This window comes from Oncorhynchus kisutch, linkage group LG30 (genome assembly GCF_002021735.2).
Source record: "Oncorhynchus kisutch isolate 150728-3 linkage group LG30, Okis_V2, whole genome shotgun sequence".
In the NCBI taxonomy this organism is placed as follows: domain Eukaryota; kingdom Metazoa; phylum Chordata; class Actinopteri; order Salmoniformes; family Salmonidae; genus Oncorhynchus; species Oncorhynchus kisutch.
The window spans coordinates 48,870,565-48,990,979 of record NC_034203.2 but is presented as its reverse complement, the minus strand read 5'-3'; the positions used below and the strand labels follow the sequence as shown (position 1 = coordinate 48,990,979).

At 45.4% G+C, this 120,415-nt stretch overlaps 3 protein-coding genes across 6 annotated transcripts in view; 2 read left to right on the top strand and 1 right to left on the bottom strand.

Annotated features, from left to right (window-relative positions):
• Window positions 1–6,051: 6,051 nt before the first annotated feature.
• On the top strand, window positions 6,052–46,892 carry LOC109880603 (charged multivesicular body protein 5). Its single transcript, XM_020472794.2, has 8 exons — window positions 6,052–6,254; window positions 6,753–6,857; window positions 13,213–13,259; window positions 35,795–35,888; window positions 37,421–37,492; window positions 37,573–37,681; window positions 41,670–41,785; window positions 44,897–46,892. The coding sequence occupies exons 1-8, from the start codon at window positions 6,135–6,137 to the stop codon at window positions 44,945–44,947; spliced, it is 714 nt and encodes a 237-aa protein (XP_020328383.1). The 5' UTR covers window positions 6,052–6,134; the 3' UTR covers window positions 44,948–46,892.
• An 11,210-nt stretch (window positions 46,893–58,102) lies between these two features.
• Window positions 58,103–79,658, top strand: bag1 (BCL2 associated athanogene 1). Of its 4 annotated transcripts, XM_031810079.1 has the most exons (8): window positions 58,136–58,277; window positions 59,140–59,265; window positions 61,027–61,109; window positions 61,211–61,395; window positions 65,527–65,634; window positions 78,058–78,120; window positions 78,286–78,956; window positions 78,993–79,658. In XM_031810079.1, exons 7-8 carry the CDS (start codon window positions 78,429–78,431, stop codon window positions 79,032–79,034), a joined length of 570 nt encoding a protein of 189 aa, XP_031665939.1. In that variant the 5' UTR covers window positions 58,136–58,277; window positions 59,140–59,265; window positions 61,027–61,109; window positions 61,211–61,395; window positions 65,527–65,634; window positions 78,058–78,120; window positions 78,286–78,428; the 3' UTR covers window positions 79,035–79,658. The 4 variants fall into 4 exon arrangements, with proteins under 4 accessions (XP_020328384.1, XP_031665939.1, XP_031665937.1 ...); XM_020472795.2 differs by having other exon boundaries at window positions 58,103–58,277; window positions 61,282–61,395; window positions 78,286–79,658; XM_031810077.1 differs by having other exon boundaries at window positions 78,286–79,658.
• Window positions 79,659–119,824: 40,166 nt separating this feature from the next.
• LOC109880605 (neurogenic differentiation factor 6-B) overlaps window positions 119,825–120,415 on the bottom strand; it is a 4,573-nt gene continuing 3,982 nt past the window's right edge. The window contains exon 2 of the mRNA XM_031809730.1: window positions 119,825–120,415. This exon is cut by the window's right edge and continues 3,491 nt beyond it. The gene's annotated coding sequence lies outside the window, so the exon portion shown is untranslated.

Here is a 120,415-nt window from a genome sequence, read left to right as displayed (position 1 = left end):
CAGGACATCAGAAAGAGTTTAGTGCGTCTCCCGAAGCCCAGGGCGGTCTGTAGCAGCCGAGGGCGGTCTGTAGCAGCCGAGGATGGTCTGTAGCAGCCGAGGGCGGTCTGTAGCAGCCGAGGGAGATCTGTAGCAGCCGAGGGAGGTCTGTAGCAGTCGAGGGAGGACTGTAGCAGCCGAGGGAGGACTGTAGCAGCCGAGGGAGGACTGTAAGCAGCCGAGGGAGGTCTGTAGCAGCCATGGGAGGACTGTAGCAGCCGAGGGTGGTCTGTAGCAGCCGAGGGTGGTCTGTAGCAGCCGAGGGAGGACTGTAGCAGCCGAGGGCAGTCTGTAGCAGCCGAGGGCAGTCTGTAGCAGCCGAGGGCGGTCTGTAGCAGCCGAGGGAGGACTGTAGCAGCCGAGGGCAGTCTGTAGCAGCCGAGGGAGATCTGTAGCAGCCGAGGGAGGACTGTAGCAGCCGAGGGCAGTCTGTAGCAGCCGAGGGCAGTCTGTAGCAGCCGAGGGCGGTCTGTAGCAGCCGAGGGAGGACTGTAGCAGCCGAGGGCAGTCTGTAGCAGCCGAGGGAGATCTGTAGCAGCCGAGGGAGGTCTGTAGCAGCCGAGGGAGGTCTGTAGCAGCCGAGGGAGGACTGTAGCAGCCGAGGGCGGTCTGTAGCAGCCGAGGGAGGTCTGTAGCAGCCGAGGGCGGTCTGTAGCAGCCGAGGGCGGTCTGTAGCAGCCGAGGGCGGTCTGTAGCAGCCTAGGGAGGACTGTAGCAGCCGAGGGAGGATTGTAGCAGCCGAGGGCGGTCTGTAGCAGCCGAGGGAGGACTGTAAGCAGCCGAGGGGTGTCTGTAGCAGCCGAGGGCGGTCTGTAGCAGCCGAGGGAGGTCTGTAGTAGCCGAGGGAGGATTGTAGCAGCCGAGAGCGGTCTGTAGCAGCCGAGGGAGGTCTGTAGCCCATATTCTAATCATGTCTATTTTTGGAAAAATACTTCTGACATTAACATGCAAGAGACCAAAACCTGCTCTGTAATAAAGCGCGGTGATCAACTGCATCTGATGGCTTTAATGAACCATCATATAAATGATGTGGAAAAAGTCCAGGACCGTTAGGAACATCAACTGAATAATCTGCTTCCTACTGTTTAGCGAGAGGCAGGACCTATTTCTACAGAAGAAACCCATGTTTATTCTCAGCTTCTTAACTAACTCATCAATATGCTTTTTAAAAGACAGCTTTTCATCTATCCAGATATTTGTAAGCACGGACACCACAAAAATACTAAATAACAAAGTGAAACCAACGAAACGGTCCCGTGTGGCACAAACACTAACACGGAAAATAATCACCCACAACTCAAAAGTGAAACCAGGCTACCAAAATATGGTTCTCAATTAGGGACAATGATAAACAGCTGCCTCTGATTGAGAACCATACCAGGCCAAACACAGAAATCCCAAAACATAGAAAAAGGAACATAGACAACCCACCCAACTCACGCCCTGACCATACTAAAACAAACCGACAACCCACCCAACTCACGCCCTGACCATACTAAAACAAACAGACAACCCACCCAACTCACGCCCTGACCATACTAAAACAAACAGACAACCCACCCAACTCACGCCCTGACCATACTAAAACAAACAGACAACCCACCCAACTCACGCCCTGACCATACTAAAACAAAGACATAATAAAAGAACTAAGGTCAGAACGTGACAATGGACACCATCAATATGGACACCATCGAATAGGCACTTTTTTTAAACCTCAAAGAAATTCCACAAAGATGTCAGTGACACTCGAATCACAGGAAGATTCATCGTTACCACTTCCTACCATTTGAATAATTGAGAAAGGTGTTGATTTAATTAAACAATGTTCTCTGCTATCCTTTACAGCAAATGCTGAAGGAAAGCCAACTGAACACATTGGGGCTAACAGTATGCTGTAGGTAGGGGTAAAGGATAGATAATAGACAGTAACAGCAGTATACTGTAGGTAGGGGTAAAGGATAGATAATAGACAGTAACAGCAGTATACTGTAGGTAGGGGTAAAGGATAGATAATAGACAGTAACAGCAGTATACTGTAGGTAGGGGTAAAGGATAGATAATAGACAGTAACAGCAGTATACTGTAGGTAGGGGTAAAGGATAGATAATAGACAGTAACAGCAGTATACTGTAGGTAGGGGTAAAGGATAGATAATAGACAGTAACAGCAGTATACTGTAGGTAGGGGTAAAGGATAGATAATAGACAGTAACAGCAGTATACTGTAGGTAGGGGTAAAGGATAGATAATAGACAGTAACAGCAGTATACTGTAGGTAGGGATAAATGATAGATAATAGACAGTAACAGCAGTATACTGTAGGTAGGGGTAAAGGATAGATAATAGACAGTAACAGCAGTATACTGTAGGTAGGGGTAAAGGATAGATAATAGACAGTAACAGCAGTATACTGTAGGTAGGGATAAAGGATAGATAATAGACAGTAACAGCAGTATACTGTAGGTAGGGGTAAAGGATAGGTAATAGACAGTAACAGCAGTATACTGTAGGTAGGGGTAAAGGATAGATAATAGACACTAACAGCAGTATACTGTAGGTAGGGGTAAAGGATAGATAATAGACAGTAACAGCAGTATACTGTAGGTAGGGGTAAAGGATAGATAATAGACACTAACAGCAGTGTATTGTAGGTGGGGGAAAGGATAGATAATAGACAGTAACAGCAGTATACTGTAGGTAGGGGTAAAGGATAGATAATAGACAGTAACAGCAGTATACTGTAGGTAGGGGTAAAGGATAGATAATAGACAGTAACAGCAGTATACTGTAGCTAGGGGTAAAGGATAGATAATAGACACTAACAGCAGTATACTGTAGGTAGGGGTAAAGGATAGATAATAGACAGTAACAGCAGTATACTGTAGGTAGGGGTAAAGGATAGATAATAGACAGTAACAGCAGTATACTGTAGGTAGGGGTAAAGGATAGATAATAGACAGTAACAGCAGTATACTGTAGGTAGGGATAAAGGATAGATAATAGACAGTAACAGCAGTATACTGTAGGTAGGGGTAAAGGATAGATAATAGACAGTAACAGCAGTATACTGTAGGTAGGGGTAAAGGATAGATAATAGACAGTAACAGCAGTATACTGTAGGTAGGGGTAAAGGATAGATAATAGACAGTAACAGCAGTATACTGTAGGTAGGGGTAAAGGATAGATAATAGACAGTAACAGCAGTATACTGTAGGTAGGGGTAAAGGATAGATAATAGACAGTAACAGCAGTATACTGTAGGTAGGGGTAAAGGATAGATAATAGACAGTAACAGCAGTATACTGTAGGTAGGGGTAAAGGATAGATAATAGACAGTAACAGCAGTATACTGTAGGTAGGGGTAAAGGATAGATAATAGACAGTAACAGCAGTATACTGTAGGTAGGGGTAAAGGATATATAATAGACAGTAACAGCAGTATACTGTAGGTAGGGGTAAAGGATAGATAATAGACAGTAACAGCAGTATACTGTAGGTAGGGGTAAAGGATAGATAATAGACAGTAACAGCAGTATACTGTAGGTAGGGGTAAAGGATAGATAATAGACAGTAACATCAGTATACTGTAGGTAGGGGTATAGGATAGATAATAGACAGTAACAGCAGTATACTGTAGGTAGGGGTAAAGGATAGATAATAGACACTAACAGCAGTATACTGTAGGTAGGGATAAAGGATAGATAATAGACAGTAACAGCAGTATACTGTAGGTAGGGATAAATTATAGATAGTTCAGTGTGTGGGTAGAGTCCAGCGTGTGGATAGAGTCCAGTGTGTTGGGTAGAGTCCATTGTGTTGGGTAGAGTCCAGTGTGTGGGTAGAGTCCAGTGTGTGGGTAGAGTCCAGTGTGTGGGTAGAGTCCAGTGTGTGGGTAGAGTCAGTGTGTTGGGTAGAGTCCAGTGTGTGGGTAGAGTCCAGTGTGTGGGTAGAGTCCAGTGTGTGGGTAGAGTCCAGTGTGTGGGGTAGAGTCCAGTGTGTGGGGTAGAGTCCAGTGTGTGGGTAGAGTCCAGTGTGTGGGTAGAGTCCAGTGTGTGGGTAGAGTCCAGTGTGTGGGGTAGAGTCCAGTGTGTGGGGTAGAGTCCAGTGTGTGGGTAGAGTCCAGGGTGTGGGTAGAGTCTAGTGTGTTGGGTAGAGTCCAGTGTGTTGGGTAGAGTCAGTGTGTGGGTAAAGTCCAGTGTGTGGGTAGAGTCCAGTGTGTGGGTAGAGTCCAGTGTGTGGGTAGAGTCCAGTGTGTGTGGGTAGAGTCCAGTGTGTTGGGTAGAGTCCAGTGTGTGGGTAGAGTCCAGTGTGTGGGTAGCCATTTGATTAACTATTTAACAGTCTTGTCTGGCTTGGGGGTAGAAGCTGTTTAGATTCCTGTTGGTTCCAGACTTGGTGCACTGGGACCACTTGCTGTGCATTAGGAGAAAGAACAGTCGTAGGGAGAACAGGATGGCATACTGACATACTGGGCCATACCCACCACCCTCTGTAGCGCCTTGCGGTCGGGTACCTTGCAGTTGACGTGCCAAGTGGTGATACAGCCAGTCAAGATGCTCTCAGTGGTGCAGCTGTAGAACCTTTAGAGAATCTAATGAGGGCCCATGTCAAGTCTCCTGAGGGAAGAGGCGCTGACGTGCTCTCTTCATAAATGTTTGTGGACCTTGTTATTTCCTTAGTGATCTGGACAATGAGGAACTTGAAGCTCTCGACCCGCGCCACTACAGGCATGTTCGATGTGAATGGGGCTTTAGCCCCTCCTGTAGTGCATGATTAGCTCCTTTGTCTTGCTGACAAAGGGAGAGGTTGTTGTCCTAGCACCACACTGCCATGTCTCTGAGCTCTTCCGGCCAGCTGCTTTCCCTCTCCCAGGCTGTCCCAGGCTGTAGTCCCCACCTGCTTCAAGGAGACCAACATCATCCCAGTGCCCAAGAAAAACAAGGTGACAAGCCTGTTTTTTTCTCATCTCTCCAGCTTTGCACTTCATCATTTATTTTTAGAATCATCGCAGCCCAAAGGGTTGTAGAGAGCTGCAGTGCCCACGATTAATTTAAATTGAAATACTGTACTTTTGCCAAAGTTATAGAATTACTGTTCAGAATAGCCTACTACACCATGAGAAGGACCATCATTTAGCCACAGAGGATCAATAGTTTTTTTTAATAGCCTAGCTGTGGATTGTGTGTTGCCCCAAGGCATAGCCTACAGTCAGGAATGGCAAATCTGTCAGTGAACAAACAGCAAGTGGACAAAACAGGCCTTTCGCAATATTTCAAATACAATCAGGGGAAAACACAGGTTGTTAGGAAAGGGCTCCTGCTGAAAAGACTCTGCTGTAGGCTACCAACATTTTTAGATCAACTTCTAAATATTGTTTTACAAAATAAAACAGGAGAGGTACTGTACAGGCTTTTGTCAAGATGCATCGGCCATCACCTGCCAGTGAGCTGCAATCACTGGGTGAGTCAGTGAAACTTTAAAGCATTTTTCACACACCGAGGCCAGGCTATTGATGGATTAAACACAAGGTCGTTTTTATTGAGCTCAGATTCTCCGTTTCTCAGTGAAAGTAGCCTGTGATTTTGATCATTTGTGTGGTTTAAAAAAATATTATGTCGAAGTCTCCAGTCATGTAAAATGACGCAAAATTAAATCAACTTTTCCCCGGGATCCGAGGCCAGCCCCCCAGACCAGCCCCCCCCCCCGCCCCCTTAGCCCCAACCAGGCCAGACCCCCCCCGCCTCCTTAGCCCCAACCAGGCCAGACCCCCCCGACTCCTTAGCCCCAACCAGACCAGGCCCCCCCGCCCCCTTAGCCCCAACCAGACCTGCCCCCCCCGCACCCTTAGCCCCAACCAGGCCAGGCCCCTCCGCCCCCTTAGCCCCAACCAGGCCAAGCCAGAGTAATAACAGACTGATAGAAATCTGCCCTGGAATTGAAGGTCTTCATGTGCAGCGCCAGTTGTCACCACACGAGGGCGACCTTTGCTCAAACTTCATTGGCCACCGTCATTACCAATAGCATCACTTTGTGTAGGTACCGCAGCTTCCGGGTGTGTTCAGCGGTGGTTTATATATATATATATATTGATGCATGGTGTTTTATGACAGGTTAAAAGGCTTCTGGGAGTTATATATTGTCAAAATGAATCGAATATTTGGTCGGGGAAAACCCAAAGCACCTCCTCCTAATCTATCGGACTGCATAGGAAATGTAAGTTTTGTCTGGTGGTTGTTTTTAGCTAGCTATGATGACAACCAGTCAGCTACAATGAGCCAGCTAACGTTACCTAGCGATAGGTTGTTCATCTGTCAAAATCAGAACAACAAAACTCACCAACATCTCATCATATTACGGTTCAACAGTAGAGCCATTTCCCTGGATGTGATCATTTCACTTCAGCAAGTTACGGTTAGGGTCATTTTCATCTTGGGTCAAACAGCTAATAAACTGTCTTCTTTCCCAACGTGGGAATGCTGTTATTTGGTGTCTTGCTGCTTCAGGCTATTACAGTAATGTCAGTTACTGCTGTTGTCTGTCCAGGACTCATGTCTCTCCTAGCTGTAGGCCTGTCTGGGAACTGTCCAGGGGGCTGCATTCTCCTTCGGTTTAGCCCAAACATGTAATTTAAAGGAAGGACTGTGGTATCTGTTCCTTTTTAGATAGTATTTATTGATACATCTGTGATTAACTGAGAGCTGTGTGATGTAGGTGGATGCCAGGGCGGAGTCTATGGATCAGAAGATCTCCCGTCTGGACGCTGAACTGATTAAGTATAAAGACCAAATGAAGAAGATGAGAGAAGGACCCTCTAAGGTTAGAGGGGAAATAGAGGGAAGGGATGTGTTGGGAGATTTAGTAGATGAGGAAATCCATTTGAATTCAATCACTTTTTGACAGCATCCCTTTTGATTTAAACACAACGTTCCGCCCATGGAAGAAGAGGTCAGGAAGTGACGTTTGGGACCTGAATGCCAAAACATTCAGGACAAAAAGGTCCTCAAAGTTGACCCATTTTGCATACCCCACCATACCACGAGACATCACTGGAAAAAATAAATTGATGATTTGTAATAAATATTATGACATTTAACATAAATTATCTAAAAATGTGTAAACTCAGATTTTTTTCAGATTCACATTTTGTAGTTTAGGCCCTATTTCACATCATCTGAGGTTGTGTTGTGCCCTCCATCGGTTGAGACACAACATGCTCTTGAATACAGAATGGGTGTCATTTCAATCATAGAATGGACCTATCCCTTCAGACCACTAAATCAAATGTATTTATATAGCCCTTCTTGCATGGAGATTATAACAGAACATGGCCAAGATGTTCAAATGTTCATAAATGACCAGCAGGGTCAAATAATAATAATCGCAGTAGTTGTCGAGGGTGCAACAGGTCAGCACCTCAGGAGTAAATTTCAGTTGGCTTTTCATAGCCGATCATTAAGAGTATCTCTACTGCTCCTGCTGTCTCTAAAGAGTTGGAAACAGCAGGTCTGGGACAGGTAGCACGACCGGTGAACAGGTCAGGGTTCCATAGCCGCAGGCAGAACAGTTGAAACTGGAGCAGCAGCATGGCCAGGTGGACTGGGGACAGCAAGGAGTCATCATGCCAGTTAGTCCTGAGGCATGGTCCTAGGGCTCAGGTCCTCTGAGAGAGAGAGAGAGAAAGAAAGAGAGAATTAGAGAGAGCATACTTAAATTCACACAGGACACCGGATAAGACAGGAGAAGTACTCCAGATAGCCCCCTGACACAAACTACTGCAGCATAAATACTGGAGGCTGAGACAGGAGGGGTCAGGGCCAAACAGGAAGGATATAACCCCACCCACTTTGCCACAGCACAGCACTACATTTAGATGCTACACCATTGACTTTTTATTGGCATTTTTACTTCTAATTACTACAAAAAAAATGGCTGCCGTCGCATGTCAACATAAATGGCCATGTCTATTTTATTATCTACACTTACAGTGGGGCAAAAAAGTATTTAGCCAGCCACCAATTGAGCAAGTTCTCCAACTTAAAAAGATGAGAGAGGCCTGTAATTTTCATTAGAGGTACACTTCAACTATGACAGACAAAATGAGAAAAAAAATCCAGAAAATCACATTGTAGGATTTTTTATGAATTTATTTGCAAATTATGATGGAAAATAAGTATTTGGTCAATAACAAAAGTATATCTCAATACTTTGTTATATACCCTTTGTTGGCAATGACAGAGGTCAAATGCTTTCTGTAAGTCTTAACAAAGTTTTCACACACTTGCTGGTATTTTGGCCCATTCCTCCATGCAGATCTCCTCTAGAGCAGTGATGTTTTGGGGCTGTTGCTGGGCAACACGGACTTTCAACTCCCTCCAAAGATTTTCTATGGGGTTGAGATCTAGAGACTGGCTAGGCCACTCCAGGACCTTGAAATGCTTCTTACGAAGCCACTCCTTCGTTGCCCGGGCGGTGTGTTTGGGATCATTGTCATGCTGAAAGACCCAGCCACGTTTCATCTTCAATGCCCTTGCTGATGGAAGGAGGTTTTCACTCAAAATCTCACGATACATGGCCCCATTCATTCTTTCGTTTACACGGATCAGTCGTCCTGGTGCCTTTGCAGAAAAACAGCCCCAAAGCATGATGTTTCCACCCCCATGCTTCACAGTAGGTATGGTGTTCTTTGGATGCAACTCAGCATTCTTTGTCCTCCAAACACGACGAGTTGAGTTTTTACAAAAAAGTTATATTTTGGTTTCATCTGACCATATGACATTCTCCCAATCTTCTTCTGGATCATCCAAATGCTCTCTAGCAAACTTCAGACAGGCCTGGACATGTACTGGCTTAAGCAGGGGGACACGTCTGGCACTGCAGGATTTGAGTCCCTGGCTTTGGTCCCAGCTCTCTTCAGGTCATTCACTAGGCCCCCCCGTGTGGTTCTGGGATTTTTGCTCACCGTTCTTGTGATCATTTTGACCCCACGGGGTGAGATCTTGCGTGGAGCCCCAGATCGAGGGAGATTATCAGTGGTCTTGTATGTCTTCCATTTCCTAATGATTGCTCCCACAGTTGATTTCTTCAAACCAAGCTGCTTACCTATTGCAGATTCAGTCTTCCCAGCCTGGTGCAGGTCTACAATTTTGTTTCTGGTGTCCTTTGACAGCTCTTTGGTCTTGGTCATAGTGGAGTTTGTAGTGTGACTGTTTGAGGTTGTGGACAGGTGTCTTTTATACTGATAACAAGTTCAAACAGAAGCCATTAATACAGGTAATGAGTGGAGGACAGAGGAGCCTCTTAAAGAAGAAGTTACAGGTCTGTGAGAGCCAGAAATCTTTCTTGTTTGTAGGTGACCAAATACTTATTTTCCACCTTAATTTGCAAATAAATTCATAAAAAATCCTACAATGTGATTTTCCGGATTTTTTTTCCAATTTTGTCTGTCATAGTTGAAGTGTACCTATGATGAAAATTACATGCCTCTCTCATCTTTTTAAGTGGGAGAACTTGCACAATTGGTGGCTGACTAAATACTTTTTTGCCCCACTGTATCTTAACGCAACACGCAACAATTTCAAACATTTTGCCGAGTTACAGTTCATATAATGAAATCAGTCAAGTGAAATAAATTAACTAGGCCCTAGTCTGTTTGTTTTCACGACTAGGAATACAGATATGCATCTGTTGGTCACAGATAGGGCTGACCTCATTTAGTTGACTCGTTGATTGTTTGGTCAATAGGATGTTGGTTGACCCAATACTTTTTTTTTGTCAAGCAAATATATATTAAAAAATTATAATTAAGAAGTTTTTTGCCTAACTTGTGAGAATTTTAGGGGGGTTTATTTCATTTCATTTACGAGTGGTCAATTTATTAATTGTCTTTTGTTTGGAGCGCTCCTGTCAATCTTAAGAACCTGATTACGCTTAGAATAGGCCTTTAGGCTACCTGGCTCACAAATGTAGGGCATATAAATGTGCCTATTTGAGGATCCGATAGAATTTCTGATTGGCTTAACACACAACCACTAATGAGCTGTGGAACTTCTCAAAATAAAGTCTTCTTCACCTTTGAATAACAGACTGGAAGCTTCAAAAGGAGGATGGTGCTTGGAATCATTGTTCTTCCTCTGTCAATCATGCTTACCTGCAAGGAAACACGTGCCGACATCATTGCTTTGCACAAAAAGGGCTTCACGGGCAAGGATATTGCTGCCAGTAAGATTGCACCTAAATCAACCATTTTTCAGATCATCAAGAACTTCAAGGAGAGCGGTTCAATTGTTGTGAAGAAGGCTTCAGGGCGCCCAAGAGTCCTGTGTCATGCCAACAGTAAAGCATCCCGAGACCATTCATGTGTGGGGTTGCTTTTCAGCCAAGGGAGTGGGCTCACTCACAATTTTGCCTAAGAACACAGCCATGAATAAAGAATGGTACCAACACATCCTCCGAGAGCAACTTCTCCCAACCATCCAGGAACAGTTTGGTGACGAACAATGCCTTTTCCAGCATGATGGATTACCTTGCCATAGGGCAAAAGTGATAACTAAGTGGCTCTGAGAACAAAACATCGATATTTTGGGTCCATGGCCAGGAAACTCCCCAGACCTTAATCCCATTGAGAACTTGTGGTCAATCCTCAAGAGGCGGATGGACAAACAAAAACCCACAAATTCTGACAAACTCCAAGCATTGATTATGCAAGAATGGGCTGCCATCAGTCAGGATGTGGCCCAGAAGTTAACTGACAGCATGCCAGGGCGAATTGCAGAGATCTTGAAAAAGAGGGGTCAACACTGCAAATATTGACTCTTTGCATCAACTTCATATAATTGTCAATAAAAGCCTTTGACACTTATGAAATGCTTGTAATTATACTTCAGTATTCCATAGTAACATCGGACACAAATATCTAAAGACACTGAATCAGCAAACTTTGTGGAAGTTAGTATTTGTGTCATTCTCTAAACCTTTGGCTGCAGGCTATTTGTTACATACAACAGTAGTAACTTTTAGATTTGTATTATTTTCATTTAGATATCATTTTGATTAACCACATGACATTATGAATTAAATAAAACTATTCCACGAAAATGTGCACATGAAAATCATAACTGGCTTGCAGATCAGTAGAAATGGTAGGATAACTTGGCACTTCAAATGGAGAAGGTTGTAGACCGCTGGTGTAGCCTGTTACTGGCAACGTCAGGAACATCATGGCAGAATCTGCCAAGGCCAGCAACAGCAGCTATATTGATCTCTGGCTCCCTCTTGAGTCATTTGTCTTCATTTTTAATTGCTTAAAGCATCAGACAAGCTCAGTAGCCTACATATAGTTGATTTCATGTGTCTATATATGGAATAATACACGTTTTAAAATGTAGACTAATAGATTGGTCAAAACAACAAAACTCTCAGTCGACCAAAAAAAAAGGTAGGGGCGTGGATCAGAAAACCAGTCAGTATCTGGTGTGACCACCATTTGCCTCATGCAGCATGGCACATCTCCTTCGTTGTCAAAACGTTTTTTAATTAAAACGGTTTCACCCTAGAGCAGCGTTTCCCAAACTCGGTCCCCGGGACCCCAAGGGGTGCACGTTTTTATTTTTCCCCCAACACTACACAGCTGATTCAGATGATCAACTAATCATCATCATTAAAACCTAAACGTGCACCCCTTGGGGTCCTGAAGACCGAGTTTGGGAAACGCTGCCTTTGACTGACCGCTTACACTAACCTCTGATGCCTGCAAGTCTATGTGTCAGTATGTCTGCCTGTCAGTCTGTCTAGCCTGCCTGTCAGTCTGTCTAGCCTGCCTGTCAGTCTGTCTTGCCTGCCTGTCAGTCTGTCTGTCTTGCCTGCCTGCCTGCCTGCCTGTCAGTCTGTCTGTCTGTCTGTCTTGCCTGCCTGCCTGCCTGCCTGCCTGCCTGCCTGCCTGCCTGCCTGCCTGCCTGCCTGCCTGTCAGTCTGTCTGTCTTGCCTGCCTGCCTGTCAGTCAGTCTGTCTGTCTGTCCTGCCTGCCTGCCTGTCAGTCTGCCTGTCTTGCCTGCCTGCCTGCCTGCCTGTCAGTCTGTCTGTCTTGCCTGCCTGCCTGCCTGCCTGCCTGCCTGCCTGTCAGTCTGTCTGTCTTGCCTGCCTGCCTGCCTGCCTGTCAGTCAGTCTGTCTGTCTGTCTGTCTGTCTGTCTGTCCTGCCTGCCTGCCTGTCAGTCTGCCTGTCTCTGGCTGTCAGTCTGTCTTGCCGGTCTGTCTTGCCGGTCTGTCTTGCCTGTCTGTTTGATCAACTAATCATCATCATTAAAACCTAAACGTGCACCCCTTGGGGTCCTGAAGACCGAGCTTGGGAAACGCTGCCTTTGACTGACCGCTTACACTAACCTCTGATGCCTGCAAGTCTATGTGTCAGTATGTCTGCCTGTCAGTCTGTCTAGCCTGCCTGTCAGTCTGTCTAGCCTGCCTGTCAGTCTGTCTGTCTGTCTTGCCTGCCTGCCTGCCTGCCTGCCTGCCTGCCTGCCTGCCTGTCAGTCAGTCAGTCAGTCAGTCTGTCTGTCTGTCTGTCTGTCTGTCTGTCTGTCTGTCTGTCTGTCTGTCTGTCTGTCTTGCCTGCCTGCCTGCCTGTCTGTCTGTCTGTCTGTCTGTCTGTCCTGCCTGCCTGCCTGCCTGTCAGTCTGCCTGTCTATCTGTCTGTCTCTGGCTGTCAGTCTGTCTTGCCGGTCTGTCTTGCCGGTCTGTCTTGCCTGTCTGTTTGATCAACTAATCATCATCATTAAAACCTAAACGTGCACCCCTTGGGGTCCTGAAGACCGAGCTTGGGAAACGCTGCCTTTGACTGACCGCTTAAACTAACCTCTGATGCCTGCAAGTCTATGTGTCAGTATGTCTGCCTGTCAGTCTGTCTAGCCTGCCTGTCAGTCTGTCTAGCCTGCCTGTCAGTCTGTCTTGCCTGCCTGTCAGTCTGTCTGTCTGCCGGTCTGTCTGTCAGTCTGCCTGTCTATCTGTCTGTCTCTGGCTGTCAGTCTGTCTTGTCTGCCTGTCTTTCTGGCTGTCAGTCTGTCTTGCCGGTCTGTCTTTCCTGTCTGTCTTGCCTGTCTGTCTGCCTTTCTGTCTGTCGGTGTTCTTGGGAGGGGAAAGCTGATGGACTAATAAAGTCTTCTATCTCCTCTTCCTCTCCAGAACATGGTGAAGCAGAAAGCTATGAGGGTTCTGAAGCAGAAGAGACAGTAAGATATTGTTCATTTCAGTACTACTGTATAAACAAGATACCACTGTTGTTTAGAAACTAACACTCAGAAAATGAGTCATTGTCGATTCAGCTTGGAATAAATGACCATTTTGTATTCCAGGTATGAATAATTATATTTTATATTGAAGATATGTGATATATTGTATTCTACACTGAGTGGACAAAACATTAGACACAGACTGACCAGGTGAATCCAGGTGAAAGATATGATCCCTTATTGATGTCACTTGTTAAATCCACTTCAGTCAGTGTAGATCAGGGGTCCCAACTGGTGGCCTGTGGGACAAATCTGACCCACCAACAATATTATTTGCCACCCCAAAGCCCCCAAAATCAATTATGAACGTTATTTTAATTTAAAAAAGAATATTATTTAAAACAAATCTCAGACCCGAGATGCAAAAAGTCCCAAATGCAATGTTTTTTCAAATTTGATTGAACCTTTATTTAACCAGGAAGGGCTCATTGAGATTTAAAATCTATTTTTCAAGAGCGTCCTGGCCAAGATAGGCAGCACCAAGTCATTACAAAAATTACAGACAGACAACATGAAAAACTACAAGTAATCTAATAGAAACCATTGAATTCACAAGAGTATAAAACAGCAAATTAAAAACATTGACAGGTCAGGGAATCAGCCTCAAACCCCTTCATCAGTGATTTAAAAACACCAATTGGGGGAATCAGCCTCAAAATCCTTCATCAGTGATTTAAAAATACCAATCGGGACAAGTTCTTCCAGTTTAAAAGTATTTTGTAAGGTGTTCCAAGACGATGGCGCAGAGGACATAAAAGCCCTTTTACCAAATTCAGTTCGGACATTTGGAACAGAAAATGTCAACAGAAACGGCCAACTGCTTTCTTCTGGAAAATGTGAAGTCCAAGATGGACAAAGGGGGTGCTGTTGGGGATGTGTTTCTGGACCTAAGGAAGGCTTTTGATACTGTTAACCATGAGATTCTCATCACAAAATTGTCCAAGTTCAACTTTTCCCCTGATGCCTTGAGATGGATGAAATCATACCTTGAAGGCAGAACTCAGTGTGTCAGAGTGAGCAATGAGCTGTCGCCCACTCGTAGCTATGATGTGGGCGTGCCCCAAGGGTCAATACTGGGGCCCCTCCTGTTCAGCCTGTACATTAATGATCTGCCTTCTGTCTGTACTGGGTCTGAAGTTCAAATGTATGCAGATGATACAGTGATATATGTGCATGCAAAGAGCAAACAACAAGCTGCACAAGAACTCACTATGGTCCAGGTTACAAAGTGGCTCAGTGACTCGTGTTTGCATCTCAATGTGAAAAAAACTGTTTGCATGAGGGCAACAGATGCTACTGAGCCAGATGTCTATGTGTCAGGGGAGAAGCTCCAGGTGGTATCCGATTTTAAGTACCTTGGCATCATACTTGATTCCAACCTCTCTTTTAAAAAGCATGTGAAAAAGGTAATTCAAATAACCAAATTCAACCTAGCTAATTTCCGATTTATACGAAATTGTTTGACTACAGAGGTAGCAAAACTGTACTTCAAATCTATGATACTCCCCCACTTAACATACTGCTTGACTAGTTGGGCCCAAGCTTGCTGTACAACATTAAAACCTATTCAGTCTGTCTACAAACAGGCTCTCAAAGTGCTTGATAGGAAGCCCAATAGCCATCATCATTGTCACATCCTTAGAAAGCATGAGCTCTTGAGTTGGGAAAATCTTGTGCAATACACCGACGCATGTCTTGTATTCAAGATCCTCAATGGCCTGGCTCCCCCTCCACTCAATATTTTTGTTAAACAGAAAACCCAGACATATGGCAGCAGATCCACAAGGTCTGCCATGAGAGGTGACTGTATAGTTCCCCTAAGGAAAAGCACCTTTAGTAAATCTGCATTCTCTGTGAGAGCTTCCCATGTCTGGAATACACTGCCATCAGACACACATAACTGCACCACATATCACACTTTCACAAAATGCTTGAAGACATGGCTAAAGGTCAATCAGATTTGTGAACATGGTCCCTAGCTGTGTGTTGCCACTCTCCATGTTGTCTATTGTCTGTAGCTTGTGAGGTGTGGAAACACTTTGTTGATTTTATGAATTTTGTCTTGCTGCTTTTTGTTTTATGCTGCTCTGTCTGTATGCTACGTCTTGCTTGTCCTATGTTGCTCTGTCTGTATGCTATGTCTTGCTTGTTCTATGTTGCTATTGTCTATATTGTAATTGTTTTTAATAACCTGCCCAGGGACTGCGGTTGAAAATTAGCCGGTTGGCTAAAACCGGCACTTTTACTAAAATGTTGATTAATGTGCACTGTCCCTGTAAAAATAAAAATACAAATATGCAATTTAAAAGAGAGACAGTCATGAATTAAAATTCCAAGATATTTATATGAGGTTACAACCTCAATCTCCTTGCCCTGACAGGTAGTAATAGGTGAAAGGTTCAGAGGTCTATTTCTTGCTTTAGAAAACACCATTTGTTTAGTTTTGTCAGTATTGAGGATAAGCTTCAATTGACACAAGGTATGTTGAACAGTATAAAAAGCAGTTTGCAAGTTCTGGAAAGCGACGAGGCACAACAGTAAATAACAGTATCATCAGCATCAAAATGAAGTTGCGCATTTTGGGAAATTTTTGTCTAAATCATTTATATAAATAGTGAATAAAAAGGAAGTTAGAAGGAAGTTAACCTAAATAATGCAAAACGTACATTTTAATTTCATTCGTGAGGAGAGAGAATGCAGGAGACAGTCAACTAATAAAGCAGAGGACCATTCTGTGGTGCTGAGACGTAATGCTGCAACTGCAGCAGTCAATAGGTGAACAGCGCCTGGTGCTGAAAATATAGCTCACTTGTTATGCAAGTGTTGCCCAGCAACAGATGGAGAAAAACTACACCAGTTGAGTATTTCATTTCAACACTAATATTCATCTTAATTTGACTTTACAAACAACAAGCTGGCTTAATTGGAGTCTAATTCTACCCATCCGAGGCCTTTATAAAATAATTGAACTGCCAGAGGTAGGCTATAAGGCATATCTTTCACTAGCCCAGCCGAGGCCTGTATAAAATAATTTAAGAAAAAAACATATGGCCTAATAGAAGTGGGATGTTTTTATTGGGCCTACTAACAATTGCAACTGGACAAAAATGTAGCATCCTACATAAAACAATCAGTTAAATGTAGCATCCTACATCCTTGGTCATGCTGTAGTGATATCCTTGGGCTGCTGTAATGATATCCTTGGGCTGCTGTAATGATATCCTTGGGCTGCTGTAATGATATCCTTGGGCTGCTTAAGTGATATCCTTGGGCTGCTGTAATGATATCCTTGGGCTGCTGTAATGATATCCTTGGTCATGCTGTAATGATATCATTGGTCATGTTGTAATGATATCCTTGGGCTGCTGTAATGATGTCCTTGGTCATGCTGTAATGATATCCTTGGGCTGCTGTAATGATGTCCTTGGTCATGCTGTAATGATATCCTTGGTCATGCTGTAATGATATCCTTGGTCATGCTGTAATGATATGCTTGGGCTGCTGTAATGATGTCCTTGGTCATGCTGTAATGATATCCTTGGTCATGCTGTAATGATATCCTTGGTCATGCTGTAATGATATCCTTGGGCTGCTGTAATGATATCCTTGGGCTGCTGTAGTGATATCCTTGGGCTGCTGTAATGATATCCTTGGTCATGTTGTAATGATATCCTTGGGCTGCTGTAATGATGTCCTTGGTCATGCTGTAATGATATCCTTGGGCTGCTGTAATGATATCCTTGGTCATGCTGTAGTGATATCCTTGGTCATGCTGTAATGATATCCTTGGTCATGCTGTAATGATATCTTTGGGCTGCTGTAATGATATCCTTGGGCTGCTGTAATGATATCCTTGGTCATGCTGTAATGATATCCTTGGGCTGCTGTAATGATATCCTTGGTCATGCTGTAATGATATCCTTGGTCATGCTGTAATGATATCCTTGGTCATGCTGTAGTGATATACTTGGTCATGCTGTAATGATATCCTTGGTCATGCTGTAATGATATCCTTGGTCATGCTGTAATGATATCCTTGGTCATGCTGTAATGATATCCTTGGTCATGCTGTAATGATATCCTTGGTCTGCTGTAATGATATCCTTGGTCATGCTGTAATGATATCCTTGGTCATGCTGTAATGATATCCTTGGGCTGCTGTAATGATATCCTTGGTCGTGCTGTAATGATATCCTTGGTCATGCTGTAATGATATCCTTGGTCATGCTGTAATGATATCCTTGGTCATGCTGTAATGATATCCGTGGGCTGCTGAAGTGATATCCTTGGGCTGCTGTAATGATATCCTTGGGTTGCTGAAGTGATATCCTTGGGCTGCTGTAATGATATCCTTGGGCTGCTGTAATGATATCATTGGGCTGCTGTAATGATATCCTTGGGCTGCTGAAGTGATATCCTTGGGCTGCTGTAATGATATCCTTGGTCATGCTGTAGTGATATCCTTGGTCATGCTGTAGTGATATCCTTGGTCATGCTGTAATGATATCATTGGTCATGCTGTAATGATATCCTTGGTCATGCTGTAATGATATCATTGGGCTGCTGTAATGATATCCTTGGTCATGCTGTAATGATATCCTTGGTCATGCTGTAATGATATCATTGGTCATGCTGTAATGATATCCTTGGGCTGCTGTAATGATACCCTTGGGCTGCTGTAATGATATCCTTGGTCATGCTGTAATGATATCCTTGGTCATGCTGTAATGATATCCTTGGGCTGCTGTAATGATACCCTTGGTCATGCCGTAGTGATATCCTTGTGCTGCTGTAGTGATATCCTTGGTCATGCTGTAATGATATCCTTGGGCTGCTGTAATGATATCCTTGGGCTGCTGTAATGATATCCTTGGGCTGCTGTAATGATATCCTTGGGCTGCTGTAATGATATCCTTGGGCTGCTGTAATGATATCCTTGGTCATGCTGTAATGATATCCTTGGTCATGCTGTAATGATATCCTTGGGCTGCTGTAATGATGTCCTTGGTCATGCTGTAATGATATCCTTGGGCTGCTGTAATGATATCATTGGTCATGCTGTAGTGATATCCTTGGTCATGCTGTAATGATATCCTTGGTCATGCTGTAATGATATCATTGGCCATGCTGTAATGATATCATTGGTCATGCTGTAATGATATCCTTGGTCATGCTGTAGTGATATCCTTGGTCATGCTGTAATGATATCCTTGGTCATGCTGTAATGATATCCTTGGTCATGCTGTAATGATATCCTTGGTCATGCTGTAATGATATCCTTGGTCTGCTGTAATGATATCCTTGGTCATGCTGTAATGATATCCTTGGTCATGCTGTAATGATATCCTTAGTCATGCTGTAATGATATCCTTGGTCATGCTGTAATGATATCCTTGGGCTGCTGTAATGATATCCTTGGGCTGCTGTAATGATATCCTTGGGCTGCTTAAGTGATATCCTTGGGCTGCTGTAATGATATCCTTGGGCTGCTGTAATGATATCCTTGGGCTGCTGTAATGATATCCTTGGGCTGCTGTAATGATATCCTTGGGCTGCTGTAATGATATCCTTGGGCTGCTGAAGTGATATCCTTGGGCTGCTGTAATGATATCCTTGGTCATGCTGTAATGATATCCTTGGTCATGCTGTAATGATATCCTTGGTCATGCTGTAATGATATCCTTGGGCTGCTGTAGTGATATCCTTGGTCATGCTGTAATGATACCCTTGGGCTGCTGTAATGATATCCTTGGGCTGCTGTAATGATATCCTTGGGCTGCTGTAATGATATCCTTGGGCTGCTGTAATGATATCCTTGGTCATGCTGTAATGATATCCTTGGGCTGCTGTAATGATATCCTTGGGCTGCTGTAGTGATATCCTTGGGCTGCTGTAATGATATCCTTGGTCATGCTGTAATGATATCATTGGGCTGCTGTAATGATGTCCTTGGTCATGCTGTAATGATATCCTTGGGCTGCTGTAATGATATCATTGGTCATGCTGTAGTGATATCCTTGGTCATGCTGTAATGATATCCTTGGTCATGCTGTAATGATATCCTTGGGCTGCTGTAATGATATCCTTGGGCTGCTGTAATGATATCCTTGGTCATGCTGTAATGATATCCTTGGGCTGCTGTAATGATATCCTTGGTCATGCTGTAATGATATCCTTGGTCATGCTGTAATGATATCCTTGGTCATGTTGTAATGATATCCTTGGTCATGCTGTAATGATATCCTTGGTCATGCTGTAATGATATCCTTGGTCATGCTGTAATGATATCCTTGGTCTGCTGTAATGATATCCTTGGTCATGCTGTAATGATATCCTTGGTCATGCTGTAATGATATCATTGGGCTGCTGTAATGATGTCCTTGGTCATGCTGTAATGATATCCTTGGGCTGCTGTAATGATGTCCTTGGTCATGCTGTAATGATATCCTTGGTCATGCTGTAATGATATCCTTGGGCTGCTGTAATGATATCCTTGGGCTGCTGTAATGATATCCTTGGTCATGCTGTAATGATATCCTTGGGCTGCTGTAATGATATCCTTGGTCATGCTGTAATGATATCCTTGTCATGCTGTAATGATATCCTTGGTCATGCTGTAATGATATCCCTTGGTCATGCTGTAATGATATCCTTGGTCATGCTGTAATGATATCCTTGGTCTGCTGTAATGATATCCTTGGTCATGCTGTAATGATATCCTTGGTCATGCTGTAATGATATCCTTGGGCTGCTGCAATGATATCCTTGGGCTGCTGTAATGATATCCTTGGTCATGCTGTAATGATATCCTTGGGCTGCTGTAATGATATCCTTGGTCATGCTGTAATGATATCCTTGGTCATGCTGTAATGATATCCTTGGTCATGCTGTAATGATATCCTTGGGCTGCTGAAGTGATATCCTTGGGCTGCTGTAATGATATCCTTGGGCTGCTGAAGTGATATCCTTGGGCTGCTGAAGTGATATCCTTGGGCTGCTGTAATGATATCCTTGGGCTGCTGTAATGATATCCTTGGGCTGCTGAAGTGATATCCTTGGGCTGCTGTAATAATATCCTTGGTCATGCTGTAGTGATATCCTTGGTCATGCTGTAGTGATATCCTTGGGCTGCTGTAATGATATCCTTGGGCTGCTGTAATGATATCCTTGGGCTGCTGTAATGATATCCTTGGTCATGCTGTAATGATATCCTTGGGCTGCTGTAATGATATCCTTGGTCATGCTGTAGTGATATCCTTGGTCATGCTGTAATGATATCCTTGGTCATGATGTAATGATATCCTTGGTCATGCTGTAATGATATCCTTGGGCTGCTGTAATGATATCCTTGGTCATGCTGTAATGATATCCTTGGTCATGCTGTAATGATATCATTGGTCATGCTGTAATGATATCCTTGGGCTGCTGTAATGATATCCTTGGGCTGCTGTAATGATATCCTTGGTCATGCTGTAATGATATCCTTGGTCATGCTGTAATGATATCCTTGGGCTGCTGTAATGATATCCTTGGTCATGCTGTAGTGATATCCTTGGGCTGCTGTAGTGATATCATTGGTCATGCTGTAATGATATCCTTGGGCTGCTGTAATGATATCCTTGGGCTGCTGTAATGATATCCTTGGGCTGCTGTAATGATATCCTTGGGCTGCTGTAATGATATCCTTGGGCTGCTTTAATGATATCCTTGGTCATGCTGTAATGATATCCTTGGGCTGCTGTAATGATATCCTTGGGCTGCTGTAATGATATCCTTGGTCATGCTGTAATGATATCCTTGGTCATGCTGTAATGATATCCTTGGGCTGCTGTAATGATATCATTGGTCATGCTGTAGTGATATCCTTGGTCATGCTGTAATGATATCCTTGGTCATGCTTTAATGATATCATTGGCCATGCTGTAATGATATCCTTGGTCATGCTGTAATGATATCCTTGGTCATGCTGTAATGATATCCTTGGTCATGCTGTAGTGATATCCTTGGTCATGCTGTAATGATTTCCTTGGTCATGCTGTAATGATATCCTTGGTCATGCTGTAATGATATCCTTGGTCATGCTGTAATGATATCCTTGGTCTGCTGTAATGATATCCTTGGTCATGCTGTAATGATATCCTTGGTCTGCTGTAATGATATCCTTGGGCTGCTGTAATGATACCCTTGGTCATGCTGTAATGATATCCTTGGTCTGCTGTAATGATATCCTTGGTCATGCTGTAATGATATCCTTGGTCATGCTGTAATGATATCCTTGGTCATGCTGTAATGATATCCTTGGTCATGCTGTAATGATATCCTTGGTCATGCTGTAATGATATCCTTGGGCTGCTGTAATGATATCCTTGGTCATGCTGTAATGATATCCTTGGTCATGCTGTAATGATATCCTTGGTCATGCTGTAATGATATCCTTGGGCTGCTGCAATGATATCATTGGGCTGCTGTAATGATATCCTTGGTCATGCTGTAATGATATCCTTGGGCTGCTGTAATGATATCCTTGGTCATGCTGTAATGATATCCTTGGTCATGCTGTAATGATATCCTTGGTCATGCTGTAATGATATCCTTGGGCTGCTGAAGTGATATCCTTGGGCTGCTGTAATGATATCCTTGGGCTGCTGAAGTGATATCCTTGGGCTGCTGAAGTGATATCCTTGGGCTGCTGTAATGATATCCTTGGGCTGCTGTAATGATATCCTTGGGCTGCTGAAGTGATATCCTTGGGCTGCTGTAATAATATCCTTGGTCATGCTGTAGTGATATCCTTGGTCATGCTGTAGTGATATCCTTGGGCTGCTGTAATGATATCCTTGGGCTGCTGTAATGATATCCTTGGTCATGCTGTAATGATATCCTTGGGCTGCTGTAATGATATCCTTGGTCATGCTGTAGTGATATCCTTGGTCATGCTGTAATGATATCCTTGGTCATGATGTAATGATATCCTTGGTCATGCTGTAATGATATCCTTGGGCTGCTGTAATGATATCCTTGGTCATGCTGTAATGATATCCTTGGTCATGCTGTAATGATATCATTGGTCATGCTGTAATGATATCCTTGGGCTGCTGTAATGATATCCTTGGGCTGCTGTAATGATATCCTTGGTCATGCTGTAATGATATCCTTGGTCATGCTGTAATGATATCCTTGGGCTGCTGTAATGATATCCTTGGTCATGCTGTAGTGATATCCTTGGGCTGCTGTAGTGATATCATTGGTCATGCTGTAATGATATCCTTGGGCTGCTGTAATGATATCCTTGGGCTGCTGTAATGATATCCTTGGGCTGCTGTAATGATATCCTTGGGCTGCTTTAATGATATCCTTGGTCATGCTGTAATGATATCCTTGGGCTGCTGTAATGATATCCTTGGGCTGCTGTAATGATATCCTTGGTCATGCTGTAATGATATCCTTGGTCATGCTGTAATGATATCCTTGGGCTGCTGTAATGATATCCTTGGTCATGCTGTAGTGATATCCTTGGTCATGCTGTAATGATATCCTTGGTCATGCTGTAATGATATCATTGGCCATGCTGTAATGATATCCTTGGTCATGCTGTAATGATATCCTTGGTCATGCTGTAATGATATCATTGGTCATGCTGTAGTGATATCCTTGGTCATGCTGTAATGATTTCCTTGGTCATGCTGTAATGATATCCTTGGTCATGCTGTAATGATATCCTTGGTCATGCTGTAATGATATCCTTGGTCTGCTGTAATGATATCCTTGGTCATGCTGTAATGATATCCTTGGTCTGCTGTAATGATATCCTTGGGCTGCTGTAATGATACCCTTGGTCATGCTGTAATGATATCCTTGGTCTGCTGTAATGATATCCTTGGTCATGCTGTAATGATATCCTTGGTCATGCTGTAATGATATCCTTGGTCATGCTGTAATGATATCCTTGGTCATGCTGTAATGATATCCTTGGTCATGCTGTAATGATATCCTTGGGCTGCTGTAATGATATCCTTGGTCATGCTGTAATGATATCCTTGGTCATGCTGTAATGATATCCTTGGTCATGCTGTAATGATATCCTTGGGCTGCTGTAATGATATCCTTGGGCTGCTGTAATGATATCCTTGGGCTGCTGTAATGATATCCTTGGTCATGCTGTAATGATATCCTTGGTCATGCTGTAATGATATCCTTGGGCTGCTGTAATGATATCCTTGGTCATGCTGTAATGATATCCTTGGTCATGCTGTAATGATATCCTTGGTCATGCTGTAATGATATCCTTGGGCTGCTGTAATGATATCCTTGGGCTGCTGTAATGATATCCTTGGGCTGCTGTAATGATATCCTTGGTCATGCTGTAGTGATATCCTTGGTCATGCTGTAGTGATATCCTTGGGCTGCTGAAGTGATATCCTTGGGCTGGTGTAATGATATCCTTGGTCATGCTGTAGTGATATCCTTGGGCTGCTGTAATGATATCTATCCTTGGGCTGCTGTAATGATATCTATCCTTGGGCTGCTGTAATGATATCCTTGGGCTGCTGTAATGATATCCTTGGGCTGCTGTAATGATATCCTTGGTCATGCTGTAATGATATCCTTGGTCATGCTGTAATGATATCCTTGATCATGCTGTAGTGATATCCTTGGGCTGCTGTAATGATATCCTTGGTCATGCTGTAATGATATCCTTGGTCTGCTGTAATGATATCCTTGGTCATGCTGTAATGATATCCTTGGTCATGCTGTAATGATATCCTTGGTCATGCTGTAGTGATATCCTTGGTCATGCTGTAATGATATCCTTGGTCATGCTGTAGTGACATCCTTGGTCATGCTGTAATGATATCCTTGGGCTGCTGTAATGATATCCTTGGGCTGCTGTAATGATATCCTTGGTCATGCTGTAATGATATCCTTGGTCATGCTGTAATGATATCCTTGGTCATGCTGTAATGATATCCTTGGGCTGCTGTAATGATATCCTTGGGCTGCTGTAATGATATCCTTGGGCTGCTGTAATGATATCCTTGGTCATGCTGTAGTGATATCCTTGGTCATGCTGTAATGATATCCTTGGTCATGCTGTAATGATATCCTTGGGCTGCTGTAAATGATATCCTTGGTCATGCTGTAATGATATCCTTGGTCATGCTGTAATGATATCCTTGGTCATGCTGTAATGATATCCTTGGGCTGCTGTAATGATATCCTTGGGCTGCTGTAATGATATCCTTGGGCTGCTGTAATGATATCCTTGGTCATGCTGTAGTGATATCCTTGGTCATGCTGTAGTGATATCCTTGGGCTGCTGTAGTGATATCCTTGGGCTGGTGTAATGATATCCTTGGTCATGCTGTAGTGATATCCTTGGGCTGCTGTAATGATATCTATCCTTGGGCTGCTGTAATGATATCTATCCTTGGTCATGCTGTAATGATATCCTTGGGCTGCTGTAATGATATCCTTGGGCTGCTGTAATGATATCCTTGGGCTGCTGTAATGATATCCTTGGGCTGCTGTAATGATATCCTTGGTCATGCTGTAATGATATCCTTGGTCATGCTGTAATGATATCCTTGATCATGCTGTAGTGATATCCTTGGGGCTGCTGTAATGATATCCTTGGTCATGCTGTAATGATATCCTTGGGCTGCTGTAATGATATCCTTGGTCATGCTGTAATGATATCCTTGGTCATGCTGTAATGATATCCTTGGTCATGCTGTAGTGATATCCTTGGTCATGCTGTAATGATATCCTTGGTCATGCTGTAGTGACATCCTTGGTCATGCTGTAATGATATCCTTGGGCTGCTGTAATGATATCCTTGGGCTGCTGTAATGATATCCTTGGGCTGCTGTAATGATATCCTTGGTCATGCTGTAATGATATCCTTGGTCATGCTGTAATGTGCTGTAATGATATCCTTGGTCATGCTGTAATGATATCCTTGGTCATGCTGTAATGATATCCTTGGTCATGCTGTAATGATATCCTTGGTCATGCTGTAATGATATCCTTGGGCTGCTGTAATGATATCCTTGGGCTGCTGTAATGATATCCTTGGGCTGCTGTAATGATATCCTTGGGCTGCTGTAATGATATCCTTGGGCTGCTGTAATGATATCCTTGGGCTGCTGTAATGATATCCTTGGTCATGCTGTAATGATATCCTTGGGCTGCTGTAATGATATCCTTGGTCATGCTGTAATGATATCCTTGGTCATGCTGTAATGATATCCTTGATCATGCTGTAGTGATATCCTTGGGCTGCTGTAATGATATCCTTGGTCATGCTGTAATGATATCCTTGGTCATGCTGTAATGATATCCTTGGTCATGCTGTAATGATATCCTTGGTCATGCTGTAATGATATCCTTGGTCATGCTGTAGTGATATCCTTGGTCATGCTGTAATGATATCCTTGGTCATGCTGTAGTGACATCCTTGGTCATGCTGTAATGATATCCTTGGGCTGCTGTAATAATATCCTTGGGCTGCTGTAATGATATCCTTGGTCATGCTGTAATGATATCCTTGGTCATGCTGTAATGATATCCTTGGTCATGCTGTAATGATATCCTTGGTCATGCTGTAATGATATCCTTGGGCTGCTGTAATGATATCCTTGGGCTGCTGTAATGATATCCTTGGGCTGCTGTAATGATATCCTTGGGCTGCTGTAATGATATCCTTGGGCTGCTGTAATGATATCCTTGGTCATGCTGTAATGATAACCTTGGTCATGCTGTAGTCTTCAGATCTGGTGGAGAAGTGGTCCCTCGGCTGCTTGATGAAATCTTCCATCTTCTGTTGTTTATGAACTGATATGCAAAACGACGGCAGATTCAAAACTTAGAATTGTTCAATTTAAATTATTATACAGAATTCTTGCAACCAACAGAATGTTATTTATATGGGGGATGCAAACCTTCCCAGCTCTGCAGATTTTGCTACGAAGAGACAGATTCATTAGGTAATTTGTTTTGGTACTGTCCATATGTAGCTTGTTTTTGGTCGCAGGTCCAGGAATGGCTGAAGAATTGCAACATTTACCTGGAGCTAACCCTGTAGATAGCAATACTGGGCGATCTGAAAAGTCATAGTCAATCGATCAATAATATAATAATACTTTTAGCAAAAATATTTATCTTTAATTTACAGTCTGTAGAAACTATGGTAATAAAAAGGTTCAGAACTTTTGTGAAACATCCCAGTTAATAATATATGGATGGTGTTAAGAGATAGATGGGAGCGGTTGAATGGAGCTGAAGGGTGGGACTGGATGGTGTTAAGAGATAGATGGGAGCGGTTGAATGGAGCTGAAGGGTGGGACTGGATGGTGTTAAGAGATAGATGGGAGCGGCTGAATGGAGCTGAAGGGTGGGACTGGATGGTGTTAAGAGATAGATGGGAGCGGTTGAATGGAGCTGAAGGGTGGGACTGGATGGTGTTAAGAGATAGATGGAGGGGTTGAATGGAGCTGAAGGGTGGGACTGGATGGTGTTAAGAGATAGATGGGAGGGGTTGAATGGAGCTGAAGGGTGGGACTGGATGGTGTTAAGAGATAGATGGGAGGGGTTGAATGGAGCTGAAGGGTGGGACTGGATGGTGTTAAGAGATAGATGGGAGGGGCTGAATGGAGCTGAAGGGTGGGACTGGATGGTGTTAAGAGATAGATGGGAGGGGTTGAATGGAGCTGAAGGGTGGGACTGGATGGTGTTAAGAGATAGATGGGAGGGGTTGAATGGAGCTGAAGGGTGGGACTGGATGGTGTTAAGAGATAGATGGGAGGGGTTGAATGGGGCTGAAGGGTGGGACTGGATGGTGTTAAGCGATAGATGGGAGGGGTTGAATGGAGCTGAAGGGTGGGACTGGATGGTGTTAAGCGATAGATGGGAGGGGTTGAATGGAGCTGAAGGGTGGGACTGGATGGTGTTAAGAGATAGATGGGAGGGGTTGAATGGAGCTGAAGGGTGGGACTGGATGGTGTTAAGAGATAGATGGGAGCGGCTGAATGGAGCTGAAGGGTGGGACTGGATGGTGTTAAGAGATAGATGGGAGGGGTTGAATGGAGCTGAAGGGTGGGACTGGATGGTGTTAAGAGATAGATGGGAGGGGTTGAATGGAGCTGAAGGGTGGGACTGGATGGTGTTAAGAGATAGATGGGAGGGGCTGAATGGAGCTGAAGGATGGGACTGGATGGTGTTAAGAGATAGATGGGAGGGGTTGAATGGAGCTGAAGGGTGGGACTGGATGGTGTTAAGAGATAGATGGGAGCGGCTGAATGGAGTTGAAGGGTGGGACTGGATGGTGTTAAGAGATAGATGGGAGCGGCTGAATGGAGCTGAAGGGTGGGACTGGATGGTGTTAAGAGATAGATGGGAGCGGCTGAATGGAGCTGAAGGGTGGGACTGGATGGTGTTAAGAGATAGATGGGAGGGGTTGAATGGAGCTGAAGGGTGGGACTGGATGGTGTTAAGAGATAGATGGGAGCGGCTGAATGGAGCTGAAGGGTGGGACTGGATGGTGTTAAGAGATAGATGGGAGCGGCTGAATGGAGCTGAAGGGTGGGACTGGATGGTGTTAAGAGATAGATGGGAGGGGTTGAATGGAGCTGAAGGGTGGGACTGGATGGTGTTAAGAGATAGATGGGAGCGGCTGAATGGAGCTGAAGGGTGGGACTGGATGGTGTTAAGAGATAGATGGGAGCGGCTGAATGGAGCTGAAGGGTGGGACTGGATGGTGTTAAGAGATAGATGGGAGCGGCTGAATGGAGCTGAAGGGTGGGACTGGATGGTGTTAAGAGATAGATGGGAGGGGTTGAATGGAGCTGAAGGGTGGGACTGGATGGTGTTAAGAGATAGATGGGAGCGGCTGAATGGAGCTGAAGGGTGGGACTGGATGGTGTTAAGAGATAGATGGGAGCGGCTGAATGGAGCTGAAGGGTGGGACTGGATGGTGTTAAGAGATAGATGGGAGCGGCTGAATGGAGCTGAAGGGTGGGACTGGATGGTGTTAAGAGATAGATGGGAGGGGTTGAATGGAGCTGAAGGGTGGGACTGGATGGTGTTAAGAGATAGATGGGAGCGACTGAATGGAGCTGAAGGGTGGGACTGGATGGTGTTAAGAGATAGATGGGAGCGGCTGAATGGAGCTGAAGGGTGGGACTGGATGGTGTTAAGAGATAGATGGGAGCGGCTGAATGGAGCTGAAGGGTGGGACTGGATGGTGTTAAGAGATAGATGGGAGCGGCTGAATGGAGCTGAAGGATGGGACTGGATGGTGTTAAGAGATAGATGGGAGGGGTTGAATGGAGCTGAAGGGTGGGACTGGATGGTGTTAAGAGATAGATGGGAGCGGCTGAATGGAGCTGAAGGGTGGGACTGGATGGTGTTAAGAGATAGATGGGAGCGGCTGAATGGAGCTGAAGGATGGGACTGGATGGTGTTAAGAGATAGATGGGAGGGGTTGAATGGAGCTGAAGGGTGGGACTGGATGGTGTTAAGCGATAGATGGGAGCGGCTGAATGGAGCTGAAGGGTGGGACTGGATGGTGTTAAGAGATAGATGGGAGCGGCTGAATGGAGCTGAAGGGTGGGACTGGATGGTGTTAAGAGATAGATGGGAGCGGCTGAATGGAGCTGAAGGGTGGGACTGGATGGTGTTAAGAGATAGATGGGAGGGGTTGAATGGAGCTGAAGGGTGGGACTGGATGGTGTTAAGAGATAGATGGGAGCGGCTGAATGGAGCTGAAGGGTGGGACTGGATGGTGTTAAGAGATAGATGGGAGCGGCTGAATGGAGCTGAAGGGTGGGACTGGATGGTGTTAAGAGATAGATGGGAGCGGCTGAATGGAGCTGAAGGGTGGGACTGGATGGTGTTAAGAGATAGATGGGAGCGGCTGAATGGAGCTGAAGGATGGGACTGGATGGTGTTAAGAGATAGATGGGAGGGGTTGAATGGAGCTGAAGGGTGGGACTGGATGGTGTTAAGAGATAGATGGGAGCGGCTGAATGGAGCTGAAGGGTGGGACTGGATGGTGTTAAGAGATAGATGGGAGCGGCTGAATGGAGCTGAAGGGTGGGACTGGATGGTGTTAAGAGATAGATGGGAGCGGCTGAATGGAGCTGAAGGGTGGGACTGGATGGTGTTAAGAGATAGATGGGAGCGGCTGAATGGAGCTGAAGGGTGGGACTGGATGGTGTTAAGAGATAGATGGGAGCGGCTGAATGGAGCTGAAGGGTGGGACTGGATGGTGTTAAGAGATAGATGGGAGCGGCTGAATGGAGCTGAAGGGTGGGACTGGATGGTGTTAAGAGATAGATGGGAGCGGCTGAATGGAGCTGAAGGGTGGGACTGGATGGTGTTAAGAGATAGATGGGAGCGGCTGAATGGAACTGAAGGGTGGGACTGGATGGTGTTAAGAGATAGATGGGAGCGGCTGAATGGAACTGAAGGGTGGGACTGGATGATGTTAAGAGATAGATGGGAGCGGCTGAATGGAGCTGAAGGGTGGGACTGGATGGTGTTAAGAGATAGATGGGAGCAGCTGAATGGAGCTGAAGGATGGGACTGGATGGTGTTAAGAGATAGATGGGAGGGGTTGAATGGAACTGAAGGGTGGGACTGGATGGTGTTAAGAGATAGATGGGAGCGGCTGAATGGAGCTGAAGGATGGGACTGGATGGTGTTAAGAGATAGATGGGAGCGGCTGAATGGAGCTGAAGGATGGGACTGGATGGTGTTAAGAGATAGATGGGAGCGGCTGAATGGAGCTGAAGGGTGGGACTGGATGGTGTTAAGAGATAGATGGGAGCGGCTGAATGGAGCTGAAGGGTGGGACTGGATGGTGTTAAGAGATAGATGGGAGCGGCTGAATGGAGCTGAAGGGTGGGACTGGATGGTGTTAAGAGATAGATGCGAGCGGCTGAATGGAACTGAAGGGTGGGACTGGATGGTGTTAAGAGATAGATGGGAGCGGCTGAATGGAACTGAAGGGTGGGACTGGATGGTGTTAAGAGATAGATGGGAGCGGCTGAATGGAACTGAAGGGTGGGACTGGATGGTGTTAAGAGATAGATGGGAGCGGCTGAATGGAGCTGAAGGGTGGGACTGGATGGTGTTAAGAGATAGATGGGAGCGGCTGAATGGAACTGAAGGGTGGGACTGGATGGTGTTAAGAGATAGATGGGAGGGGTTGAATGGAGCTGAAGGGTGGGACTGGATGGTGTAGGAAGGATATCAGTAATAGATGGTTGAGGGTAGAGGAAGGACATCAGTAATAGATGGGAGAGGTTGAGGGTAGAGGAAGGACATCAGTAATAGATGGTTGAGGGTAGAGGAAGGACATCAGTAATAGATGGGAGAGGTTGAGGGTAGAGGAAGGACATCAGTAATAGATTGGAGAGGTTGAGGGTAGAGGAAGGACATCAGTAATAGATGGTTGAGGGTAGAGGAAGGACATCAGTAATAGATGGGAGAGGTTGAGGGTAGAGGAAGGACATCAGTAATAGATGGGAGAGGTTGAGGGTAGAGGAAGGACATCAGTAATAGATGGGAGAGGTTGAGGGTAGGGGAAGGACATCAGTAATAGATGGTTGAGGGTAGAGGAAGGACATCAGTAATAGATGGGAGAGGTTGAGGGTAGGGGAAGGACATCAGTAATAGATGGGAGAGGTTGAGGGTAGAGGAAGGACATCAGTAATAGATGGGAGAGTTTGAGGGTAGAGGAAGGACATCAGTAATAGATGGGAGAGGTTGAGGGTAGAGGAAGGACATCAGTAATAGATGGGAGAGGTTGAGGGTAGAGGAAGGACATCAGTAATAGATGGGAGAGGTTGAGGGTAGAGGAAGGACATCAGTAATAGATGGGAGAGGTTGAGGGTAGAGGAAGGACATCAGTAATAGATGGGAGAGGTTGAGGGTAGAGGAAGGACATCAGTAATATATGGGAGAGGTTGAGGGTAGGGGAAGGACATCAGTAATAGATGGTTGAGGGTAGAAGAAGGACATCAGTAATAGATGGGAGAGTTTGAGGGTAGAGGAATGACATCAGTAATAGATGTGAGAGGTTGAGGGTAGAGGAAGGACATCAGTAATAGATGGGAGAGGTTGAGGGTAGAGGAAGGACATCAGTAATAGATGGGAGAGGTTGAGGGTAGAGGAAGGACATCAGTAATAGATGGTTGAGGTTGAGGGTAGAGGAAGGACATCAGTAATAGATGGGAGAGGTTGAGGGTAGGGGAAGGACATCAGTAATAGATGGTAGAGGAAGGACATCAGTAATAGATGGTTGAGGGTAGAGGAAGGACATCAGTAATAGATGGGAGAGGTTGAGGGTAGAGGAAGGACATCAGTAATAGATGGTTGAGGGTAGAGGAAGGACAGCAGGAATAGATGGGAGAGGTTGAGGGTAGAGGAAGGACAGCAGTAATAGATGGGAGAGGTTGAGGGTAGAGGAAGGGCATCAGTTTTAGATGGGAGAGGTTGAGGGTAGAGGAAGGACATCAGTAATAGATGGGAGAGGTTGAGGGTAGAGGAAGGACATCAGTAATAGATGGTTGAGGGTAGAGGAAGGACATCAGTAATAGATGGGAAAGGTTGAGGGTAGAGGAAGGACATCAGTAATAGATGGGAGAGGTTGAGGGTAGGGGAAGGACATCAGTAATAGATGTTTGAGGTTGAGGGTAGAGGAAGGACATCAGTAATAGATGGGAGAGGTTGAGGGTAGAGGAAGGACATCAGTAATAGATGGGAAAGGTTGAGGGTAGAGGAAGGACATCAGTAATAGATGGGAGAGGTTGAGGGAAGGGGAAGGACATCAGTAATAGATGGGAGAGGTTGAGGGTAGAGGAAGGACATCAGTAATAGATGGGAGAGGTTGAGGGTAGGGGAAGGACATCAGTAATAGATGGTTGAGGTTGAGGGTAGAGGAAGGACATCAGTAATAGATGGGAGAGGTTGAGGGTAGGGGAAGGACATCAGTAATAGACGGTTGAGGGTAGAGGAAGGACATCAGTAATAGATGGGAGAGGTTGAGGGTAGAGGAAGGACATCAGTAATAGATGGTTGAGGGTAGAGGAAGGACATCAGTAATAGATGGGAGAGGTTGAGGGTAGAGGAAGGACATCAGTAATAGATGGGAGAGGTTGAGGGTAGAGGAAGGACATCAGTAATAGATGGGAGAGGTTGAGGGTAGAGGAAGGACATCAGTAATAGATGGTTGAGGGTAGAGGAAGGACATCAGTAATAGATGGTTGAGGGTAGAGGAAGGACATCAGTAATAGATGGTTGAGGGTAGAGGAAGGGCATCAGTAATAGATGGTTGAGGGTAGAGGAAGGACATCAGTAAATGATGGTTGAGGGTAGAGGAAGGACATCAGTAATAGATGGTTGAGGGTAGAGGAAGGACATCAGTAATAGATGGGAGAGGTTGAGGGTAGAGGAAGGACATCAGTAATAGATGGTTGAGGGTAGAGGAAGGACATCAGTAATAGATGGTTGAGGGTAGAGGAAGGACATCAGTAATAAATGGTTGAGGGTAGAGGAAGGACATCAGTAATAGATGGTTGAGGGTAGAGGAAGGACATCAGTAATAAATGGTTGAGGGTAGAGGAAGGACATCAGTAATAGATGGGAGAGGTTGAGGGTAGAGGAAGGACATCAGTAATAGATTGGAGAGGTTGAGGGTAGAGGAAGGACATCAGTAATAGATGGTTGAGGGTAGAGGAAGGACATCAGTAATAGATGGGAGAGGTTGAGGGTAGAGGAAGGACATCAGTAATAGATGGTTGAGGGTAGAGGAAGGACATCAGTAATAGATGGTTGAGGGTAGAGGAAGGACATCAGTAATAAATGGTTGAGGGTAGAGGAAGGACATCAGTAATAGATGGTTGAGGGTAGAGGAAGGACATCAGTAATAAATGGTTGAGGGTAGAGGAAGTACATCAGTAATAGATGGGAGAGGTTGAGGGTAGAGGAAGGATATCAGTAATAGATGGGAGAGGTAGAGGAAGGACATCAGTAATAGATGGTTGAGGGTAGAGGAAGGACATCAGTAATAGATGGGAGAGGTTGAGGGTAGAGGAAGGACATCAGTAATAGATGGTTGAGGGTAGAGGAAGGACATCAGTAATAGATGGTTGAGGGTAGAGGAAGGACATCAGTAATAAATGGTTGAGGGTAGAGGAAGGACATCAGTAATAGATGGTTGAGGGTAGAGGAAGGACATCAGTAATAAATGGTTGAGGGTAGAGGAAGGACATCAGTAATAGATGGGAGAGGTTGAGGGTAGAGGAAGGATATCAGTAATAGATGGGAGAGGTAGAGGAAGGACATCAGTAATAGATGGTTGAGGGTAGAGGAAGGACATCAGTAATAGATGGGAGAGGTTGAGGGTAGAGGAAGGACATCAGTAATAGATGGTTGAGGGTAGAGGAAGGACATCAGTAATAGATGGTTGAGGGTAGAGGAAGGACATCAGTAATAAATGGTTGAGGGTAGAGGAAGGACATCAGTAATAGATGGTTGAGGGTAGAGGAAGGACATCAGTAATAAATGGTTGAGGGTAGAGGAAGGACATCAGTAATAGATGGGAGAGGTTGAGGGTAGAGGAAGGATATCAGTAATAGATGGGAGAGGTAGAGGAAGGACATCAGTAATAGATGGTTGAGGGTAGAGGAAGGACATCAGTAATAGATGGGAGAGGTTGAGGGTAGAGGAAGGACATCAGTAATAGATGGGAGAGGTTGAGTTTTTTTTTATTTATTTTATTTTTATTTCACCTTTATTTAACCAGGTAGGCTAGTTGAGAACACCTTTATTTAACCAGGGAGGCTAGTTGAGAACACCTTTATTTAACCAGGTAGGCTAGTTGAGAACAAGTTCTCATTTGCAACTGCGACCTGGCCAAGATAAAGCATAGCAGTGTGAGCATACAACAAAGAGTTACACATGGAGTAAACAATTAACAAGTCAATAACACAGTAGAAAACGAAGGGGGGGTCTATATACAATGTGTGCAAAAGGCATGAGGAGGTAGGCAAATAATTACAATTTTGCAGATTAACACTGGAGTGATAAAAGATCAGATGGTCATGTACAGGTAGAGATATTGGTGTGCAGAAGAGCAGAAAAGTAAATAAATAGAAACAGTACGGGGATGAGGTAGGTGAAAAGGGTGGGCTATTTACCAATAGACTATGTACAGCTGCAGCGATCGGTTAGCTGCTCAGATAGCTGATGTTTGAAGTTGGTGAGGGAGATAAAAGTCTCCAACTTCAGCGATTTTTGCAATTCGTTCCAGTCACAGGCAGCAGAGTACTGGAACGAAAGGCGGCCAAATGAGGTGTTGGCTTTAGGGATGATCAGTGAGATACACCTGCTGGAGCGCGTGCTACGGATGGGTGTTGCCATCGTGACCAGTGAGCTGAGATAAGGCGGAGCTTTACCTAGCATAGACTTGTAGATGACCTGGAGCCAGTGGGTCTGGCGACGAATATGTAGCGAGGGCCAGCCGACTAGAGCATACAAGTCGCAGTGGTGGGTAGTATAAGGTGCTTTAGTGACAAAACGGATGGCACTGTGATAGACTGCATCCAGTTTGCTGAGTAGAGTGTTGGAAGCCATTTTGTAGATGACATCGCCGAAGTCGAGGATCGGTAGGATAGTCAGTTTTACTAGGGTAAGCTTGGCGGCTTGAGTGAAGGAGGCTTTGTTGCGGAATAGAAAGCCGACTCTTGATTTGATTTTCGATTGGATAGAGGAAGGGTAGAGGAAGGACATCAGTAATAGATAGTTGAGGGTAGAGGAAGGACGGGAGTTAATAACAAACAAAATCCATGTATTGTAAAATAGACCTTGAAATGCATAAAGTATGTATAAGTTGAAAATACAGACCTGAGCGTTGTTGTCCAATTGTTTACCCCAGTTGGGTGAGGGGTGCAGGGTTGGAGGGTAATAAAGGAAAAGTATAAAAAATAAACGTGTATTTAAAAAATATATGGTATGAATAATGACCATGTTATATTCCAGGTATGAATAATGGCCATGTTATATTCCAGGTATGAATAATGATGTATTGTATTCCAGGTATGAATAACGACCATGTTATATTCCAGGTATGAATAATGACCATGTTATATTCCAGGTATGAATAATGATGTATTGTATTCCAGGTATGAATAACGGCCATGTTATATTCCAGGTATGAATAATGACCATGTTATATTCCAGGTATGAATAATGACCATGTTATATTCCAGGTATGAATAACGACCATGTTATATTCCAGGAATGAGTAATGGGCATGTTATATTCCAGGTATGAATAACGGCCATGTTATATTCTAGGTATGAATATCATGTATTGTATTCCAGGTATGAATAACGACCATGTTATATTCCAGGTATGAATAATGGCCATGTTATATTCCAGGTATGAATAATGGCCATGTTATATTCTAGGTATGAGGGCCAGAGAGACCAGCTGGCTCAGCAGTCCTTCAACATGGAACAGGCCAACTACACTATACAGTCCCTCAAGGATACCAAAACTACAGTAAGAACTGTCATTAACTACACTGTATCTGCAGTATAGCCCAACTACACCATCCATTCACTAAAGGACACCAAATGACACTACAACTACAGTAAGACACTAAAACTACACTAAGAACTGTCACAAACTACAATGGTAACTATGACATAACTACACTATAACTACATTATAACCAAACTACACTGTAACTACACCACACTATAACTACACCATAACCAAACTACACTATAACCACACCATAACTACACTACACTGTAACTATACTAAACTATAACCACACCATAACTACACTACGCTTTAACTACACTACACTATAACCACACCATAACTACACTGCAACTACACTACACTATAACCACACCATAACTACATGACCCTGTAACTACACTGTTACTACCCTGTATCTACACTACACAACACTGCATTATAACTACACTACACTGTAACTACACCAAAACTACACTACACTGTAACTACACTATAACTACACCAGCACTACACGACCCTGTTACTACCCTGTAACTACACTGTTACTACCTTGTAACTACACAGTAACAACACCATGCAAAGTGCATACAGTGGGTGATGTCATCAGCACTCTGCCTTCAAGTCTCTGGAAAGCGTGTGTTTTGCGAGCGAGAGGCACCTTTCATTATAACGTTGGAGGAAATACTTTCCTAGCATGTGAGGAACGTGCTTGCTGGCCTCGTAAATGTTAACCAGCTAACTAAGAAAATATTTTTGGGCTACAGTTATGCTAACCCATTTGCAATCCTTTTAGCTGTGCTTGCCAGCTTGCCGGCTAGCTGCAGAGGTTAGCGGGCTAGTTAGCTACAGTAGTTGGCTACTGCCATGAAGTTGTTGTTGTTGTGTTATCATATTTAGCCTGTTCCATCGTTTGCAGAATGCATACATTAGAATATAGCGCGGGAGAAGGGAATATAACTGCACTGTAACTACACTACACTATAACCACACCATAACTCCACTATAACTACCTGCTGTTAGAGAGTGGACACGGTGGACACATTTAAATGTAGATGCATGACACGTTTGGAATCCCATGATTAGAACTCTATGATCAGAATACAACAACTGATTTAACTGTCATGTCTAGACAGCCTCAGACTAAAATAAGGATTACACAATCTGTCTCTGTTCAGTTCTCTTCTGTCCCACGGAAGAGAACTGAAACATGCATGCAAAGCAGAGGGAATGGGTTTGATTAGACATAAAGGATCAGTCCTTGACGACTTGTCCTTTAGACATAAAGGATCAGTCCTTGACGACTTGTCCTTTAGATATAAAGGATCAGTCCTTGACGACATGTCCTTTAGATATAAAGGATCAGTCCTTGACTACTTGTCCTTTAGACATAAAGGATCAGTCCTTGACGACTTGTCCTTTAGACATAAAGGATCAGTCCTTGACGACTTGTCCTTTAGATATAAAGGATCAGTCCTTGACTACTTGTCCTTTAGATATAAAGGATCAGTCCTTGACTACTTGTCCTTTGTATTGTTGGTTCCCAGGTGGAGGCTATGAAGATTGGAGCTAAAGAGATGAAGAGAGCTTACAAGGATGTGAAGACTGATCAGATAGAAGTAACTAATTTAATGTGTTTATATCAGTTCTCTCACATTATACACTGTGGAGCTTCTTCATCGTGTGTGATGTGGTGTAGGACCTACAGGATCAGCTGGAGGATATGATGGAGGATGCCAACGAGGTTCAGGAGTCTCTGAGTCGCAGCTACGGAACTCCTGACATAGATGAGGATGACCTGGAAGCAGGTAGGGGTGTGGATATAACAGCAGGTAGGGGTGTGGATCTAACAGCAGGTAGGGGTGTGGATCTAACAGCAGGTAGGGATGTGGATCTAACAGCAGGTAGTGTAGGGATGTGGATCTAACAGCAGGTAGGGATGTGGATCTAACAGCAGGTAGGGGTGTGGATCTAACAGCAGGTAGGGATGTGGATCTAACACCAGGTAGGGGTGTGGATCTAACAGCAGGTAGGGTAGGGGTGTGGATATAACAGCAGGTAGGGGTGTGGATATAACAGCAGGTAGGGGTGTGGATCTAACAGCAGGTTGGGTTGTGGATCAAACAGCAGGTTGGGTTGTGGATCTAACAGCAGGTAGGGATGTGGACCTAACAGCAGGTAGGGTAGGGGTGTGGATATAACAGCAGGTAGGGTAGGGGTGTGGATCTAACAGCAGGTAGGGTAGGGGTGTGGATCTAACAGCAGGTAGGGTAGGGGTGTGGATCTAACAGCAGGTTGGGGTGTGGATCTAACAGCAGGTAGTGTAGGGATGTGGATCTAACAGCAGGTAGGGGTGTGGATCTAACAGCAGGTTGGGGGTGTGGATCTAACAGCAGGTAGGGATGTGGATCTAACAGCAGGTAGGGGTGTGGATCTAACAGCAGGTAGGGGTGTGGATCTAACAGCAGGTAGGGGTGTGGATCTAACAGCAGGTAGGGTAGGGGTGTGGATCTAACAGCAGGTAGGGGTGTGGATCTAACAGCAGGTAGGGGTGTGGATCTAACAGCAGGTAGGGGTGTGGATCTAACAGCAGGTAGGGGTGTGGATCTAACAGCAGGTAGGGGTGTGGATCTAACAGCAGGTAGGGGTGTGGATCTAACAGCAGGTAGGGGTGTGGATCTAACAGCAGGTAGGGGTGTGGATCTAACAGCAGGTAGGGATGTGGATCTAACAGCAGGTTGGGGTGTGGATCTAACAGCAGGTAGGGGTGTGGATCTAACAGCAGGTAGGGATGTGGATCTAACAGCAGGTAGGGGTGTGGATCTAACAGCAGGTAGGGGTGTGGATCTAACAGCAGGTAGGGGTGTGGATCTAACAGCAGGTAGGGGTGTGGATATAACAGCAGGTAGGGATGTGGATCTAACAGCAGGTAGGGGTGTGGATCTAACAGCAGGTAGGGGTGTGGATATAACAGCAGGTAGGGGTGTGGATATAACAGCAGGTAGGGTAGGGGTGTGGATCTAACAGCAGGTAGGGGGTGTGGATCTAACATCAGGTTGGGTAGGGATGTGGATCTAACAGCAGGTAGGGGTGTGGATATAACAGCAGGTAGGGTAGGGGTGTGGATATAACAGCAGGTAGGGTAGGGGTGTGGATATAACAGCAGGTAGGGTAGGGGTGTGGATCTAACAGCAGGTAGGGTAGGGGTGTGGATATAACAGCAGGTAGGGTAGGGGTGTGGATCTAACAGCAGGTAGGGGGTGTGGATCTAACATCAGGTTGGGTAGGGATGTGGATCTAACAGCAGGTAGGGATGTGGATCTAACAGCAGGTAGGGATGTGGATCTAACAGCAGGTAGGGATGTGGATCTAATAGCAGGTAGGGATGTGGATTTTATTTATTTATTTATTTATTTTACCTTTATTTAACCAGGTAGGCAAGTTGAGAACAAGTTCTCATTTACAATTGCGACCTGGCCAAGATAAAGCAAAGCAGTTCGACAGATAAAACGACACAGAGTTACACATGGAGTAAAAACAAACATACAGTCAATAATGCAGTATAAACAAGTCTATATACAATGTGAGCAAATGAGGTGAGAAGGGAGGTAAAGGCAAAAAAGGCCATGATGGCAAAGTAAATACAATATAGCAAGCAAAATACTGGAATGGTAGTTTTGCAATGGAAGAATGTGCAAAGTAGAAATAAAAAAATAATGGGGTGCAAAGGAGCAAAATAAATAAATTAATTAAAATTAAATACAGTTGGGAAAGAGGTAGTTGTTTGGGCTAAATTATAGGTGGGCTATGTACAGGTGCAGTAATCTGTGAGCTGCTCTGACAGTTGGTGCTTAAAGCTAGTGAGGGAGATAAGTGTTTCCAGTTTCAGAGATTTTTGTAGTTCGTTCCAGTCATTGGCAGCAGAGAACTGGAAGGAGAGGCGGCCAAAGAAAGAATTGGTTTTGGGGGTGACTAGAGAGATATACCTGCTGGAGCGTGTGCTACAGGTGGGAGATGCTATGGTGACCAGCGAGCTGAGATAAGGGGGGACTTTACCTAGCAGGGTCTTGTAGATGACATGGAGCCAGTGGGTTTGGCGACGAGTATGAAGCGAGGGCCAGCCAACGAGAGCGTACAGGTCGCAATGGTGGGTAGTATATGGGGCTTTGGTGATAAAACGGATTGCACTGTGATAGACTGCATCCAATTTGTTGAGTAGGGTATTGGAGGCTATTTTGTAAATGACATCGCCAAAGTCGAGGATTGGTAGGATGGTCAGTTTTACAAGGGTATGTTTGGCAGCATGAGTGAAGGATGCTTTGTTGCGAAATAGGAAGCCAATTCTAGATTTAACTTTGGATTGGAGATGTTTGATATGGGTCTGGAAGGAGAGTTTACAGTCTAACCAGACACCTAAGTATTTGTAGTTGTCCACGTATTCTAAGTCAGAGCCGTCCAGAGTAGTGATGTTGGACAGGCGGGTAGGTGCAGGTAGCGATCGGTTGAAGAGCATGCATTTAGTTTTACTTGTATTTAAGAGCAATTGGAGGCCACGGAAGGAGAGTTGTATGGCATTGAAGCTTGCCTGGAGGGTTGTTAACACAGTGTCCAAAGAAGGGCCGGAAGTATACAGAATGGTGTCGTCTGCGTAGAGGTGGATCAGGGACTCACCAGCAGCAAGAGCGACCTCATTGATGTATACAGAGAAGAGAGTCGGTCCAAGAATTGAACCCTGTGGCACCCCCATAGAGACTGCCAGAGGTCCGGACAGCAGACCCTCCGATTTGACACACTGAACTCTATCAGAGAAGTAGTTGGTGAACCAGGCGAGGCAATCATTTGAGAAACCAAGGCTGTCGAGTCTGCCGATGAGGATATGGTGATTGACAGAGTCGAAAGCCTTGGCCAGATCACTGAATACGGCTGCACAGTAATGTTTCTTATCGATGGCGGTTAAGATATCGTTTAGGACCTTGAGCGTGGCTGAGGTGCACCCATGACCAGCTCTGAAACCGGATTGCATAGCAGAGAAGGTATGGTGAGATTCGAAATGGTCGGTAATCTGTTTGTTGACTTGGCTTTCGAAGACCTTAGAAAGGCACGGTAGGATAGATATAGGTCTGTAGCAGTTTGGGTCAAGAGTGTCCCCCCCTTTGAAGAGGGGGATGACCGCAGCTGCTTTCCAATCTTTGGGAATCTCAGACGACACGAAAGAGAGGTTGAACAGGCTAGTAATAGGGGTGGCAACAATTTCGGCAGATAATTTTAGAAAGAAAGGGTCCAGATTGTCTAGCCCGGCTGATTTGTAGGGGTCCAGATTTTGCAGCTCTTTCAGAACATCAGCTGAATGGATTTGGGAGAAGGAGAAATGGGGAAGGCTTGGGCGAGTTGCTGTTGGGGGTGCAGTGCTGTTGTCCGGGGTAGGAGTAGCCAGGTTCTAACAGCAGGTAGGGATGTGGATCTAACAGCAGGTAGGGATGTGGATCTAACAGCAGGTAGGGATGTGGATCTAACAGCAGGTAGGGATGTGGATCTAACAGCAGATTGGGGTGTGGATCTAACAGCAGGTAGGGATGTGGATCTAACAGCAGGTAGGGATGTGGATCTAACAGCAGGTTGGGGTGTGGATCTAACAGCAGGTAGGGATGTGGATCTAACAGCAGATTGGGGTGTGGATCTAACAGCAGGTAGGGGTGTGGATCTAACAGCAGGTAGGGGTGTGGGTCTATAGCTGGTTGATGTTGTATGTTGTCAGAGCTGGATGCCCTAGAGGATGATGTTGTTGTGTGTTGTCAGAGCTGGATGCCCTAGGGGATGAGTTGTTGCTGGATGATGACAGTTCCTACCTGGATGAGGCTTCCTCTGCCCCCTCCATCCCAGAGGGCATACCCAACGACAGTAAAACCAACAAGGTAAGACACAGCCCTTGTCTGCACAGAGCCCTGACCTCAACCCATTGAACACCTTTGTAATGAAATGGAACACCAACTGCAAGCCAGGCCTAATCGGCCAACATCAGTGCCCGACCTCACTAATGCTCTTGTGGCTGAATAGAAGCAAGTCCCCGCAGCAATGTTCCAACATCTAGTGGAAAGCCTTCCCAGAAGAGTGGAGGCTGTTACAGCAGCAATGTTCCAACATCTAGTGGAAAGCCTTCCCAGAAGAGTGGAGGCTGTTATAGCAGCAATGTTCCAACATCTAGTGGAAAGCCTTCCTAGAAGAGTGGAGGCTGTTATAGCAGCAATGTTCCAACATCTAGTGGAAAGCCTTCCCAGAAGAGTGGAGGCTGTTATAGCAGCAAACTGGGACCAACTCCATATTAATGACCATGATTTTGGAATGAGATGTTCAATCAGCAGGTGTCCACATACTTTTGGTCATGTAGTGAACTTATTCAGTGCATTTCGAAAGTATTCAGACCCCTTGACTTTTTCCACATTTTGTTACGTTACAGCCTTGTTCTAAAATGGAATCAATAAAAAAAAAATCTAATCAATCTACACACATTATTATTATGACAAAGCAAAAATGGGTTTTTAGACATTTTAGCAAATGTATTAAAAATAACACCCTTTACTCAGTACTTTTTTGAAGCACCTTTGGCAGTGATTACAGCCTCAAGTAGTCTTGGGTATGATGCTACAAGCTTGGCACACCTGTATTTGGGGAGTTTCTCCCATTCTTCTCTGCAGATCCTTTCAATCTCTGTCAGGTTTGATGGGGAGCGTCGCTGCACAGATATTCTCAGGTCTCTCCAGAGATATTTGATCTGGTTACCCATCGCTCCAGTCTGAGGTCCTGGGCGCTCTGGAGCAGGTTTTCATCAACGATCTCTGTACTTTGCTCCGTTCACCTATCCCTCGTTCCTGACTAGTCTCCCAGTCCCTGCTGCTGAAAAACATCCCCACAGTATGATGCTGCCACCACCATGCTTCACTGTAGGGATGGTGCCAGTTTTCCTCCAGACGTGACACTTGGCATTCAGGCCAAAGAGTTCAATCTTGGTTTCATCAGACCAGAGAATCTTGTTTCTCATGGTCTGAGAGTCCTTTAGGTGCCTTTTGGCAAACCTTTTACTGAGGAGTGGCTTCCGTCTGGCCACTCTACCATAAAGGCCTGATTGAGGGGAACTCTGGAGCTCTGTCAGAGTGACCATCGGGTTCTTGGTCACCTCCCTGTCCAAGGCCCTTCTCCCCACGATTGCTTAGTTTGGCCGGGCGACCAGCTCTATGAAGAGTCTTGTTGGTTCTACACTTTTTCCATTTAAGAATGATGGAGGCCACTATGTTCTTGGGGACCTTCAATGCTGCAGAAATGTGTTGGTACCCTTCCGCAGATCTGTGCCTCGACACAATCATGTCTCGGAGCTCTACGTACAATTCCTTCGACCGCATGGCTTGGTTTTTGCTCTGATATGTACTGTCAACTGTGGGACCTTATATAGACAGGTGTGTGCCTTTTTCCAAATCATGTCCAATCAATTGAATTTACCACAGGTGGACTCCAATCAAGTTGTAGAAACATCTCAAGGATCATCAATGGAAACAGGATGCACCTGAGCTCGATTTCAAGTCTCATAGCAAAGGGTCTGAATACTTATGTAAATAAGTCATTTCTGTTTTTAAAAACCTGCATTCGCTTTGTCATTACGAGTTATTGTGTGTAGATTGAGGAACATTTTTTATTTAATCAATTTTAGAATAAGGCTGTAACATAACAAAATGTGGAAAAAGTGAAGGGGTCTGAATAATTTCCGAATGCGCTGTACTTCAATTCATTTTTTTAACTGGTTACCCCAGCTACCTTCATACTAGTCAGCTACCCTCATACTAGTCAGCTACCTTCATACTAGTCAGCTACCTTCATACTAGTCAGCTACCTTCATACTAGTCAGCTACCTCCATACTAGTCAGCTACCTCCATACTAGTCAGCTACCTTCATACTAGTCAGCTACCTCCATACTAGTCAGCTACCTCCATACTAGTCAGCTACCTCCATACTAGTCAGCTACCTCCATACTAGTCAGCTACCTCCATACTAGTCAGCTACCTTCCTACTAGTCAGCTACCTCCATACTAGTCAGCTACCTCCATACTAGTCAGCTACCTTCATACTAGTCAGCTACCTCCATACTAGTCAGCTACCTCCATACTAGTCAGCTACCTTCATACTAGTCAGCTACCTGCATACTAGTCAGCTACCTCCATACTAGTCAGCTACCTCCATACTAGTCTGCTACCTTCATACTAGTCAGCTACCTTCATACTAGTCAGCTACCTTCATACTAGTCAGCTACCTACATTCTAGTCAGCTACCTTCATACTAGTCAGCTACCTTCATACTAGTCAGCTACCTTCACACTAGTCAGCTACCTTCACACTAGTCAGCTACCTTCACACTAGTCCGCTACCTACATTCTAGTCAGCTACCTTCATACTAGTCAGCTACCTTCATACTAGTCGGCTACCTCCATAGTAGTCAGCTACCTCCATACTAGTCAGCTACCTTCATACTAGTCAGCTACCTTCATACTAGTCAGCTACCTTCATACTAGTCAGCTACCTCCATACTAGTCAGCTACCTTCATTCTAGTCAGCTACCTTCATACTAGTCAGCTACCTTCATACTAGTCAGCTACCTTCATACTAGTCTTTTGGGGCCTGTGGGTGTCCTAGAGCAAAACAGCCAATATGTTTGGGCGAGTCCCACCTTTCCATAGAGGGGCTACTAGTATGTAGCCCAAATCGTTCGTACGCTGCAGACGAATTTGTGAGAAGAGCGGTTTTCGGAACGTCTCATGGTCTGACAAACACCTCTCTAGCTCTGTCTCCTTTCACCACAGATGCAGAATGCCGACATCGGTTGATGCGGTGGGTTGAGACGGAGCCCAGGTTAAAAAAACATATCTCTAGCTTGAACTGACTGATATGTCATTGTTATTTTGTATTATGCTAATTATTTCAGCAGGGGTGCGGACATTGACTCTAGGGTTTTTTTAACACGTATTTTCTTGTTTTTTCAGGATGGCGTTCTGGTGGATGAGTTTGGTCTGCCACAGATCCCTGCTACATAAAACTACAGATCCCTGCTACATAAAACTACAGATCCCTGCTACATAAAACTACAGATCCCTGCTACACTTTTATATGTAGAGTAACATTTCTACATTACAATGATCTGACCTGAGAACAGGTTACATAACTTACTACCACTGTATTACTAAGGTATTGATGCTGTTTTGGAGATGAGTTGATATTGTTACCGATAGGGTTTACATTTATCTAAAGCCATCCCTTTAAACTTGGTGTACCTTTAATGTTCTCAACAGACTCAGTGGGATATATGGAGAGAAGGTTCAGAGTATTAGGGATCAATGACAGGAAGCCATGGAAATACATACATTTCTTTCCTTTTCCAATTGGTAGATTTTAAAATGCTCTGATCTTGTATATTATTTAGGGTTAGGAAAGTCAAATCAGGTTTGGAGTGCCTTTACGCACTAAATATATTGGTGAATCAAAACTACAGTGGTTTGATTCATCCTAAAAGTTTTCATATTCAGTTGTTCAATCCATGAAGTATTGGAAGGGGAGAAAAGTATACAGTAGGGGTTGGCCAGTAGTCCTTTAAAACTATCCTCATAATCATCTCTATTCGTGGAACTGTGATGACAACTGTCCAGTCGTCTTGAACCGTGCACCAGGCTCCAGGTATCAACTGCTATGTGTGGTCAGCGTTCCATAATGATTCACATCATAGGCGAAATTACCACGGGGTGTAGGGGACATGTCCCCCCCAACATTCAGAACAGGTCAATTCGTGTCACCCCCCCCAACCCCCAATCATTTCTTTAAACAAAAAATAAATGATTCCAGGCAATGTTTTTTAAATGTTTTTTTTAAAATCGCCCTTGATTCAAATAGGCTACAGGTCCCAAATGATTGCACAACTTGTAAAACATTAGCTTAATATGGTCCACTATTGCTAGCGTCCCTCAGGAACAACCACACCAACATGACAGAGGGAGAAAGGTCCACTAACAATGGAATGGAATGATGCCACGTGTCAGGAAACTAAAGAGACAGTTATACATGTACACTACCATTCAAAAGTTTGGGGTCACTTACAAATGTCCTTGTTTTTGAAAGAAAAGCACAATTTTGGTCCATTAAAATAACATAAAATTGATCAGAAATACAGTGTAGACATTGTTAATGTTGTGAATGACAATTGTAGCTGGAAACGGAAGATTTTTTTATGGAATATCTACAGTGTATATAGTCTAGAACAGGGCTATTCAACTATACTGAACAAAAATGCATATTTCAGTTGACTAGTTTTTGTGCAGAAGTCTCTCTCCTTCCTATCAGTAGAGAATGGGCCCCTATAATAAACTGCACCACCTCTGTGGGGACTTAAACTCATCAAATCTCGTTGCAAAGTTAGCTTTCAGTTTATCTAAAACTCTGATATCAAGGGATCTGTACTGATGACTGAATGTGGACTGAATGTGGTGCAGTGTAGGGAAATGGAGTGTTGAATAGCCCTGGCCTACACTTCCTTCTGAACTTCTAACATAAGTGAGGTGGGTGTGGCTTCGTGACTGATCTCAGCAGCAGCTGCTCACCAACACGGTTGCTACGCCACCAAAACATGTGGGTGTCTGCTATCGGCGTTAACGCTTCATCTGATTGAATCTAGGCCTGTGATTTTAATGCTTGATCTGATTGAATCTAGGCCTGTGTTTTTGACAACTCCATTGTTTCCATTGTCAAGCCAACCATTTGGCATGCCAGGGAGATAGCATGATAGCACAAACAGACTGGCACTCAGGCTAGCCACCCCCTCCTCAGTAAGTATTGTCCTGTTCAGTATTAATTAGCCTGTACTAATATAACAGTGATGACCGAAACCATTGGTCCAGATATTAGGAACATTCCTTCCTGTCTGTAAGATGTGTGTTGGTTTTTGGAAACCAATGTAATAAAGGAACGGAGTTCCGGTTTTCTAAATGTTGATCAACATGATATTGTGCTGCTTTATCTTCTCCTTTTAAACAGGTTGATATCTTCTTCTTGGTGGATGGTTTAGCTGTGCGGCTGGCTGGTGTGTTTAGGGTTATCTGTTGTTTACTGGAGTCTGAGCTCTAGCTGAAGTTCAATCTGTTGAAGTTCAGCTTTACAGTGTGAATGAAATGTTTCAGAGGAAGACTGCATTCACGGTAAACGCTGCACTTGTCCGAGCAATAAGAAATTACCTTTAATCTGACCCCGACAACTGTTCTGTAAGAAACAACAAACACAATCAAAAAAATATTCTCCAAAATGGTTAATTGGTGCGGATCCTCGTCCTCCTCTTGTTCTGGTAAACTTACAGTAGGTTATCTATAGTATATGGACAAGACTCTGTGGGTTAACTAACCAGTTCTAAATGATGGCCTGGACTATGTGGGTTAACTAACCAGTTCTATATGATGGACTGGACTATGTGGGTTAACTAACCAGTTCTAAATGATGGACTGGACTATGTGGGTTAACTAACCAGTTCTAAATGATGGACTGGACTATGTGGGTTAACTAACCAGTTCTAAATGATGGACTGGACTATTTGGGTTAACAAACCAGTTCTATATGATGGACTGGACGTTATGGGTTAACTAACCAGTTCTACATGATGGACTGGACTCTGGGTTAACTAACCTATCTTTGTCCCCATGTGCAGTTGCAAACCGTAGTCTGTCTTTTTTATGGCGGTTTTGGAGCAGTGGCTTCTTCCTTGCTGAGCGGCCTTTCAGGGTTATGTCGATATAGGACTCGTTTTACTGTGGATATAGATACGTTTGTACCTGTTTCCTCCAGCATCTTCACAAGGTCCTTTGCTGTTGTTCTGGGACTGATTTGCACCTCATACCTGAGCGGTATGATGGCTGCGTCGTCCCATGGTGTTTATACATGCGTACTATTCAGGTGTTTGGAAATTGCTCCCAAGGATGAACCAGACTTGTGGAGGTCTACAATTTCTTTCTGAGGTCTTGGCTGATTTCTTTTGATTTTCCCATGATGTCAAGCAAAGAGACACTGCGTTTGAAGGTAGGCCTTGAAATACATCCACAGGTACACATCATATTGACTCAAATTATGTCTCATTTACAACTCAGACCTGGCCAAGATAAAGCAAAGCAGTGTGACACAGACAACAACACAGAGTTACACATGGAGTAAACAATAAACAAGCCAATAACACAAACAAGTCAATGACACAGTAGAGAAAAGAAAGTCTATATACAACTTTGGTACTGGTGTGTGCAAAAGGCATGAGGAGGTAGGCAATAAATAGGCCATAGGAACGAATAATTACCATTTAGCAGATTAACACTGGAGTGATAAATGAGCAGATGATGATGTGCAAAAGAGCAGAAAAGTAAATGAAATAAAAACAGTATGGGGATGAGGTAGATAGATTGAGTGGGCTATATACCGATGGACTATGTACAGCTGCAGTGATCGGTTAGCTGCTCAGATAGTTGGTGAGGGAAATAAAAGTCTCCAACTTCAGCGATTCTTGCATTATGTTCCAGTCACTGGCAGTGGGAAGGAAAGGTGGCCAAATAAGGTATTGGCTTTGAGGATGATCAGTGAGATATACCTGCTGGAACGTGTGCTACGGGTGGGTGTTGTTATCGTGACCAGTGAACTGAGATAAGGCAGAGCTTTACCTAGCATGGACTTATAGATTACCTGGAGCCAGTGGGTCTGGCGACGAATATGTAGTGAGGGCCAGCCGACTAGAGCATACAGGTCGCAGTGGTGGGTGGTATAAGGTGATTTGGTAACAAAACGGATGGCACTGTGATAGACTGCATTTGCTGAGTAGAGTGTTGGAAGATATTTTGTAGATGACATCGCCAAAGTCGGGGATTGGTGATCTAATTGATAAATGTATCCTGTTTCAGGCTGTCACAACTTCACAGGAGAGCCATTTGAACGTTTTTTAATCAAAATGTGTTTTCTGGCTTTCTGGAACATGTGAACTTTCATGTGCCGTAATAACAAACTTGGATGCCATCTGTAAATACGAATAAAACTGTTAAATTACAAGCCTTGTTGGTTAAGCCACAGAAAAAGAGAGAAACCTTCTCACTAGCCATGATTGGCCGAGATAATGAGTGGGCTGGACATGCCGAGAGAGGAGTTCGGATTGATCTGCCATATAGAGGGCATCTGTCTATTTGAGCTGGTCAGCTCATCAGGCTGTGTTGGTAATCCTGTAGAACGTAGCTTTTGTATGTATTGTGTAGTGGAGCTGTATAAGTGTGGCTCTCCACTTTCTGGAGGAGTGAGTTTTGAAATCAGTGGAATTAGAGTATGATAGCTAAAGAGATGGAGAAAACACCTGTCTACGGATTACATCTTCAAACTAAGTATAACGACATAGGGCAAGACCTAGATGCGGATGGTTAGAGTCTCTGATGTTTATTAAAATACAAGGGGCAGGCAATAGACAGGTCGAGGACAGGCAGAAGTTCATTAACCAGGTCATAGTCTGAAAGGTACAGGGCGGCAGGCAGGCTTGAGGTCAGGGCAGGCAGAACAGGTCGGAACCGGGAGGGATAGAAAACAGAGACTAGGAAAACAGGACCACAGAAAAACAAGCTTAACAAGACAAGACGAACTGGCAACAAACAAACAGAGAACACAGGTATAAATACCCAGGGGTTAATGAGTAAGATGGGCGACACATGGAGGGGGGTTCGAATTGCACTCTCTTGACATTCTCTCAACCGGCTTCATGTGGTAGTCACCTGGAATGCATTTCAATTAACAGGTGTGCCTTGTTAATTTGTTGAATTTCTTTCCTTCTTAATGTGAAGACAGCCCTATTTGGTGAAATACCAAGTCGATGTTATAGCAAGAACATCTCAAATAAGCAAAGTGAAACGACAGTCCATCATTACTTTAAGACATGAAGGTCAGTCAATTTGGAAAATTTCAAGAACTTTGAAAGTTTCTTCAAGTGCAGTTGCAAAATCCATCAAGTGCTATGATGAAACTGGCTCTCATGAGGACCGCCACAGGAAAGGAAGATCCCGAGGTACCTCTGCTGCAGAGGATAAGAGTTACCAACCTCAGACATTTCAGCCCAAATAAATGCTTCACAGAGTTCAAGTAACAGACACATCTCAATATCAACTGTTCAGAGGAGACTGCGTGAATCAGGCCTTCATGGTCGAATTGCTGCAAAGAAACCACTACTAAAGGAAGTAGAAGTAGAGACTTGCTTGAGCCAAGGAACACGAGCAAAGGGCGTTAGACCAGTGGAAATCTGTCCTTTGGTCTGTTGAGTTCAAATTTTAGATTTTTGGTTCCAACCCCCATGTCTTTGTGAGACGCAGAGTAGGTCAACGGATAATCTCCACATGAGTGGTTCCCACAGTGAAGCATGGAGGAGGAGGTGGGATGGTGTGGAGGTGCTTTGCTGGTGACACTGTCAGTGATATTTAGAATTCAAGGCACACTTAACCATGACTACCACAGCATTCTGCAGCGATATGCCATCCCATCTGGCTTGCACTTAGTGGGACTGTCATTTGTTTTTCAACAGGACAATGACCCAACACACCTCCAGGTTGTGTAAGGGCTATTTGACAAAGAAGGAGACTGATGGAGTGCTGCCTCAGATGACCTGTCCTCCACTATGACCCGACCCCAATTGAGATGGTTTGGGATGAATTGGACTGCAGAGTGAAGAAAAAGCAGCTAACAAGTGCTCAGCGTATGTTGTAACTCCTTCAAGACTGTTGGAAAAGCATTCCAGGTGAAGCTGGTTTAGAGAATACCAAGAGTGTGCAAAGCTGTCATCAAGGCAAAGGGTGGCTACTTTGAAGAATCTAAAATATATTTTGATTTGGTTAACACTTTTTTGGTTACTACATGATTCCATATGTGTTATTTCATAGTTTTGATGTCTTCAATATTATTCTACAATGTAGAAAATAGTAAAAAATAAAGAAAAACCCTTGAATGAACATGTGTGTCCAAACTTTTGATTGGTAATGTACATGGTGAGATCTTTAATAATAAGCTAAACAGACACTTCAACTAACACGTGACGTGTAACACATGTCGATGTTTTTAAGGCGTTCATGGTAAGATCTTTAATAATAAACTTGATGTGTCACGTTGCATGACTTGAACACTACATCTAAATGACGTGTACGTGTCTCCATTGATAGTCCATGGTAATTCATGGAGGTATTTTATGGCGCTAGGATGTTAGGTGACTTGGTGAGAGGTGTCAGTAGCTTCACGAGGCTTAATTCTGGCACTTATCACCACCCATATGCTCCATCTTCAATTCCTCCCATGTGTATCACACACTTCAGGTCATGTTGGAAAATTGTGCCGTGTTCAAAACACTCGGGAACTCTGAAGAATACGAGTTCAAATCATGACGACTTGATGATTTTCAGGTCGGAAAGTCTGAGCTCTAGAAAGAGGCCTGAAGAAGAAGAGTTAGAAGTTAGAATTACAAGTTGGATGACCGTTCAAATAGATTTTTCCCAGTCGGAGCTCGTTTTTCTCCGAGTACCCAGTTGTTTAGAAAGCACTGAAGTCTGAGATTTCCGAGTTCCGAAATCCCAGTTTTGAATGCGGCAATAGTGGTGTGAAAGTAAGGGGCCAGGGTGAGAGTAGGGGCCTATGTAGGAGGTTACAGAGCAACATTATTCTCATGTTTCCCCAGAGGGACCGGGGAGCGACGTTGGAGAAGGAAGGCGGAGAGAACGCTTGTTTGAAATTGAAAAGCGCCATGGTAGATTTTGATAAAGAATAACATCGAGACGAAGCAGCTGCATTATAATTGGGATGTACTGTTGAGCGCTACATCCCGAGGGGTACGTGCTGATTGTACAGAGATTGTGACAGCTGGTTAAATGGCGTCCCTTGAGAAAGCAAGAATAAGATGTATGTCAGTGTACTTGGAATACGGACGAGGAATGGAGGGAAAAAGAGAGGCAGAGGAGGTCTGAGAGAGGGAGGGAGGGAGATAGTGAGCTTGAGTCGGTTAAAAATGGTGGGGAAAAGGGAGATGGTGAAAACAGAGTTGGGTGCTGTGGAAACGGTGAGAGTAACCAGAAGTGATCTTGGGGAGGGGTGTGACTAGTAGATCTGACCCAGTACAGGGGGAGGGATCCTGAGAGGAGGGGTGTAGTAGATCTGACCCAGAACAGAGGGAGGGATCCTGAGAGGAGGGGTGTAGTAGATCTGACCCAGAACAGAGGGAGGGATCCTGAGGGGAGGGGTGTGACTAGTAGATCTGTACCAGAACAGAGGGAGGGATCCTGAGGGGAGGGGAGTGACTAGTAGATCTGTACCAGAACAGAGGGAGGGATCCTGAGAGGGCTGGTGTAGTAGATCTGACCCAGAACAGAGGGAGGGATCCTGAGAGGACTGGTGTAGTAGATCTGTACCAGTACAGAGGGAGGGGCCAACAAGTGATAAATGCTTCAGTAAGATTGGAGTTTTAGTATTTATAGTAATGGTTATCAACTGTACTACAGGGATGGAACATAGGTCTCAGAAAATGTAGGTTGTGGTGGCAGCTGCAGAGAGGTATTTGGGTGTGTGAGACATCAGGAGAGTAACAGGGTGTGTTCAGTGGTGATGTCCCATACTTTCAGGTTGTTGGCCTGAAGTAGGACTAAATACTGTAGATTTAAATAGTGGAGAACGAGGGTGTTATTTTTTATTGTATTTCTTTTTCAAGCAAAGTATAAGGGAGTTGTACTCCAGTCTAGTAGGTGGCAGTAGTGCAACATATTGGATGCCAACTGCCATTAAACCTCATCGAAGAAGAAGAAGGGTGAGAGTAGGGGTAGTGGGTAGGGTGTAGTAGGTAGGGTGTAGGGTGTAGTAGGTAGGGTGTAGGGGGTAGGATGTAGTGGGTAGGATGTAGGGTGTAGTGGGTAGGGTGTAGTAGGTAGGGTGTAGGGGGTAGGGTGTAGTGGGTAGGGTGTAGGGGGTAGTGGGTAGGGTGTAATGGGTAGTGGGTAGGGTGTAGTGGGTAGGGTGTAGTGGGTAGGGGGTAGGGTGTAGTGGGTAGGGTGTAGTGGGTAGGGTGAGAGTAGGGGTAGTGGGTAGGGTGTAGTGGGTAGGGTGAGAGTAGGGGTAGTGGGTAGGGTGTAGGGGTAGGTGGAGGGTGTAGTGGGTAGGGTGTAGTGGGTAGGGTGTAGGGTGTAGTGGGTAGGGGGTAGGGTGTAGTGGGTATGGTGTAGGGTGTAGTGGGTAGGGTGTAGTGGGTAGGGTGTAGTGGGTAGTGGGTAGGGTGTAGTCGGTAGGGTGTAGGGTGTAGTGGGTAGGGTGTAGTGGGTAGGGTGTAGTGGGTAAGGGGTAGGGTGTAGGGTGTAGTGGGTAGGGTGCAGGGTGTAGTGGGTAGGGTGTAGGGTGTAGTGGGTAGGGTGTAGTGGGTAGGGTATAGGGTGTAGTGGGTAGGGTGTAGAGGGTAGGGTGTAGTGTGTAGTGGGTAGGGTGTAGGGTGTAGTGGGTAGGGTGTAGTGGGTAGGCTGTAGGGTGTAGTGGGTAGGGTGTAGTGGGTAGGGTGTAGTGGGTATTGGGTAGGGTGTAGGGTGTAGTGGGTAGGGTGTAGTGGGTAGGGTAAAGTGGGTAGGGTGTAGTGGGTAGGGTGTAGTGGGTAGGGTGTAGGGGGTAGGGTGTAGGGTGTAGTGGGTAGGGTGTAGGGTGTAGTGGGTAGGGTGTAGTGAGTAGGGGGTAGGGTGTAGTGGGTAGGGTGTAGGGTGTAGTGGGTAGGGTGTAGTGGGTAGGGTGTAGTGGGTAGGGGGTAGGGTGTAGTGGGTAGGGTGTAGTGGGTAGGGTGTGGGGTGTAGTGGGTAGGGTGTAGTGAGTAGGGTGTAGTGGGTAGGGTGTAGGGTGTAGCGGGTAGGGTGTAGTGGGTAGGGTGTAGGGTGTAGTGGGTAGGGTGTAGTGGGTAGGGTGTAGTGGGTAGGGTGTAGGGTGTAGTGGGTAGGGTGTAGTGGGTAGGGTGTAGGGTGTAGTGGGTAGGGTGTAGTGGGTAGGGTGTAGGGTGTAGTGGGTAGGGTGTAGTGGGTAAGGTGTAGTGGGTAGGGTGTAGTGGGTAGGGTGTAGTGGGTAGGGTGTAGTGAGTAGGGTGTAGTGGGTAAGTTGTAGTGGGTAGGGAGTAGTGGGTAGTGGGTAGGGTGTAGTGGGTAGTGGGTAGGGTGTAGTGAGTAGGGTGTAGTGGGTAGGGTGTAGGGTGTAGTGGGTAAGGTGTAGTGGGTAGGGTGTAGGGTGTAGTGGGTAAGGTGTAGTGGGTAGTGGGTAGGGTGTAGTGAGTAGGGTGTAGTGGGTAAGGTGTAGTGGGTAGGGTGTAGGGTGTAGTGGGTAGGGTGTAGTGAGTAGGGTGTAGTGGGTAGGGTGTAGTGGGTAGGGTGTAGTGGGTAGGGTGTAGGGTGTAGTGGGTAAGGTGTAGTGGGTAGGGTGTAGGGTGTAGTGGGTAAGGTGTAGTGGGTAGGGTGTAGGGTGTAGTGGGTAGGCTAGAGCTGCCGCTTTCCAGGAGCAGGACACTAATCCGGAGTCCTATAAGAAATCCCTCTATGCCCTCAGACTAACCATCAAACAAGCGAAGCGTCAATACAGGATTAAGTTTGAATCCTACTACACCGGCTCTGACGCTCGTCGGATGTGGCAGGGCTTGCAAACTATTACGGACTACAAAGGGAAACCCAGCCGCGAGCTGCCCAGTGACGCGAGTCTACCAGGGCGAGCTAAATGCCTTTTATGCTTGCTTCGAGGCAAGCAACACTGAAGCATGCACGAGAGCACCAGCTGATCTGGATGACTGTGTGATAACGCTCTCGGTAGCCGATGTGAGCGAGACCTTTAAAAAGGTCAACATTGACAAAGCCACTGGGCCAGATAGATTACCAGGACGTGTACTCAAACCATGCACTGACCAACTGGCAAGTGTCTTCACTGACATTTTCAACCTCTCCCTGATCGAGTCTGTAATACCTACGTGTTTCAAGCAGACCACCATAGTCCCTGTGCCCAAGGAAGCGAAGGTAACCTGCCTAAATGATTACTGCAAAGTAGCACTCAACGTCGGTAGCCATGAAGTGCTTTGAAAGGCTGGTCATGGCTCACATCAACAGCATCCTCCCGGACTCACTAGACCCACTCCAATTCACATACCGCCCCAACAAATCCACAGATGACGCAATCTCAATCGTACCCCACACTGCTCTTTCCCACCTGGACAAAAGGATCACCTATGTGAGAATGCTGTTCATTGACTACAGCTCAGCGTTCAACACCATAGTGCCCACGAAGTTCATCACTAAGCTGAGGACTCTGGGACTAAACACCTCCCTCTGCAACTGGATCCTGGACTTCCTGACAGGCATCCCCCAGGTGGTGTGTACTTACAACAACATGTCTGCCACGCCGATCCTCAACACTGGTGCCCCTCAGTGGTGTGTACTTAGTGCCCTTCTGTACTCCCTGTTCACCTATGACTGTGGCCAAACACGACTTCAACACCATCCATGATTGTGGACTACAGGAAAAGGTGGGCCGAACAGGCCCCCATTAATATCAACGGGGCTGTAGTGGACCGGGTCGAGAGTTTCAAGTTCCTTGGTGTCCACATCACCAAAGATCTATCATGGTCCAAACACACCAAGACAGTCGTGAAGAGGGCACAACAAAACCTTTTCCACCTCAGGAGACTGAAAAGATTTGGCATGGGTCCCCAGATCCTCAACAAGTTCTACAGCTGCACCATCAAGAGCAACCTCACCGGTTGCATCACCGCCTGTTATGGCAACTGCTCAGCATCTGACCGTAAGGCGCTACAGAGGGTAGAGCGCACGGCCCAGTACATCACTGGGGCCAAGCTTCCTGACATCCAGGACCTATATACTTGGCCGTGTCAGAGAAAGGCCCATAAATTTGTCAGAGACTCCAGTCACCCAAGTAATAGACTGTTCTCTCTGCTACCACACGGCAAGCGGTACCGGAGCACCAAGTCTAGGACCAAAAGGCCCCTTAACAGCTTCTACCCCCCAAGCCATAAGACTGCAGAGCAACTAATCAAATGGCCACCAGACTATTTACATTGACCCCCCCCCCCCCCATTTGTACACTGCTGCTACTTGCTGTTTATTATCTATGCATAGTCACTTCACCCCCACCTACATGTACAAAGCACCTCAACTAACCTGTACCCCAGAACACTGACTCTGTACCGGTACACCCTGTATATAGTCTCCACACTGACTCTGTACCGGTACCCCTGTATATAGTCTCCACAATGACTCTGTACTGGTACCCCTGTATATAGTCTCCACACTGACTCAGTACCGGTACCCCTGTATATAGTCTCCACACTGACTCTGTACCGGTACCCCTGTATATAGTCTCCACACTGACTCTGTACCGGTACCCCTGTATATAGTCTCCACATTGACTCTGTACCGGTACCCCCTGTATATAGTCTCCACACTGACTCTGTACCGGTACACCCTGTATATAGCCTCCACACTGACTCAGTACCGGTACCCCTGTATATAGTCTCCACACTGACTCAGTACCGGTACCCCTGTATATAGTCTCCACACTGACTCTGTACCGGTACCCCTGTATATAGTCTCCACATTGACTCTGTACCGGTACCCCCCCCCCCCCCTGTATATAGTCTCCACATTGACTCTGTACCGGTACCCCCCCCCCCCCCCTGTATATAGTCTCCATATTGACTCTGTACCGGTACCCCCTGTATATAGTCTCCACATTGACTCTGTACCGGTACCCCCCCCCCCCCCCCTGTATATAGTCTCCACATTGACTCTGTACCGTAACACCCTGTATATAGTCTCCACATTGACTCTGTACCGGTACCCCCTGTATATAGTCTCCACATTGACTCTGTACCGGTACCCCCTGTATATAGCCTCCACATTGACTCTGTACCGGTACCCCCTGTATATAGTCTCCACATTGACTCTGTACCGGTACCCCCTGTATATAGTCTCCACATTGACTCTGTACCGGTACCCCCTGTATATAGTCTCCACATTGACTCTGTACCGGTACCCCCTATATATAGTCTCGTTATTGAGTTACTTTTTATAATTTTTTCCCTTTAGTTTATTTGTTAAATATTTTCTTAACTCTTCTTGAACTGCACTACAGGGCTTGTAAGTAAGCATTTCACGGTAAGATCTACACTGGTTTTATTCAGCATTTCACGGTAAGATCTACACTGGTTTTATTCAGCATTTCACTGTAAGATCTACACCTGCTGTATTCAGCATTTCACGGTAAGATCTACACTTGTGTTATTCAGCATTTCACGGTAAGATCTACACTTGTTGTATTCAGCATTTCACGGTAAGATCTACACTGGTTTTATTCAGCACATGTGACAAATAAAGTTTGTTTTTAAACTACCTGCCCTCCAGGACACCTACAGCACCCGATGTCACAGGAGGGCCAAAAAGATATTAAGGACAACAACCACCCGAGCCACTGCCTGTTCACCCCGTTATCATCCAGAAGGCGAGGTCAGTACAGGTGCATCAAAGCTGGGACCGAGAGACTGAAAAACAGCTTCTATCTCAAGGCCATCAGACTGCTAAACAGCCATCACTAACACAGAGAGGCTGCTGCCTACATACAGACTCAAATCATTAGCCACTTAAAGAAATGGATCACTATTCTCTTTAAATAATGTCACTTTAATAATGTTTACATATCTTACATTACTCATCTCTCATGTATATACTGTATTTTATACCATCTACTACATCTTGCCTGTGCCGTTCGGCCATCCATGTATTTATATGTACATATTCTTATTCCATCCCTTAATATTTGTGTGTATTAGGTAGTTGTTGGGGAATTGTTAGATTACTTGTTAGATATTACTGCACTGTCGGAACTAGAAGCAGAAGCATTTCACTACACTCACATTAACATCTGCTAACCATGCGTATGTGACCAATAAAATTTGATTTGATTTAACCTGAGCCACGGTACATCCGGCTATGACCGGCCACCCCATTCAATACCAATCAATCGATATAATCGAGAACTATGGCTGTTCAGTTGTTGTTGTTATTTTGTCTTTTTCATGTTACTTTTTTCACTGTCTGATTCATGTCGCGTGATTTCTGATGATAGTTCTCGATTATATCGACTGATTGGTTGTGTATGGGGTGGGCCCGTAACCCTTCTCAAACCGAACAGCGTCTGTGGAGCTGCAGTACCGCCAGTCCCCTCCGTGTACATGGGATGGCGTGCTTTCCAACCGGAACCCTGGTCTCTTGCGTTTTCACTCATGCTACACAGAAATGGCGGAGAATACAGTGACGGTCACTGTTGCTTACGGTAAAGTCCATCACTTTGCTTTGGATGTTGCAGCTTGTTTAATGTATATTACCCCGTAAAAGGAAGACAAAGAGATGGTACTGGTAGTCGGATAGTCGGAGTCTCCGGGCTGGCTGGCTACACGCAGCAGGAGATGTTAGTTAGCCAGGTAGTTGTCAGATACGTTGCTAGGTGCTTTTGAAATGCTGGTGTATTTATGTACACTAGTCTTGCTTTAAATTGGATTGGATTGCACCAAAACAGTATTTGGGAAGCCAGATGTTAATAGGTCGGTTCACATGCTAGACGGAACTAGGAAACTCTGAATACACGTTTCCGAGTTTCGTAGTTCCGACTGGCATCTGAACGCGGCATCAATACGATTTTAATTTGAATGTACTGTCTGTCGATGGGTAGGCAGGACGGTCGGTCATTAAAACTGGTGAATTTAAGACCGGTCGTGTTATGAAACACGTTCCGGTCTGTTGTAGACCCACCTCTCTGCGTAACGTTACCCATGCCAAAGCCCCCCGCAGGTTATTCCCTGTTCGTCCACACGAGCACGACTCTTCATTTGGACGTAAACAGAGAGGAAGTGGGTCTACAACAGACCTACGTTTGGAAGTCAGTTTAATAATATGATATTTTGTCTCAACTGTCCCCGGTCATAATGACAAAACCGTCCTGCCCACTGGCACACTAAATTGAAATGGAATTGTATTTAACATCTGGCTTCCCATGGACTGTTTTTGTGCAAACCAATACAATTGAATGCAACACTAGTGTATGTTGCTAAAAGCACCGATCAGTTACTGAGATGTGTAGCTGGCTCTGATGTAGCCGCTATATGAAAGTACTCTGCATCTATTTCACCCCCATGCAGGTTCTACGAAGCACAGCATCACGGTAACGGGGCTGGACGGGAACGAACCGATACTGAAGGACCTTTCTGATGCTCTGGTTCAGGTTACCGGGGTCCCGATGCCTGCACAGAAACTCATCTTTAAAGGTAGAGTAACAAATCAAAATGTTATGTCACATGCTTGGTAAACAACAGGTGTGGACTAACAGGGAAATGTTTGGTAAACAACAGGTGTAGACTAACAGTGAAATGCTTGGTAAACAACAGGTGTGGACTAACAGGGAAATGTTTGGTAAACAACAGGTGTAGACTAACAGGGAAATGCTTGGTAAACAACTGGTGTGGACTAACAGTGAAATGCTTGGTAAACAACTGGTGTGGACTAACAGTGAAATGCTTGGTAAACAACAGGTGTGGACTAACAGTGAAATGCTTGGTAAACAACAGGTGTAGACTAACAGTGTAATGCTTGGTAAACAACTGGTGTGGATTAACAGTGAAATGCTTGGTAAACAACTGGTGTAGACTAACAGTGAACTGATAGGGAAACAACTGGTGTGGAATAACAGTGAAATGCTTGGTAAACAACTGGTGTGGATTAACAGTGTAATGCTTGGTAAACAACAGGTGTGGTCTAACAGTGTAATGCTTGGTAAACAACTGGTGTGGACTAACAGTGTAATGCTTGGTAAACAACTGGTGTGGATTAACAGTGTAATGCTTGGTAAACAACAGGTGTGGACTAACAGGGAAATGCTTGGTAAACAACTGGTGTGGATTAACAGTGTAATGCTTGGTAAACAACAGGTGTGGACTAATAGGGAAATGCTTGGTAAACAACAGGTGTGGACTAACAACAACAGGTGTAGACTAACAGTGAAATGCTTGGTAAACAACTGGTGTGGATTAACAGTGAAAAGCTTGGTAAGCAACTTGTGTAGACTAACAGTGAACTGATAGGGAAACAACTGGTGTGGAATAAACGGGTCCTTCCCAACAATACACAGAGAAAAAAATGAAATAATGAGATGAGGAATAAATGCACGAGTAACAATAATTTGGCTTTACACACAGAGTACTAGTACTGAGTCAATGTGCAGAGATTGTTGTTCAGGCACCACACTTCCAGGTCTCTGACCTCTTCCCTATAGGCTGTTTCGTCGTCGGTGATCAGGCCTACCACTGTCGTGTCGTCAGCTAACTTAATTATGGTTTTGGTAGTAGGCATGCCACGCAGGCATGGGTGAACAGGGAGTACATGATGGGACTAAGGGGCCCCTGTGTTCAGGGTCAGCATGGTGGAGGTGTTGTTGCCTACCCTCACCACCTGGGTGCGGCCCGTCAGGCAGTCCAGGATCCATTTGCAGAGTGAGGTGTTTAGTCCCAGGGTCCTGAGCTTAGTGATGAGCTTGGAGGGCACTATGGTGTTTGAACGCTGAGCTGTTGAAGTTTTCATCCAAATCTAGGTTAGTGATCGCTGTTCTGATGCCCAGAAGCTGTTTTCAGTCATAGGAAACAATGGTGGAAATATTATGTGTAAAAATAAAAAAGTTAAGACCAGCATAAAAACCCCACAGAAAATAGCAGAATCCACTGCAGCGATATCTTCACCTGACCTCATTAAATGTGTAAAACATCAAGTCCATTGTTAGGCTTGACAGTTTCATAAGGAAAACAGACAGACTGGCAGCCAGACTATTACTACTACAGCCTCTGCCAAGAGGACTGGACTGTATGGCACAGGGTTTCATAAGTAAAACAGACAGACTGGCAGCCAGACTATTACTACAGCCTCTGCCAAGAGGCCTGGACTGTATGGCACAGGTTGTAGTATATTGCACTCACCTCTAACCACAGGGTAGCTGGTTCAAGCCCCAACATGATGCCTCTGCTGTCCTGATGTTTCAGGGAAGTCACTGAAGGAGATGGAGGAGAGTCTGTCCAGCTTTGGAATCAAACAGGGATGTAAACTCATGATGATTGGAAAGAGGGTAAGACCTTCCTAGGTCTGCTGACTGGCACTCACACATTTGTTTTTATAATTCGTTCCTAAAATGGTTTGAATAGAGACCTGTGTGTTGTCTCCTCTCAGAACAGCCCAGAGGAGGAGTCTGAGCTGAAGAAGTTGGTTTGAATACAGACCTGTGTGTTGTCTCCTCTCAGAACAGTCCAGAGGAGGAGTCTGAGCTGAAGAAGTTGAAGGACATTGAGAAGTCAGTAGAACAGACGGCTAAGAAACTGGAGAAGGTGGATGGAGAGCTGACAGGCCTGAAGAATGTATGTTCTGATACTTTATATCTACATATTATATACATTGCCTTCACCTTTTCCACATTTTTGTTGTTACAGACCGAAGTTAAAATGTATTTACTTAAGATTTCGTGTCACTGATCTACACACAATACCCCATGGCAAAGTGACATTTAGTTTGTAGAATATATTTTTAATTGATAACAATGTTTAAAGCTGAAATGTCTTGAGTCAATAATAAGCGTAAATAAGTTCAGGAGTTTTGAATAACTACCCCATCTCTCTACCCCGCACATCTGTAGGCCGTCATTGTAAATAAGAATTTGTTCTTAACTGACTTGCCTAAATAAATAAAAGTTCCCTCAATCGAGGAGTGAATTTCAAGCACAAATTCAACCACAGTGACCAGGGAGGTTTTTCAGTGCCTTGCAAAGAAGGGCACCTATTGGTAGATGTGTAAAAAATTAAAAGCAGTTATTAAATATCCCTTTGAACATGGTGAAGTTATTAACTACACATTGGATGGTGTATCAATACACCGAGTCACCACTGTTAGGTTCTAATTCACAGTAAATAACTCAAAGGACACTATGAAAGCATAACCAAGTTTAATTCTTCCCAGAGGATCAATGCAGCTGCATTAGACAGAACATGTTTCCACCACCACAAGTATATATATACTCCAATTTAGGCCCTCCTCCTTCTCTCCAATCTGTACATCTATTATGGTTCGACAGGAAGACGAGGTGATGGGGTAACAAACCATTGTTTCTCCCTTAAGGGGATCTGACCTCAGCCCCCTTGATGCCTAATCCAAAGATCTCCACCCGTAACCGATAACTGTTAGGAGAAAACTAAGGATGGATCAACAACATTAGTTACTCCACAATATTAACAACCTAATTGACAGAGTGAAAAGAAGGATATTCCACACATGCATCCTGTTTGCAACAAGGCACTAAAGAAATAGGCCATGGTTGACATTCACCTTTCAGCAGGACAACAACCTAAAAGACAGAGACAAATCTACACTGGAGTTGCTTATCAAATCAAATGTATTTTTCACATACACATGGTTAGCAGATGTTAATGGTCACATACACATGGTTAGCAGATGTTAATGGTCACATACACGTGGCTAGCAGATGTTAATGCGAGTGTAGCGAAATGCTTGTGCTTCTAGTTCTGACAGTGCAGTAATAACCAACGAGTAATCTAACCTAACAATTCCACAACTACTACCTTATACACACAAGTGTAAAGGGATAAAGAATATGTACATAAAGATATATGAATGAGTGATGGTACAGAACGGCATAGGCAAGATGCAGTAGATGGTATCGAGTACAGTATATACATATGAGATGAGTAATGTAGGGTATGTAAACATTATATAAAGTGGCATTGTTTAAAGTGACTAGTGATACATTTATTACATACATTTTCATTATTAGAGTGGCTGGAGTTGAGTCAGTATGTTGGCAGCAGCCACTCAATGTTAGTGGTGGCTGGTTAACAGTCTGATGGCCTTGAGATAGAGAGTTGAGTCAGTGTGTTGGCAGCAGCCACTCAATGTTAGTGGTGGCTGTTTAACAGTCTGATGGCCTTGAGACAGAGAGTTGAGTCAGTGTGTTGGCAGCAGCCACTCAATGTTAGTGGTGGCTGTTAAACAGTCTGATGGCCTTGAGACAGAGAGTTGAGTCAGTATGTTGGCAGCAGCCACTCAATGTTAGTGGTGGCTGTTAAACAGTCTGATGGCCTTGAGACAGAGAGTTGAGTCAGTGTGTTGGCAGCAGCCACTCAATGTTAGTGATGGCTGTTTAACAGTCTGATGGCCTTGAGACAGAGAGTTGAGTCAGTGTGTTGGCAGCAGCCACTCAATGTTAGTGGTGGCTGTTTAACAGTCTGATGGCCTTGAGACAGAGAGTTGAGTCAGTATGTTGGCAGCAGCCACTCAATGTTAGTGGTGGCTGTTTAACAGTCTGATGGCCTTGAGACAGAGAGTTGAGTCAGTGTGTTGGCAGCAGCCACTCAATGTTAGTGGTGGCTGTTTAACAGTCTGATGGCCTTGAGACAGAGAGTTGAGTCAGTGTGTTGGCAGCAGCCACTCAATGTTAGTGGTGGCTGTTTAACAGTCTGATGGCCTTGAGACAGAGAGTTGAGTCAGTGTGTTGGCAGCAGCCACTCAATGTTAGTGGTGGCTGTTTAACAGTCTGATGGCCTTGAGACAGAGAGTTGAGTCAGTGTGTTGGCAGCAGCCACTCAATGTTAGTGGTGGCTGTTTAACAGTCTGATGGCCTTGAGACAGAGAGTTGAGTCAGTGTGTTGGCAGCAGCCACTCAATGTTAGTGATGGCTGTTTAACAGTCTGATGGCCTTGAGACAGAGAGTTGAGTCAGTGTGTTGGCAGCAGCCACTCAATGTTAGTGATGGCTGTTTAACAGTCTGATGGCCTTGAGACAGAGAGTTGAGTCAGTATGTTGGCAGCAGCCACTCAATGTTAGTGGTGGCTGTTTAACAGTCTGATGGCCTTGAGACAGAGAGTTGAGTCAGTGTGTTGGCAGCAGCCACTCAATGTTAGTGATGGCTGTTTAACAGTCTGATGGCCTTGAGACAGAGAGTTGAGTCAGTGTGTTGGCAGCAGCCACTCAATGTTAGTGGTGGCTGTTTAACAGTCTGATGGCCTTGAGACAGAGAGTTGAGTCAGTGTGTTGGCAGCAGCCACTCAATGTTAGTGATGGCTGTTTAACAGTCTGATGGCCTTGAGACAGAGAGTTGAGTCAGTGTGTTGGCAGCAGCCACTCAATGTTAGTGATGGCTGTTTAACAGTCTGATGGCCTTGAGACAGAGAGTTGAGTCAGTGTGTTGGCAGCAGCCACTCAATGTTAGTGATGGCTGTTTAACAGTCTGATGGCCTTGAGACAGAGAGTTGAGTCAGTGTGTTGGCAGCAGCCACTCAATGTTAGTGATGGCTGTTTAACAGTCTGATGGCCTTGAGACAGAGAGTTGAGTCAGTGTGTTGGCAGCAGCCACTCAATGTTAGTGATGGCTGTTTAACAGTCTGATGGCCTTTAGATAGAAGCTGTTTTTCAGTCTCTCGGTCCCAGCTTTGATGCACCTGTACTGACCTCGCCTTCTGGATGATAGCGGGGTAAACAGGCAGTGGCTCGGGTGGTTATTGTCCTTGATAATCTTTATGGCCTTCCTGTAACATCGGGTGGTGTAGGTGTCCTGGAGGGCAGGTAGTTTGCCCCCGGTGATGCGTTGTGCAGACCTCATGGAATGTTCCTGAGTGGCCTAGTTATAGTTTTGACATAAATTAGCTATAAAAAAATATGGCAAGACTTGAATGATAAGCAATCAACTTGTCAGAGTTTGAAGAATTTAAAGATGAATGGGCAAATATTGTAAAATCCAGTTGTGCAAAGCTCTTAGAGACTTACCCAGAAAGACTCACTGCTGTAATCACTCTTAGAGACTTACCCAGAAAGACTCACAGCTGTAATCACTCTGAGAGACTTACCCAGAAAGACTCACAGCTGTAATCACTCTTAGAGACTTACCCAGAAAGACTCACTGCTGTAATCACCGCAAAAAGGTGATTCTACAAAGTAAATGAAATATTTCTGTATTTAATTTTGAATACATTTCTAAAATTGTCTAAAAACATGTTTTCACTTTGTCATTATAGGGTATTATGTGTAGAAAAAAAAGATTGAATCCATTCAGGCTGAAACACAACAAAATGTGGAATAAGTCTAGTAAGTAAGAATACTTTCCGAAGGCACTTTACATGTGAATATATACTAAGACTGATGATACTAAAACAGGAAGCACTCTTTCTATGTAAAATATTGTGTGCTATAGCTTAGAAAATAAATACATGTGACTCTATGATGTTTGTTTCCTAGACAAGTTAAATCCGCATCGTGTTTTGTGTCCTTGCCACAATACTAAGGAGTATTGCGTTACTGGTATGGTCCTGGTTCAACGTTGGCATCCTTACCAAACTGAGACCCAGCAGTAGTGTTAGCACAGATAATGCCCGGAGAGAGTGAAGCAAGAGCCTGCACTTGTCAGCACCCACACAGTATCTACACATTACATGTACACAGGAGTTAGCTTTTCTTTGCACTTTCCTGTTACTGTTGTTCTATAGGGGTTCCTAGCTAAAGACCTGCAGGCTGAGGCGCTGGGGAGACTGGACCAAAGAGTGAAGGTGGCATCTGAACAGTTCATGAAGATTCTAGAGCAGGTGGACTCTATGGTAACACAGCCCTAACCCTCCTACTCCCAGTGCTGGTCCCCTTTACCCTCCTACTCCTAGTGCTGGTCCCCTTAGCCCTCCTACTCCTAGTGCTGGTCCCCTTAGCCCTCCTACTCCTAGTGCTGGTCCCCTTAACCCTCCTACACTTAGAGCTGGTCCCCTTAACCCTCCTACACTTAACCCTCCTACACTTAACCCTCCTACACTTAGTGCTGGTCCCCTTAACCCTCCTACACTTAACCCTCCTACACTTAACCCTCCTACACTTAGTGCTGGTCCCCTTAACCCTCCTATACTTAACCCTCCTATACTTAACCCTCCTACACTTAACCCTCCTACACTTAGTTCTGGTCCCCCTAACCCTCCTACACTTAGTTCTGGTCCCCCTAACCCTCCTACACTTAGTTCTGGTCCCCTTAACACTCCTACAGTTAGTGCTGGTCCCCTAAACCCTCCTACACTTCGTACTGGTCCCCTTAACCCTCCTACACTTAACCCTCCTACACTTAGTACTGGTCCCCTTAACCCTCCTACACTTAGTACTGGTCCCCTTAACCCTCCTACACTTAACCCTCCTACACTTAGTTCTGGTACCCTTAACCCTCCTACACTTAGTACTGGTCCCCTTAACCCTCCTACACTTAGTACTGGTCCCCTTAACCCTCCTACACTTAGTACTGGTCCCCTTAACCCTCCTACACTTAACCCTCCTACACCTAGTGCTGGTCCCCCTAACCCTCCTACACTTCGAACTGGTCCCCATAACCCTCCTACACTTAGTACTGGTCCCCTTAACCCTCCTACACTTCAAACTGGTCCCCTTAACCCTCCTACACTTAGTACTGGTCCCCTTAACCCTCCTACACTTAGTGCTGGTCCCCATAACCCTCCTACACTTAACCCTCCTACACTTAGTACTGGTCCCCATAACCCTCCTACACTTAGTACTGGTCCCCTAAACCCTCCTATACTTAACCCTCCTACACTTAGTTCTGGTCCCCTTAACCCTCCTACACTTAGTACTGGTCCCCTTAACCCTCCTACACTTAGTTCTGGTCCCTTAACCCTCCTACACCTAGTGCTGGTCCCCCTAACCCTCCTACACTTAGTGCTGGTCCCCTTAACCCTCCTACACTTAGTGCTGGTCCCCTTAACCCTCCTACACTTAGTACTGGTCCCCATAACCCTCCTACACTTAGTGCTGGTCCCCTTAACCCTCCTACACTTAGTGCTGGTCCCCTTAACCCTCCTACACTTAGTGCTGGTCCCCTTAACCCTCCTACACTTAGTACTGGTCCCCATAACCCTCCTACACTTAACCCTCCTACACTTCGTACTGGTTCCCTTAACCCTCCTACACTTCGTACTGGTCCCCTTAACCCTCTTACACTTAACCCTCCTACACTTAATGCTGGTTAACCCTCCTACACTTAACCCTCCTACACTTAACCCTCCTACACTTCGTACTGGTTCCCTTAACCCTCCTACACTTCGTACTGGTCCCCATAACCCTCCTACACTTAACCCTCCTACACTTCGTACTGGTTCCCTTAACCCTCCTACACTTCGTACTGGTCCCCTTAACCCTCTTACACTTAACCCTCTTACACTAACCCTCTTACACTTAACCCTCCTACACTTAACCCTCCTACACTTAGTACTGGTTAACCCTCCTACACTTAGTTCTGGTCCCCCTAACCCTCCTACACTTAGTTCTGGTCCCCTTAACACTCCTACAGTTAGTGCTGGTCCCCTTAACCCTCCTACACTTAGTTCTGGTCCCCATAACCCTCCTACACTTAACCCTCCTACACTTCGTACTGGTTCCCTTAACCCTCCTACACTTCGTACTGGTCGCCTTAACCCTCCTACACTTAGTACTGGTCCCCTTAACCCTCCTACACTTAGTGCTGGTCCCCTTAACCCTCCTACACTTAGTGCTGGTCCCCTTAACCCTCCTACACTTAGTGCTGGTCCCCTTAACCCTCCTACACTTAGTACTGGTCCCCATAACCCTCCTACACTTAACCCTCCTACACTTCGTACTGGTTCCCTTAACCCTCCTACACTTCGTACTGGTCCCCTTAACCCTCTTACACTTAACCCTCCTACACTTAACCCTCCTACACTTAATGCTGGTTAACCCTCCTACACTTAACCCTCCTACACTTCGTACTGGTTCCCTTAACCCTCCTACACTTCGTACTGGTCCCCATAACCCTCCTACACTTAACCCTCCTACACTTCGTACTGGTTCCCTTAACCCTCCTACACTTCGTACTGGTCCCCTTAACCCTCTTACACTTAACCCTCCTACACTTAGTACTGGTTAACCCTCCTACACTTAGTTCTGGTCCCCCTAACCCTCCTACACTTAGTTCTGGTCCCCCTAACCCTCCTACACTTAGTTATGGTCCCCTTAACACTCCTACAGTTAGTGCTGGTCCCCTTAACCCTCCTACACTTAGTTCTGGTCCCCATAACCCTCCTACACTTAACCCTCCTACACTTCATACTGGTTCCCTTAACCCTCCTACACTTAGTACTGGTCCCCTTAACCCTCCTACACTTAGTTCTGGTCCCCTTAACACTCCTACACTTAGTGCTGGTCCCCCTAACCCTCCTACACTTAGTACTGGTCCCTTTAACACTCCTACACTTAGTTCTGGTCCCCCTAACCCTCCTACACTTAGTTCTGGTCCCCCTAACCCTCCTACACTTAGTTCTGGTCCCCCTAACCCTCCTACATTTAGTTCTGGTCCCCCTAACCCTCCTACACTTAGTTCTGGTCCCCTTAACCCTCCTATACTTCGTTCTGGTCCCCTTAACCCTCCTACACTTAGTTCTGGTCCCCTTAACCCTCCTACACTTCGTTCTGGTCCCCTTAACACTCCTATACTTAGTTCTGGTCCCCTTAACCCTCCTACACTTAGTTCTGGTCCCCTTAACCCTCCTACAGTTAGTGCTGGTCCCCTTAACCCTCCTACACTTAGTTCTGGTCCCCTTAACACTCCTACACTTAGTTCTGGTCCCCTTAACACTCCTACAGTTAGTGCTGGTCCCCATAACCCTCCTACACTTAACCGCCCTACACTTCGAACTGGTCCCCTTAACCCTCCTACACTTAGTACTGGTCCCCTTAACCCTGCTACACTTAGTGCTGGTCCCCATAACCCTCCTACACTTAACCCTCCTACACTTAGTGCTGGTCCCCTTAACCCTCCTACACTTAACCCTCCTACACTTCGTACTGGTTCCCTTAACCCTCCTACACTAAGTGCTGGTCCCCTTAACCCTCCTACACTAAGTTCTGGTCCCCTTAACCCTCCTACACTTAGTACTGGTCCCCATAACCCTCCTACACTTAACCCTCCTACACTTCGTACTGGTTCCCTTAACCCTCCTACACTTCGTACTGGTCCCCTTAACCCTCCTACACTAAGTACTGGTCCCCTTAACCCTCCTACACTTAACCCTCCTACACTTAACCCTCCTACACTTAATGCTGGTCCCCCTAACCCTCCTACACTTAACCCTCCTACACTTAGTACTGGTTAACCCTCCTACACTTAGTTCTGGTCCCCTTAACACTCCTACAGTTAGTGCTGGTCCCCTAAACCCTCCTACACTTCGAACTGATCCCCATAACCCTCCTACACTTAGTACTGGTCCCCTTAACCCTCCTACACTTCAAACTGGTCCCCTTAACCCTCCTACACTTAGTACTGGTCCCCTTAACCCTCCTACACTTAGTGCTGGTCCCCATAACCCTCCTACACTTAACCCTCCTACACTTAGTACTGGTCCCCATAACCCTCCTACACTTAGTACTGGTCCCCTAAACCCTCCTATACTTAACCCTCCTACACTTAGTTCTGGTCCCCTTAACCCTCCTACACTTAGTACTGGTCCCCTTAACCCTCCTACACTTAGTTCTGGTCCCCTTAACCCTCCTACACTTAACCCTCCTACACCTAGTGCTGGTCCCCCTAACCCTCCTACACTTAGTGCTGGTCCCCTTAACCCTCCTACACTTAGTGCTGGTCCCCTTAACCCTCCTACACTTAGTACTGGTCCCCATAACCCTCCTACACTTAGTGCTGGTCCCCTTAACCCTCCTACACTTAGTGCTGGTCCCCTTAACCCTCCTACACTTAGTGCTGGTCCCCTTAACCCTCCTACACTTAGTGCTGGTCCCCTTAACCCTCCTACACTTAGTACTGGTCCCCATAACCCTCCTACACTTAACCCTCCTACACTTCGTACTGGTTCCCTTAACCCTCTTACACTTAACCCTCCTACACTTAACCCTCCTACACTTAATGCTGGTCCCCCTAAACCTCCTACACTTAACCCTCCTACACTTAGTACTGGTTAACCCTCCTACACTTAACCCTCCTACACTTCGTACTGGTTCCCTTAACCCTCCTACACTTCGTACTGGTCGCCTTAACCCTCCTACACTTAGTACTGGTCCCCTTAACCCTCCTACACTTAGTGCTGGTCCCCCTAACCCTCCTACACTTAGTACTGGTCCCTTTAACACTCCTACACTTAGTTCTGGTCCCCCTAACCCTCCTACACTTAGTTCTGGTCCCCCTAACCCTCCTACACTTAGTTCTGGTCCCCCTAACCCTCCTACACTTAGTTCTGGTCCCCTTAACCCTCCTATACTTCGTTCTGGTCCCCTTAACCCTCCTACACTTAGTTCTGGTCCCCTTAACCCTCCTATACTTCGTTCTGGTCCCCTTAACCCTCCTACACTTAGTACTGGTCCCCTTAACCCTCCTACACTTAGTTCTGGTCCCCTTAACACTCCTACAGTTAGTGCTGGTCCCCTTAACCCTCCTACACTTAGTTCTGGTCCCCTTAACACTCCTACACTTAGTTCTGGTCCCCTTAACCCTCCTACACTTAGTTCTGGTCCCCTTAACCCTCCTACAGTTAGTGCTGGTCCCCTTAACCCTCCTACACTTAGTTCTGGTCCGCTTAAACACTCCTACAGTTAGTGCTGGTCCCCATAACCCTCCTACACTTAACCACCCTACACTTAGTACTGGTCCCCTTAACCCTCCTACACTTCGAACTGGTCCCCTTAACCCTTCTACACTTAGTACTGGTCCCCTTAACCCTCCTACACTTAGTGCTGGTCCCCTTAACCCTCCTACACTTAACCCTCCTACACTTAGTGCTGGTCCCCTTAACCCTCCTACACTTAGTACTGGTCCCCATAACCCTCCTACACTTAACCCTCCTACACTTCGTACTGGTTCCCTTAACCCTCCTACACTTCGTACTGGTCCCCTTAACCCTCCTACACTAACTACTGGTCCCCTTAACCCTCCTACACTTAACCCTCCTACACTTAGTACTGGTTAACCCTCCTACACTTAGTTCTGGTCCCCCTAACCCTCCTACACTTAGTTCTGGTCCCCCTAACCCTCCTACACTTAGTTCTGGTCCCCCTAACCCTCCTACACTTAGTTCTGGTCCCCTTAACCCTCCTACACTTAGTTCTGGTCCCCTTAACCCTCCTATACTTCGTTCTGGTCCCCTTAACCCTCCTACACTTAGTTCTGGTCCCCTTAACCCTCCTATACTTCGTTCTGGTCCCCTTAACACTCCTATACTTAGTTCTGGTCCCCTTAACCCTCCTACACTTAGTTCTGGTCCCCTTAACCCTCCTACAGTTAGTGCTGGTCCCCTTAACCCTCCTACACTTAGTTCTGGTCCCCTTAACACTCCTACAGTTAGTGCTGGTCCCCATAACCCTCCTACACTTAACCGCCCTACACTTAGTACTGGTCCCCTTAACCCTCCTACACTTCGAACTGGTCCCCTTAACCCTCCTACACTTAGTACTGGTCCCCTTAACCCTGCTACACTTAGTGCTGGTCCCCATAACCCTCCTACACTTAACCCTCCTACACTTAGTGCTGGTCCCCTTAACCCTCCTACACTTTACCCTCCTACACTTAGTGCTGGTCCCCTTAACCCTCCTACACTTAGTACTGGTCCCCATAACCCTCCTACACTTAACCCTCCTACACTTCGTACTGGTTCCCTTAACCCTCCTACACTTCGTACTGGTCCCCTTAACCCTCCTACACTAAGTACTGGTCCCCTTAACCCTCCTACACTTAACCCTCCTACACTTAACCCTCCTACACTTAATGCTGGTCCCCCTAACCCTCCTACACTTAACCCTCCTACACTTAGTACTGGTTAACCCTCCTACACTTAGTTCTGGTCCCCTTAACACTCCTACAGTTAGTGCTGGTCCCCTAAACCCTCCTGCACTTCGAACTGGTCCCCATAACCCTCCTACACTTAGTACTGGTCCCCTTAACCCTCCTACACTTCAAACTGGTCCCCTTAACCCTCCTACACTTAGTACTGGTCCCCTTAACCCTCCTACACTTAGTGCTGGTCCCCATAACCCTCCTACACTTAACCCTCCTACACTTAGTACTGGTCCCCATAACCCTCCTACACTTAGTACTGGTCCCCTAAACCCTCCTATACTTAACCCTCCTACACTTAGTTCTGGTCCCCTTAACCCTCCTACACTTAACCCTCCTACAGTTAGTGCTGGTCCCCTTAACCCTCCTACACTTAGTTCTGGTCCGCTTAACACTCCTACAGTTAGTGCTGGTCCCCATAACCCTCCTACACTTAACCGCCCTACACTTAGTACTGGTCCCCTTAACCCTCCTACACTTCGAACTGGTCCCCTTAACCCTCCTACACTTAGTACTGGTCCCCTTAACCCTGCTACACTTAGTGCTGGTCCCCATAACCCTCCTACACTTAACCCTCCTACACTTAGTGCTGGTCCCCTTAACCCTCCTACACTTAACCCTCCTACACTTAGTGCTGGTCCCCTTAACCCTCCTACACTTAGTACTGGTCCCCATAACCCTCCTACACTTAACCCTCCTACACTTCGTACTGGTTCCCTTAACCCTCCTACACTTCGTACTGGTCCCCTTAACCCTCCTACACTAACTACTGGTCCCCTTAACCCTCCTACACTTAACCCTCCTACACTTAATGCTGGTCCCCCTAACCCTCCTACACTTAACCCTCCTACACTTAGTACTGGTTAACCCTCCTACACTTAGTTCTGGTCCCCCTAACCCTCCTACACTTAGTTCTGGTCCCCTTAACCCTCCTACACTTAGTACTGGTCCCCTCAACCCTCCTACACGTTGTACTGGTCCCCTTAACCCTCCTACACTTAACCCTCCTACACCTAGTGCTGGTCCCCCTAACCCTCCTACACTTAGTGCTGGTCCCCTTAACCCTCCTACACTTCGAACTGGTCCCCATAACCCTCCTACACTTCGAACTGGTCCCCTTAACCCTCCTACACTTAGTACTGGTCCCCTTAACCCTCCTACACTTAGTGCTGGTCCCCATAACCCTCCTACACTTAACCCTCCTACACTTAGTACTGGTCCCCATAACCCTCCTACACTTAGTACTGGTCCCCTAAACCCTCCTATACTTAACCCTCCTACACTTAGTTCTGGTCCCCTTAACCCTCCTACACTTAGTACTGGTCCCCTTAACCCTCCTACACTTAGTTCTGGTCCCCTTAACCCTCCTACACTTAACCCTCCTACACTTAGTGCTGGTCCCCCTAACCCTCCTACACTTAGTGCTGGTCCCCTTAACCCTCCTACACTTCGAACTGGTCCCCTTAACCCTCCTACACTTAGTACTCGTCCCCATAACCCTCCTACACTTAACCCTCCTACACTTAGTGCTGGTCCCCTTAACCCTCCTACACTTAGTACTGGTCCCCATAACCCTCCTACACTTAACCCTCCTACACTTCGTACTGGTTCCCTTAACCCTCCTACACTTCGTACTGGTCCCCTTAACCCTCCTACACTTAGTACTGGTCCCCTTAACCCTCTTACACTTAATCCTCCTACACTTAACCCTCCTACACTTAATGCTGGTCCCCCTAACCCTCCTACACTTAACCCTCCTACACTTAGTACTGGTTAACCCTCCTACACTTAGTTCTGGTCCCCTTAACACTCCTACAGTTAGTGCTGGTCCCCATAACCCTCCTACACTTAACCGCCCTACACTTAGTACTGGTCCCCTTAACCCTCCTACACTTCGAACTGGTCCCCTTAACCCTCCTACACTTAGTACTGGTCCCCTTAACCCTGCTACACTTAGTACTGGTCCCTTTAACACTCCTACACTTAGTTCTGGTCCCCCTAACCCTCCTACACTTAGTTCTGGTCCCCCTAACCCTCCTACACTTAACCCTCCTATACTTCGTTCTGGTCCCCCTGACCCTTCTACACTTAACCCTCCTACACTTAGTTCTGGTCCCCTTAACACTCCTACAGGTAGTGCTGGTCCCCTTAACCCTCCTACACTTAGTTCTGGTCCCCATAACCCTTCTACACTTAACCCTCCTACACTTAGTTCTGGTCCCCTTAACACTCCTACAGTTAGTGCTGGTCCCCTTAACCCTCCTACACTTAGTTCTGGTCCCCTTAACACTCCTACACTTAGTGCTGGTCCCCCTAACCCTCCTACACTTAGTACTGGTCCCTTTAACACTCTTACACTTAGTTCTGGTCCCCCTAACCCTCCAACACTTAGTTCTGGTCCCCCTAATCCTCCTACACTTAGTTCTGGTCCCCCTAACCCTCCTACACTTAGTTCTGGTCCCCTTAACCCTCCTATACTTCGTTCTGGTCCCCCTGACCCTTCTACACTTAACCCTCCTACACTTAGTTCTGGTCCCCTTAACACTCCTACAGTTAGTGCTGGTCCCCTTAACCCTCCTACACTTAGTTCTGGTCCCCATAACCCTCCTACACTTAACCGCCCTACACTTAGTACTGGTCCCCTTAACCCTCCTACACTTAGTTCTGGTCCCCTTAACCCTCCTACACTTAGTACTGGTCCCCTTAACCCTCCTACACTTAGTTCTGGTCCCCTTAACCCTCCTACACTTAACCCTCCTACACCTAGTGCTGGTCCCCCTAACCCTCCTACACTTAGTGCTGGTCCCCTTAACCCTCCTACACTTCGAACTGGTCCCCTTAACCCTCCTACACTTAGTACTGGTCTTCTTAACCCTGCTACACTTAGTGGTGGTCCCCATAACCCTCCTACACTTAACCCTCCTACACTTAGTGCTGGTCCCCTTAACCCTCCTACACTTAGTACTGGTCCCCATAACCCTCCTACACTTAACCCTCCTACACTTCGTACTGGTTCCCTTAACCCTCCTACACTTCGTACTGGTCCCCTTAACCCTCCTACACTTAGTACTGGTCCCCTTAACCCTCTTACACTTAACCCTCCTACACCTAACCCTCCTACACTTAATGCTGGTCCCCCTAACCCTCCTACACTTAACCCTCCTACACTTAGTTCTGGTCCCCTTAACACTCCTACAGTTAGTGCTGGTCCCCATAACCCTCCTACACTTAACCGCCCTACACTTAGTACTGGTCCCCTTAACCCTCCTACACTTCGAACTGGTCCCCTTAACCCTCCTACACTTAGTACTGGTCCCCTTAACCCTGCTACACTTAGTACTGGTCCCTTTAACACTCCTACACTTAGTTCTGGTCCCCCTAATCCTCCTACACTTAGTTCTGGTCCCCCTAATCCTCCTACACTTAGTTCTGGTCCCCCTAACCCTCCTACACTTAGTTCTGGTCCTCTTAACCCTCCTATACTTCGTTCTGGTCCCCCTGACCCTTCTACACTTAACCCTCCTACACTTAGTTCTGGTCCCCTTAACACTCCTACAGTTAGTGCTGGTCCCCTTAACCCTCCTACACTTAGTTCTGGTCCCCATAACCCTTCTACACTTAACCCTCCTACACTTAGTTCTGGTCCCCTTAACACTCCTACAGTTAGTGCTGGTCCCCTTAACCCTCCTACACTTAGTTCTGGTCCCCTTAACCCTCCTACACTTCGTACTGGTTCCCTTAACCCTCCTACACTTCGTACTGGTCGCCTTAACCCTCCTACACTTAGCACTGGTCCCCTTAACCCTCCTACACTTAGTTCTGGTCCCCTTAACACTCCTACACTTAGTGCTGGTCCCCCTAACCCTCCTACACTTAGTACTGGTCCCTTTAACACTCTTACACTTAGTTCTGGTCCCCCTAACCCTCCTACACTTAGTTCTGGTCCCCCTAACCCTCCTACACTTAGTTCTGGTCCCCCTAATCCTCCTACACTTAGTTCTGGTCCCCCTAACCCTCCTACACTTAGTTCTGGTCCCCTTAACCCTCCTATACTTCGTTCTGGTCCCCCTGACCCTTCTACACTTAACCCTCCTACACTTAGTTCTGGTCCCCATAACCCTCCTACACTTAACCGCCCTACACTTAGTACTGGTCCCCTTAACCCTCCTAAACTTAGTTCTGGTCCCCATAACCCTCCTACACATAACCCTCCTACACTTAGTTCTGGTCCCATAACCCTCCTACACTTAACCCTCCTACACTTAGTACTGGTCCCCTTAACCCTCCTACACTTAGTTCTGGTCCCCTTAACACTCCTACACTTAGTGCTGGTCCCCCTAACCCTCCTACACTTAACCCTCCTACACTTAGTTCTGGTCCCCTTAACACTCCTACACTTAGTTCTGGTCCCCCTAACCCTCCTACACTTAGTTCTGGTCCCCCTAACCCTCCTACACTTAGTTATGGTCCCCCTAACCCTCCTACACTTAGTACTGGTCCCTGTAACCCTCCTACACTTAGTGCTGGTCCCCGTAACCCTCCTACACTTAGTACTGGTCCCCGTAACCCTCCTACACTTAGTTCTGGTCCCCCTTAACCCTCCTACACTTAGTGCTGGTCCCCTTAACCCTCCTACACTTAGTTCTGGTCCCCCTTAACCCTCCTACACTTAGTGCTGGTCCCCTTAACCCTCCTACACTTAGTGCTGGTCCCCCTAACCCTCCTACACTTAGTTCTTGTCCCCCTAACCCTCCTACACTTAGTTCTGGTCCCCCTAACCCTCCTACACTTAGTACTGGTCCCCTTAACCCTCCTACACTTAGTACTGGTCCCCTTAACCCTCCTACACTTAGTACTGGTCCCCTTAACCCTCCTACACATAGTACTGGTCCCCTTAACCCTCCTACACGTAGTGCTGGTCCCCTTAACCCTCCTACACTTAGTACTGGTCCCCGTAACCCTCCTACACTTAGTTCTGGTCCCCCTTAACCCTCCTACACTTAGTGCTGGTCCCCCTAACCCTCCTACACTTAGTACTGGTCCCCTTAACACTCCTACACTTAACCCTCCTACACTTAGTGCTAGTCCCCGTAACCCTCCTACACTTAATGCTGGTCCCCGTAACCCTCCTACACTTAGTGCTGGTCCCCGTAACCATCCTACACTTAGTACTGGTCCCCGTAACCCTCCTACACTTAGTTCTGGTCCCCCTTAACCCTCCTACACTTAGTGCTGGTCCCCTTAACCCTCCTACACTTAGTACTGGTCCCCTTAACCCTCCTACACTTAGTACTGGTCCCCATGACCCTCCTACACTTAACCCTCCTACACTTCGTACTGGTTCCCTTAACCCTCCTACACTTCGTACTGGTCCCCTTAACCCTCCTACACTTAGTGCTGGTCCCCGTAACCCTCCTACACTTAGTGCTGGTCCCCGTAACCATCCTACACTTAGTACTGGTCCCCGTAACCCTCCTACACTTAGTTCTGGTCCCCCTTAACCCTCCTACACTTAGTGCTGGTCCCCTTAACCCTCCTACACTTAGTACTGGTCCCCTTAACCCTCCTACACTTAGTACTGGTCCCCTTAACCCTCCTACACTTAGTACTGGTCCCCATGACCCTCCTACACTTAACCCTCCTACACTTAGTACTGGTCCCCTTAACCCTCCTATACTTATTACTGTTCCCCTTAACCCTCCTACACTTAGTTCTGGTCCCCATAACCCTCCTACACTTAGTACTGGTCCCCTTAACCCTACTACACTTAGTGCTAGTCCCCTTAACCCTCCTACACTTAGTTCTGGTCCCCATAACCCTCCTATACTTAGTACTGGTCCCCTTAAGCCTCCTACACTTAGTTCTTGTCCCCCTAACCCTCCTACACTTAGTTCTGGTCCCCCTAACCCTCCTATACTTAGTACTGGTCCCCCTAACCCTCCTACACTTAGTTATGGTCCCCCTAACCCTCCTACACTTAGTTCTGGTCCCCCTAACCCTCCTACAGTAATTTAGGCCTGCTCCTAAAGCAGGTGGACTCTATGGTAACACAACCTTATTAACAAGCACATGTAGTACTAGTCAGGTGGACTGGTCACAGATTGTTTGAGTAGAGAATACCTAGCTGCTGGTCTTATCACAGCTTACTGTAACCACTAAAACAACTGTGTCGTGTTCACAGACTTTACCAGAGAACTTTGGTGACTGTCGGATGAAGAAAAAGGGTCTAGTAAAAACAGTTCAGGTGAGTCTGTTTTCATTTCTGATGAACTCTGAGTGATCAAGTAGGTCCTTATCCACTTGAGTAATATAAAACCATGCTGTTAATAAGTTGTTACTAGTTTTTATAGGGTTACTACGATGGTCTAAGAATATCCGCTGTCTCCTCTTCCTGTTCCTCCTCCTCCAGGGATTCCTGGCTCAGTGTGACAAGATTGAAGCAGGGATTTTAGACCACTTGGCTAAGATCCAGTCTAAGAACCTGGCCCTGGCAGATTCTTAGATCTACTAGTTCACAGAGATCTACTGGGTCACCATCTGGGATCTGCCGTCATGTCCATCTCTCTGCTGCTCCACATCTCTGTCCCTGCCCTGGTCTCCACGCTGCTCTACGTCTCTGTCCCTGCCCTGGTCTCCACGCTGCTCCACATCTCTGTCCCTGCCCTGGTCTCCACGCTGCTCCACATCTCTGTCCCTGCCCTGGTCTCCACGCTGTTCCACATCTCTGTCCCTGCCCTGGTCTCCACGCTGCTCCACGTCTCTGTCCCTGCCCTGGTCTCCACGCTGCTCCACATCTCTGTCCCTGCCCTGGTCTCCACGCTGCTCCACATCTCTGTCCCTGCCCTGGTCTCCACGCTGCTCCACATCTCTGTCCCTGCCCTGGTCTCCACGCTGTTCCACATCTCTGTCCCTGCCCTGGTCTCCACGCTGCTCCACGTCTCTGTCCCTGCCCTGGTCTCCATGCTGCTCCACATCTCTGTCCCTGCCCTGGTCTCCACGCTGCTCCACATCTCTGTCCCTGCCCTGGTCTCCACGCTGTTCCACATCTCTGTCCCTGCCCTGGTCTCCACGCTGTTCCACATCTCTGTCCCTGCCCTGGTCTCCACGCTGTTCCACATCTCTGTCTCTGCCCTGGTCTATTCCAACGTAGTGCTTTAGTTTGGGACAGAGACCTATGTGGGAGCCCTATCAGGCCAAAGCAAGGACACTAAATAAGGAGTGACATTTATGAGCTGTTGTAATGTATTTATTTAGCATGGCAACATGCAGCAGAGTACCCTTATACTGAGCCCTCCGTGTGTGTGCTGGGGTAGAGAAGACAACACTGACTGTTGCAGCCTTTGGTCCTTAGGGACTTAAGAAAAGGGTGCTGTGTATGTAGGATATTTTAACAAAGTAAAAGAACCAAATGAAATAATCCTTCAGACTTTGATGTGTGGTGTTTGCTGATACGTGTTGCTATTACAGAGACTGCTGATATTGAGCTGGTGACTGATTCTGTGCTGCTTTCTAGTGACAGGATGTGATGTCACTAATGGTCGGTCTGACCAGTGACCGGATGTGATGTCACTAATGATCAGTCTGACCAGTGACAGGATGTGATGTCACTAATGGTCAGTCTGACCAGTGACCGGATGTGATGTCACTAATGATCAGTCTGACCAGTGACAGGATGTGATGTCACTAATGGTCAGTCTGACCAGTGACAGGATGTAATGCTGACTGCCTAGTGGAACCATGTTACAGTGTGTCGTTTCAGATAAAAAGCTGTTGTGATTTAAACTGTGTAGTCTGTCTGAACTGGTATACTGTGATAATATAGTGCACTAGCCTCCAGCACCCTGGTCAAAGTAGGGCACTAGCCCCCAGCACCCTGGTCAAAGTAGGGCACTAGCCCTCTGCACCCTGGTCAAAGTAGGGCACTAGCCCCCAGCACCCTGGTCAAAGTAGGGCACTAGCCCCCAGCACCCTGGTCAAAGTAGGGCACTAGCCCCCAGCACCCTGGTCAAAGTAGGGCACTAGCCCCCAGCACCCTGGTCAAAGTAGGGCACTAGCCCCCAGCACCCTGGTCAAAGTAGTGCACCAGCACCCTGGTCAAAGTAGTGCACTAGCCCCTAGAACCCTGGTCAAAGTAGGGCACTAGCCCCCAGCACCCTGGTCAAAGTAGGGCACTAGCCCCCAGCACCCTGGTCAAAGTAGGGCACTAGCTCCCAGCACCCTGGTCAAAGTAGGGCACTAGCCCCCAGCACCCTGGTCAAAGTAGGGCACTAGCCCCCAGCACCCTGGTCAAGGTAGGGCACTAGCCCCCAGCACCCTGGTCAAAGTAGGGCATGAGCCCCCAGCACCCTGATCAAAGTAGGGCACTAGCCCCCAGCACCCTGGTCAAAGTAGGGCACTAGCCCCCAGCACCCTGGTCAAAGTAGTGCACTAGCACCCAGCACCCTGGTGAAAGTAGGGCACGAGCCCCCAGCACCCTGGTCAAGGTAGGGCACTAGCCCCCAGCACCCTGGTCAAAGTAGGGCACTAGCCCCCAGCACCCTGGTCAAAGTAGGGCACTAGCCCCCAGCACCCTGGTCAAAGTAGGGCACTAGCCCCCAGCACCCTGGTCAAGGTAGGGCACTAGCCCCCAGCACCCTGGTCAAAGTAGGGCACTAGCCCCCAGCACCCTGGTCAAAGTAGGGCACTAGCCCCCAGCACCCTGGTCAAAGTAGGGCACTAGCCCCCAGCACTTTTTAGCTGCATTTACACAGTCAGCTGAATTCTGATCTTTTCCCCAATTTTTGACAAAATAGCTAATCTAGTTGATCAAAAGACGCAATTAGTGGGAAGAATATTATAATTGTGTTGGCTGTGTAAACACAGCCATGTTGAATATGGTGTTTTAGATGCAGTCCAGTGTATTCTATCCATTCACTCAGCAGGTTAACAAATCCAACATCTGTCTTCACTTTCACACCTTTATACAGATTATTCAGGAAGTATTCAGACCCCTTCCCCCTTCTCCACATTTTGTTACGTTACAGATGAATCTACACACACTACCCCATGACATCACACTACCCCATAATGACATCACACTACCCCATAATGACATCACACTACCCCATAATGACATCACACTACCCCATAATGACATCACACTACCCCATAATGACATCACACTACCCCATAATGACATCACACTACCCCATAATGACATCACACTACCCCATAATGACATCACAATACCCCATAATGACATCACACTACCCCATAATGACATCACAATACCCCATAATGACATCACAATACCCCATAATGACATCACACTACCCCATAATGACATCACACTACCCCATAATGACATCACAATACCCCATAATGACATCACACTACCCCATAATGACATCACAATACCCCATAATGACATCACACTACCCCATAATGACATCACAATACCCCATAATGACAAAGCGAAAACAGGTTTTTAGAAATGTTTGCTAATTTTTAATATTTTTTAAATAAGAAACAGAAATACCTTATTTACATAAGTATTCAGACCCTTTGCTATGAGACCCCAAATTGAGCTCAGGTGCATCCTGTTTCCATTGATCATCCTGTTTCTACAACTTGATTGGAGTCCACCTGTGGTAAATTCAATTGATTTGACATGATTTGGAAACCAAGCCATGAGGTCGAAGGAATTGTCCGTAGAACTCCAAGACAGGATAGTATCGAGACATAGATCTGGGAATAGGTACCAAAATAATTATTCAGCATTGAACACAGTGGCCTACTTCATTCTAAATGAAAGAAGTTTGGAGCCACCAAGACTCTTCCTAGAGCTGTCTGCCCAGCCATCGGGGGAGAAGGGCCTTGGTCAAGGAGGTGACCAAGAACCTGATGGTCATTCTGTGGAGATTTTTTTTATTTTATTTCACCTTTATTTAACCAGGTAGGCTAGTTGAGAACACCTTTATTTAACCAGGTAGGCTAGTTGAGAACACCTTTATTTAACCAGGTAGGCTAGTTGAGAACAAGTTCTCATTTGCAACTGCGACCTGGCCAAGATAAAGCATAGCAGTGTGAGCATACAACAAAGAGTTACACATGGAGTAAACAATTAACAAGTCAATAACACAGTAGAAAACAAAGGGGGAGTCTATATACAATGTGTGCAAAAGGCATGAGGAGGTAGGCAAATAATTACAATTTTGCAGATTAACACTGGAGTGATAAATGATCAGATGGTCATGTACAGGTAGAGATATTGGTGTGCAGAAGAGCAGAAAAGTAAATAAATAAAAACAGTATGGGGATGAGGTAGGTGAAAAGGGTGGGCTATTTACCAATAGACTATGTACAGCTGCAGCGATCGGTTAGCTGCTCATGAAACCTTCCAGAAGGACAACCATCTCTGCAGCACTCCACCAATCAGGCCTTTATGGTAGAGTGGCCAGACAGAAGCCACTCCTCAGTAAAAGGCACATGACAGCCCACTTGGAGTTTGCCAAAAGGCACCTAAAGAAACAAGATTCTCTGGTCTGATGAAACCAAGATTGAACTCTTTGGCCTGAGTGCCAAGCGTCACGTCTGGAAGAAACCTGGCACCATCCCTATGGTGAAGCATGGTGGTGGCATCATCCCTACGGTGAAGCACGGTGGTGGCACCATCCCTACGGTGAAGCATGGTGGTGGCAGCATCCCTACGGTGAAGCACGGTGGTGGCAGCATCCCTACGGTGAAGCACGGTGGTGGCAGCATCCCTACGGTGAAGCACGGTGGTGGCAGCATCCCTACGGTGAAGCATGGTGGTGGCAGCATCCCTACGGTGAAGCATGGTGGTGGCAGCATCCCTACGGTGAAGCATGGTGGTGGCAGCATCCCTATGGTGAAGCACGGTGGTGGCAGCATCCCTACGGTGAAGCATGGTGGTGGCACCATCCCTACGGTGAAGCATGGTGGTGGCAGCATCCCTACGGTGAAGCACGGTGGTGGCAGCATCATGCTGTGGGGATGTTTTTCAGCTTCCAGGGACTGGGAGACTAGTCAGGATTGAGGGAAAGATGAACGGAGCAAAGTACAGAGAGATCCTTAATGACAACCTGCTCCAGAGCACTCAGGACCTCAGTCTGGAGCGAAGGTTCACCTTCCAAAAGGACCACAACCCTAAGCACACAGCCAAGACAACACAGGAGTGGCTTCAGGACAAGTCTGAATGTCCTTGACTGGCCCATCCAGAGCCTGGATTTGAACCTGATCGAACATCTCTGGAGAGACCTGAAAATAGCTGTGCAGCGAAGCTCCCCATCCAACCTGACAGAGCTTGAGAGGATCTGCAGAGAAGAATGGGAGAAACTCCCCAAAAACTGGTGTGCCAAGCTTGTAGCGTCATACCCAAGAAGACTGGAGGCTGTAATCGCTGCCAAAGATGCTTCAACAAAGTACAGAGTAAAGGGTCTGAATTATGTCATATTTGTGATATTTCAGTTTTGTATTTTTAATAAATGTACAAACATTTCTAAAAACCTGTTTTTGCTTTGTCCTTATGGGGTATTGTGATGTCATTATGGGGTATTGTGATGTCATTCTGGGTTATTGTGATGTCATTCTGGGGTATTGTGATGTCATTCTGAGGTATTGTAATGTCCTTATGGGTTATTGTGATGTCATTCTGGGGTATTGTGATGTCATTATGGGGTATTGTGATGTCATTATGGGGTATTGTGATGTCATTCTGGGGTATTGTGATGTCATTCTGGGGTATTGTGATGTCATTATGGGGTATTGTAATGTCATTATGGGGTATTGTAATGTCCTTATGGGGTATTGTGATGTCCTTATGGGGTATTGTGATGTCATTCTGGGTTATTGTGATGTCATTCTGGGTTATTGTGATGTCCTTATGGGGTATTGTGATGTCATTATGGGGTATTGTGATGTCCTTATGGGTTATTGTGATGTCATTCTGGGGTATTGTGATGTCATTATGGGGTATTGTGATGTCATTCTGGGGTATTGTAATGTCCTTATGGGGTATTGTGATGTCCTTATGGGGTATTGTGATGTCATTATGGGGTATTGTGATGTCATTCTGGGTTATTGTGATGTCATTCTGGGGTATTGTGATGTCATTCTGAGGTATTGTAATGTCCTTATGGGTTATTGTGATGTCATTCTGGGGTATTGTGATGTCATTATGGGGTATTGTGATGTCATTCTGGGGTATTGTGATGTCATTATGGGGTATTGTGATGTCATTATGGGGTATTGTGATGTCATTCTGGGGTATTGTGATGTCATTATGGGGTATTGTGATGTCATTATGGGGTATTGTGATGTCATTATGGGGTATTGTGATGTCATTATGGGGTATTGTGATGTCATTCTGGGGTATTGTGATGTCATTCTGGGGTATTGTGATGTCATTCTGGGGTATTGTAATGTCATTCTGGGGTATTGTAATGTCATTCTGGGGTATTGTAATGTCATTCTGGGGTATTGTGATGTCATTATGGGGTATTGTAATGTCATTATGGGGTATTGTAATGTCATTATGGGGTATTGTGATGTCATTATGGGGTATTGTAATGTCATTATGGGTTATTGTGATGTCATTCTGGGGTATTGTGATGTCATTATGGGGTATTGTAATGTCATTATCGGTTATTGTGATGTCATTCTGGGGTATTGTGATGTCATTATGGGGTATTGTAATGTCCTTATGGGGTATTGTGATGTCATTATGGGGTATTGTGATGTCATTATGGGGTATTGTGATGTCATTATGGGGTATTGTGATGTCATTATGGGGTATTGTAATGTCCTTATTGGGTATTGTGATGTCATTATGGGGTATTGTAATGTCATTATCGGTTATTGTGATGTCATTCTGGGGTATTGTGATGTCATTATGGGGTATTGTAATGTCCTTATGGGGTATTGTGATGTCATTATGGGGTATTGTGATGTCCTTATGGGGTATTGTGATGTCATTATGGGGTATCGTAATGTCATTATCGGTTATTGTGATGTCATTCTGGGGTATTGTGATGTCATTATGGGGTATTGTAATGTCCTTATGGGGTATTGTGATGTCATTATGGGGTATTGTAATGTCATTATCGGTTATTGTGATGTCATTCTGGGGTATTGTGATGTCATTATGGGGTATTGTAATGTCCTTATGGGGTATTGTGATGTCCTTATGGGGTATTGTAATGTCCTTATGAGGTATTGTAATGTCCTTATGGGGTATTGTAATGTCCTTATGGGGTATTGTGATGTCATTATGGGGTATTGTAATGTCCTTATGGGGTATTGTGATGTCCTTATGGGGTATTGTAATGTCCTTATGGGGTATTGTGATGTCATTATGGGGTATTGTAATGTCCTTATGGGGTATTGTGATGTCATTATGGGGTATTGTAATGTCCTTATGGGGTATTGTAATGTCTTTATGGGGTATTGTGATGTCATTATGGGGTATTGTAATGTCTTTATGGGGTATTGTGATGTCATTATGGGGTATTGTAATGTCCTTATGGGGTATTGTGATGTCATTCTGGGGTATTGTAATGTCCTTATGGGGTATTGTGATGTCATTCTGGGGTATTGTAATGTCCTTATGGGGTATTGTGATGTCATTATGGGGTATTGTAATGTCCTTATGGGGTATTGTAATGTCCTTATGGGGTATTGTGATGTCATTCTGGGGTATTGTGATGTCATTTTGGGGTATTGTAATGTCCTTATGGGGTATTGTAATGTCCTTATGGGGTATTGTAATGTCCTTATGGGGTATTGTGATGTCATTCTGGGGTATTGTGATGTCATTATGGGGTATTGTAATGTCCTTATGGGGTATTGTGATGTCCTTATGGGGTATTGTAATGTCCTTATGGGGTATTGTGATGTCATTATGGGGTATTGTAATGTCCTTATGGGGTATTGTGATGTCATTATGGGGTATTGTAATGTCATTATGGGGTATTGTAATGTCCTTATGGGGTATTGTAATGTCCTTATGGGGTATTGTGATGTCCTTATGGGGTATTGTAATGTCCTTATGGGGTATTGTGATGTCATTCTGGGGTATTGTGATGTCATTATGGGGTATTGTAATGTCATTATGGGGTATTGTAATGTCCTTATGGGGTATTGTGATGTCATTCTGGGGTATTGTGATGTCATTATGGGGTATTGTAATGTCCTTATGGGGTATTGTGATGTCATTATGGGGTATTGTGATGTCATTATGGGGTATTGTAATGTCCTTATGGGGTATTGTGATGTCATTATGGGGTATTGTGATGTCATTATGGGGTATTGTAATGTCCTTATGGGGTATTGTGATGTCATTATGGGGTATTGTGATGTCATTATGGGGTATTGTAATGTCCTTATGGGGTATTGTGATGTCATTATGGGGTATTGTGATGTCATTATGGGGTATTGTAATGTCCTTATGGGGTATTGTGATGTCATTATGGGGTATTGTGTGTCGATTGATGAGGGGGGGAACAATTAAATCCATTTTAGTATAAGGTAACGTAACATTTTTGGGAAAAAGTCATGGGGTCTGAATACTTTCTTAACGCACTTTGTCTTGTTGTATGGAAGTCTATGCATCACATTAAATGTGAGTCATTTAGCAGACTATCTCTCTTATCCAGAGCCACTACAGTAGTGAGTCATTTAGCTGACGCTCTTATCCAGAGACACTATAGTAGTGAGTCATTTAGCAGACTATCTCTCTTATCCAGAGCCACTACAGTAGTGAGTCATTTAGCAGTCTCTCTTATCCAGAGCCACTACAGTAGTGAGTCATTTAGCAGTCTCTCTTATCCAGAGTCACTACAGTAGTGAGTCATTTAACAGACTCTCTTATCCAGAGACACTACAGTAGTGAGTCATTTAACAGACGCTCTTATCCAGAGACACTACAGTAGTGAGTCATTTAAGAGAGACTCTTATCCAGAGCCACTACAGTAGTGAGTCATTTAACAGACTCTTATCCAGAGACACTACAGTAGTGAGTCATTTAACAGACTCTCTTATCCAGAGACACTACAGTAGTGAGTCATTTAGCAGACTCTCTGATCCAGAGCCACTACAGTAGTGAGTCATTTAACAGACTCTCTTATCCAGAGACACTACAGTAGTGAGTCATTTAGCAGACTCTCTGATCCAGAGCCACTACAGTAGGGAGTCATTTAGCAGACTCTCTGATCCAGAGACACGACAGTAGTGAGTCATACTGGTCCTCCATGGGAATCAAATCCACAACCCTGGTGTTGCAAGCGCCATGCTCTGACAACTGAGCCACACGGGACACTATTCAATGTAATAGAATATTCACAGGCTGATTTAAAGGAATGTTCACCAACTCATTGAAAATGACTATCAAACAACAATGGAATATCTAATCTTTAAAACTAGTATTTCGTTCATTTTTGCCATCAGATCAAATTATTTACCTCAACTGACTCGATGCTCTGCCATTTGTTTAGGTCAACACAAATTATCTTTAAAAAGTAATCATTGGTAATTAAGTTATTCTGTCCTTGACCATCATGATCTTAAAGTGACGCTCTCTCACCTTAAGTTATTTAATTCAATATGGCACCTCATCATTTTGTATCCATTACTTTAATGGCTGGCTGACAAATGTATTGGTGATTAGGAAACCAGTCTTTTTTTGAAATTGGTCTGTTGCTGATGCCCTCAAGCAGACACCAACCATATTTCAGTAGGCCCTATACTATAATAGAAATGTCTCCATAAATAGTGGAACTAGACACCATCTATAAAGGCTGGGAACCTATAAGGCTTTAATAGTTCACCATCTATAAAGGCTGGGAACCTATAAGGCTTTAATAGTTCACCATCTATAAAGGCTGGGAACCTATAAGGCTTTAATAGTTCACCATCTATAAAGGCTGGGAACCTATAAGGCTTTAATAGTTCACCATCTATAAAGGCTGGGAACCTATAAGGCTTTAATAGTTCACCATCTATAAAGGCTGGGAACCTATAAGGCTTTAATAGTTCACCATCTATAAAGGCTGGGAACCTATAAGGCTTTAATAGTTCACCATCTATAAAGGCTGGGAACCTATAAGGCTTTAATAGTTCACCATCTATAAAGGCTGGGAACCTATAAGGCTTTAATAGTTCACCATCTATAAAGGCTGGGAACCTATAAGGCTTTAATAGTTCACCATCTATAAAGGCTGGGAACCTATAAGGCTTTAATAGTTCACCATCTATAAAGGCTGGGAACCTATAAGGCTTTAATAGTTCACCATCTATAAAGGCTGGGAACCTATAAGGCTTTAATAGTTCACCATCTATAAAGGCTGGGAACCTATAAGGCTTTAATAGTTCACCATCTATAAAGGCTGGGAACCTATAAGGCTTTAATAGTTCACCATCTATAAAGGCTGGGAACCTATAAGGCTTTAATAGTGTAACGGTTTTCTAGGTGTGAAGGAGAGTCGGACCAAAATGCAGCGTGTAGATTGCGATCCATGTTTAATGAACAACGTAAACACGAATTAACACAAACACTACAAAATAAAGAACATAAATAACGAAACGAAAACCGAAACAGCCTATACTTGTGAAAACTAACAAAGATAGGAACAAGGACACTAAGGACAATCACCCACGACAAACTCAAAGAATATGGCTGCCTAAATATGGTTCCCAATCAGAGACAACGATAAACACCTGCCTCTGATTGAGAACCACTCCAGACAGCCATAGACTTTGCTAGATACCCCACTAAGCTACAATCCCAATACCAACACCAAAACCCCAAGACAAAACACACCACAATACAAAAACCCCATGCCACACCCTGGCCTGACCCAATACATGAAGAAAAACACAAAATACTTCGACCAGAGCGTGACAAATAGTTAATCTATGTAAATTGACGCTCCCATCATTGTGGGAGATGACAGGATTCAAGACAGATTTTATACATAACAATATGGCTTTGTATGTCATAATAACTACAAATCAGTGATTTGGGGGATATTATAGATGAGATTAAGAAAACGAGTACAGAGCAAACCCAATGAATAGTGTTTATGGCAATATTTGGGAATCATTTTACTAGTATTTTCCAAAGATTGTATATTTTTGTAAACCTGGTTAAATTGTTTGTTATCTGGACAACAAATTGTTTTTGAGTTATCATTTGGCATTTTCCACCCATTACTGGGATGGCACTTAGTCCCATTAAAACCAATGGAGCCGGTTGGTGGTACTACGCTTATGTCAGTTTTATAAACTGGCTGGTTTGAGCCCTGAATGCTGATTGGCTGACAGCTGTGGTATATCAGACCTTATACCACGGGTATGACAAAAACATGCCTTTTTACTGCTCTAATTACTTTGGTAACCAGTTTATAATAGCAATGAAGGTCCTCGGGGGATTGTGGTATATGGCCAACATACCACGGCTCCACCCGCGTTACGTAGTACAGCCCTTAGCCGGGGTACCGTATACCGCAAACCCCTGAGGTGCCAAACTGTTGAAAATGGAGGGGATTCTGAACATGTTGGAGGTTGCCCTCTGGAGGGGGTTCTGAACATGTTGGAGGTTGCCCTCTGGAGGGGGTTCTGAACATGTTGGAGGTTACCCTCTGGAGGGGGTTCTTAACATGTTGGAGGTTGCCGTCTGGAGGGGGTTCTTAACATGTTGGAGGTTGCCCTCTGGAGGGGGTTCTGAACATGTTGGAGGTTACCCTCTGGAGGGGGTTCTTAACATGTTGGAGGTTGCCCTCTGGAGGGGGTTCTTAACATTATGGGGTATTGTGATGTCATTATGGGGTATTGTAATGTCCTTATGGGGTATTGTAATGTCCTTATGGGGTATTGTGATGTCATTATGGGGTATTGTGATGTCATTATGGGGTATTGTAATGTCCTTATGGGGTATTGTGATGTCATTATGGGGTATTGTGTGTCGATTGATGAGGGGGGGAACAATTAAATCCATTTTAGTATAAGGTAACGTAACATTTTTGGGAAAAAGTCATGGGGTCTGAATACTTTCTTAACGCACTTTGTCTTGTTGTATGGAAGTCTATGCATCACATTAAATGTGAGTCATTTAGCAGACTATCTCTCTTATCCAGAGCCACTACAGTAGTGAGTCATTTAGCTGACGCTCTTATCCAGAGACACTATAGTAGTGAGTCATTTAGCAGACTATCTCTCTTATCCAGAGCCACTGTTGGAGGTTGCCGTCTGGAGGGGGTTCTTAACATGTTGGAGGTTGCCCTCTGGAGGGGGTTCTGAACATGTTGGAGGTTACCCTCTGGAGGGGGTTCTTAACATGTTGGAGGTTGCCCTCTGGAGGGGGTTCTTAACATGTTGGAGGTTGCCCTCTGGAGGGGGTTCTTAACATGTTGGAGGTTGCCCTCTGGAGGGGGTTCTTAACATGTTGGAGGTTCTTAGTTATCTTCCGCTCTCTTACTGTACATGGTCATGATGTTGGCAGGGTGGGAGGCTGTACCTGGGTCAGAGAAACTACAGGATGGTCATGATGTTGGCAGGGTGGGAGGCTGTACCTGGGTCAGAGAAACCACAGGGTGGTCATGATGTTGGCAGGGTGGGAGGCTGTACCTGGGTCAGAGAAACCACAGGATGGTCATGATGTTGGCAGGGTGGGAGGTACCTGGGTCAGAGAAACCACAGGATGGTCATGATGTTGGCAGGGTGGGAGGCTGTACCTGGGTCAGAGAAACCACAGGGTGGTCATGATGTTGGCAGGGTGGGAGGCTGTACCTGGGTCAGAGAAACCACAGGATGGTCATGATGTTGGCAGGGTGGGAGGCTGTACCTGGGTCAGAGAAACCACAGGATGGTCATGATGTTGGCAGGGTGGGAGGCTGTACCTGGGTCAGAGAAACCACAGGGTGGTCATGATGTTGGCAGGGTGGGAGGCTGTACCTGGGTCAGAGAAACCACAGGGTGGTCATGATGTTGGCAGGGTGGGAGGCTGTACCTGGGTCAGAGAAACCACAGGGTGGTCATGATGTTGGCAGGGTGGGAGGCTGTACCTGGGTCAGAGAAACTACAGGGTGGTCATGATGTTGGCAGGGTGGGAGGTACCTGGGTCAGAGAAACCACAGGATGGTCATGATGTTGGCAGGGTGGGAGGCTGTACCTGGGTCAGAGAAACCACAGGATGGTCATGATGTTGGCAGGGTGGGAGGCTGTACCTGGGTCAGAGAAACCACAGGGTGGTCATGATGTTGGCAGAGTGGGAGGCTGTACCTGGGTCAGAGAAACCACAGGATGGTCATGATGTTGGCAGGGTGGGAGGCTGTACCTGGGTCAGAGAAACCTCAGGGTTATCATTCCATGCAAGATGATTTATTCTGCCTAGTACTCACACACAAGTCTTCTAATAAAGACAGAGACGATCAATCAGTCAAGTAGATCTGTGAAATCAGCAACATTAACTAACGGGTCCAAATCAAGCAAAACACTTCAAAATAAACGTCTTCCATTTACTTATATGATTTATTTGACCTTTTATTTAAGCAGGGAGTCACCATTGAGAATGAGGTCTCTTTCACAAGGGAGTCTTGTATTGAACACTTGAACATAACAAATTGGAGTATATTTTGGCTATTTCTACTGGTTATTTGTAAATAGGTTTTCTTCCAAGGTAGGTCAATTAAATAAATGCAATCAGTACATGTTCAAAAACATAATTATTTTAAGGGGACATCGAAATGTGTATTAAACAATAATGTTAAATATAAATGAGTTGGAAGGGAATTAATGATTTGAATTTTAAAGATTCTGCATTCAATTATATCTGGAGTAACAGTTTCATTTCCGTTCCACTAGATGGCACTGTCCCCCATGCTGCGCCCAGTCAGGGGTCTGAGGGTTCAGAAACAAAAGGTTTTACGCTCTTGAAACGCATCTGTGCATTGGTAGCTGTGCTGTACATTGTTATAAACAGTTATTACACTGCCATAGACTTTTCACTGCTATTGACTGTTATAAACACGTATTCAATTATACATTGCATAGGGCGGCGCACATTTGGCCCAACGTCGTCCGGGTTAGGGGAGGGTTTGGCCGGTGTAGGCCGTCATTGTAAAATAAGAATTTGTTCTTAACTGACTTGCCTAGTTAAATAAAGGTTGAATCAGTCAAATATTATAGACTGTGGTTCTTACACCATCAGGGTTGTGGATTTGTTTCACGGGGCCGCCCATATGTAAAATGGATGCACGAATGACTAAATCGCTTTGGATAAAAGCTTCTGCTAAATGGCAGTTATTATTATTATTATTACATTGTTAAAACCACATACAATGTGAAGGTATTTTGCGTTTTCAAATTAAGATTTTTGTCAATTAGGAAATATGCACGTTTCTGTTGAATTATTACCTGATTCAAAGGCTGTGGAAATAAATAAGGAAAGGGTTCAGTGACTGCAGTTTAAAATGAGGGAGGACACCATTTAAAATGAGGGAGGACGCAGTTTAAAATGAAGGAGGACACAGTTTAAAATGAGGGAGGATGCAGTTTAAAATGAGGGAGGACACAGTTTAAAATTAGGGAGGACACAGTTTAAAATGAGGGAGGACACAGTTTAAAATGAGGGAGGACACAGTTTAAAATGAGGGAGGACACAGTTTAAAATTAGGGAGGACACAGTTTAAAATGAGGGAGGACACAGTTTAAAATGAGGGAGGACACAGTTTAAAATGAGGGAGGACACAGTTTTAAAATGAGGGAGGACACAGTTTAAAATGAGGGAGGACACCGTTTAAAATGAGGGAGTACACAGTTTAAAATGAGTGAGGACGCCGTTTAAAATGAGGGAGGACACAGTTTAAAATGAGGGAGGATGCAGTTTAAAATGAGGGAGGACACAGTTTAAAATGAAGGAGGACACAGTTTAAAATGAGGGAAGACACAGTTTAAAATGAGGGAGGACACCGTTTAAAATGAAGGAGGACACCATTTAAAATGAGGGAGGACACAGTTTAAAATGAGGGAGGACACAGTTTAAAATGAAGGAGGACACAGTTTAAAATGAGGGAAGACACAGTTTAAAATGAGGGAGGACACCGTTTAAAATAAGGGAGGACACAGTTTAAAATGAGGGAGGACGCAGTTTAAAGTGAAGGAGGATGCAGTTTAAAATGAGGGAGGACACAGTTTAAAATGAGGGAGGACACAGTTTTAAAATGAGGGAGGACACAGTTTTAAAATGAGGGAGGACACAGTTTTAAAATGAGGGAGGACACAGTTTAAAATGAGGGAAGACACAGTTTAAAATGAGGGAGGACACAGTTTAAAATAAGGGAGGACCCAGTTTAAAATTAGGGAGGACACAGTTTAAAGTGAAGGAGGATGCAGTTTAAAATGAGGGAGGACACAGTTTAAAATGAGGGAGGACACAGTTTAAAATGAGGGAGGACACAGTTTAAAATGAGGGAGGACACAGTTTTAAAATGAGGGAGGACACAGTTTTTAAATGAGGGAGGACACAGTTTAAAATGAGGGAAGACACAGTTTAAAATGAGGGAGGACACAGTTTAAAATAAGGGAGGACCCAGTTTAAAATGAGGGAGGACCAAGTTTAAAGTGAAGGAGGATGCAGTTTAAAATGAGGGAGGACACAGTTTAAAATGAGGGAGGACACAGTTTTAAAATGAGGGAGGACACAGTTTAAAATGAGGGAGGACACCGTTTTAAAATGAGGGAGGACACAGTTTAAAATGAGGGAGGACACAGTTTTAAAATGAGGGAGGACACAGTTTAAAATGAGGGAGGACACAGTTTAAAATGAGGGAGGACACCGTTTTAAAATGAGGGAGGACACCGTTTTAAAATGAGGGAGGACACCGTTTAAAATGAGGGAGGACACCGTTTTAAAATGAGGGAGGACACAGTTTAAAATGAGGGAAGACACAGTTTTAAAATGAGGGAGGACACAGTTTAAAATGAGGGAGGACACAGTTTAAAATGAGGGAGGAAACAGTTTAAAATGAGGGAGGACACAGTTTAAAATTAGGGAGGACACAGTTTAAAATGAGGGAGGACACAGTTTAAAATGAGGGAGGACACAGTTTAAAATGAGGGAGGACACCGTTTAAAATGAGGGAGGACACAGTTTAAAATGAGGGAGGACACAGTTTAAAATGAGGGAGGACACAGTTTAAAATGAGGGAGGACACAGTTTAAAATGAGGGAGGACACAGTTTAAAATGAGGGAGGATACAGTTTAAAATGAGGGAGGACACAGTTTAAAATGCCGTTTTTTTTGATGAGCATAGCCTTATTTCTATTACAGCATGTTGGTGACTGTCATTCATAGTCCATTCACCCAGTTTAATGTAACATTGATAGGTTTAGGCTACTACATGACACTCACATTTTCCCTGTACCCATCATGAGGTTTTAGTAATCAAGGTGACAGACTTTGACACATTCAATACCACCTTTCACACTCTTGCCTGCATCTAGCTGATCTAGGGTGTAATCATTAGTCCAACAGTATCACCTCTTGCCTGCATCTAGCTGATCTAGGGTGTAATCATTAGTCCAACAATATCACCTCTTGCCTGCATCTAGCTGATCTAGGGTGTAATCATTAGTCCAACAGTTGGAAATGAGAGTTTCTATTGGACAGATTCAGGTATGTTTATCCCCATTTTGTTCCATTTGCTTCCGTTTATGACATTTTTTTCAACAGAATTGGTGGAATTAATACTTTTGTATTTGTATATATTATGGCTCTTCCTGGGGTCCAGCTAAATTATGGCAGTTTAAACCATTTTAAAACATTACAATACATTCAGAGTTCACAACACACTGTGTGCCCTCAGGCCCCTACTCCACCACTACCACATATCTACAACACACTGTGTGCCCTCAGGCCCCTACTCCACCACTACCACATATCTACAACACACTGTGTGCCCTCAGGCCCCTACTCCACCACTACCACATATCTACAACACACTGTGTGCCCTCAGGCCCCTACTCCACCACTACCACATATCTACAACACACTGTGTGCCCTCAGGCCCCTACTCCACCACTACCACATATCTACAACACACTGTGTGCCCTCAGGCCCCTACTCCACCACTACCACATATCTACAGTACTAAATCTGTGTGTGTGTGTGTGTGTGTGTGTGTGTGTGTGTGTGTGTGTGTGTGTGTGTGTGTGTGTGTGTGTGTGTGTGTGTGTGTGTGTGTGTGTGTGTGTGTGTGTGTGTGTGTGTGTGTGTGTGTCACATCTCATCCACAAAAAAAGAAACGTCCTCTCACTGTCAACTGTTTATTTTCAGCAAACGTAACATGTAGAAAAAATAGTATGAACATAAGATTCATCAACTGAGACATAAACTGAACAAGTTCCACAGACATGTGACTAACAGAAATGGAATAATGTGTCCCTGAACAAAGGGGGGGTCAAAATCAAAAGTAACAGTCAGTATCTGATGTGGCCACCAGCTGCATTAAGTCCTGCAGTGCATCTCCTCCTCATGGACTGCACCAGATGTGTCAGTTCTTGCTGTGAGATGTTACCCCACTCTTCCACCAAGGCACCTGCAAGTTCCCGGACATTTCTGGGGGGATTTGCCCTAGCCCTCACCCTCCAATCCAACAGGTCCCAAACGTGCCCAATGGGATTGAGATCCGGGCTCTTCGCTGGCCATGGCAGAACACTGACATTCCTGTCTTGCAGGAAATCACACTCAGAACGAGCAGTATGGCTGGTGGCATTGTGATGCTGGAGGGTCATGTCAGGATGAGCCTGCAGGAAGGGTACCACATGAGGGAGGAGGATATCTTCCCTGCAACACACAGCGTTGAGATTGCCTGCAATGACAGCAAGCTCAGTCCAATGATGCTGTGACACACTACCCCAGACCATGACCGACCCTCCAGCACAAAACGATCCCGCTCTAGAGTACAGGCCTCGGTGTAACGCTCATTCCTTTGACGATAAACGCGAATCCGACCATCACCCTTGGTCAGACAAAACCGCGACTCATCAGTGAAGAGCACTTTTTGCCAGTCCTGTTTGGACCAGCAACGGTGGGTTTGTGCCCATTAAGACAGCGCTACAGGGAGACAGGAAGGACAGCTGATGTTGTTGCCGGTGATGTCTGGTGAGGACCTGCCTTACAGCAAGTCTACAAGCCCTCAGTCCAGCCTCTCTCAGCCTATTGCAGAAATTCTGAGCACTGGTGGAGGGATTGCGTGTTCCTGGTGTAACTCAGGCAGTTGTTGATGCCGTCCTATACCTGTCCCGCAGGTGTGATGTTCGGATGTACCAATCCTGTGCAGGTGTTGTTACACGTGGTCTGCCACTGCGAGGACGATCAGCTGTCCTTCCTGTCTCCCTGTAGCGCTGTCTTAATGGGGAAAACCGGTTGAAAGTTTCTCTCGGCTGAGTGAGTGACACCGTTTGAGCATTCCTGTAGCTTTTCCTTCCAGGATATAAAATTGTATAAAGAATGGATTTATACTACTATCTGTACTTACTGGTGGCACAGACTCTGTTTCATCCTTCTACACCGAAATTACCCTTGCCTAATGCTTGCATCTGAAGCTGGGCTTGCAGCACAGCTATCGTTCTCATGCAATTAGAAGGCATAACTTTAACATACTACTTAGCTTCGGCTGGTGGAGATCCTGTAGAACCATGTCCAGATAAAGGGTCTAGGGTGAAAGAGTTGAATGAAAAAAGTAGAGCAAGGAAAAAAATTCAAATATAAAACGGTTTTTAAAAATGTAAAGTTGGCATGAAGCAAAGTATTGTTAGCAACAACCCCCACAGCAGCATGTAAACAATTGACTGGTCTGCTGGTGCCATCGTGGGCTGGCGCCCGTTCTGCCATGCTCGTTGCCTGAAGTCAGCGCCGGGACGCCTTCAGAAGTTGCCCCGGACCTCTCCGCCATTCCTGCGGCGTACCAGGACCTCCGGGAGGTGTTCAGTAAGGCTCGGGCCACTTCGCTTCCACCACACCGACCCTATGACTGCGGGATTGACATTCTCCCAGGCACCACTCTGCCCCGGGGATGACTGTACTCTGTCGGGTCCGGAGACCAAGGCTGTGGAGACCTACATTGAGGACTCCCTAGCCGCAGTGTTCATCCATCCTTCTGCCTCTCCCGCCGGGGCAGGATTCTTCTTTGTGGAGAAGAAAGACAAAAGCCTGCACCCGTGCATCGACTACTGGGGACTCAACGACATCACGGTGAAGAACCGCTACCCGCTGCCCCTCATCTCCTCAGCCTTCGAGACGCTCCAGGCGGCCACCGTGTTCTCCAAGCTGAACCTACGGAATGCCTATCTCCTGGTGGGGATACGGGAAGGGAACGAGTGGAAGACTGCCTTTAACATGGCCAGCGGTCACTACGAGTATCTGGTCATGCCATTTGGCCTTACCAACGTCCCAGCTGTGTTCCAGGCTCTGGTTAATGATGTTCTCGGCTACATGTTGAAACGCTTCTTCTACCAAAACGACATCCTCGTCTTCTCCCGCTCCGCCAAAGAACACGTGCTCCACGTCTGACAGGTTCTCCAACGCCTCCTGGAGAACCAGCTTTTCCTGAAAGCAGAGAAGTGCGAATTTCATATCTCCACCATTCCCTTCCTGGGTAATATCATCGCTGCAGGGAGTGAACAGATGGTGGATTGACCCCAGCCTACGTCCACGGTGCAGCTCCAGCATTTCCTGGGATTCGCCAACTTTTATCACCGATTTATCCGTGGTTACAGCACCCTGGCTTCCCCCCTGTCTGCACTCACCTCTCCCAAGGTTCAGTTCACGTGGTCCCCAGCTCCTGACCGGGCGTTCCGGGATCTCAAACACCGTTTCGCCACTGCTCCCATCTTGGTTCATTCTGATCCATCAGTTCGTGGTGGAGGCCGACGCTTCGGATGTCAGAGAGGGGGCTGTCCTGTCCCAGCACTCTGCCCTGTACCTCAAGTTACACCCCTGCGCCTTCTTCTCCCATCGCCTCAACATCACGGAGAGGAATTACGATGTGGGTAATCGTGAGTTTCTCATGATGAAGATGGCGTTGGAGTGGAGGCACTGGCTGGAGGGGGCAGAACATCCATTCACCGACCACAAGAACCTGAAATATCTCCGCACCACCTGGCGTCTCAATTCCAGGACAGCTGCTGCTTTTCCCGGATCCACTTCTCCATCATAATATAGCCCCCCGGCTACACCCCGTAACCCGAGACCTGATGGCGGCACTCAGCTGGGGAATAGGGAAGCATGTATGTGAGGCGCAGCATGCCCATGCCCAGATAACCGAATGTTTGTTCATGACACGGTCCGCTACTCGGTCCTGGAGTGGGCCCACTCCTCCAGGCTAGCCTGCCACCCGGGCTCCCGTTGGCCCCTGACCTTTGTGCAACAAAGCTTTTGGTGGCATACCACAGTTCCTTATGTCTCCTCATTCGTCCCCGCATACACGATCTGTGCGCAGAACAAGACTCCTCGGCAAGCTCCGGCTGGTCTCCTTCAACCTCTGCCTGTCCCTCACCGTGCCTGGTCTCACATATCCCTGGACTTCGCCACAGTTCTCTCCTCCGTCTGATGGCAACACCGCCATCCTGACAGTAGTGGACCGTTTTTCCAAAACCACGCACTTCATTCCTCTTCCCAAGCTACCCTCTGCAAAAGAGACTGCCCATAACTGCAGTAGGATGGGACAGGTTGGTGGTGATGCAGTGGGGGATATTATGTTATGAAGGTGTAGGAATATAACTGCAGTAATAACATGTTCGAACATAAATGTTTAATTAGTCTGTTTCCAAAATGGGCTAAGCACACAGACACACTCCAGAAGACAAAGCAAGCAACACAGTGAGTTCACAGGGTGAGACAGATGGTCTGTCACTTGTCATCGTATCACCAAACACCAGAAATAGTTTCTCTCCTCGTAAAATACGGCAGTTACAGAAACGTCATGTTCTTTTCTTCTCTTTCAGATCTCTGTTCCAGATAACATCCTTTTACTTTTCTCTCCTAAACTTCCTGATGTTAATCTTTATCCATTTCTGTTAACACTCATTTTACTTTACACACAAGCCCTTCTAACTTGGTACAAAAACCCAACCCTGTCTCCATGCTGCTACTGTTTATTATCTTTAACAATATAAATAAGGTTCCGTCAGTAACAAAAAGCAATAGGAGAAATAAGAACCCTAAAATGCAATTCTTCAAACCAATCCTGCACCAGCAGTACTAAGCAAGATGATTGGATGGGAGGATACTACTGTCTAGTCAGTTTATCCCTACCTACATGTACATATTACCTACCCTACTACCAACACTGCTGTTAATCTGTTTATTATCTATCCTGACTGTCTAGTCACTTTACCCCTACCTACATGTACATATTACCTCAACTACCAACACTGCTGTTAATCTATTTATTATCTACCCTACCTGTCTAGTCACTTTACCCCTACCCCTTCTGTTCCTTTTATAGAATATTATCTCAACAGTATTGTGGATCTCTTGCACCTAAATATAAACAGTACCGTCACCCAACATGAGTACCGGAACCTATTCCAGTCCAGGTCTAGATTACTTACAGTTTTTCATGTTGTCATGTTTAGACCAGGTTAGACCAGTGTATCCTCCATTTAGACCAGGTTAGACCAGTGTACCCTCCATTTAGACCAGGTTAGACCAGTGTACCCTCCATTTAGGCCAGGTTAGACCAGTGTACCCTCCATTTAGACCAGGTTAGACCTGTTTAGACCAGTGTCCCCTCCATTTAGACCAGGTTAGACCAGTGTACCCTCCATTTAGACCTGTTTAGACCAGGTTAGACCTGTTCACCCTCCATTTAGACCAGGTTAGACCAGGTTAGACCAGTTTACCCTCAATTTAGACCAGGTTAGACCAGTTTAAACCAGGTTAGACCTGTTTACCCTCCATTTAGACCAGGTTAGACCTGATTACCCGCCAGTTAGACCAGGTTAGACCTGTTTACCCTCCTTTTAGACCAGGTTAGACCAGTGTACCCTCCGTTTAGACCAGGTTAGACCTGTTTACTCTCCGTTTAGACCTGATTACCCTCCATTTAGACCAGATTAGACCTGTTTACCCTCTGTTTAGATCAGGTTATACCTGTTTACCCTCTGTTGAGACCAGGTTATACCAGTTTACCCTCAATTTAGACCAGGTTAGACCTGTTTAAACCAGGTTAGACCTGTTTACCCTCCATTTAGACCAGGTTAGACCTGATTACCCTCCATTTAGACCAGGTTAGACCTGTTTACCCTCCATTTAGACCAGGTTAGACCTGTTTACCCTCCATTTAGACCAGGTTAGACCTGGTTACCCTCCGTTTAAACCAGGTTAGACCTGTTTACCTGCCAGTTAGACCAGGTTAGACCTGATTACCCTCCATTTAGACCAGGTTAGACCTGGTTACCCTCCATTTAGACCAGGTTAGACCTGTTTACCCTTTATTTAGACCAGGTCAGTCCTGTTTACCCTCTGTTGAGACCAGGTTATACCAGTTTACCCTACAATTTAGACTAGGTTAGACCTGTTTAAACCAGGTTAGAACTGTTTACCCTCCATTTAGACCAGGTTAGACCTGTCTACCCTCCATTTAGACCAGGTTAGACCTGTTTACCTGCCAGTTAGACCAGGTTAGACCTGATTACCCTCCATTTAGACCAGGTTAGACCTGTTTACCCTCCATTTAGACCAGGTTAGACCTGTTTACCCTCCATTTAGACCAGGTTAGACCTGTTTACCCTCCATTTAGACCAGGTTAAACCTGTTTACCCTTTATTTAGACCAGGTTAGACCTGTTTACCCTTTATTTAGACCAGGTTAGACCTGTTTACCCTCCATTTAGACCAGGTTAGACCTGTTTACCCTCCATTTAGACCAGGTTAGACCTGATTACCCTCCATTTAGACCAGGTTAGACCTGTTTAGACCAGTGTCCCCTCCATTTAGACCAGGTTAGACCAGTGTCCCTCCATTTAGACCTGTTTAGACCAGGTTAGACCTGTTCACCCTCAATTTAGACCAGGTTAGACCAGTTTAAACCAGGTTAGACCTGTTTACCCTCCATTTAGACCAGGTTAGACCAGTTTACCCTCCATTTAGACCAGGTTAGACCAGTTTAAACCAGGTTAGACCTGTTTACCCTCCTTTAAGACCAAGTTAGACCTGTTTACCCTCCTTTTAGACCAGGTTAGACCAGTGTACCCTCTGTTTAGACCAGGTTAGACCTGTTTACTCTCCGTTTAGACCTGATTACCCTCCATTTAGACCAGATTAGACCTGTTTACCCTCTGTTGAGATCAGGTTATACCTGTTTACCCTCTGTTGAGACCAGGTTATACCAGTTTACCCTCAATTTAGACCAGGTTAGACCTGTTTAAAACCAGGTTAGACCTGTTTACCCTCCATTTAGACCAGGTTAGACCTGATTACCCTCCATTTAGACCAGGTTAGACCTGTTTACCCTCCATTTAGACCAGGTTAGACCTGATTACCCTCCATTTAGACCAGGTTAGACCTGGTTACCCTCCGTTTAAACCAGGTTAGACCTGTTTACCTGCCAGTTAGACCAGGTTAGACCTGATTACCCTCCATTTAGACCAGGTTAGACCTGTTTACCCTTTATTTAGACCAGGTCAGTCCTGTTTACCCTCTGTTGAGACCAGGTTATACCAGTTTACCCTACCATTTAGACCAGGTTAGACCTGTTTAAACAAGGTTAGACCTGTTTACCCTCCATTTAGACCAGGTTAGACCTGTCTACCCTCCATTTAGACCAGGTTAGACCTGTTTACCCTCCTTTAAGACCAAGTTAGACCTGTTTACCCTCCTTTTAGACCAGGTTATACCAGTGTACCCTCCGTTTAGACCAGGTTAGACCTGTTTACTCTCCGTTTAGACCTGATTACCCTCCATTTAGACCAGATTAGACCTGTTTACCCTCTGTTGAGATCAGGTTATACCTGTTTACCCTCTGTTGAGACCAGGTTATACCAGTTTACCCTCAATTTAGACCAGGTTAGACCTGTTTAAACCAGGTTAGACCTGTTTACCCTCCATTTAGACCAGGTTAGACCTGATTACCCTCCATTTAGACCAGGTTAGACCTGTTTACCCTCCATTTAGACCAGGTTAGACCTGATTACCCTCCATTTAGACCAGGTTAGACCTGGTTACCCTCCGTTTAAACCAGGTTAGACCTGTTTACCTGCCAGTTAGACCAGGTTAGACCTGATTACCCTCCATTTAGACCAGGTTAGACCTGGTTACCCTCCATTTAGACCAGGTTAGACCTGTTTACACTTTATTTAGACCAGGTCAGTCCTGTTTACCCTCTGTTGAGACCAGGTTATACCAGTTTATCCTACAATTTAGACCAGGTTAGACCTGTTTACCCTCCATTTAGACCAGGTTAGACCTGTTTACCCTCCATTTAGACCAGGTTAGACCTGGTTACCCTCCGTTTAAACCAGGTTAGACCTGTTTACCTGCCAGTTAGACCAGGTTAGACCTGATTACCCTCCATTTAGACCAGGTTAGACCTGGTTACCCTCCATTTAGACCAGGTTAGACCTGTTTACCCTCCATTTAGACCAGGTTAGACCTGTTTACCCTCCATTTAGACCAGGTTAGACCTGGTTACCCTCCGTTTAAACCAGGTTAGACCTGTTTACCTGCCAGTTAGACCAGGTTAGACCTGATTACCCTCCATTTAGACCAGGTTAGACCTGGTTACCCTCCATTTAGACCAGGTTAGACCTGTTTACCCTTTATTTAGACCAGGTCAGTCCTGTTTACCCTCTGTTGAGACCAGGTTATACCAGTTTACCCTACAATTTAGACTAGGTTAGACCTGTTTAAACCAGGTTAGAACTGTTTACCCTCCATTTAGACCAGGTTAGACCTGTCTACCCTCCATTTAGACCAGGTTAGACCTGTTTACCTGCCAGTTAGACCAGGTTAGACCTGATTACCCTCCATTTAGACCAGGTTAGACCTGTTTACCCTCCATTTAGACCAGGTTAGACCTGTTTACCCTCCGTTTAGACCAGGTTAGACCTGTTTACCCTCCATTTAGACCAGGTTAAACCTGTTTACCCTTTATTTAGACCAGGTTAGACCTGTTTACCCTTTATTTAGACCAGGTTAGACCTGTTTACCCTCCATTTAGACCAGGTTAGACCTGTTTAAACCAGGTTAGACCTGTTTACCCTCCATTTAGACCAGGTTAGACCTGTCTACCCTCCATTTAGACCAGGTTAGACCTGTTTACCCTCCTTTAAGACCAAGTTAGACCTGTTTACCCTCCTTTTAGACCAGGTTATACCAGTGTACCCTCCGTTTAGACCAGGTTAGACCTGTTTACTCTCCGTTTAGACCTGATTACCCTCCATTTAGACCAGATTAGACCTGTTTACCCTCTGTTGAGATCAGGTTATACCTGTTTACCCTCTGTTGAGACCAGGTTATACCAGTTTACCCTCAATTTAGACCAGGTTAGACCTGTTTAAACCAGGTTAGACCTGTTTACCCTCCATTTAGACCAGGTTAGACCTGATTACCCTCCATTTAGACCAGGTTAGACCTGTTTACCCTCCATTTAGACCAGGTTAGACCTGATTACCCTCCATTTAGACCAGGTTAGACCTGGTTACCCTCCGTTTAAACCAGGTTAGACCTGTTTACCTGCCAGTTAGACCAGGTTAGACCTGATTACCCTCCATTTAGACCAGGTTAGACCTGGTTACCCTCCATTTAGACCAGGTTAGACCTGTTTACACTTTATTTAGACCAGGTCAGTCCTGTTTACCCTCTGTTGAGACCAGGTTATACCAGTTTATCCTACAATTTAGACCAGGTTAGACCTGTTTACCCTCCATTTAGACCAGGTTAGACCTGTTTACCCTCCATTTAGACCAGGTTAGACCTGGTTACCCTCCGTTTAAACCAGGTTAGACCTGTTTACCTGCCAGTTAGACCAGGTTAGACCTGATTACCCTCCATTTAGACCAGGTTAGACCTGGTTACCCTCCATTTAGACCAGGTTAGACCTGTTTACCCTCCATTTAGACCAGGTTAGACCTGATTACCCTCCATTTAGACCAGGTTAGACCTGGTTACCCTCCGTTTAAACCAGGTTAGACCTGTTTACCTGCCAGTTAGACCAGGTTAGACCTGATTACCCTCCATTTAGACCAGGTTAGACCTGGTTACCCTCCATTTAGACCAGGTTAGACCTGTTTACCCTTTATTTAGACCAGGTCAGTCCTGTTTACCCTCTGTTGAGACCAGGTTATACCAGTTTACCCTACAATTTAGACTAGGTTAGACCTGTTTAAACCAGGTTAGAACTGTTTACCCTCCATTTAGACCAGGTTAGACCTGTCTACCCTCCATTTAGACCAGGTTAGACCTGTTTACCTGCCAGTTAGACCAGGTTAGACCTGATTACCCTCCATTTAGACCAGGTTAGACCTGTTTACCCTCCATTTAGACCAGGTTAGACCTGTTTACCCTCCGTTTAGACCAGGTTAGACCTGTTTACCCTCCATTTAGACCAGGTTAAACCTGTTTACCCTTTATTTAGACCAGGTTAGACCTGTTTACCCTTTATTTAGACCAGGTTAGACCTGTTTACCCTCCATTTAGACCAGGTTAGACCTGTTTACCCTCCATTTAGACCAGGTTAGACCTGATTACCCTCCATTTAGACCAGGTTAGACCTGTTTAGACCAGTGTCCCCTCCATTTAGACCAGGTTAGACCAGTGTCCCTCCATTTAGACCTGTTTAGACCAGGTTAGACCTGTTCACCCTCAATTTAGACCAGGTTAGACCAGTTTAAACCAGGTTAGACCTGTTTACCCTCCACTTAGACCAGGTTAGACCAGTTTACCCTCCATTTAGACCAGGTTAGACCAGTTTAAACCAGGTTAGACCTGTTTACCCTCCTTTAAGACCAAGTTAGACCTGTTTACCCTCCTTTTAGACCAGGTTAGACCAGTGTACCCTCCGTTTAGACCAGGTTAGACCTGTTTACTCTCCGTTTAGACCTGATTACCCTCCATTTAGACCAGATTAGACCTGTTTACCCTCTGTTGAGATCAGGTTATACCTGTTTACCCTCTGTTGAGACCAGGTTATACCAGTTTACCCTCAATTTAGACCAGGTTAGACCTGTTTAAACCAGGTTAGACCTGTTTACCCTCCATTTAGACCAGGTTAGACCTGATTACCCTCCATTTAGACCAGGTTAGACCTGTTTACCCTCCATTTAGACCAGGTTAGACCTGATTACCCTCCATTTAGACCAGGTTAGACCTGGTTACCCTCCGTGTAAACCAGGTTAGACCTGTTTACCTGCCAGTTAGACCAGGTTAGACCTGATTACCCTCCATTTAGACCAGGTTAGACCTGTTTACCCTTTATTTAGACCAGGTCAGTCCTGTTTACCCTCTGTTGAGACCAGGTTATACCAGTTTACCCTACCATTTAGACCAGGTTAGACCTGTTTAAACCAGGTTAGACCTGTTTACCCTCCATTTAGACCAGGTTAGACCTGTCTACCCTCCATTTAGACCAGGTTAGACCTGTTTACCCTCCTTTAAGACCAAGTTAGACCTGTTTACCCTCCTTTTAGACCAGGTTATACCAGTGTACCCTCCGTTTAGACCAGGTTAGACCTGTTTACTCTCCGTTTAGACCTGATTACCCTCCATTTAGACCAGATTAGACCTGTTTACCCTCTGTTGAGATCAGGTTATACCTGTTTACCCTCTGTTGAGACCAGGTTATACCAGTTTACCCTCAATTTAGACCAGGTTAGACCTGTTTAAACCAGGTTAGACCTGTTTACCCTCCATTTAGACCAGGTTAGACCTGATTACCCTCCATTTAGACCAGGTTAGACCTGTTTACCCTCCATTTAGACCAGGTTAGACCTGATTACCCTCCATTTAGACCAGGTTAGACCTGGTTACCCTCCGTTTAAACCAGGTTAGACCTGTTTACCTGCCAGTTAGACCAGGTTAGACCTGATTACCCTCCATTTAGACCAGGTTAGACCTGGTTACCCTCCATTTAGACCAGGTTAGACCTGTTTACACTTTATTTAGACCAGGTCAGTCCTGTTTACCCTCTGTTGAGACCAGGTTATACCAGTTTATCCTACAATTTAGACCAGGTTAGACCTGTTTACCCTCCATTTAGACCAGGTTAGACCTGTTTACCCTCCATTTAGACCAGGTTAGACCTGGTTACCCTCCGTTTAAACCAGGTTAGACCTGTTTACCTGGCAGTTAGACCAGGTTAGACCTGATTACCCTCCATTTAGACCAGGTTAGACCTGGTTACCCTCCATTTAGACCAGGTTAGACCTGTTTACACTTTATTTAGACCAGGTCAGTCCTGTTTACCCTCTGTTGAGACCAGGTTATACCAGTTTACCCTACAATTTAGACCAGGTTAGACCTGTTTAAACCAGATTAGACCTGTTTACCCTCCATTTAGACCAGGTTAGACCTGTCTACCCTCCATTTAGACCAGGTTAGACCTGTTTACCTGCCAGTTAGACCAGGTTAGACCTGATTACCCTCCATTTAGACCAGGTTATACCAGTTTACCCTACAATTTAGACCAGGTTAGACCTGTTTAAACCAGGTTAGACCTGTTTACCCTCCATTTAGACCAGGTTAGACCCGTCTACCCTCCATTTAGACCAGGTTAGACCTGTTTACCCTCCATTTAGACCAGGTTAGACCTGTTTACCCTTTATTTAGACCAGGTTAGACCTGTTTACCCTCCATTTAGACCAGGTTAGACTTGTTTACCCTCCATTTAGACCAGGTTAGACCTGTTCACCCTCCAGTTAGACCAGGTTAGACCTGATTACCCTCCATTTAGACCAGATTAGACCTGTTTACCCTCCTTTTAGACCAGGTTAGACCTGTTTACCCTCCGTTTAGACCAGGTTAGACCAGTATGCACTACCTTCGAAGCATTCATCAGTATTTATCTAATTTGACTAAACACTACAATGAAAACCCCACCAACACACACAGCCCCACACACCCTCCCCTTCTCCTCTAACCTCGCCGAGTCCTTGCCAAGTTCACAAATTGAAAGCTCCCCTTGAGGGGTAGTGAAGGAGTGTACACTTCAGGGAGAAGTCGGGTGGTTCTGTGCCAAGTTCATTAACTTCCTCTTGACTGGGCGAGTTGCCAGGGCGACTGATACAATAGCCTAATATGTAAATTAGTTATTGGCCCCTGGCCTGTGATAGGTTGGGTTAGGATCAGCTGGTCTGTGGTTGGTTGGGTCAGGATCAGGTGACCTGGGCCTCATCTAGAGGGGCTCAGTTCCCTAAATCTGTATAATTAATAAACGTAATAGCTCAGCTGCTCCCTCTGCTCTGAACCCGTTCTCTTTCTCTCTCTCTCTCAATTCAATTTCAATTTAAGGGCTTTATTGGCATGGGAAACAGGTTAACATTGCCAAAGCAAGTGAAATAGATATTAAACAAAAGTGAAATAAACAGCAAAAAATGAACAGTAAACACAAAAGAATAAAGGCATTTCAAATGTCATATTATGTTTATATACAGTGTTGTAACAATGTGCAAATAGTTAAAGTACAAAAGGGAAAATATACAGTGCATTCTGAAACTATTCAGACCCCTTCCCTTTTCCACATTTTGTTACGTTACAGCTTATTCTAAAATGGATTAAAATCTCAAATCGTTTCCCTCATCAATCTACACACAATAATCTATAATGACAAGGTGAAAACAGGTTTTTAAAAAACAGAAATACCTTATGTTTCTACAACTTCATTGGAGGCCACATCAAATCAAATGTATTTATAAAGCCGATTTTACATCAGCTGATATATCAAAGTGCTGTACAGAAACCCAGCAAGCAATGCAGGTGTAGAAGCACGGTGGCTAGGAAAAACTCCCTAGAAAGGCCAGAACTTAGGAAGAAACCTAGAGAGGAACCAGGCTATGGGGGGTGGCCAGTCCTCTTCTGGCTGTGCCGGGTGGAGATTATAACAGAACATGGCCAAGATGTTCAGATGTTCATAAATGACCAGCAGGGTCAAATAATAATAATCACAGTTGTTGTCGAGGGTGCAACAAGTCAGCACCTCAGGAGTAAATTTCAGTTGGCTTTTCATAGCCGATCATTCAGAGTATCTCTACCACTCCTGCTGTCTCTAGAGAGTTGAAAACAGCAGGTCTGGGACAGGTAGCACGACCGGTGAACAGGTCCGGGTTCCATAGCAGCAGGCAGAACAGTGGAAACTGGAGCAGCAGCACGGCCAGGTGGACTGGGGACAGCAAGGAGTCATCAGGTCAGGTAGTTCTGAGGCATGGACATAGGGCTCAGGTCCTCCGAGAGAGAGAGAGAAAGAATTATAGAGAGCATAAATAAATTCACACAGGACACCGGATAAGACAGGAGAAATACTCCAGATATAACAGACTGACCCTAGCCCCCCGACACATAAACTACTGCAGCATAAGAACTGGAGGCTGAGACAGGAAGGGTCGGGAGACACTGTGGGCACTGTCCGATGATACCCCCGGACAGGGCCAAACAGGCAGGATATATCCCCACCCACTTTCCCAAAGCACAGCCCCCACACCACTAGAGGGATATCTTCAACCACCAACTTACCATCCTGAGACAAGGCCGAGTATAGCCCACAAAGATCTCCGCCACGGCACAACCCAAGGTGGGGTGCCAACCCAGACAGGAAGATCACGTCAGTGACTCAACCCACTCAAGTGACGCACCCCTCCTAGGGACGGCATGGAAGAGCACCAGTAAGCCAGTGACTCAGCCCCTGTAACAGGGTTAGTGGCAGAGAATCCCAGTGGAAAAGGGGGAACTGGCCAGGCAGAGACAGCAATGGCGGTTCGTTGCTCCAGTGCCTTTCCGTTCACCTTCACATTCCTGGGCCAGAATACACTCAATCATAGGACCTACTGAAGAGATGAGTCTTCAATAAAGACTTAAAAGTTGAGACCGAGTCTGCGTCTCTCACATGGGTAGGCAGACCATTCCATAAAAATGTAGCTCTATAGGAGAAAGCCCTTCCTCCTGCTGTTTGCTTAGAAATTCTAGGGACAGTTAGGAGGCCTGCGTCTTGTGACCGTAGTGTACGTGTAGGTATGTACGGCAGGACCAAATCGGAAAGATGGGTAGGAGCAAGCCCATGTAATGCTTTGTAGGTTAGCAGTAAAACCTTGAAATCAGAGGCTAGCACTGGAGTAATATGATCATTTTTTGGGGGGTTCTTGTCAGGATTCTAGCAGCTGTGTTTAGCACTAACTGAAGTTGATTTATTATTATTATTTTTATTTATTTGTTTATCTGGGTAGCCGGAAAGATAAGATTTAAACCAGGCCAGATCTTGTCCGTGTAGACCAATTTAGGTTTCCAATCTCTCCAAAAGAATGTGGTAATCGATGGTATCAAAAGCAGCATTAAGGTCTAGAAGCACGAGGACAGATGCAAAGCCTTATTCTGGCGCCATTAAAAGGTAATTTACCACCTTCACAAGTGCCGTCTCAGTGCTATGATGGGGTCTAAAATCAGACTGAAGCATTTCGTATACATTGTTTGATAGAGAGTTGTTTATTATGTTCAACATATGAGGGCCAAGCACAGGAAACAGCTCTTTCAGTAGTTTAGTTGGAATAGGGTCCAGTATGCAGCTTGAAGGTTTAGAGGCCATGATTATGTTCATCATTGTGTCAATATATATAGTACTGAAACACTTGAGTGTCTCCCTTGATCCTAGGTCCTGGCAGAGTTGTGCAGACTCAGAACAACTGAGCTTTGGAGGAATACACAGATTTAAAGAGGAGTCCGTAATTTGCTTTCTAATGATCATTATTTTTTTCCTCAAAGAAGTTCATGAATTCATCACTGCTGAAGTGAAAGCCATCCTCTCTTGGGGAATGCTGTTTTTTGTTAGCTTTGCGACAAAAATGCATTTGTGATTGTTCTTATTTTCCTCAATTAAGTTGGAAAAATAGGATGATCAAGCAGCAGCAAGGGCTCTTTGATACGGTACTGTCTTTCCAAGCTAGTCGCAACTGATTTTTGTCCTCTGATGTCATTGGGTAGGTGGAGAGAGTCTGGAAGGGCATCAAGGAATCTTTGGGTTGTCTGAGAATTTATAGCACAGCTTTGAATGAGCCTTGGTTGGGGTCTGAGGAAATGATTTCTTGCGATTGCAAACATAACAAAATGGTGGTCCGATAGTCCAGGATTATGAGGAAAAACATTAAGATCCACAACCCTTTTTCCATGGGACAAAACTTGGTCCAGAGTATGACTGTGGCAGTGAGTAGGTCCGGAGACATGTTGGACAAAACCCACTGAGTCAATGATGGCTCCGAAAGCCTTTTGGAGTGGGTCTGTGGACTTTTCCACGTGAATATTAAAGTCACCAAAAATGTGAATATTATTTGCAAGGACTACAACGCTGTATATGGCCCAGGAGGCCTGTAAACAGTAGCTATAAAAAGTGATTGAGTAGGCTGCTTAGATTTCATGACTAGAAGCTCAAAAGACGAAAACGTTGTTTTGTTTTGTAAATTGAAATTTGCTATCATAAATGTTAGCCTCACCTCCACCTTTGCGGGATCCGTGGGGGATATGGTCACTAGTGTAACCAGGAGGAGAGGCCTCATTTAACACAGTAAATTCATCAGGCTTAAACCATGTTTCAGTCAGGCCAATCACATCAAGATTATGATCAGTGATTAGTTCATTGTTCTAACTGCCTTGGAAGTGATCTAACATTAAGTAGCCCTATTTTGAGATGTGAGGTATCACAATCTCTTTCAATAATGTAATGAATGGAGGAGGTCTTTATTCCAGTGAGATTGCTAGAGCGAACACTGCCCTGTTCAGTTTTGCCCAACCTAGGTCGAGGCACAGACACGGTCTGAATGGGGTTAGCTGAGCTGACTACACTGACTGTGCTAGTGGCAGACTCCACTAAGCTGGCAGGCTGGTTAACAGCCTGCTGCCTGGCCTGCACCCTATCTCATTGTGGAGCTAGGGGAGTTAGAGCCCTGTCTATGTTGGTAGATGAGATGAGAGCACCCCTCCAGCTAGGATGGAGTCCGACACTCCTCAGCAGGCCAGGCTTGGTCTTGTTTGTAGGTGAGTTCCAGAAAGAGGGCCAATTATCTACAAATTCTATCTTTTGGGAGGGGCAGAAAACATTTTTCAACCAGCGTTGAGTTGTGAGACTCTGCTGTAGAGCTCATCACTCCCCCTGACTGGGAGGGGGCCAGAGACAATCACTCCATGCCGACACATCTTTCTAGCTGATTTACACGCTGAAGCTATGTTGCACTTGGTGACCTCTGACTGTTTCATCCTAATATTGTTGCCGCCGTGGAACAATATCGCTATACTCTCTACACTCGCCAGTTTTAGCCTTAGCCTGTACCATCTTCAGATTAGCCTTAATGTCGGTAGTCCTGGCCCTGATAAACAGTGTATGATCGCTGGATGATTCTTTTTAAGTCTAATACTGCAGGTAATGGAGTCGCCAATGACTAGGGTTTTCAATTTGTCAGAGCTAATGGTGGGAGGCTTCGGCGTCTCAGACCCGGTAACGGGAGGAGTAGAGCCAGAGAAGGCTCGGCATCTCAGACCCCGTAACGGGTGAAGTAGAGACCAGAGAAGGCTCGGCATCTCAGACCCCGTAACGAGAGGAGTAGAGACCAGAGAAGGCTCGGCCTCTGACTCCGACTCGCTGCTTAATGGGGAAAACCGGTTGAAAGTTTCTGTCAGCTCAATGAGCGACACCGGTTGAGCATTAAAGTACATTTTTGGAATTTCTTTCCTTCTTAATGCTTTTGAGCCAATCAGTTGTGTAGTGACAAGGAAGGGTTGGTATACAGAAGATAGCCCTATTTTGTAAAGGACCAAAATAAATTCAAAAATTGAATACAATTTTATTTGTCACATGCGTCTAATACAACAGTGAAATGCTTTTTTACAAGCCCTTAACCAACAATGAAATTCAAGAAATAGAGTTAAGAAATTTCTTTAAGTATAATAAAGTTTTAAAAAATCAATCAAATCCAGAGGGGGGTCAATGTAAATAGTCTGGTGGCCATTTGGTTAATTGTTCAGCAGTCTTATGGCTTGGGGGTAGAAGCTGTTAAGGAGCCATTTTGTCCTTGCCAGCAAGTCTCTCTCATGGCAAGAACAGCTCAAATAAGCAAAGAGAAATGACAGTCCGTCTTTACGGACAATCAATCTGGAAAATGTCAAGAACTTTGAGGGTTTCTTCAAGTGCAGTCGCAAAAACCATCAAGCATTGGCTCTCACGAGGACCGCCACAGGAAAGGAAGATCCCAAGTTACCTCTGCTGCAGAGGATACGTTCATCAGCGTTACCAACCTCAGACATTGCAGCCCAAATAAATGCTTCACAGAGTTCAAGTAACAGACACATCTCAACATAAACTCTTCAAAGGAGACTACGTGAATCAGGCCTTCATGGTCAAATTGCTGATTTTTGGTTCCTACCGCTGTGTCTTCATGAGACGCAGAGTAGGTGAATGGATGATCTTCACATCTGTGGTTCGCACCGTGAAGCATGGAGGAGGAGGTGTGATGGTGAGCGGGTGCTTTGCTGGTGACACAGTCAGTGATTTATTTAGAATTCAAGGCACACTTAACCAGCATGGCTACCACAGCATTCTGCAGCGATACACCATCCCATCTGGTTTTGCTCATTGGGACTATAATTTGTTTTTTAACAGGACAATGACCCCAAACACACCTCCAGGCTGTCTAAGGACTATTTGACCAAGGAGAGTGATGGAGTGCTGCATCAGATGACCTGGCCTCCACAATCACCTGACCTCAACCCAATTGAGATGGTTTGGGATGAGTTGGACCACAGAGTGAAGGAAAAGCAAATCAAATCAAATCAAATTGTATTTGTCACATACACATGGTTTGCAGATGTTAATGCGAGTGTAGCGAAATGCTTGTGCTTCTAGTTCCGACAATACAGTAATAACCAACAAGTCATCTAGCTAACAATTCCAAAACTATTACCTTATAGACACAAGTGTAAGGGGATAAGAATATGTACATAAAGATATATGAATGAGTGATGGTACAGAGAGGCATAGGCAAGATACAGTAGATAGTATTGAGTACAGTATATACATATGAGAAGAGTATGTAAACAAAGTGGCATAGTTAAAGTGGCTAGTGATACATGTATTACATAAAGATGCAGTAGATGATATAGAGTACAGTATATACATATGAGATGAGTATGTAAACAAAGTGGCATAGTTAAAGTGGCTAGTGATACATGTATTACATGAAGATGCAGTAGATGATATAGAGTACAGTATATACGTATACATATGAGATGAATAATGTAGGGTATGTAAACATTATATTAGGCAGCTCCTCGCCCAAGCCTCTCCAGGTTCTCCTTTAACCAAATCCAGATAGCAGATGTTCTGAAAGAGCTGCAAAACCTGGACCCGTACAAATCAGCTGGGCTTGACAATCTGGACCCTCTATTTCTGAAACTATCTGCCACCATTGTCGCAACCCCTATTACCAGCCTGTTCAACCTCTCTTTCATATCATCTGAGATCCCCAAGGATTGGAAAGCTGCCGCCCCTCTTCAAAGGGGGAGACACCCTGGACCCAAACTGTTACAAACCTATATCCATCCTGCCCTGCCTATCTAAGGTCTTCGAAAGCCAAGTCAACAAACAGGTCACTGACCATCTCGAATCCCACCGCACCTTCTCCGCTGTGCAATCTGGTTTCCGAGCCGGTCATGGGTGCACCTCAGCCACACTCAAGGTACTCAACGATATCATAACCGCCATCGATAAAAGACAGTACTGTGCAGCCGTCTTCATCGACCTTGCCAAGGCTTTCGACTCTGTCAATCACCATATTCTTATCGGCAGACTCAGGAGCCTCGGTTTTTCGGATGACTGCCTTGCCTGGTTCACCAATTACTTTGCAGACAGAGTTCAGTGCGTCAAATCGGAGGGCATGCTGCAAACTCTCCTTCCAGACTCATATCAAACATCTCCAATCGAAAATCAAATCAAGAGTCGGCTTTCTATTCCGCAACAAAGCCTCCTTCACTCACGCCGCCAAGCTTACCCTAGTAAAACTGACTATCCTACCGATCCTCGACTTCGGCGATGTCATCTACAAAATGGCTTCCAACACTCTACTCAGCAAACTGGATGCAGTCTATCACAGTGCCATCCGTTTCGTCACTAAAGCACCTTATACCACCCACCACTGCGACTTGTATGCTCTAGTCGGCTGGCCCTCGCTACATATTCGTCGCCAGACCCACTGGCTCCAGGTCATCTACAAGTCCATGCTAGGTAAAGCTCCGCCTTATCTCAGCTCACTGGTCACGATGGCAACACCCATCCGTAGCACGCGCTCCAGCAGGTGTATCTCACTGATCATCCCTAAAGCCAACACCTCATTTGGCCGCCTTTCGTTCCAGTACTCTGCTGCCTGTGACTGGAACGAATTGCAAAAATCGCTGAAGTTGGAGACTTTTATCTCCCTCACCAACTTCAAACATCAGCTATCTGAGCAGCTAACCGATCGCTGCAGCTGTACATAGTCTATTGGTAAATAGCCCACCCTTTTTCACCTACCTCATCCCCATACTGTTTTTATTTATTTACTTTTCTGCTCTTTTGCACACCAATATCTCTACCTGTACATAACCATCTGATCATTCATCACTCCAGTGTTAATCTGCAAAATTGTAATTATTTGCCTACCTCCTCATGCCTTTTGCACACATTGTATATAGACTCCCCCTTTGGTTTCTACTGTGTTATTGACTTGTTAATTGTTTACTCCATGTGTAACTCTTTGTTGTCTGCTCACACTGCTATGCTTTATCTTGGCCAGGTCGCAGTTGCAAATGAGAACTTGTTCTCAACTAGCCTACCTGGTTAAATAAAGGTGAAATAAATAAAAAAATTAAAAAAATTGTTTAAAGTGGCTATTGATATATTTTACATCATTTCCCATCAATTCCCATTATTAAAGTGGCTGGAGTTGAGTCAGTGTGTTGGCAGCAGCCACTCAATGTTAGTGGTGGCTGTTTAACAGTCTGATGGCCTTGAGATAGAAGCTGTTTTTCAGTCTCTCGGTCCCTGCTTTGATGCACCTGTACTGACCTCGCCTTCTGGATGATAGCGTGGTGAACAGGCAGTGGCTCAGGTGGTTGTTGTCCTTGATGATCTTTATGGCCTTCCTGTGACATCGGGTGGTGTAGGTGTCCTGGAGGGCAGGTAGTTTGCCCCCGGTGATGCGTTGTGCAGACCTCACTACCTTCTGGAGAGCCTTACGGTTGTGGGCGGAGCAGTTGCCGTACCAGGAGGTGATACAGCCCGACAGGATGCTCTCGATTGTGCATCTGTAGAAGAGTTATTTTGGTGACAAGCCAAATTTCTTCAGCCTCCTGAGGTTGAAGAGGCGCTGCTGCGCCTTCTTCATGATGATGTCTGTGTGGGTGGACCAATTCAGTTTGTCTGTGATGTGTACGCCGAGGAACTTAAAACTTACTACCCTCTCCACTACTGTTCCATCGATGTGGATAGGGGTGTGTTCCCTCTGCTGTCTCCTGTCCACAATCATCTCCTTAGTTTTGTTGATGTTGAGTGTGAGGTTATTTTCCTGACACCACACACCGAGGGCCCTCACCTCCTCCCTGTAGGCCGTCTCGTCGTTGTTGGTAATCAAGCCTACCACTGTTGTGTCGTCCGCAAACTTGATGATTGAGTTGGAGGCGTGCGTGGCCACGCAGTCGTGGGTGAACAGGGAGTACAGGAGAGGGCTCAGAACGTACCCTTGTGGGGCCCCAGTGTTGAGGATCAGCGGGGTGGAGATGTTGTTGCCTACCCTCACCACCTGTGGGCGGCCCGTCAGGAAGTCCAGTACCCAGTTGCACAGGGCGGGGTCGAGACCCAGGGTCTCGAGCTTGATGACGAGCTTGGAGGGTGCTATGGTGTTAAATGCCAAGCTGTAGTCGATGAACAGCATTCTCACATAGGTATTCCTCTTGTCCAGATGGGTTAGGGCAGTGTGCAGTGTGGTTGAGATTGCATCGTCTGTGGACCTATTTGGGCGGTAAGCAAAATGGAGTGGGTCTAGGGTGTCAGGTAGGGTGGAGGAGATATGGTCCTTGACTAGTCTCTCAAAGCAGTTCATGATGACGGAAGTGAGTGCTACGGGGCGGTAGTCGTTTAGCTCAGTTACCGTAGCTTTCTTGGGAACAGGAACAATGGTGGCCCTCTTGAAGCATGTGGGAACAACAGACTGGGATAGGGATTGATTGAATATGTCCGTAAACACCCCAGCCAGCTGGTCTGCGCATGCTCTGAGGGCGCGACTGGGATGCCGTCTGGGCCTGCAGCCTTGCGAGGGTTAATACGTTTAAATGTTTTCCTCGCGTAGGCTGCAGTGAAGGAGAGTCCGCATGTTTTGGTTGTGGGCCGTGTCAGTGGCACTGTATTGTCCTCAAAGTGGGCAAAAAAGTTCTTTTGTCTGCCTGGGAGCAAGACATCCTGGTCCGTGACGGGACTGGTTTTATTTTTGTAATCCATGATTGACTGTAGACCCTGCCACATACCTTTTGTGTCTGAGCCGTTGAATTGAGATTCTACTTTGTCTCTATACTGACACTTAGCTTGTTTGATTGCCTTGCGGAGGGAATAGCTACACTGTTTGTATTCGGTCACCTTGCCCTGATTAAAAGCAATGGTTCGGGCATTCAGTTTCATGCGAATGCTGCCATCAATCCACGGTTTCTGGTTTGGGAATGTTTTAATCGTTGCTATGGGAATGACATCTTCAACGCACGTTCTAATGAACTCGCTCACCGAATCAGCGTATTCGTCAATGTTGTTGTTTGATGCAATACGAAACATATCCCAGTCCACGTGATGGAAGCAGTCTTGGAGCGTGGAAGCAGATTGGTCGGACCAGCGTTGCACCATTGGTTTATAATACCTTGTAAATTATAGTGCATGTCATGTGTTCCTCCTGCCCGCTTAGCTGTGTTTAATATTAGGCTACATATACAGCCAAAACATGAAGGAATTGGCAGTACATACAGTGGGGCAAAAAAGTATTTAGTCAGCCACCAATTGTGCAAGTTCTCCCACTTAAAAAGATGAGAGAGGCCTGTAATTTTCATCATAGGTACACTTCAACTATGACAGACAAAATGAGAAAACAAATTCCAGAAAATCACATTGTAGGATTTTTTATGAATTTATTAGCAAATTATGGTGGAAAAAAAGTATTTGGTCAATAAAAAAAGTTTATCTCAATACTTTGTTATATACCCTTTGTTGGCAATGACAGAGGTCAAACGTTTTCTGTAAGTCTTCACCACAACCTTTAGCAATTAAATAGCTTAATTTCAGACATTTAGCAGCGTTGGCCACAATAGACCTTTTTTTGTCTCTTTATCTTTTTCGGCACCACCTTTTACGTTTTTTTGTATGATCCGTGATTTTCTGGTCTGACTCAATGACTGACAGAGTGAGAGCTAGGTCTCATTCTCTTTGATGATGCGCGTTTGACTTTGAATATGAATTCGGGCCAGCTCAGCCAATCAGAAAACCAGGCCGGCCTATCTTAGTAGGGGATCCAGCAGCTCAATATAAATTAGAAATTGCGTAATAAAAAAATTCAAACCTCCCTTGTAAAATATTGGTAAATTTAGATCAGCCCACCACAATAAAAGATGGCCCGGCCTTGCTGGCATTTGCCGGAATTGCCAGATGGCCAATCCGCCCACGCATTCGGGCAAAACGTGGATAGAAAGTACAAATCAGGTGTGAGTGACAGAATAGGACAACTTTAATTGCATCCTGTGTTCCACTTACAACCTACTTCTCCTCGTCATTGTCCTTAAAACAAGACAACGGTGATTAGGAAAATTCAACCACTGCTGCTAGCTAAGCTTTAGCCTTTAGCCTGGAAACAGGCCACAGAAGTGGCTTTAGTGTGTGTGTGACACTGCCATATGCCTGTTGACCACCATGTCTACTTTATCTTTGAATGTAGGACTTTTTGTCTGCTAAAGGAGCACTTCATGCGCTGCGATTAATGATTTGATGAATCTCCACTTGGGTGCTGCTGTCCACGGTGCTGACTACCTGCAGAGCTCTATATGGAGCCATGTGCTGCTGTCCATGGTGCTGACTACCTGCAGAGCTCTATATAGCTTCAATGCCATACAACACTCCTTCCGTGGTCTCCAACTGCTCTTAAATGCTAGTAAAACCAAATGCATGCTTTTCAACCGTTCGCTGCCTGCACCCGCACGCCTGACCAGCATCACCACCCTGGATGGTTCCGACCTTGAATATGTGGACATCTATAAGTACCTAGGTGTCTGGCTAGACTGTAAACTCTCCTTCCAGACTCATATCAAACATCTCCAATCGAAAATCAAATCTAGAGTCGTCTTTCTATTCCGCAACAAAGCCTCCTTCACTCACGCCGCCAAGCTTACCCTAGTAAAATTGACTATCCTACCGATCCTCGACTTCGGCGATGTCATCTACAAAATTGCTTCCAACACTCTACTCAGCAAACTGGATGCAGTTTATCACAGTGCCATCCGTTTTGTCACTAAAGCACCTTATACCACCCACCACTGCGACCTGTATGCTCTAGTCGGCTGGCCCTCGCTACATATTCGTCGCCAGACCCAATGGCTCCAGGTCATCTACAAGTCCATGCTAGGTAAAGCTCCGCCTTATCTCAGTTCACTGGTCACGATGGCAACACCCATCCGTAGCACGCGCTCCAGCAGGTGTATCTCACTGATCATCCCTAAAGCCAACACCTCATTTGGCCGCCTTTCGTTCCAGTTCTCTGCTGCCTGCTGCCTGTGCTGAAACATTGTATTGTGATTTGCATCCTACTGGCATCCTGTTTTCTTTTCTTTATTTGTGTCTGGCAAAGTGATTCACTATATCTCTCTTGTATGTTTTATTGGAAATATGTGATTATCATAGGCCATTATATCAGCTGTCTTTTTTTAATATATAAATATGTGGTCAGAAGGGCCCTCGAGACCACCCCACCTCACTGTGCATAAACACATCTGACTCAGAGATCACACCATCAAGCACCGTTTTTCACTCCGCAAAAATAACATAAAAAATAATTATAAATAATACAATGTTTGTAATAATAATGTATATAATTGTAATATAAATGATACTCTGTTGGTGTGTGTGTGTGTGTGTGTGTGTGTGTGTGTGTGTGTGTGTGTGTGTGTGTGTCTATGTGTGTGTGTATGTGTGTGTGTATGTGTGTGTGTGTGTGTGTGTGTGTGTGTGTGTCTATGTGTGTGTGTGTGTATGTGTGTGTGTGTGTGTGTGTGTGTGTGTGTGTGTGTGTGTGTGTGTCTATGTGTGTGTGTGTGTGTGTGTGTGTGTGTGTATGTGTGTGTGTGTGTGTGTGTGTGTGTGTGTGTCTATGTGTGTGTGTGTGTATGTGTGTGTGTGTGTGTGTGTGTGTGTGTGTGTGTGTGTGTGTGTGTGTGTGTGTGTGTGTCTGTGTGTGTGTGTGTGTGTGTGTGTGTGTGTCTGTGTGTGTGTGTGTGTGTGTGTGTGTGTGTGTGTGTGTGTCTGTGTGTGTGTGTGTGTGTGTGTGTGTGTGTGTCTGTGTGTGTGTGTGTGTGTGTGTGTGTGTGTGTGTGTGTGTGTGTGTGTCTATGTGTGTGTGTGTGTGTGTGTGTGTGTGTGTGTGTGTGTGTGTGTGTGTGTGTGTGTGTGTTGTGTGTGTGTGTGTGTGTGTGTGTGTGTGTGTGTGTGTGTGTGTGTGTGTGTGTGAATTGAGAGATCATCTATCCTCTATCATGGGACAGTTACACATTACTGTACATAACCCATCACTCTTACCGTGTAGGACTACACAGGCCAAAGTCTATAGCCACTGTCTGATCAAGAGTTTACCCACAAAAGCCGACACACCGATAGCTGGTGTTTTTGCGGAGGTGTAACTGCCTTAGAGCTGTCACATCGGTGAGCGGCTTGCTGCTCATGTGGTTGTCACGACCCTTCAGAAGGAGAAAATGTAGCTAGGCTATATAGAATTAATGACACTCAAATAGAAAATCATGAAACAAGATAATAAGGATTTATATCAGCCTAATCAAGGTGTAGATTACATCACACATTCCAGTGTTTGAACAAGTCTACATGGGATTATTACTAATGCCAGTTGGCCCTTGTAATGGTAATGTCGTCTTTAGATATAATGCTGCGAGCCGCTTGTTGATTTGACAGCTGACACCACATAAATAAAATCAATGAAGCTGCTACGCATTTGTCGGTTACCGCAGGTTAATCCCACATAATGCTTATAGAGGCTTTCTAACCTCAATGGGACTTCCTAGATAAATAAAGG

Coding starts and splice junctions, on each gene's coding strand:
- LOC109880603 (XM_020472794.2), top strand. CDS start 6,135: ATGGTGTTTTATGACAGGTTAAAAGGCTTCTGGGAGTTATATATTGTC. Junction 6,255..6,752: donor TATCGGACTGCATAGGAAAT/GTAAGTTTTGTC, acceptor TGTGTGATGTAG/GTGGATGCCAGGGCGGAGTC. Junction 41,786..44,896: donor ACGACAGTAAAACCAACAAG/GTAAGACACAGC, acceptor TTGTTTTTTCAG/GATGGCGTTCTGGTGGATGA.
- bag1 (XM_020472795.2), top strand. CDS start 58,241: ATGGCGGAGAATACAGTGACGGTCACTGTTGCTTACG. Junction 65,635..78,057: donor TAGAGCAGGTGGACTCTATG/GTAACACAGCCC, acceptor TCGTGTTCACAG/ACTTTACCAGAGAACTTTGG. Junction 78,121..78,285: donor GTCTAGTAAAAACAGTTCAG/GTGAGTCTGTTT, acceptor CTCCTCCTCCAG/GGATTCCTGGCTCAGTGTGA.